The 125,000-nt window shown below is 51.1% G+C and overlaps 2 protein-coding genes across 3 annotated transcripts in view; one reads left to right on the forward strand and one right to left on the reverse strand.

The window, feature by feature from the left end:
* Nucleotides 1-441: 441 nt before the first annotated feature.
* Nucleotides 442-64,052, forward strand: copa (COPI coat complex subunit alpha; the record flags this gene model as incomplete). The annotated part of the gene is made up of 32 exons (XM_078204287.1): nucleotides 442-515; nucleotides 639-719; nucleotides 6,958-7,034; nucleotides 7,440-7,549; nucleotides 11,856-11,965; nucleotides 13,792-13,891; nucleotides 14,683-14,818; nucleotides 16,270-16,352; nucleotides 18,251-18,401; nucleotides 18,516-18,582; nucleotides 27,690-27,765; nucleotides 28,384-28,466; nucleotides 31,397-31,536; nucleotides 31,914-31,999; nucleotides 32,201-32,339; nucleotides 32,492-32,654; nucleotides 33,694-33,840; nucleotides 36,676-36,865; nucleotides 37,144-37,239; nucleotides 37,366-37,454; nucleotides 37,537-37,660; nucleotides 39,349-39,438; nucleotides 49,454-49,563; nucleotides 49,672-49,749; nucleotides 50,289-50,357; nucleotides 50,790-50,926; nucleotides 51,539-51,725; nucleotides 60,011-60,121; nucleotides 60,278-60,439; nucleotides 61,902-62,014; nucleotides 62,976-63,057; nucleotides 63,656-64,052. Coding segments are annotated over 32 exons (3,521 nt in total), but the record flags the coding sequence as incomplete, so codon positions are not given.
* A 35,442-nt stretch (nucleotides 64,053-99,494) lies between these two features.
* pea15 (proliferation and apoptosis adaptor protein 15) overlaps nucleotides 99,495-125,000 on the reverse strand; it is a 34,603-nt gene continuing 9,097 nt past the window's right edge. For both annotated transcript variants that reach the window (XM_078204289.1, XM_078204288.1), the window contains exons 2-4: nucleotides 101,420-101,609; nucleotides 100,862-101,017; nucleotides 99,495-100,312 (exon numbers count right to left, since the gene is read on the reverse strand). In XM_078204289.1, the coding sequence (XP_078060415.1) occupies nucleotides 100,248-100,312; nucleotides 100,862-101,017; nucleotides 101,420-101,606 (408 nt within the window). In that variant the 5' untranslated portion in view covers nucleotides 101,607-101,609 and the 3' untranslated portion in view covers nucleotides 99,495-100,247. The remainder of the gene's footprint in view (nucleotides 100,313-100,861; nucleotides 101,018-101,419; nucleotides 101,610-125,000) is intronic.

The raw sequence follows: 125,000 nt of genomic DNA on the forward strand, positions 1-125,000 counted from the left end.
CCCTCCCTCGGCCCCCCCCCCTCCCTCGGCCCCCCCCCCTCCTCGGCCCCCCCCCCTCCCTCGGCCCCCCCCCTCCCTCGGCCCCCCCTCGGCCCCCCCCCTCCCTCGGCCCTCCCCCTCCCGCGGCACCCCCCCCGTCGCCTCGGGGGCCCCCCGTCCCCCCCTCGCCTCGGGCACGTCCCCCCCTCGCCTCGGGGCCCCCCCCGTCCCCCCTCGCCTCGGCGCTCCCCCCTCCCTCCCTCCCTCCCTCCCTCCCTCGCCCCGGCTCCCCCCCCTCACCCCTCCTCCCCCCTCCCCCCCACCTCCTCCCCCCTCCCCCCCACTGCCGCACCCCTCCCCGGCCCCGCCGCCCCACTTCCCCCCCACCGCCGCCCCCTTCCGGCCCCTGCCCCTCCCTCTCCGGCTCCCCTCTGACGCTCTCTTTTCTTTTTCTCTGTGCAGGGCCTGTCCGAGGTATTGACTTTCACGAGCAGCAACCTCTGTTTGTATCTGGTGGTGATGACTACAAGATTAAGGTGGGTGTTTATTGCAAGAGTTGGTGCACGATCCTTGGTGGAGCAGAACTCTACTCCTCGCTTGCTCTTTGATCTGTTCTTGGTTCAGTATGTTTTTAGAACAGTTCTCTCTGTCCTCTGCAGGTCTGGAATTACAAACTCCGGCGATGCCTCTTCACCTTGCTTGGCCACCTGGATTATATTCGTACCACCTTCTTTCATCATGTGAGTTACTGCAAGTGTGGAGGAGATGGGTTTGAGTGGGAGAGATGCTAGCACAGCAATCAGAGCTTGGGGAGGGTCTAAACTGGTCGTGTGGAGACCAGAACTGTGCACAGTGCTCCAAGTGTGGTCTAACCGAGGGATATGGAGACCAGAACTGTGCACAGTGCTCCAAGTGTGGTCTAACTGAGGGATATGGAGACCAGAACTGTGCACAGTGCTCCAAGTGTGGTCTAACTGAGGGATATGGAGACCAGAACTGTGCACAGTGCTCCAAGTGTGGTCTAACTGAGGGATATGGAGACCAGAACTGTGCACAGTGCTCCAAGTGTGGTCTAACCGAGGGATATGGAGACCAGAACTGTGCACAGTGCTCCAAGTGTGGTCTAACTGAGGGATATGGAGACCAGAACTGTGCACAGTGCCCCAAGTGTGGTCTAACCGAGGGACACGGAGACCAGAACTGTGTACAGTGCTCCAAGTGTGGTCTAACTGAGGGATATGGAGACCAGAACTGTGCACAGTGCTCCAAGTGTGGTCTAACTGAGGGATATGGAGACCAGAACTGTGCACAGTGCTCCAAGTGTGGTCTAACCGAGGGATATGGAGACCAGAACTGTGCACAGTGCTCCAAGTGTGGTCTAACTGAGGGATATGGAGACCAGGCTGTGCACAGTGCTCCAAGTGTGGTCTAACTGAGGGATATGGAGACCAGAACTGTGCACAGTGCTCCAAGTGTGGTCTAACCGAGGGACACGGAGACCAGAAATAAAAATAGAAAATGAGAAAAGTCTGATCAGATCTGGCAGCATCTGTGGAGAGAGAAACAGAGTTACTGTCTCAAGTCCGTATGCCTCCACCTCAGAGCTGAAGAGGGGAGTAAATGTGATGGATTATATACTGTGCCAGAGGGTGGAGCCGAGAAGAAGGCTGGTGATAGGTGGGAGCTATGGGAGATTGTAACAAAGATAAGTCGGTCAGAAGACCGAAGAGGTGTTAATCATCATAGAAACCCTACAGTACAGAAAGAGGCCATTCGGCCCATCGAGTCTGCACCGACCACAATCCCACCCAGGCCCGACCCCCATCTCCCTACACAGTTACCCACTAATTCCTCCAACCTACGCATCCCAGGACACGAAGGGCAATTTTTAGCATGGCCAATTAACCTAACCTGCACATCTTTGGACTGTGGGAGGAAACCGGAGCACCCGGAGGAAACCCACGCAGACACGAGGAGAATGTGCAAACTCCACACAGACAGTGACCCGAGCCGGGAATCGAACCCAGGTCCATGGAGCTGTGAAGCAGCAGTGCTAACCACTGTGCTACCATGCCGCCCCAATGGCAGCGCAAAGGACTGGAAGGTTCTAATAGCGGCATGCTATTTGAATTTAATAATCTGAAATTAAAATGGTGACCATGAAATGATTGTAGATTCCCATCAGATTCGCTAATGTGCTTTAGGGAAGGAAATCTGCTGTCCTCACCCAGTCTGGCCTACTTGCGACTCCAGACCCCCACAGCAATGTGGTTGACTCTCAACTGCCCAAGGGCAATAAATGCTGGCCAGCCAGTGAGGCCCATGTCCCACGAATGAATAAAAAAAAAAGTTAAGATTGCAGAATGTGTTAATACCAGAACAAAGGCCAGTGCTCGGTGAAAGCAAAACTGAAGGACAAGTGACAGCCCTGTGGAGGCGGGAGGTTTGCATTGGGACAATAAACGTTTTTTGGATTAGGCAAAGGAGGGATCAAGATGGAGGCGACTGGTCACAGTCTAAAGTTGTTGAATTCAACATTGAATCCCAAAGATTGCAACACATCCCGTTGGAAAATTAGATGCTGCTCTGCCCAGTTTGCGTTGGGCTTCACTGGAGCATTGTAGCAGGCCAAGGATGGGGATGAGAGCAAGGTGCTGAATTAAAATGGCATGCAATGGGAAGGTTGGGGTCATGCTTGTGGGCTGAGCGAAGGTGTTTGCAAAGTGGTCACCCAGTCTGCATTCGATCTCCCCAGTGGAGGGTCGATCACTTTGGGAGCATCGAAAACAGTGGCCCAAATTGAAAGAAGTGCAAGTGAAAAGCTGCTTAACCTGAAAGTAGTGACTGGGCCCTTGGACGATGAGCAGGAAGGAGGTTGGGAGCAAGTGTGGACAAGGACAACTCTATCATGGTTCTGGAAGGGAGGGCAGAGGTGCGGGGGAGATGGGCAGACTCGCTTAAGTGCCCTGCTAACCACAGTGGGGAGAAGAGGGTTCCTCTGTTCAGGAAGAGGGTAGACATGTCAGAAACTGGAGCACCCGGAGGAAACCCATGCACACACAGGGAGAACGTTTAAACTCCACACACACAGTCACCCAAGGCCAGAATTGAACCCGGTTTTTGGTAGCAGTGCTAACCATTGTGTCACTGTGCTGCCCATAAGGTGGAGTCCTTACAGGGAGAGGGACGTGAGGAACTGTAGTTGAGGTGACTGGGAGTTGGTGAGTTTGTAATGAATATTGGTTGTCAGTCTATCACCAGAAATGTAGATAGAGAGGTGAAGGAAGATTAGTTGTGCAAAAGATTAAATCATCAGGGGTGATCAGCGAGATGGATTCAGAACTGGTTTGACTGTCGAAGACAGGTGGAAGGGTGGTTTTCTAGTTTGTAGACTAGACGGGATTGAGGTTCATAAGGAGGAGGTGTTAGCAATTCTGGAAAGTGTGAAAATAGATAAGTTCCCCTGGGCCAGATGGGATTTATCCTAGGATTCTCTGGGAAGCTAGGGAGGAGATTGCCGAGCCTTTAGCTTTGATCTTTGTCATCATTGTCTACAGGAATAGTGCCAGAAGACTGGAGGATAGCAAATGTTGTCCCCTTGTTCAAGAAGGGGAGTAGGGACAACCCTGGTAATTATAGACCGGTGAGCCTTACTTCTGTTGTGGGCAAAGTTTTGGAAAGGATTATAAGAGATAGGATTTATAATCATCTAGAAAGGAATAATTTGATTAGGGATAGTCAACACGGTTTTGTGAAAGGTAGGTCGTGCCTCACAAACCTTATTGAGTTCTTTGAGAAGGTGACCAAAGAGGTGGATGAGGGTAAAGCAGTTGATGTGGTGTACATGGATTTCAGTAAAGCGTTTGATAAGGTTCCCCATGGTAGGCTATTGCAACAAATATGGAGGCATGGGATTGAGGGTGACTTTGCGGTTTGGATCAGAAATTGGCTAGCTGTAAGAAGACAGAGGGTGGTGGTTGATGGGAAATGTTCATCCTGGAGTTCAGTTACGAGTGGTGTACCGCAAGGATCTGTTTTGTGGCCACTGCTGTTTGTCATTTTTATAAATGACCTGGATGAGGGTGTAGAAGGCTGGGTTAGTAACTTTGCAGATGACACTAAAGTCGGTGGAGTTGTGGACAGTGCGGAAGGATGTTGCAGGTTACAGAGGGACATAGATAAGCTGCAGAGCTGGGCTGAGAGGTGGCAAATGGAGTTTAATGCGGAAAAGTGTGAGGTGATTCACTTTGGAAGGAGTAACAGGAATACAGAGTACTGGGCTAATGGTAAGATACTTGGTAGTGTGTATGAGCAGAGAGATCTCGGTGTCCATGTGCATAGATCCCTGAAAGTTGGCACCCAGGTTGATAGGGTTGTTAAGAAGGCGTACAGTGTGTTAGCTTTTATTGGTAGAGGGATTGAGTTTCGGATCCATGATGTCATGTTGCAGCTGTACAAAGCTCTGGTGCGGCCGCACTTGGAGTATTGCATACAGTTCTGGTCGCCGCATTATAGGAAGGATGTGGAAGCATTGGAAAGGGTGCAGAGGAGATTTACCAGGATGTTGCCTGGTATGGTGAGAAGGTCTTATGAGGAAAGGCTGAGTGACTTGAGGCTGTTTTCGTTAGAGAGAAGAAGGTTAAGAGGTGACTTAATAGAGGCATACAAGATGATCAGAGGATTAGATAGGGTGGATAGTGAGAGCCTTTTTCCTCGGATGGTGATGGCTAGCACGAGGGGACATAGCTTTAAATTGAGAGGTGATAGATATAGGACAGATGTCAGAGGTAGGTACCTCCAAATCTAACACCTGACCTGGTTCATTACCCAGTACCAAATCCAATGTGGCCTCGCCTCTTGTTGGCCTATCTACATACTGCGTCAGGAAACTCTCCTGCACACATTGGACAAAAACTGACCCATCTAAAGTACTCAAACTATAGCGTTTCCAGTCAATATTTGTAAAGTTAAAGTCCCCCATAACAACTACCCTGTTACTTTCGCTCCTATCCAGAATCATCTTTGCAATCCTTTCCTCTACATCTCTGGAACTTTTTGGAGGCCTATAGAAAACTCCCAACAGGGTGACCTCTCCTTTCCTGTTTCTAACCTCAGCCCATACTACCTCAGTAGACGAGTCCTCATCAAACGTCCTTTCTGCCACCGTAATACTGTCCTTGACTAACAATGCCACACCTCCCCCTCTTTTACCACCTTCCCTGATTTTACTGAAACATCTAAACCCCGGAACCTGCAACAACCATTCCTGTCCCTGCTCTATCCATGTCTCCGAGATGGCCACAACATCGAAGTCCCAGGTACCAACCCATGCTGCAAGTTCACCCACCTTATTCCGGATGCTTCTGGTGTTGAAGTAGACACACTCCAAAACACCTTCCAGCCTGCCTGTACACTCCTGCGACCTTGAAACCTTATTCATGACCTCACCACTCTCATCCTCCTGTATACTGGAGCAATAACTCAGGTTCCCATTCCCCTGCCGAATTAGTTTAAACCCTCCCGAAGAGCATTAGCAAATTCCCCCCCCCAGAATATTGGTACCCCTCTGGTCCAGGTGAAGACCACCCCGTTTGTAGAGGTCCCACCTACCCCAGAATGAGCCCCAATTATCCAGGTATCTGAATCCTTCCCTCCTGCACCATTCCTGTAGCCACGTGTTCAACTGTTCTCTCTCCCTATTCCTCTCCTCGCTAGCACGTGGCACGGGTGACAAACCAGAGATAACTCTATTTATTCTAGCTCTAAGCTTCGTGTGGGGTAATAATGTAATCAGTTGGGAGCTTTTTCCCAGGTCAGAAATGACAATTACAAGAGGGCACAAGGTAAGGGGGGAAAGTTTCAGTGGAGATGTGCGGAGGAAGTTTTTTTACACAGAGGGTTGTGGTGGCCTGGAATGCACTGCCAAGTGAGGTGGTTGAGGCAGATATGTTAGCGACATTTAAGACTTATCTGGATAGACAGATGAACAGATGGGGAATGGAGGGTTACAAGTGGTTGGTCTAGATAGGACAACGTGATCAGCGCAGGCTTGGAGGGCCGAAGGGCCTGTTCCTGTGCTGTACTGTTCTTTGCCCTTTGAAGAGAAGGGATGTGTAAGAGATGGACCATGTCAGAGGGGTGGGAATGAGAAACAAAATCAATACATTTTTCTAGCTCCAGATGAGAGTGTGAAGCGGCGCCGATATAGTCATCAACACAATGGAAAAAGAGTTGCAGGAGAGGACCAGAGTAGGACTGGAACAAGAAATGTTCTACATGACCCACAAAAAAACCTGGTTATGGATATCCTGTGTGGATATCCATAACCACACCTTTTATTTGCAGGAAGCGAGACATGTTACAGTGGGAGGTAGTGGCGTTGTCACTGGGCTAATAATCCACGCGTCCAAAAGAAGATCTGTGGATCTGGGTTCGAATCCCACCATGGCAGATGATAACATTTGAATTCAATAAAAATCTGACATTACAAGTCTAATGATGACCAGGAAACCATTGTTGATTGTTGTGAAAACCTATCTGGTTCATTAATGCCCTTTAGGGAAGGGAATCTGCCGTCAGTCCTACCTGTGACTCCAGATCCACAGCAATGTGGTTGACTCTTAAATGCCCTGGGAAATGGACAATACATGAGCAATAAATTAACTTTTGAAAAAAGGAGGAAATTTAAGTGAGGGAACGAGTTCAACAAGAGGAGAGTGCTGGTGGATGGGGATTGTTTGGGCCTCTGTCCTGCTGTGGTTAACAGGGCTCTCAAACGTGTCCGACCCATCTCCTTGCTCACTGTCCAAGGGCTGAAACACTCCTTCCAGGCGAGGCAGCATTTCATTTGCACTCCTTCAGTCTGCTTTACTGTATTTGCTGTTCCCAATGCGGTCTCTTCTACATTGGGGAGACTAAATACCCACATAAGATTAATCCTGAAGCAGGTGCATTAAGTTGGTTTGCTTTTCCCGACAGGAATATCCCTGGATCTTGAGTGCTTCCGATGACCAAACAATCCGAATTTGGAATTGGCAGTCACGGACTTGTGTGTGGTAAGTGCTTGGAGAGGGAGTAGTGAATGGGTGGGCCAAGGGGATGGGTCTGTATCATGGGAAATGGACTGGAAATCTCCAATATCCGGGGGAACGGAGCAGGAATCTCCAATGTCTGGGGAAGCGGGGTAGGAATCTCTGATGTCTCGAGAAAGGGGTGGAAATCATTGATATCTCCCGAATGGGGTCGGAATCTCTGTCTGGGGGAAAGGAGATTTGCTTCAGTGAAGGTGACGGTGGGGGTGGCAGGGGTCATATCTGAGGGGGTTTGGGGCACTGGAGGGGAGAATTCAAAGTTATTCTGTTGAAATGAATTATGATTTGTTTTTCATCTCTTACCTTGTTCCCTCCTCCCCTCTTCCCCCTGCGCCTTCCACCTGCCCTTTTGCTTCCCCACCCCATCAGTGTGCTAACCGGACATAACCATTATGTGATGTGCGCCCAGTTCCACCCATCAGAAGATCTGGTTGTTTCGGCTAGCCTGGACCAGACAGTCCGGGTCTGGGACATTTCCGGTAAGTCATAGCCTCGGGGTGTGCAGCGAGAACAGAAATGATGGGGAGGTGCTGGAGATCCATGGCGTTCACTGAGTCAGGGGGTGTGGAGCAGCATATTCGGAGAGGGCTTGGGAGAATGCCAGTTCACTCTCCCACTCCACCCTGGTAGCTGTGCAATGCTGACCCAGTCTGTTTATAACCATGGTATTGATTTTCTGAGCACTTACCCATCCATAGTTAAGATCACACCTTTCCACCCCAAAATGAAATCCCCTATCGCAAGTCAGCTGGTAACCCTCGACTTTTCTAACACTTACTATCCCTCCCCTCTCACACCATCCACAAGCATAATCTCACCCAAACCTCTGCTGCTTCCCTGCCCTGTGTCCTGAACACACTCGGCCCCACGGAACTCTCGGCCCCACGGAACTCTCGGTCCCATACCCCATCACCCCCGTGCTACTCGTGTGCCATCCAGCAACACCGCATCCTCCTCACTCCCTATCTCTGTGACTTCCTACAGCCCTCACTATCTCTGTAACCTACTCCAGCCTCTCCAATCCTCCCTACTTCTGCAACCTCCCCCAGTGCCCTGCAACCCTCCCTATCTCTGCACCCTTCTCCAGCCCCTACACCTCTCCCTATCTCTGTAATCTACTTAACTCCCTACAATCCTCGCTATCTCTGACCTACTCCAGCTCGGATAACTCTCCGGGATCTCTGCGTTCCCCCAATTCAGGCCTCTTGAACATTGCCCCGATTCCTATGGCTTCACCATTGGTGGCTGTGCCTTCAGCTGCCTGCAGCCTTTAGCTCTGGAAGTCCCTCCCTAAACTTCTCTCTCTCCCTCTCTATCTCTCTCTCTGTCCTCCTTTAAGTCGATACTGAAAACCTTCCCCTTTTCACCAAACTTTTCACCGTCCATGATAGATCCTCACATAGCTCAGAACCAAATGTTATTTTATAACATTCCTATGAAACCCTTGTCAAACATGTAAGCATTGTACTGCATTAACATCTGTCCATCACTCTCTTAAAGAGAAAATGCTGGAAAATCTCAGCAGGTCTGGAAACATCTGTAAGGAGAGAAAGAGCTGATGTTTCGAGCCTATAATGACCCTTTGTAAAAGGTCATCTCCCTGCCTGTCTCTCTCTCTCCCTGCCTGTCTCTCTCTCTCTCTCTCCCTGCCTGTCTCTCTCTCTCTCTCCCTGCCTGTCTCTCTCTCTCTCTCTCTCTCACTCTCTCCCTGCCTGTCTCTCTCTCTCTCTCACTGCCTGTCTCTCCATTGTAAAAAGTCTCACAACACCAGGTTAAAGTCCAATAGGTTTATTTGGTAGCACAAGCCACTAGCTTTCGGAGCGCTGCCCCTTCATCAGGTGAGTGGGAGTTCTGTTCACAAGCAGGGCATATAAAGACACAAACTCAATTTACAAAATAATGGTTGGAATGCGAGTCTTTACAGGTAATCAAGTCTTAAAGGTATAGACAATGTGAGTGGAGAGAGGGTTAAGCACAGGTTAAAGAGATGTGTATTGTCTCCAGCCAGGACAGTTAGTGAGATTTTGCAAGCCCAGGCAAGTCGTGGGGGTTACAGATAGTGTGACATGAACCCAAGATCCTGGTTGAGGCTGTCCTGATGTGTACGGAACTTGGCTATCAGTTTCTGCTCAGCGACTCTGTGTTGTCGTGTGTCGTGAAGGCCGCCTTGGAGAACGCTTACCCGAAGATCAGAGGCTGAATGCCCGTGACCGCTGAAGTGCTCCCCCACAGGAAGAGAACAGTCTTGCCTGGTGATTGTCGAGCGGTGTTCATTCATTCGTTGTCATAGCGTCTGCATGGTTTCCCCAATGTACCATGCCTCGGGACATCCTTTCCTGCAGCGTATCAGGTAGACAACGTTGGCCGAGATCAGGTAGACAACGTTGGCCGAGTTGCAAGAGTAGGTACCGTGTACCTGGTGGATGGTGTTCTCACGTGAGATGATGGCGTCTGTGTCGATGTTCCGGCACGTCTTGCAGAGGTTGCTGTGGCAGGGTTGTGTGGTGTCGTGGTCACTATTCTCCTGAAGGCTGGGTAGTTTGCTGCGGACAATGGTCTGTTTGAGGTTGTGCGGTTGTTTGAAGGCAAGAAGTGGGGGTGTGGGGATGGCCTTGGCGAGATGTTCGTCTCCATCGATGACATGTTGAAGGCTCCGGAGGAGAACATCTCTTACTGTGTTTATCCCAGTCCAACGCTGGCATCTCCACATCATGTCTCTCCATTGACAAAGAGTCATATGGGCTCGAAACGTCAGCTCCTTTCTCTCCTCCCAGATGCTGCCAGACTTGCTGAGATTTTCCAGCATTTTCTCTTGGTTTCAGATTCCAGCATTCGCAGTAATTTGTTTTTATTTTTCCCTGTCTCTCTGCCTGCCCCTTTGTCCCTGGGCCTGCCCCCCCCCGCCGTTCCTGCCCCTCTTCCCCCCCCCCCTCCCCGCCCCTCTCCCCCCCCGTTCCTGCCCCTCTCCCCCCCCTCCCCCGTTCCTGCCCCTCTCCCCCCCTCCCCCGTTCCTGCCCCTCTCCCCCCCCTCCCCCGTTCCTGCCCCTCTCCCCCCCTTCCCCCGTTCCTGCCCCTCTCCCCCCTCCCCCGTTCCTCCCCCCTCCCCCGTTCCTGCCCCTCTCCCCCCCACCCCGTTCCTGCTCCTCTCCCCCCCTCCCCCGTTCCTGCCCCTCTCCCCCCCCTCCCCGTTCCTGCCCCTCTCCCCCCCTCCCCCGTTCCTGCCCCTCTCCCCCCCCCCCCCCCGTTCCTGCCCCTCTCCCCCCCCTCCCCCGTTCCTGCCCCTCTCCCCCCCCTCCCCCGTTCCTGCCCCTCTCCCCCCCCCCTCCCCCGTTCCTGCCCCTCTCCCCCCCTCCCCCGTTCCTGCCCCTCGCCCCCTCCCGTTCCTGCCCCTCTCCCCCCCCCTCCCCGTTCCTGCCCCTCTCCCCCTCCCCCGTTCCTGCCCCTCTCCCCCCCCTCCCCCGTTCCTGCCCCTCTCCCCCCCCTCCCCCGTTCCTGCCCCTCTCCCCCCCCTCCCCCGTTCCTGCCCCTCTCCCCCCTCCCCGTTCCTGCCCCTCTCCCCCCACCCCCGTTCCTGCCCCTCTCTCCCCCCCTCCCCCGTTCCTGCCCCCCTCCCCCTCCCCCGTTTCTGCCCCTCTCCCCCCCCTCCCCCGTTCCTGCCCCCTCTCCCCCCCCCTCCCCCGTTCCTGCCCCTCTCCCCCCCCTCCCCCGTTCCTGCCCCTCTCCTCCCCCCCCCCCCCCCGTTCCTGCCCCTCTCCCCCCTCCCCCGTTCCTGCCCCTCTCCCCCCCTCCCCCGTTCCTGCCCCTCTCCCCCCCCTCCCCCGTTCCTGCCCCTCTCCCCCCCTCCCCCGTTCCTGCCCCTCTCCCCCCCCCTCCCCCGTCCTGCCCCTCTCCCCCCCTCCCCCGTTCCTGCCCCTCTCCCCCCCTCCCCCGTTCCTGCCCCCCTCCCCCCCCTCCCCCGTTCCTGCCCCCCTCCCCCCCTCCCCCGTTCCTGCCCCCCTCCCCCCTCCCCCGTTCCTGCCCCCTCCCCCCCTCCCCCGTTCCTGCCCCTCTCCCCCCCCTCCCCGTTCCTGCCCCTCTCCCCCCCTCCCCGTTCCTGCCCCTCTCCCCCCCTCCCCCGTTCCTGCCCCTCTCCCCCCCTCCCCCGTTCCTGCCCCTCTCCCCCCCTCCCCCGTTCCTGCCCCTCTCCCCCCCTCCCCCGTTCCTGCCCCTCTCCCCCCTCCCCCGTTCCTGCCCCTCTCCCCCCCTCCCCCGTTCCTGCCCCTCTCCCCCCCTCCCCCGTTCCTGCCCCTCCCCCCTCCCCGTTCCTGCCCCTCTCCCCCCTCCCCGTTCCTGCCCCTCTCCCCCCCTCCCCCGTTCCTGCCCCTCTCCCCCCCTCCCCCGTTCCTGCCCCTCTCCCCCCTCCCCCGTTCCTGCCCCTCTCCCCCCTCCCCCGTTCCTGCCCCTCTCCCCCCTCCCCCGTTCCTGCCCCTCTCCCCCCTCCCCCGTTCCTGCCCCTCTCCCCCCCTCCCCCGTTCCTGCCCCTCTCCCCCCCTCCCCGTTCCTGCCCCTCTCCCCCCCTCCCCCGTTCCTGCCCCTCTCCCCCCCTCCCCCGTTCCTGCCCCCTCTCCCGCCCCCCCCCCGTTCCTGCCCCTCTCTCCCCCCCTCCCCCGTTCCTGCCCCTCTCTTCCCCCCCCCCCCCCCCCCCACCCTCTCTCTGCCCCCTTCTCGGCCGGCCTCTGTCTGTCTCTCTGTCTGCCTGCCTCTTTGTCTCTCTCTCTCTGACCCCATGCTGAATTTTCGTGTCAGGTCTCCGAAAGAAGAATCTCTCTCCTGGGGCAGTGGAGAGTGATGTCCGAGGGATTTCTGGCGTTGATCTCTTTGGGACCACGGATGCTGTGGTCAAGCATGTCTTGGAGGTGAGTGTTGGACTGTGAATCCAGAGAGCCTAATTTACTGAAGCACCCTGGGAAGATGAAATTCTCATTAAAATTTCACTTTAGAAACATACAGAGTAGGAGCATGAGTAGGCCATTCGGCCCTTCAAGCCTGTTCCATCGTTCATTATGATCATGGCTGATCATCAAACTGAATAGGCTGCCCTACCGTTCCCCATATCCTTCGATCCCCTTCGCCCAAGAGGTCTATCAAACTGCTTTTTGAAAGCTTGCGATGTTTTGGCCTTAACTGACTTCTGTATTAGTCAATTACACAGGTTGACCATTCTCTGGGTGAAGAACTTTCTCCTCATCTCAGTTAACCCCGTATCCTTAGATCTGTGACCCCTGATTCTGGATATCCTCACCATTGGGAACATCCTTCCTTTATCTTCCCTGTCGAGTCCTGTTTGAATTTTATAGATTTTTGCGATATCCCCCCTCATTCTTCGAAACTCCAGCCAATATAATCCTGACGCAATCTCTCCTCACTTGTCAGTCCTGCCATCCCAGGAATCAAGCTGGCCAACCTTTGCTGCAATCTCCAGAACATCCTTCCTCCGATAAGGAGACCAAAAATGCAACAATACTTCAGATGTGGTCTCACCAAGGCCCTGCATTATTGCAGTAAAACAGCCCTGCTCTTGTAAGAACATAAGAACATAAGAAATAGGAGCAGGAGTAGGCCATCTGGCCCTTCGAGCCTGCCCCGCCATTCAATAAGATCATGGCTGATCTGAAGCGAATCAGTTCCACTTACCCGCCTGCTCCCCATATCCCCTAATTCCCTTATTGATCAGAAAACTATCTACCCGTGATTTAAACTCGAATCTTCTTGCTATGAAAGCCAACATACCATTTGCCGCTTCTATCGCCTTCTACCCCTGCGCGCTTACCTTCAGTGAGTGGTGTACCAGGACACCTCATTGCACATTGCTCTTTCTTAATTTATAGCTATTCAGATACCCTGTCTTCCAGTTTCCGCTACCAAAGCAGTTAATCCATTGTTCTGCACCTTTTCCAACTGCAAATCCAATTCAATTATTCATGTAAAAAGAGGCAAGCAATTCTTCAAATGAAACAGCAGAGCGACACGATGGCACAGTGGTTAGCATTGCTGTCTCACGGTGCCAGGGACCTGGGTTCAATTCCCATCTTGGGTCACTGTCTGTGTGGAGTTTGCACGTTTTCCCCCCCGTGTCTGCATGGGTTTCCTCCGGGTGCTCCGGTTTCCTCCCACAGTCCAAAGATGTGCAGGTTAGGTGGATTGGCCATGCCAAATTCTCCCTCAGTGTACCCGAACAGGCGCCGGAGTGTGGCGACTCGGGGATTTTCACAGTAACTTCATTGCCGTGTGAAAGTAAGCCTACTTGTGACTAATTAATAAACTTAAAGCTTGCTATAAACAATCAGTACAGCAAAGATATGTTTCTTCTCAATCAACCAAGCAGTAAAGCCCTGTTGCGGGCCTGGCCTGCTGCTTCACATACTCCGTTCTTTCACACTACTTTTAGCTTTGGGCCAGGACTATATCAAGTTGCTAGTCAGATGGGCAGGATAGTGGCAAATGGAATTTAACCCTGAAAAGTGATGTGATACATTTTGGGAGGACTAACAAGGCAAGGGACTACACAATGAATGGTAGCACACAGAGGACCAGAGGAACCTTTGAGTGCATGTCCATAGATCTCTGAAGGCAGCAGGACAGGTAAATAAGGTGGTTAAGAAGCCATATGGGATACGATGCTGTTTCGAATCTGACCCTCTTGTGTGTTCTTTCCCCGACTCTACCCCATCCATCTCCACAGGGTCACGATCGAGGCGTCAACTGGGCAGCCTTCCATCCCAGCATGCCGCTGATCGTGTCGGGTGCGGATGACCGGCAGGTAAAGATTTGGCGGATGAACGGTGAGTCCATCTCCTGTGTGCTTCTTTCTGCTCCCTCATTCTCCTCGCTGCTGGGACACAGCGTGTGCTGTCACAACCCAGAGGGGAGGAGTGTAGCGTCTGTTTCTAATTCCAATACTCCCCGGGTCACTACCTATACTTCACTGATTCTCCAGCTGTGCTTCATTTATAAATCTGAGTGAGCGCTCAATAACCAGCTGACTTCAATAAACAACAATTATTAGTTTCTTATAAAACCAGACTGGTCAATTAGAGAGGCAAAGATTATTAACACGCAGCGTTAAATAAGGAAGGGTGATAAATACTTGCTAATTACCCCATCAATTTCACTTAGATTCGCACACTCCCGCTTGCCCCCTCCCGCACCCCCAACGCCGGCACCCTTGGGCCGGCACCCTTGCTCACTTGCCTTCCTGGCCTTTTGCTTGCCCACCCGCGAGGGGTAGATTGGCCAGGTTCAATTGTCCCTTGGTGCCAGGGGTATGAAGAGGGTAAATTAATGTGGTTACGGGGATAGGGCCTGGCTGGGATTGTCATCGGTGCAGGCTTGATGGGCTGAATGGCCTTTCTGCACTGTCGGGATTCTATGATTGTGAGCATTTTGTAACAGGTGCCACCCCCCCCGAAGCAGCAACCCCAGTCCTTGCATTGACCCTTTACGGGGGAGGGGGGGGGAATGTCTTGTAAAACCACAAATGTCTCCAGACCTTGCAGATGAGCCATTTTTTCTTGATGTCTATGAAGGGCTCGGACCAGCGATCAGCCTGACCCCCTCTCTGTCTCTTTCTCAGATTCAAAGGCCTGGGAGGTGGACACTTGTCGCGGCCACTACAACAATGTCTCGTGCGCCGTATTCCACCCCCGTCAAGAACTCATCCTCAGCAACTCGGAGGACAAGAGCATCAGGGTCTGGGACATGTCCAAAAGGTGAGAGTTCACCCGAGGAAAGGCCAGCGGTCAGTGGACAAACGGGGACCGAGCAGTGTGGGGGTCAGAGACAAAACGGGACCAAATGACATGATGTCAGAGGAGGCAAGCACTGGCTGTTGCATGGCCGGGGGGTGCCGGGGCTGGAAGTGGCACGGCCGGGGGGTGCCGAGGCTGGAAGTGGCACGGCCGGGGAGTGCCGAGGCTGGAAGTGGCACGGCCGGGGGGTGCCGAGGCTGGAAGTGGCACGGCTGTGGGGGTGCCGGGGCTGGAAGTGGCACGGCTGTGGGGGTGCCGAGGCTGGAAGTGGCACGGCCGGGAGGGGTGCCGGGGCTGGAAGTGGCACGGGGCTGTGGGGGTGCCGAGGCTGGAAGTGGCACGGCTGTGGGGGTGCCGAGGCTGGAAGTGGCACGGCCGGGAGGGGTGCCGGGGCTGGAAGTGGCACGGGGCTGTGGGGGTGCCGAGGCTGGAAGTGGCACGGCTGTGGGGGTGCCGGGGCTGGAAGTGGCACGGCTGTGGGGGTGCCGGGGCTGGAAGTGGCACGGCCGGGGGGTGCCGGGGCTGGAAGTGGCACGGCTGTGGGAGTGCCGAGGCTGGAAGTGGCGCGGCTGTGGGGGTGCCGAGGCTGGAAGTGGCACGGCCGGGGAGTGCCGAGGCTGGAAGTGGCGCGGCTGTGGGAGTGCCGAGGCTGGAAGTGGCACGGCTGTGGGAGTGCCGAGGCTGGAAGTGGCGCGGCTGTGGGAGTGCCGAGGCTGGAAGTGGCACGGCTGGGAGGGGTGCCGAGGCTGGAAGTGGCACGGCCGGGGAGTGCCGAGGCTGGAAGTGGCACGGCCGGGAGGGGTGCCGGGGCTGGAAGTGGCACGGCTGTGGGAGTGCCGAGGCTGGAAGTGGCACGGCTGGGAGGGGTGCCGAGGCTGGAAGTGGCACGGCCGGGGAGTGCCGAGGCTGGAAGTGGCACGGCCGGGAGGGGTGCCGGGGCTGGAAGTGGCACGGCTGTGGGGGTGCCGGGGCTGGAAGTGGCACGGCTGTGGGGGTGCCGAGGCTGGAAGTGGCACGGTCAGGGGGGTGCCGGGGCCGGAGGTGGTGCGGCCGGGAGGGGTGCCAGGGCCGGAGGGGGCGCGGTCGGCGGGGTGCTGGGGCTGGAGGTGGCGCGGTCAGGGGAGGCCGCGGTGAGAATCTAGTGAGGATGCTCTGTGGTTTAGCAGAGGCAGGAACACGAGACAGATCAGCTTGAATAACCATTTCTCTCTCTCTCTCTCCCCGCCCTGCCCCCTCTCCCCGCCCTGCCCCCTCTCCCCGCCCTGCCCCCTCTCCCCGCCCTGCCCCCTCTCCCCGCCCTGCCCCCTCTCCCCGCCCTGCCCCCTCTCCCCGCCCTGCCCCCTCTCCCCGCCCTGCCCCCTCTCCCCGCCCTGCCCCCTCTCCCCGCCCTGCCCCCTCTCCCCGCCCTGCAGGACTGGCGTGCAGACCTTCCGACGAGACCATGACCGTTTCTGGGTCCTCGGTGCTCACCCGAACCTCAACCTGTTTGCCGCAGGTAAGGAATTGTGGGCGGGTGGGTGGATACCACATTTCACCAGCTCCTCTGCCCCTGTCTCCATGTCCCAAAGTGCTTGCCAGCCAGTGATACAGGTTGAGCAGTGGAGTCACTGGTGGGCTGTGGGGAGCACAATCACCAGTGTGTGCACAGCAAGATCCAAATAAGCAATTATAACCTCGGTCATTTGTTCTTGTGATGTTGATTGAGGGATGTGTTTGGCTCGAAGGACATCAGGGACACCAGGTCCCTGCCCTTGGACAGTGCGGCGCTCCCTCGGCACCGGCCCTCGGGCAGTGCGGCGCTCCCTCGGCACCGGCCCTCGGGCAGTGCGGCGCTCCCTCGGCACCGGCCCTCGGACAGTGCGGCGCTCCCTCGGCCCTGGCCCTCGGGCAGTGCGGCGCTCCCTCGGCCCTGGCCCTCGGGCAGTGCGGCGCTCCCTCGGCCCTGGCCCTCGGGCAGTGCGGCACTCCCTCGGTCCTGGCCCTCGGGCAGTGCGGCGCTCCCTCGGCACCGGCCCTCGGGCAGTGCGGCGCTCCCTCGGCACCGGCCCTCGGGCAGTGCGGCGCTCCCTCGGCACCGGCCCTCGGGCAGTGCGGCGCTCCCTCGGCCCTGGCCCTCGGGCAGTGCGGCGCTCCCTCGGCCCTGGCCCTCGGGCAGTGCGGCGCTCCCTCGGCACCGGCCCTCGGGCAGTGCGGCGCTCCCTCGGCCCTGGCCCTCGGGCAGTGCGGCGCTCCCTCGGCCCTGGCCCTCGGGCAGTGCGGCGCTCCCTTGGCACCGGCCCTCGGACAGTGCGGCGCTCCCTCGGCCCTGGCCCTCGGGCAGTGCGGCGCTCCCTCGGCCCTGGCCCTCGGGCAGTGCGGCGCTCCCTCGGCCCTGGCCCTCGGGCAGTGCGGCGCTCCCTCGGCCCTGGCCCTCGGGCAGTGCGGCGCTCCCTCGGCCCTGGCCCTCGGGCAGTGCGGCGCTCCCTCGGCCCTGGCCCTCGGGCAGTGCGGCGCTCCCTCGGCCCTGGCCCTCGGGCAGTGCGGCGCTCCCTCGGCACCGGCCCTCGGGCAGTGCGGCGCTCCCTCGGCACCGGCCCTCGGGCAGTGCGGCGCTCCCTCGGCACCGGCCCTCGGGCAGTGCGGCGCTCCCTCGGCCCTGGCCCTCGGGCAGTGCGGCGCTCCCTCGGCACCGGCCCTCGGGCAGTGCGGCGCTCCCTCGGCACCGGCCCTCGGGCAGTGCGGCGCTCCCTCGGCACCGGCCCTCGGGCAGTGCGGCGCTCCCTCGGCACCGGCCCTCGGACAGTGCGGCGCTCCCTCGGCTCCGGCCCCGGGCAGTGTGGCGTTCCCTCGGGCAGTGCGGCGCCCCCTCGGCCCTCGGGCAGTGCGGCGCTCCCTCGGGCAGTGCGGCGCTCCCTCGGCCCTCGGGCAGTGCGGCGCCCCCTCGGCCCTCGGGCAGTGCGGCGCCCCCTCGGCCCTCGGGCAGTGCGGCGCCCCCTCGGCCCTCGGGAAGTGCGGCGCTCCCTCGGGCAGTGCGGCGCCCCCTCGGCCCTCGGGCAGTGCGGCGCCCCCTCGGCCCTCGGGCAGTGCGGCGCCCCCTCGGCCCTCGGGCAGTGCGGCGCCCCCTCGGGCAGTGCGGCGCCCCCTCGGGCAGTGCGGCGCCCCCTCGGGCAGTGCGGCGCCCCCTCGGGCAGTGCGGCGCCCCCTCGGGCAGTGCGGCGCCCCCTCGGGCAGCGCGGCGCCCCCTCGGGCAGCGCGGCGCCCCCTCGGGCAGTGCGGCGCCCCCTCGGCGCTGATCCTTTATTCAGTTTGATAGGTATAAGATATTTTTGATAATGAGAGCTTATAAGGTGCCCTGTCTGATCAGCTTGTGTTGACGCCCCTTTCCTGACCCTCGTTCCCTGGATCCTCTCACAGGTCACGATAGTGGGATGATTGTCTTTAAGTTGGAACGGGAAAGGCCTGCCTATGCAGTTCACGGAAATGCCCTGTTTTACGTCAAAGATCGCTTCCTGAGGCAACTAGATTTCCACAGCTCCAAGGATGTGGCCGTGATGCAGCTCAGGAGGTGAGCGGGTCCTTTTTGCTGTTCCATCAAGCACTGCCAGGGTATTAATGTGAACCTGTTCCCTCCATACTCTCTCTACCTATGTTGACATCTCTCCTTTCTCATCCCCTTTAGTGGTTCCAAGTTCCCAGTGTTCAGCATGTCGTACAATCCCGCAGAGAACTCAGTGTTGCTGTGTACGGTAAGATTTCCCACAGGCTGGGATGTTGCCGGGACTGAGGAAAGATTGAGTAGGATGGGGGAGATTTGATTGGGACGTACAATATTGTGAGGGGCCTGGAGAGAGTGGACAGGACGGACATGCTCGCATTAACAGCAAAATCAGGACTTTGGGGGCATTGGCTTTAAATGATGGGTGAAAAGGCTGAAGGGGGAATGAGGAGGATTTTCAGTCAGTGTTGTGGGGGTCTGGAATGCACTGCCCGTTGGGGTAGCAGTGGCTGAAACCCTGTGGGATGAGACAGGGCTGGGAATGCTGGCTCATTGTTCAGCCTGCACAGATACCAGGGGCCAAGTGGCCTCTTTTTGTTTCACACTTTAGAAGATAGAAAAACTACAGCACAAACAGGCCCTTCGGCCCACAAGTTGCGCCGGTCATGTCCCTACCTACCTAGGCTTATATATAGGCTTACCTACAGCCCTCAATCCTATTAAGTCCCATGTACTCATCCAGAAGTCTCTTAAAAGACCCTATCGAGTTGGCCTCCACCACTGACGGCAGCCGATTCCACTCACCCACCACCCTCTGAGTGAAATTTGTTCCATATTTTCCAAATATCTGGAAAGGACTCTTGTGGAGAGGCGAAACTGTATGTGAATGGCTCCTGAAGAGAGCTAGAAGTGACACGATGGGCCAAATAGCTGCCATCTCCGCATCAACATTTCTCTATGCTGCGGGCTCCGTTATGGAGGCAAATGTGAAGGCTTGGGGCCTGACCTCTTGAGCGGGCGGGTTGGTGGTAGGGGTAGGCAGCGGGGGGGGGGGGGGGGGGGTGTAGTTTAAAGAGTAAGTTGAAGAGCTGAGGCCATATGCACCTGAAGGCACATCCAGGGTAGAGAGGAGGAGCGCAGACATCTCGCAAGGGCGCCGATTTGCCTTGTTGCACCATAACCTGACCGCATTTTCGCTTAAACGCTCACTCACCAGAGGCTGAGGAAGCAACTGCAACAAGAAGCCAGCACCCAAACATGAAGCAGGTTTAGGAGGGAAAGAAATAAAGAGACCATTCAGCCCCTGGATCCTGCTCACCCACCTGATCATTTCCCTCCTCTCCACTTTCCTGCCTGTCCTTCCTTAACTCCCGTCCAAAAATCTTTCGATCTCCATCATGAATCTACTCGGAGACTTTGCATCTCTAGGGTAGAGAATTACAAAGATTCACAAACCCTCCGTTTAAAGAAATATCTCCCCATCTCGGTGGAAAATGGCTGCCCCCTTTTCTGGAGACTGTGATCAGCAAGATATCTCTGCTCCTGTACTCATCCTCTCGCTATGAAGGCCATCATACCATGTACCACCTTTATCGTCTGTTACAACTGCATGCTTACCTTCAGCTACGAGGTGTACGAGGACACCCAGTTCACATTACACAGTCCCCCCCCCCTCTCTATTTAGTCATTCAGATTATTTGTTTCCCTGTTTTTGCCCAAGTGGATAACTTCATCTGATTAAAATGAAAAGGGAGGCGTACGTTAAGTCCAGGCAACTGAAAACAGATGGAGCTCTGGAGGAATACAGAGAGAGTAGGAAAGATCTCAAACGGGGAGTTAGAAGGGCAAAAAGAGGGCACGAGATGTTCTTGGCAGGCAGGATTAAGGAGAATCCTAAGGCATTCTATTCATACGTTAGGAACAAAAGAGTTGTCAGGGAGAAAATCGGACCTCTCAGGGACAAAGGAGGGGAATTATGCTTAGAACCCAAGGGAATAGGGGAGATCCTAAATGAATACTTTGCATCGGTATTCACGAAGGAGAGGGGCGTGTTAACCGGGAGTGTCTCGGAGGGAGGTGTTGACCCGTTAGAGAAAATCTCCATTACGAGAGAGGAAGTGTTAAGTTTTTAAGGGAACATTAAAACTGACAAAGCCCCAGGGCCTGATGGCATCTATCCTCGACTGCTCAGGGAGATGAGAGGTGAAATTGCTGGGCCTCTGACGGAAATCTTTGTCGCTTCTTTGGACACGGGTGAGGTCCCTGAGGATTGGAGGATAGCGAATGTGGTCCCGTTGTTTAAGAAGGGTAGCAGGGATAACCCAGGAAATTATAGGCCGGTGAGCTTGACGTCCGTGGTAGGGAAGTTGTTGGAGAGGATTCTTAGAGACAGGATGTATGTGCATTTAGAACGGAACAATCTCATTAGTGACAGACAGCATGGTTTTGTAAGAGGGAGGTCGTGCCTTACAAATTTGGTGGAGTTTTTTGAGGAAGTGACAAAAACGGTTGATGAAGGAAGGGCCGTGGATGTCGTCTATATGGATTTCAGTAAGGCATTTGACAAAGTCCCACATGGCAGGTTGGTTAAGAAGGTTAAGGCTCATGGGATACAAGGAGAAGTGGCTCGATGGGTGGAGAACTGGCTTGGCCATAGGAGACAGAGGGTAGTGGTCGAAGGGTCTTTTTCCGGCTGGAGGTCTGTGACCAGTGGTGTTCCGCAGGGCTCTGTACTGGGACCTCTGCTATTTGTGATATATATAAATGATTTGGAAGAAGGTGTAACTGGTGTAATCAGCAAGTTTGCGGATGACACAAAGATGGCTGGAATTGCGGATAGCGAAGAGCATTGTCAGGCAATACAGCAGGATATAGATAGGCTGGAAAATTGGGCGGAGAGGTGGCAGATGGAATTTAATCCGGATAAATGCGAAGTGATGCATTTTGGAAGAAATAATGTAGGGAGGAGTTATACAATAAATGGCAGAGTCATCAGGAGTATAGAAACACAGAGGGACCTAGGTGTGCAAGTCCACAAATCCTTGAAGGTGGCAACACAGGTGGAGAAGGTGGTGAAGAAGGCATATGGTATGCTTGCCTTTATAGGACGGGGTATAGAGTATAAAAGCTGGAGTCTGATGATGCAGCTGTATAGAACGCTGGTTAGGCCGCATTTGGAGTACTGCGTCCAGTTCTGGTCGCCGCACTACCAGAAGGACGTGGAGGCATTGGAGAGAGTGCAGAGAAGGTTTACCAGGATGTTGCCTGGTATGGAGGGTCTTAGCTATGAGGAGAGATTGGGTAGACTGGGGTTGTTCTCCTTGGAAAGACGGAGAATGAGGGGAGATCTAATAGAGGTATACAAGATTATGAAGGGTATAGATAGGGTGAACAGTGGGAAGCTTTTTCCCAGGTCGGAGGTGACGATCACGAGGGGTCACGGGCTCAAGCTGAGAGGGGCGAAGTATAACTCAGACATCAGAGGGACGTTTTTTACACAGAGGGTGGTGGGGGCCTGGAATGCGCTGCCAAGTAGGGTGGTGGAGGCAGGCACGCTGACATCGTTTAAGACTTACCTGGATAGTCACATGAGCAGCCTGGGAATGGAGGGATACAAACGATTGGTCTAGTTGGACCAAGGAGCGGCACAGGCTTGGAGGGCCGAAGGGCCTGTTTCCTGTGCTGTACTGTTCTTTGTTCTTTGTTCATATTTATCCACATTATACTGCATCTGCCAATCATTTGCCCAATCACCCAACTTGTCCAAATCACACTGGAGCATCTCTGTATCCTCCTCACCCTCTCACCCATCTTTGTGTAATCTGCAAATTTGGAGATATTACATTTATTTCCTTTATCTAAATCATTAATATATAATGTGAACAGCTGGGGCTCCAGCACTGATTCCTGCGGCACCCCACCATTTGGCAAAAGACCCATTTCATAGAATCCCTACAGTGCAGAAGGAGGCCATTCGGCCTATCGAACCTGCACCAACGACAATCCCACCTCGGCCCTATCCTCTTAACCCCACCTTTTTATCCTGCGAATCGCCCTGACACTAAGGGGCAATTTAGCATGGCTAACCCACCTATCCTGCACATCTTTGGATTGTGGGAGGAAACCCATGCAGACATGGGGAGAGCGTGCAAACTCCACACTGTCACCCGAGGCCAGAATTGAACCTGGGTCCCTGGTCCTGTGAGGTAGTCCTTCTCTTTATTTCTCGCCTGTCTGTTTTTTATCCATCTCAATATACTGCCCCCAGATTTAATACCCACATGATTTAATTTTAGAAACATAGAAAACTACAGCACAAAACAGGCCCTTCGGCCCTACACGCTGTGCCGAACATATCCCTACCATTTAGGCCTACCTATAACCCTCCATCCTATTAAGTCCCATGTACTCATCCAGGAGTCTCTTAAAATACCCTATTGAGTTTGCCTCCACCACCACTGACGGCAGCCGATTCCACTCGCCCATCACCCTCTGTGTGAAAAACTTCCCCCGAACATTTCCCCTGTACCTACCCCCCAGCACCTTAAACCTGTGTCCTCTCGTAGCAGCCATTTCCACCCTGGGAAAAAGCCTCCGAGAGTCCACCCGATCTATGCCTCTCAACATCTTATATACCTCTATTAGGTCTCCTCTCATCCTACGTCTCTCCAAGGAGAAAAGACCGAGCTCCCTCAGCCTATCCTCATAAGGCATGCCACTCAATCCAGGCAACATCCTTGTAAATCTCCTCTGCACCCTTTCAATCTTTTCCACATCCTTCCTGTAATGAGGTGACCAGAACTGAGCACAGTACTCCAAGTGGGGTCTGACGAGGGTCTTATATAGCCGCATCATTATCCCTGGACTCCTAAACTCAATCCCTCGATTGATAAAGGCCAGCACACCATACGCCTTCTTAACCACCTCCTCCACCTGCGGGGCCGATTTTAGAGTCCTATGGACCCGGACCCCAAGGTCCTTCTGATCCTCCACAGTACTAAGAGTCTTTCCCTTTATATTGTACTCCTTCATCCCATTCGACCTGCCAAAATGGACCATGACGCATTTATCTGGGTTGAAGTCCATCTGCCACTTCTCCGCCGAGTCTTGCATCCTATCTATTGCCCTCTGTAACTTCTGACATCCCTCCAGACTATCCACAACCCCACCAACCTTTGTGTCGTCAGCAAACTTACCAACCCATCCCTCCACTTCCTCATCCAGGTCATTTATGAAAATGACAAACAGCAAGGGTCCCAAAACAGATCCCTGGGGCACACCACTGGTGACCGACCTCCAATTAGAAAAAGACCCATCTATACACACACTCTGCCTCCTTTGGGCAAGCCAGTTCTGGATCCACCGGGCAGCAGCCCCTTGGATCCCATGCCCTCTCACTTTTTCTAGAAGCCTTGCATGGGGAACCTTATCGAACGACTTGCTAAAATCCATATAAACCACATCTACCGCTTTCCCTTCGTCAATGTGTTTAGTCACATTTTCGAAGAACTCCACCAGGCTCGTAAGGCACGATCTGCCTTTGACAAAGCCATGCTGAGTATTCTTGAGCATACTAAACCTCTCTAAATGCTCATAAATCTTGTCCCTCAAGATCTTCTCCATCAGGTTACCAGCCACTGAGGTTAGACTCACCGGTCGGTAATTTCGTGGGCTATCCCTATTCCCCTTCTTGAAAATAGGAACCACATCCGCAATCCTCCAATCCTCCGGCACCTCTCCCGTCTCCATCGACGACGCCAGAGGCTCTGCAATCTCTTCCCTCGTCTCCCACAGTAACCTGGGGTACATCCCATCCGGACCCGGCGACTTATCTATCTTGATGCCATTCAAAGATTCCAGCACAACCTCTTTGTTAAAGTCCACATACTCAATCTTTTCAGTCCACCGCAAGCCCGCAGTACATCCACCCAGGTCCTTCTCCTCTGTGAAAACCGAGGCAAAATACTCATTAAGCACCTCTGCCATTTCTACTGGTTCCGTACTGATTTTCCCGCCTTCACCTTTTGTAGGCCCTATTCCTTCACGTCCCATCCTTTTACTCTTCACATATTTATAGACCGCCTTAGGGTTTTCCCTAATTCTACTCGCCAAGGCCTTCTCGTGGCCCCTTCTGGCTCTCCTAATTTCCTTCTTTCGTCCCTTCCTACAAGCCGTATACTTATCTAGATCCCTATCTTCGCCAAGCTCTCTGAACCTTTTGTACGCTTTCCTTTTCTTCTCGACTAGGTCCCTCACAGCTTTCCTTTAACCTACCAACTCCTCCCTGTCTGCTCGGAACATTGTCCTGTAGAACCCTAGACAGACATTCCTTGAAAAACTGCCACCTCTCTTCAGTAGATTTCCCCGAGAATACCTCCTTCCAATTTACTCCTCTAATTTGCTGCCTTATGTCTTCATATTTCCCCTTACTCCATATAAACGCTTTCCTAGCTTGCCTGATCCCCTCTTTTTCCAATGCAAGCATAAAGGAGATAGAGTTATGATCGCTATCTCCAAGATGCTCTCCCACTGAGAGATCTGACACCTGTCCAGGCTCATTGGTCAGTATCAGATCAAGTACAGCCTCTCCTCTTGTAGGCTTGTCCATATGCTGTGTCAGGAAACCCTCCTGAACACACCTAACGAACTCCTCCCCATCCAATCCCCTTACCCTAGGGATATTCCAATCTATGTTTGGGAAATTAAAGTCTCCCATCACAACAACTCTGCTATTATTGCAACTCTCCAGGATCTGTTTCCCTATCTGCTCCTCCACCTCCCTGTTACTATTGGGCGGCCTATAGAAAACTCCCAGCAAAGTGATCGACCCCTTCCCACTCCGAACTTCCACCCACAGAGACTCTGTAGACAATCCCTCCACAGCATACACCTTCTCTACAGCTGTGACACTATCCCTGATCAGCAGTGCCACTCCACCCCCTCTCTTGCCTCCCTCCCTGTCCTTCCTGAAACATCAGAATCCCGGCACCTGTAGTATCCAGTCCTGTCCCTGAGACATCCAAGTCTCCGTAATGGCCACCACATCACACTTCCAGGCATCGATCCACGCTCTGAGCTCATCCCCTTTATTCACTATACTCCTGGCATTAAAGTAAACACATCTCAATCCTTTGGTCTGAGCTCTCCCCTTCTCTATCCCCCGTCCATCCTCCCTCTTGCACAGTCTATAACCCTTCTCTGTTTGCGAGCTAACTTCCTCGCTCCCAGTCACCTCGTCTCGATCCCCTCCCCCCAACCTATCTAGTTTAAACTCTCCCAGTAGCCTTAGCCAACCTTCCCGCCAGGATATTGGTCCCCCTGGGATTCAAGTGCCACCCAAGTGGATAACATGCTTCACAGCTCCAGGGTCCCGGGTTCGATTCCCGGCTCGGGTCACTGTCTGTGTGGAGTTTGCACATTCTCCTCGTGTCTGCGTGGGTTTCCTCCGGGTGCTCCGGTTTCCTCCCACAGTCCAAAGATGTGCGGGTTAGGTTGATTGGCCAGGTTAAAAATTGCCCCTTAGAGTCCTGGGATGTGTAGGTTAGAGGGATTAGCGGGTAAAAATATGTGGGGGTAGGGCCTGGGTGGGATTGTGGTCGATGCAGACTCGATGGGCCGAATGGCCTCCTTCTGCACTGTAGGATTTCTATGATTTCTATTCTATGATGCTAATCTCTTACGTGGGATATTGTCAAAAGACTTCTGAAAGTCCAAATAATCCACATCCACTGGCTCCCCCTCATCAACTTTACTGGTTACATCCTCGAAGAATCCCAGTAGATTTGTCAAGCATGATTTCCGTTTTGTAAATCCATGCTGACTCAGTCCAATTCTGCCACTGTGTTCCAAGTGCTCTGCTATAAAATCTTTGATAATGAGCTCTAGAATTTTCCCCACTGCCAATGTCAGGCTGACTGGTCTATAATTCCCTGTTTTCAGTTGGAGCACTGTGCACAGTTCTGGTCTCCATATCACTCAGACCACACGGCCTTCAACACTATTATTCCCACAAAACTCATCTCCAAACTCCGCGGCCTGGGCCTTGGTACCTCCCTCTGCGACTGGATCCTGAACTTCCTAACCCACAGACTACAATCAGTAAGGATAGGCAACAACACCTCCTCCACGATCATCCTTAACACCGGTCGGTGCCTCACAAGGCTGTGTTCTCAGCGCCCTACTATACTCCTTATACACCTATGACTGTGTGGCCAAATTCCCCTCCAATTCGATTTTCAAGTTTGCTGACGACACCACTATAGTGGGTCGCATCTCAAACAATGACGAGACAGAGTACAGGAATGAGATAGAGAATCTGGTGAACTGGTGCGGCAACAATAATCTCTCCCTCAATGTCGACAAAACGAAGGAGATTGTCACTGACTTCAGGAAGCGTAAAGGAGAGCATGCCCCTGTCTACATCAACGGGGATGAAATAGAAAGAGTCGAGAGCTTCAAGTTTTTAGGTGTCCAGGTCACCAACAACCTGTCCTGGTCCCCCCCATGCCGACACTATAGTTAAGGAACACCAACACCTCTACTTTCTCAGAAGACTAAGGAAATTTGGCATGTCAGCTCTGACTCTCACCAACTTTTACAGATGCACCATAGAAAGCATTCTTTCTGGTTGTATCACAGCTTGGTATGGCTCCTGCTCTGCCCAAGACCGCAAGAAACTACAAAAGGTCGTGAATGTAGCCCAATCCATCTCACAAACCAGCCTCCCATCCATTGAATCTGTCTGCACTTCCTGTTGCCTCGGCAAAGCAGCCAGCATAATTAAGGATCCCGCTCCCCGTGGACATTCTCTCTTCCACCTTCTTCTTTCGGGGAAAAGATACCAAAGTCTGAGGTCACGCACCAGCTTCTTCCCTGCTGCTGTCAGACTTTTGAATGGACTTACCTTACAATAAGTTGATCTTTCTCCACACCCTAGCTATGACTGTAACACTACATTCTGCACTCCCTCGTTTCCTTCTCTCTGAACGGTATGTTTTGTCTGTATAGCACACGAGAAACAATACTTTTCATTGCATGTTAATACATGCGACAATAAATCAATTCAAATCAAAATTAAACTTGGGGCGCTGTGCACAGCTCTGATCTCCATATCCCTCCGTTAGACAACACTTGGAGCACTGTGCGTGATATATTTATCGGGGAAGTTGGATAAACCTAAGGCAGGAAGGAATGAAGCAATATGGTGATTGGGTCAGATGAAGCAGTGGGTGCGGGAGGTTGAAAGAGACTAAAATCCGCATTCCAGATTACTGTGTGATATCTTCCAGTATTTCACTGTGGGACTTGGGGCTTTGACTGGGAAGCTCATGTGTTTCTCTCTCTCTCTCCTTCCTGTAGCGAGCCAGCAACCTGGAGAACAGTACCTATGACCTCTACACCATTCCCAAGGACTCGGACTCCCAAAATCCTGATGGTGAGCTGAGGAATGTTGTGAAGGGTTTGGCAGGAGTGTCCCCCTCCTGTGCACCTGCTTGTGCCCCCTCTTTCTTCCCCCCCCCCCCCCCCCCCCCCCCCCCCCCACCCAAACCCCCCTTTGCGTGGGCAGACTGGGGCTAACCCCCCCCCCCCCCTCGCGTGGTCATGCTGGGCCTCTTTTCCGCCCCCCCCCCCCCCCCCCCCCCCCCCCAACTTCGTGTGGGCGAGCTGGAGTTCCCCCACCTCCCCCCAGCCTCGTGTGGGCACACTGGTTCCCCCAACAGCCACGCGTGGGAGCGCTGCCCAAATCCCTCCCCTCCCCTGCCCAGCCTCGCCTGGGCGCGCTGGCCCCCCACTTTTACATGGGCGCGCTGCACCCCACCCCCCCCCCCACCCCAGCCTCGTGGGCGGACTGGGCTGCCCCCCCCCCCCCTCCCCCCCACACACACACACACACACACACACACACAGCCTTGCGTGCGTACCCCCCACCCCTTGCAACCTGGGGCCATCCCCCCCCTGGCCTCCTGTGTGCGCGCAGGTGCCCTCCCTCTTGTGCGGATGCACTTCCCATCTCTGTGCCCTTAGTGTGACTCTGCTGTGTCCTCCTCTACAGCTCCTGAAGGCAAGAGATCCTCTGGCCTGACTGCAGTCTGGGTGGCCCGGAACAGATTTGCCGTGTTGGACAGGATGCACTCGGTAAGCTTTTTGCAGCAGCGGGTGGGGCTGGCATGCTGACAGGCAGCGGTGGAATTGTGAGCATTGGGGGGCTAACACAGTGTAGCCTTTACCGATTGAGATTAATGGGGCTACTGAGGATGGTACCCGACGTCAAAGAAGACTTGCACATGCCCTCCCTCTGGTTGGTCAGCTTTTTCCACAGTTTCTGTGTTTTGAATCTTTGTACCCTCTTGTTACCGGCCCTCGCAATCCATATGCACTTATTTCCTTTGTGTCAAAATGCCTTGAGATTTTGAACACCTCCACACCGCTGTTCTTTCGAACAGTCTGAAAGATGTGCTGGTTTGGTGCATTGGCCGTGCTAAATTCTCCCTCCGTGTATCCAAACAGGCGCCAGAGTGTGGCGACTAGGGAATTTTCTCAGTAACTTCTTTGCAGTGTTGATGCAAGCATACCTGTGACACTAATAAATAAACTTAAAAGCCTCGATTAAACTTCCCACTAAACAATCATTGCTACACAATTCAAATACAATCTTGCTCCCTCAATTTGAATACAATCAGCCAAGTGAACCTCCTCTGAACTGCTTCCCTCAAGTATGGTGACCAAACCTGCGCACTGTATTCTAGGTTCAGTCTCACCAATGTCCTTTACAGGGGAGGCAGTAGCATCGTGGTATCGTCACTGCACTGGTAATCCTGAAGCTCAGGGTAAGTTCTGGGGACCCAGGTTCGAATCCCACCATGGCAGATGGTGACATTTGAATTCAGTAAAAAATCTGGAATTAAAAGTCTAATGATGACGGCGAAACCATTATTGATTGTAAAAACGCATTCACTAATGTCCTTTAGGGAAGGAAATCTGTCATCCTTACTGGGTTTACATATGATTCCAGACCCACAGTAATGTGGTTGGCTGTTAATTGTTCTCAACGATGGATAATGTAATGCTAGCCCAGCCAGTGACACCCACATCCCATGAATGAATAAAGCAAGACTTTTATGCTCCATTTGCTTCCTAACCATTTACTGCATTTGAAGTTTTTCTGACGTACCAGGATGTCCAGATTCCTCCATACCTAAGCATCCTGCAGTTCCCATTTCGAGTCTTCCTGCCAAAGTGGACAACCTCACATCTAGCTACTCCAGGCTTTAAAAACAATGGCTTGTGTGAGTGCAGACTGTCCAAAAACCTCCCCACACTTGCTGAGAGTTGAATGATTCAGGGGGTGGGGGGGGATGTTGAGCAGGGTCATAAGAACATGATAAATGGGAGCAGGTGCCATTCAAGCAGATCACACCTGATCTTCCACTTCCATGCCACTTTCCCCCAAACTTTCTCTTGATGTGTTTAACGACCAGAATTGAACACTATATTCCAAGTGCGGCCTAACTAAGGTTCTATAAAGCTGCAACATGACTTGCCAATTTTTAAACTCAATACCCTGGCTGATGAAGGCAAGCATGTCGTATGCCTTCTTGACTACCTTCTCCACCTGCATTGCCACTTTCAGTGACCTGTGTACCTGTACACTCAGATCCCTCTGCCTATGAATACTCTTAAGGGTTCTGCCATTTACTGTATGTTTCCTATCTGTATTAGACCTTCCAAAATGCATTACCTCACATTTGTCCAGATTAAACTCCATCTGCCATCTCTCCGCACAAGTCTCCAACTGATCTATATCCTGCTGTATCCTCTGATGGTCCTCATCGCTATCCGCAAGTCCACCAACCTTTGTGTCGTCCGCAAACTTACTAATCAATCCAGTTACATTTTCCTCCAAATCATTTATATATATATTACAAACAGCAAAGGTCCCAGCACTGATCATTCGACACTAAGAAGCCAAAGCTTGTATGAAAACCTTGCAGACACAAACACTTCTCTCTGAGGCTGGCAACAGCTCCTTATCCAGAAATCTGTATCTAGCATGCACTGCTTTCGGATCTCCTAACCCCAGCTACCGATACAGTCTCCCATGTCACTTTACATGTGTTTTCGTCTTAATTCTTCAACTCTATTGTTCTATGTTCCTTTTGAAGTTCCCTTTCTCAGAATGTACAGGTCTTTCATGTTAAGTTATGGCCACCACTTTCTTAGGTAAAGTAAACTTATCACTCCGCTCAATTGTGCACGCTCCTTTTGAAGTACAATTGTTAACTTCCTCATGTACATTTCCATTTGCGCTGCCCATTGGTACTTCACTTCTCAGCTCTGGCCATATTAACTTCAGACTACTTGCCTTCATACCTAATGTGTGTCTCCCCCCCCAATTGATATTCTGAACCTTGGAGTCTGTTGTCTTTAGTTTGTTATTTGCACTCATGCTTTCACACATGAGCATGTTTCACAGTATACCACAGTGATTTTCGGAAAGTATTGAAGCTAATGCTTCGGTTGTTAGCCCTATTATTGGGGATTAAGAGCTGTGAAGTCTGCCTTTGTTCGAAATTAGCTAGAATACACTCTGTGTCCCTATGGCCACTTGACACTGCTGCAAGGCATCAGGTGACCGGCCAGAGACATTTTATTTGGTCAGCCATTTCCCATTTTGAAAAGTAACAAAAAAATGAATTAGTCTAGCTGATAAATATAATATATGTTATATGTTTTATTTTTCACGTCTTGGCCATGACCTCTGTCTTGAAGCGACTGGGTCTCCGCAGCCCTCTGGGGAGACACTTCCAACGATTCACTTCTGAGTGAAGAAATTCCTCCTCATCTCAGTCTAAAATCACCGACCCCTCATCCCATGACTCTTGTCAGATCGGGAAGATTTCACTTGCGTCAGCAAATGGCCCTGTTTCTGGCACCAGCTGTCACAGGATGGCAGTCGTGATTTTTCCATCTCTGGGTTTTTCTATGATCTTTGACCTTGCTCTGTTAGGTGTCTGATCTCTAACCCCAGTCTGTGGTGTCTCCATCCCACCCTCAACCCCCTGCAGATCCTGATCAAGAATCTGAAGAATGAGATCACAAAGAAGGTCCAGGTGCCAAATTGCGATGAGATTTTCTACGCAGGCACTGGCAATCTCCTCCTGAGGGACCCCGACGCTATCACTCTCTTTGATGTGCAGCAGAAGAGGTGAGGAGAGGGATGGGTGGGGGGAAGAGACAAGATGACGCAAAGGTAGAGAGGAGGGGAGGGAGGAAGGGGACTGAGAGATGAAAGGTGCAGGAAGGGCAGGTGGAGGATTGGAACAGGAGGGTGGGGGATTGAGGGTCAGATGGGGAGGGAGGGTTCGAAGGTCAGAGGGGAGGAGTGTAGGGAAAGCTGCAAGGGTTGTAGCGAAGGGTGCTGAGGGTTGTAGGGGAGGGTGGAGGATCGTAGGGGAAGCGGGTGCAAGGGTTGGGGGAGGGTTTTTGAGTGTCGGGAAGGTTGGAAGGGGGTGGGGAAGGGAATGGATTGAAAAGGAAAATGATTCTTGCCTCTGACCTCCATCTGACCTCTTCCCCCTCCAGATCGCTCAGCTCTGTCAAGATCTCCAAGGTCAAATACGTGGTTTGGTCAAGTGACATGGCTCACGTGGCCCTGCTCTCCAAGCATGGTGAGGAAGACGGGCGGGTGTTTACCAATCCTTTGGTGGGAATTTGCTCCTCCCTCGGTATGGGGTCAAGGGGTGTGTGTTTTCCAATCGCTCAGTGAGGGGGAGGTGGTGTCTATTGATCTTTTGGCAGTTGACTGAGTGGTTATTCTGTCTCTGGATGGTTCAGTCTCTAACTGTTCTCCCTCTCACCGCTCTCCTCAGCCATCCTGATTTGCAATCGGAAGCTGGAGTCCCTGTGCAGCATCCATGAGAATATCAGAGTGAAGAGTGGTGCCTGGGAGGAGAGTGGCGTCTTCATCTACACCACCAGCAACCACATCAAATACGCCCTAGTCTCTGGGTGAGTTCCCCTCCCTTATACTGGCTCTCTGTATGATGCAGAAATTAGGGTGGGGGGGTTGAAGGAACAGGCCCCTCGAGCCTGATCCACTGGTGCTTTGCCCAACCTGCACCCGGCCTGTAGTTGATGGCACTCTCCTCTCATCCTCACAGGGACCATGGGATCATTCGGACCCTGGATCTGCCAATTTACGTCACCCGGGTGAAGGGGAACAGCGTGTACTGCCTGGACAGGGAGTGTCGGCCCAGGGTGCTGACCATCGACCCCACTGAGTTCCGCTTCAAGTTGGCACTGGTCAATCGCAAGTATGATGAGGTAAGGTGTGTGGGTGTGGGAGCCTGCTGTGCATGGAGTGGTGGGGGGTGGGAGGCCTCGCAGACTGGGTCTAATGTGATGAATCTGGGGAGGGTATTGCCTCTGAGGTTGGAAACCCAGGCATGCGGGATTCACTCTCAATGAAATGCCTATTACCCTGGAAGTCCTTCAATCCTGAGGCCAGCGTTAGTTCCAGATGAAGGACAGAAGGATAAGGAGTGAGCCGCTCGGCAGCCCCCCCACCCCAACAGTTTTCCCCCTGGTTGTTCAAAATCCAGCTCCCAGATTTGGATTTATTTAGTCACCCATCCTGTGCTGTGTGTTGGGGAAGGGAATTTGACAGTCTAACGACGCTCCGAGGCGAGAAACTTCTCAGCTCTGTCAATGGGATTGCCCTTTTTTTGAACTGTCCCCTCCCCACCCTGAATTCTAGATTCCCACACAAAGGGAGATATCCTCTCAATTTTCATCCTGTCGAGCTTCTCCTCAGAATCTACAAAATTCATCCCAACTCCATGTAGATAGGCTGTACCTTTCTCTCAAGTCAAACACCACACCCTTGTGCTAGGAAGCGGCTTAGTGAATCTCCTCTGAACTGTCTCCAATGCAAGTTTTCTTAAAGAGACAGTAATGCATTTTATTCTGGATGTGGCCTTGCTAATGCCCCGTACAGTTGTAGCGACACACCCTGACTTCCATATACCTTTCAACTTGCGATGAAGGCCAACACTGCACTTTCCCAATCACTTGGTGTACCTGCATATTAATCTTTTGTGATACATGTCCCAGGACGCCTGGGTCCCTCTGTACCCCAGCATTCTGCAGCCTCCCTCCATTTCAGTAACATTCTACTCTTCGACTATTCCTGCCGAATGGTCAGCCTCACATTGGGATTAATTTATCTGTCTCCCTCTCCCTCCTCTATTCCTGGTCTCCCCCTCCCTGAATTCCACCTGTACTCTATTCCGACCCTCACTCTTGTCCCACTCCCCCCCCCCCCCCCCCCCCCCCCGGTCCCCAATCCCCTCCACTCCGACAGGTCCTGCACATGGTGCGAAATGCGAAGCTGGTGGGTCAGTCGATCATCGCCTACCTTCAGAAGAAAGGCTACCCGGAGGTGGCCCTGCACTTCGTCAAAGACGAGAAGACTCGATTCAGCCTGGCCCTGGAATGTGGCAACACTGAGGTGAGAATCCCACTCCCGCTCTCATGTCCCTGGGTCCGGCAGCCCATCTCTCCCACGCCACTTCGAAATCTGCCACTGGTCCCAGCCTTGGAGAGCGTGGTGCCAGCTGACTGCAGCGGGGCATGGGTTATCTGGCAGATTGGGCAGACAAATGGGCAACAAGCCTTAGTGCAGAGGAAATGTGAAGTGAAGCATTTTGACAGAAGGGATGGGGGGAGGGGGGGCAATCAATACTTAATTGTGCAGTTAGAGTGTGGGCGGGAAGAGAGAGAGAGTGGGGGGTGGATGTGCGAATGTTTCTGAAGGTGGTGGGACAGATTGAGCGATTAGCAGAGCAGATGGGATTGTTGTCTTTGTAAAGAGCGGGATTGTACGTGAAAGCAGGGAAGCGGCACAGTGGTTAGCACTGCTACCTCATAGCGCCAAGGACCTGGGTTCAGTTCCCGGCTCGGGTCACTGTCCGTGTGGAATTTGCACATTCTCCCCGTGTCTGTGTGGGTTTCCTCCGGGTGCTCCGGTTTCCTCCCACAGTCTGAAAGACGTGCTGGTTAGGTGCATTGACCCGAACAGGTGCCGGAGTGTGGCGACAATGGGAATTTCACAGTAACTTCATTGAAGTGTTAACGTAAGCCTTACTTGTGACTAATAAACTTTAACTTTAAGCTCTACCGAGCCTCGAGAAAGCATCCGGTCCTGGTCACCTTGCTTTTGGGAGGCTGATGATGGTCTTCAAGATGGTCTTCGGAGAGAGATTTACCGGAACAGTTCAGCGGCAATGATAGAGGGGTTGGAGTGAGGGGCTTTTAACTACAAGGTTTAGGGTTCGAGAAGCTGGGTTTGTTTTCCTTGGGGTGAAGGGGAGAATTGCTCGAGACGTACCGGGTAATGTCACTGGACATTAAATCCAGGGGCCCGGGCTAATCCTCTGGGAGGCACAGATTCGAATCCCACTGACAAAATTTAAAATACAATTCATAAAACGCAGAATATGAAATCAGTCTCAGCCATGGTGACCATGAAACTATCATTTATTGTCGTTAAAAACCCATCTGGTTCACTGATATGGAAGGCAATCTACCCTCTTGACCCAGTCTGGCCCACACGTGACTCCAGGCCCACACCGCGATGTGGTTGACTCTTGGCCACTGTAGCCTGCGGGCTCTGGGCCAACTGCTGGAAAATGGGATTAAAATGAACAGCTAGTTTCTTTTTCCTTTCTGTTTTTGGCTGGCGCCGACACCTTGGGCTGAGTGGCCTCTTCCTGCACCATCAAGTTCTCTGGGTCTAAGCCCTCTAAAATGAGTAAGGGTGAGCACCAAATGCTGACCCCAGCAGCGATGCTCGCAATTTAAAATACATTCACTTACAGGATGGGGCGTCACTGGCTAGGCAAATATTTATTACCCATTCCTAGTTCTCCCATGACAAGGTGCTGGGAGCTGCCACCTTGAACCGTTGCAATCCCTGAGGTGTAGGTACACCCGCAGTGCTGTTAGGGAGGGAGTTCCAGGATTTTGACCCAGCGACAGTGAAGGAACGTCGATATATTTCCAAGTCAGGATTGTGAGTGGCTTGGAAGGGAACCTCCAGGTGGTGGTGTTCCCAGGTGTCTCATAGAAACCCTACAGTGTAGAAAGAGACCATTCGGCCCATCGAGTCTACACCGACCACAATCCCACCCAGGCCCTACCCCTACATATTTACCCGCTAATCCCTCTAACCTACACATCTCAAGACACTAAGGGGCAATTTTAGCACGGCCAATCAATCTAACCCGCACATCTTTGGACTGTGGGAGGAAACCGGAGCACCCGGAGGAAACCCACACAGACACGAGGAGAATGTGCAAACTCCACACAGTGACCCAAGCCGGGAATCGAACCCAGGTCCCTGGAGCTGTGAAGCAGCAGTGCTAACCACTGTGCTACCGTGCCGCCCCTTTGTGTCTGCTGCCTTTGTCCATATAGATGATAGTGGGTTTGGAAAGTGCTGCCTAAGGAACCTTGGTGAGCTCCTGCAGTGCAACTTGTAGATGGTACACAGCTGCCACTGTGTGTTGGTGGTGGAGGGAGTGAATGTTTGTAGAAGAGGTGCCAATCAAGCTGGGCTGCTTTGTCCTGGATGGTGAGTTTCTTGAGTGTTCTCGGAGCTGCACTCATCCAGGTAAGTGGAGAGAATTCCATCACACTCCTGACCTTGTAGATGGTGAATGCGCTTTGTGGAGCCAGGAGGTGAGTTACTCGCCACAGGATTCACAGCTTTTGACCTGCTCTAGTAGCCACAGTATTTATGTGGTTGGTTCGTTTGCTGGTCGATGGTAATCTCCAGGTTATTGATATTGGGGAATTCGGCAATGGTAATACCATTGGATGTCAAGGGGCGATGGTTAGATCCTCTCTTGTTGGAGATGGTCATTGCTTGGCACTTGTGTGGCGTGAATGTGACTTGCCATTTGTCTGTCCAGGTCTTGCTGCATTTGCACACGGGCTGTTTCAGTATCTGAGGAATCGTGTCTGGTGGAAGGAAGGTCATCCTATGCAAGAAGGAAGAAATAAAATAAGAATATGACAAGTTTGGATGGGGGGGGGTGGGGGGGGACACGAGTGCCAGGATGAGGGGGACATGGATTGAAAGTTTTGTGCACACGCGGGTGGTGAAAGTGAGGACAACGAGCGATATAAAGAGACCATTGGGCGAGGAATGGAAGAACATAACCTTGTAGGGATACAGGGGTGAGGGTGACTGATTGGATTGCTCTGCAGCAAGCCAGCATGGGTCTGAGAGACCGAGTGCGCAGTGACAAATTATCTTAATGCCTCCCTCTCTCCTCCCCAGATCGCTTTGGAGGCAGCCAAGGCTCTGGACAATAAGAGCTGCTGGGAGAAGCTCGGGGAGCTGGCTCTCCTTCAGGGCAACCACCAGATCGTGGAGATGTGTTACCAACGCACCAAGAACTTTGATAAGCTCTCTTTCCTCTACCTCATCACCGGAAATCTGGAGAAACTCCGCAAGATGATGAAGATAGGTGAGGGAGAGGCACGGAGTAGGGGGTGGAGGATGAGGATGAGTTGAGAGACAGCACGAGGGAGGTAGTGGCAGAGGAGAGGGAGGGAGCGGTAGAGGATGTAAGAGAGCGGACAAGGGGAGGGGAGTGCAGGTGAGGGGGAGCGGGCAAGAGGGAGAGGGAAAGCAAGGGTGATGGGTTGGAACAGAGGTTGGGTGTAAGGGTTGGAAATTGTTGCACAACAAGTTGATCAGCCTCTGTGACTCTCTCTTTCTCTCGGGCACTTGCTCACTCTCTAGCCGAGATTCGGAAGGATATGAGTGGACACTATCAAAATGCTCTCTATCTCGGTGATGTGCTGGAGAGGGTCCGAATACTGAAAAACTGCGGACAGAGTAAGTAATAAAATCGACGACCGTGTGTTCACAAATAACTGCTCCGTGTGCGACTGTCCGCGAGCGCCACAGTCCGCGCGCCTCTGTTGTGCCCTTAACTGGTTCCTCTCACCATGTTGTCCTCAGAATCCTTGGCCTATCTCACAGCAGCCACCCACGGCCTGGATGAGGAAGCAGAGGCTCTGAAGGCGACCTTCGACCCTGAAAAAGAGACAGTGAGTGAAAATCTCTCTTGCCTTGTTTCCTTGCTCACCCACTTCTGAATTTGACCATTGATCTTGTGCTCTTGCCTGCTAGGTACCAGATATTGACCCTGATGCCAAGCTCCTACAGCCACCACCTCCCATCATGCCTCTGGATACAAATTGGCCTCTGCTGACCGTCACCAAGGGCTACTTTGAAGGGAGTATTGCGCCGAAGGGTAAGTGTGGAGCGTGAGCGGGGAACCGAGGGTTAGTAGTGAGGATGTGCTGCACTGTCAAAGAGTCGGCGCCGAGGGAGTGCTGCGCAGCGGCGGGAGTCGGCGCCGAGGAAGCGCTGCACAGTCGCGGGGATTGGCACTGAGGGAGTGCTGCGCAGCGGCGGGAGTCGGCGCCGAGGGAGTGCTGCGCAGCAGCGGGGGTCGGTGTCGAGGGAGTGCTGCGCAGCGGCGGGAGTCGGCGCCGAGGGAGCGCTGCACAGCAGCGGGGATCGGTGCCGAGGGAGCGCTGCGCAGTGGCGGGGGTCGGTGCCGAGGGAGCGCTGCACAGCAGCGGGGGTCGGCGCCGAGGGAGCGCTGCGCAGCGGCGGGGGTCAGCGCCGAGGGAGCGCTGCACAGCAGCGGGGGTCGGTGCCGAGGGAGTGCTGCGCAGTGGCGGGAGTCGGCGCCGAGGGAGCGCTGCACAGCAGCGGGGGTCGGCGCCGAGGGAGCGCTGCGCAGTGGCGGGGGTCGGTGCCGAGGGAGTGCTGCACAGCGGCAGGGGTCAGCGCCGAGGGAGCGCTGCGCAGTGGCGGGGGTCGGTGCCGAGGGAGTGCTGCACAGCGGCAGGGGTCAGCGCCGAGGGAGCGCTGCGCAGTGGCGGGGTTCGGTGCCGAGGGAGCGCTGCACAGCAGCGGGGATCGGTGCCGAGGGAGCGCTGCGCAGCAGCGGGGGTCGGCGCCGAGGGAGCGCTGCGCAGTGGCGGGGGTCGGTGCCGAGGGAGTGCTGCACAGCGGCAGGGGTCAGCGCCGAGGGAGCGCTGCGCAGTGGCGGGGGTCGGTGCCGAGGGAGTGCTGCACAGCGGCAGGGGTCAGCGCCGAGGGAGCGCTGCGCAGTGGCGGGGTTCGGTGCCGAGGGAGTGCTGCACAGCGGCAGGGGTCAGCGCCGAGGGAGCGCTGTGCAGTGGCGGGGGTCGGCGCCGAGGGAGCGCTGCGCAGTGGCGGGGGTCGGCGCCGAGGGAGCGCTGCACAGTGGCGGGGGTCAGCGCCGAGGGAGCGCTGTGCAGTGGCGGGGGTCGGCGCCGAGGGAGCGCTGCGCAGTGGTGGACGTCGGCGCTGAGGGAGCGCTGCGCAGTGGTGGACGTCGGCGCTGAGGGAGCGCAGCGCAGCGGCGGGGGTCGGCACCGAGGGAGCGCTGCGCAGCGGCGGGGGTCGGCGCCGAGGGAGCGCTGCGCAGCGGCGGGGGTCGGCGCCGAGGGAGCGCTGCACAGTGGCGGGGGTCGGCGCTGAGGGAGCGCTGCACAGTGGCGGGGTTCGGCGCTGAGGGAGCGCTGCGCAGCGGCGGGGGTCGGCGCTGAGGGAGCGCTGCACAGTGGCGGGGGTCGGCGCTGAGGGAGCGCTGCGCCGTGGTAGACTGAGTCTCAGATAAGGAGGTGGCCATTTTGAACTGAGGAGGGGAGAAATTTCCTCACTCAGAGTTGAGTGTCTTTGGAATCCTCTCCTTCCCTCATGGGCACTTAGTCACTGGTCAGATTCAGGATGGGGTTCAAAGGATATTTGGGCACGGTGGGGATTTGAGGGATAGGAGTAGGGGGCGGGGAAGTGGTGCGGAGGATAGAGATCAGCCACAGGCTGGTCAAGTGCTCGAGGGGCTGGCTGGACATCTCTAACCTAGCGATTGACCCATGTTTCTTCTGGTCTTGTGCCATCTAGGTAAGGGCGGGCAGTTAGCCGTTGATCCAGCCATGGAGAATGCTGGAGCGGATGGTTGGGGTGAGGATGCCGAGCTACTTTTGGATGAAGGTGAGAGAGCAACTGGGAATATCAGTTTCTCGTGACCTGACGTTGTCAGAAATCCATTCCCTCTTCTCTTTCCCCCATCTCCCCGGCCACCTCTCCGTTTCATGTATTTCTCCATTTCCCCCTTTTTGAAAGTTGCTATTGAATCTGCTTCCACCGCTCTTTCAGGCAGCACCTTCCAGATCACAACAACTTGTGTAAAAACATTTCTCCTTAGGGAGGGGACACAGTATATTGGTGAAATAGAGACACGTCACGCTGCAATGAAGGAAGCGAGTCAGAGTGAGTTCAGTTATGCTGAGTGTCCAGAGAGTAAGCAAGGCTGGATGGTCTTGACTTTAATGCTAGGAGTGCAATAGGTCAGACTGATGAGTTAAAGATGTGGATTGACATGTGAAAGTGTGATATTGTAACCATCACAGAAACATGGTTGAGGGAGGGGCAGGACTGGCAATTCAACAGTCCGGGGTATGGGATCTTTAGGCGAAACAGAGGAGGGTGCAGAAAGGGAGGTGAAGTCGCACTAATCATTAAGGAGTCAATTACTGCAATAAGGTGATGATGTCTTGGAAGAATCTTCAAACGAGGCTTGGTGAGTTAGGAATGTAAAAGGGGCAGCCACATTACTGGGAGTGTGTTATAGGGCCCCCAAAGAGTCAGTGGGAAATCATAGAATCCCTATAGTGCAGAAGGAGGCCATTCAGCCCATCGAGTCTGTGCTGACCACAATCCCACCTGGGCTCTACTGCCACAGCCCCACATAATTACCCTGCTAATCCCCTGCCACTAGGGCACAGGCTTGGAGGGCCGAAGGGCCTGTTTCCTGTGCTGTACTGTTCTTTGTTCTAATGTGGCTCCACTTTTCAAGAAGGGTGATAGAGATGAACCAGGAAATTATAGACCAGCGTGTGTCTCATGTCAGTGGTGGGGAAACTATTGGAGAAAATTCTGAAAGAGGGAATATCCACTTGGAAAGGCATGGGTTAATTAAGGATAGTCATGATGTGGAGATGCCGGCGTTGGACTGGGATAAACACAGTAAGAAGTCTCACAACAGGTTAAAGTCCGACAGGTTTATTTGTAGCAAACGCTACGTTAGCTCTGGAAGAATACAGAGAGAGTAGGAAAGAACTCAAACGGGGAGTTAGAAGGACAAAAAGAGGTCATGAAATGTTCTTGGCAGGCAGGATTAAGGACAATCCTAAGGCATTTTATTCATATGTTAGGAACAAAAGAGTTGTCAGGGAAAAAGTCGGACCTCTCGGGGACAAAGGAGGGGAATTATGCTTAGAACCCAAGGGAATAGGGGAGATCCTAAATGAATACTTTGCATCGGTATTCACAAAGGAGAGGGACTTGTTGACTGGGAGTGTCTCAGAGGGAGGTGTTGACCCGTTAGAGAGAATCTCCATTACAAGGGAGGAAGTGTTAGGTTTTTTAGGTAACATTAAAACTGACAAATCCCCAGGGCCTGATGGCATCTATCCTAGACTGCTCAGGGAGACAAGAGATGTAATTGCTGGGCCTCTGATGGAAATCTTTGTCTCTTCATTTGACACAGGTGAGGCCCCTGAGGATTGGAGGATAGCGAATGTGGTACCGTTATTTAAGAAGGGTAGCAGGGATAGGCCAGATAATTATAGGCCAGTGAGCTTGATGTCCGTGGTAAGGAAGTTGTTAGAGAGGATTCTTAGAGACATGATGTATGTGCATTTAGAACGGAACAATCTCATTAGTGACAGACAGCATGGTTTTGTAAGAGGGAGGTCGTGCCTTACAAATTTGATGGAGTTTTTTGAGGAAGTGACAAAAACGGTTGACGAAGGAAGGGCCGTGGATGTCGTCTATATGGATTTCAGTAAGGCATTTGACAAAGTCCCTCATGGCAGGTTGGTTAAGAAGGTTAAGGCTCATGGGATACAAGGAGAAGTGGCTAGATGGGTAGAAAACTGGCTTGGCCACAGGAGATAGAGGGTAGCAGTCGAAGGGTCTTTTTCCGGCTGGAGGTCTGTGACCAGTGGTGTTCCGCAGGGACCTTTGCTATTTGTGATATATATAAATGATTTAGAAGAAGGTGTAACTGGTGTTATCAGCAAGTTTGCGGATGACACGAAGATGGCTGGACTTGCAGATAGTGATGAACATTGTCGGGCAATACAGCAGGATGTAGATAGGCTGGAAAATTGGGCGGAGAAATGGCAGATGGAATTTAATCCGGATAAATGCGAAGTGAGGCGGCACGGTAGCACAGTGGTTAGCACTGCTGCTTCACAGCTCCAGGGACCTGGGTTCGATTCCCGACTTGGGTCACTGTCTGTGTTTAGTTTGCACATTCTCATCGTGTCTGCATGGGTTTCCTCCGGGTGCTCTGGTTTCCTCCCACAGTCCAAAGATGTGCGGGTTAGGTTGATTGGCCATGCTAAAATTGCCCCTTAGTGTCCTGGGATGCGGGGATTAGCGGATAAAAATATGTAAGGATATGGGGATAGGGCCTGGGTGGGATTGTGGTTGGTGCAGACTCGATGGGCCGAATGGCCTCTTTCTGTACTGTAGGGTTTCTATGATTTCTATGATGCATTTTGGAAGAACTAATGTAGGGGGGAGTTATACAATAAATGACAGAGCCATCACGAGTATAGAAACACAGAGGGACCTAGGTGTGCAAGTCCACAAATTCTTGAAGGTGGCAGCACAGGTGGAGAAGGTGGTGAAGAAGGCATATGGTATGCTTGCCTTTATAGGATGGGGTATAGAGTATAAAAGCTGGAGTCTGAAGTTGCAGCTGCACAGAACGCTGGTTAGGCCACATTTGGAGTACTGCGTCCAGTTCTGGTCGCCGCACTACCAGAAGGACGTGGAGGCGTTAGAGAGAGTGCAGAGAAGGTTTACCAGGGTGTTGCCTGGTATGGAGGGTCTTAGCTATGAGGAGAGATTGGGTAGACTGGGCTCGTTCTCCCTGGAAAGATGGAGAATGAAGGGAGACCTAATAGAGGTGTACAAAATTCTGAAGGGTATAGATAGGGTGAACAGTGGGAAGCTTTTTCCCAGGTCGGAGGTGACGATCACGAGGGGTCACGGGCTCAAGGTGAGAGGGGCGAGGTATAACTCAGATATCAGAGGGACGTTTTTTACACAGAGTGGTGGGGGCCTGGAATGCGCTGCCAAGTAGGGTGGTGGAGGCAGACACGCTGGCATCGTTTAAGACTTACCTGGATAGTCACATGAGCAGCCTGGGAATGGAGGGATACAAACGAATGGTCTAGTTGGACCAATGAGTGGCACAGGCTTGGAGGGCCGAAGGGCCTATTTCCTGTGCTGTACTTTGTACTTTAACCTGGTGTTGTGAGACTTCTTACTTAAGGATAGTCAGCGTGGGTTCGTCAGAGGGAGGTCATACCTAACAAATTTGTTAGAGTTTTTCAAAAATGTGATCAAGCGTGTGCATGAGGGAAGTGCAGTTAATGTAGTTTATATGGATTTTTGCAAAGCCTTTGACAAGGTCCCACATGGGAGACTGAGAAGGTTAAAGCACATGGAATTCAGGGAAACTTGGCGAGATGGATCATAAACTGGCTTAGTAATAGGACACAAAGGATAGTGGTAGCAGACTGTTTGTGACTGCAGGCTGGTATGCAGCAGTGTACCACAAGGGTCAGTACTGGGACCCTTAATGTTATATACATAAATTATATAGATGACAATGTGGGGGGAATGATAAGTAATTTTGCAGACAACAAGATTGGTCGGGTGGTTAACAGTGAAGAAGATGGTTGTAGGTTGCAGGAAGATATAGATGGGTTGGTCAGATGGGCAGAGCAGTGGCAGATGGTCTTTAACCCTAATGAGTGTGAGATGATGCACTTTGGAAGAAGAAACATGATGCGCTAGCATTTAATGAATTTCAGGACACCAGGGAGCTCAGAGGAACAGGGGGATCTTGGGGTAATTATTCACAGATCCCTGAATTTGGCAGAGCAGGTGAATAGAATCGTTAAGAACGCATGTGGGACACTTACTTTCATCGGAGTATAAGCAAGGAGATAATGTTGGAGTTGTACAGTGTGTTGGTCAGTACTGTGTGCAGTTCTGGTCACCTCCCTATAGGAAAGATGTGAAAGCACGAGAGGGGGAACAGAGGAGGCTCACCAGGATGTTGCTGGAGCATTTGAGCTATAAGGAGAGACTGGATTGGCTTGGATTATTTTCTTTGTCTGTTTTCTCTATGTCTGTGTTTATGTTTAGAGCAGAGAAAGCCGAGGGGTGACATGATTGAGGTGTTCAAGGTTATGAGGGTTATGGACAGGGTGAGTAGGGAGCAGCTTGTTCCCCTTGTTTGAGGGGTCAGTCACGAGGGGGATAGTTTGTGAGAGGTAGGAGATTGAAGGGATTTGAGAAAAAACTTGTGAACTCGGTGGTGGGAATCTGTAATGTGCTGCCTGGGAAGGTAGTGGAGGTTGGAAACATTACAACCATTAAAAAAAATATTTGGATGAGCACTTGAAATATCATAACGTGCAAGGATATGGGACAAGTGCAGGAAGGTGGGATCAGTGTGGAGTTATTGTCTTTCTAACTTGATGGGCTGAAGGGCCTTTTCTGCGCTGTATGACTATTATCCTCATCCCCGCCTCTCTGGTTCTTTTACCGATTTTCTTCAATCTGTGTCCCTCTGATACCCAGCCGTCCTGTCACTGGAAACACTAATTCACTCCATCCAGTTCCTGATTTTGGATGCCTCGATTAAATCTCTCTCCCTTAACTGCTCCCCCTCCCTGCCTGGGTGCCCCTCCTCCCCTCCCCCAAGACTGCCTCGACGACCCCCCTTCCTGCCTTGACCCTCCATGTCTCGGTGCCCACCCCCCCCCTCCTTCCCTGTCTCGGCCCCCCCACCACCGGACTTGGCACTCATCTCTCTCTCTCTCCTGTGCCCTGTCCTCTCCTCTCCCTCCCTCTCTCTGTCTCTCTCTCCCATGTCCTGCCCCCTCCGCGCCCCCTCTCTCTGTCCCTCGCACTCTGTCCCTCTCTCTCGCTCTCTCTCCCCTCTCTGCCCTCCTTTAAGAATTCCCTTAAAACCTCCCTCTTTGACTGGACTCTTGGACACCTGTCCCTCAGCTCCTCCTGTGTCATTAGTTCAATAATGATTCTGTGCAACATGGGACATTGCACTTCTTAATTTTTAAACATAGAACATAGAACATTACAGCGCAGAACAGGCCCTTCGGCCCACGATGTTGCACCGACCAGTTAAAAAAAAAAACTGTGACCCTCCAACCTAAACCAATTTCTTTTCGTCCATGAACCTATCTACGGATCTCTTAAACGCCCCCAAACTAGGCGCATTTACTACTGCTGCTGGCAGGGCATTCCAATCCCTCACCACCCTCTGGGTAAAGAACCTACCCCTGACATCGGTTCTATAACTACCCCCCCTCAATTTAAAGCCATGCCCCCTCGTGCTGGATTTCTCCATCAGAGGAAAAAGGCTATCACTATCCACCCTATCTAAACCTCTAATCATCTTATATGTTTCAATAAGATCCCCTCTTAGCCGCCGCCTTTCCAGCGAAAACAATCCCAAATCCCTCAGCCTCTCCTCATAGGATCTCCCCTCCATACCAGGCAACATCCTGGTAAACCTCCTCTGCACCCTCTCCAAAGCCTCCACATCCTTCCTGTAATGTGGGGACCAGAACTGCACACAGTACTCCAAGTGCGGCCGCACCAGAGTTGTGTACAGTTGCAACATAACGCTACGACTCCTAAATTCAATCCCCCTACCAATAAACGCCAAGACACCATATGCCTTCTTAACAACCTTATCTACTTGATTCCCAACTTTCAGGGATCTATGCACACATACACCTAGATCCCTCTGCTCCTCCACACTATTCAAAGTCCTCCCGTTAGCCCTATACTCAACACATCTGTTATTCCTACCAAAGTGAATTACCTCACACTTCTCCGCATTAAACTCCATCCGCCACCTCTCGGCCCAACTTTGCAACCTGTCTAAGTCTTCCTGCAAACTACGACACCCTTCCTCACTGTCTACCACACCACCGACTTTGGTGTCATCAGCAAATTTGCTAATCCACCCAACTATACCCTCATCCAGATCATTAATAAATATTACAAACAGCAGTGGCCCCAAAACAGATCCCTGAGGTACACCACTTGTAACCGCACTCCATGATGAATATTTACTATCAACCACCACCCTCTGTTTCCTATCCGCTAGCCAATTCCTGATCCAATTTCCTAGATCACCCCCAATCCCATACATCTGCATTTTCTGCAGAAGCCTACCATGGTGAACCTTATCAAACGCCTTACTAAAATCCATATATACCACGTCCACTGCCTTGCCCCCATCCACCTCCTTGGTCACTTTCTCAAAAAACTCAATAAGGTTAGTAAGGCACGACCTACCTGCCACAAAACCATGCTGACTATCACCTATCAATTCATTACTCTCCAAATAACTATAAATCCTATCCCTTATAATTTTTTCCAACATCTTGCCGACAACAGAAGTGAGACTCACCGGTCTATAATTCCCGGGGAAGTCTCTGTTCCCCTTCTTAAACAATGGGACAACATTCGCTAACCTCCAATCTTCTGGTACTATACCAGAGGCCAACGACGACCTGAAGATCAGAGCCAGAGGCTCTGCAATCACTTCTCTTGCCTCCCAGAGAATCCTTGGATAAATCCCATCCGGACCAGGGGATTTATCTATTTTCAGACCCTCCAGAATATCCTGCACATCCTCCTTATCAACTGTAATACTGTCTATTCTACTCCCTTGCAACCCAGTGTCCTCCTCAGCTATATTCATGTCCCCTTGCGTGAACACCGAAGAGAAATATTGGTTCAATGCTTCACCAATCTCCTCCGGTTCCACACATAACTTCCCTCTGCCATCTATAACTGGCCCTAAACTTGCCCTAACCAACCTTCTGTTCTTGACATACCTATAGAACGCCTTAGGATTCTCTTTAACCCTATCCGCCAAAGTCTTCTCATGTCCCCTTTTAGCCCTTCTAAGCTCGCTCTTCAACTCCCTCTTAGCCAATCTAAAGCTTTCTAGTGCACTACCCGAGTGCTCACGTCTCATCCGAACATAAGCCTCCTTTTTCTTTTTAACCAACAAAGAAACTTTTTTGGTGCACCACGGTTCCCTAGCCCTACCAATTCCTCCTTGCCTGACAGGGACATACCTATCACAGACTCGCAGTAGCTGCTCCTTGAAAAAACTCCACATGTCGGACGTTCCCAGTCCCTGTAATCTCCTAGTCCAACCTATGTTTCCTAATTCTCTCCTAATAGCCTCATAATTACCCTTCCCCCAGCTAAAACCATTGGCCCGAGGTTCATGCCTATCCCTTTCCATCACTAAGGTGAACGTAACCGAATTGTGGTCACTATCACCAAAATGCACACCAACTTCCAAGTCTAGCACCTGGTCTGGCTCATTTCCCAGCACCAGATCCAATATAGCCTCACCTCTAGTTGGCCTGTCTACATACTGAGTCAAAAAACCTTCCTGCACGCTTTGAACAAAAACTGACCCCTCTAACGAGCTAGAGCTATAACAATTCCAGTCAATATTAGTCAAGTTAAAATCCCCCATAACAATTGCCCTATTACTTTCACTCCTAAGCAGGATTGACTCCGCAATCCTTTCCTCAACCTCTCTAGAACTTTTAGGAGGTCTATAAAAGACTCCCAACAGGGTGACCTCTCCTCTCCTATTTCTAATCTCCGCCCATACTACCTCAACAGATAAGTCCTCATGAAACCTCCTCTCTGACACTGTGATACAATCTCTGACCAATAATGCTACCCCTCCCCCTCTTCTACCTCCTTCCCTACTTCGACTAAAACATTTGAACCCCGGGACCTGCAGCATCCATTCCTGCCCCTGCTCTATCCATGTCTCTGAAATAGCCACAACATCGAAGTCCCAGGTACTGATCCACGCTGCAAGTTCACCCACTTTATTGCGAATACTCCTGGCATTGAAGTATACACATTTCAAACCCTGCTCCACCCCACCTCTGCAATGCCGTGCATTGCAGTCCCCATCCATGCATCCCTCACTTTCAGCCCCACTACTCAGGATCCCTCCCCCCCCCCGAATCAGTTTAAACCTCCCTGCATGGCCTTAGCAAATTTACCCCCCAGGATATTGGTCCCCTTCTGATTAAGGTGTAGACCATCCTTCTCATAGAGGTCACACCTTCCCCAGTACGAGCCCCAATTGCTTAAGTACCTGAACCCCTCCCTCCTGCACCATCCCCTCAGCCATGAATTCAAACCTTCCCTCTCCCTATTCCTCTCTAAACTATCCCGTGGTACAGGCAAGAGTCCAGAGATAACCACTCTGTCAGTCTTGGCCTTTAGTTTCCACCCCAACTCCATAAATCCCTGCCTAATATCCCCTTCCCCTATCCTCCCTATGTCGTGTGTCCCCACATGTACAATAACTTGTGGTTTATCTCCCTCCCCCCTAAGAGTCCTGAATACCCTGTCAGACACATCCCGGACCCCAGCCCCTGGTAGGCAACACACCAACCCTGAGTCCCTACCTTTAGTTCCGACCCTCCTATCTGTCTCCTTAATTGTGGAGTCCCCAATCACAAGGCCCAGTCTTTTACAGCCCCTAACCACCTGAGCTTTCTCACTCGGCTCACCCCCAGAGATCTGCTCTCTATGCTCAGTTGATTCCTCCTCAACTGTAGCCTCCAGCACCGAAAACCTATTATGGAGGGGAACCGCCCCAGGGGATTGTCTTCCCGATTGCTTCTTACCCCTCCTCCTGGCATTGACCCAAGCCTCATTTCTAGGAGTTACTATTTCTCTATAACTCCTATCAACTTCCACCTCCGCCTCCCGAATTATGCGGAGTTCCTCTACCTCCCCCTCCAGCTCCTTTACACGCTCCTCCAGAAGCTGCAATCTAATGCACTTCTTACAACTAAAATCTCCTGAAACACTACTGGATTTCCTAAACAGGTATATAAATGATTTTAATTTTCACAGAATGTGGGCATTGCTGGTTAGGTCAGCATTTATTACCTGTCCCTAATTGCCATCCCTAATAAAAGGAGGAATAGGTACACCCACAGTGCTGTTGGGGAGGGAGTTCCAGGATTTTGACCCAGCGACAGTGAAGGAGCGACGATACATTTCCAAGTCAGGATGGTGAGTGACAAAGAGGGGAATCTCCAGGTGGTGGTGTTCCCAGGTATCTGCTGCTCTTGTTCTTCTAGGTGGTAGTGGTTGTGGGTTTGGAAGGTGCTGCCGAAGGAACCTTGGTGGGTTCCTGCAGTGCATCTTGTAGATGATACACACGGCTACTACTGTGATGGCGGGTGTGAATATTTGTGGACGGGGTGTCAATCAAGTGGGGCTGCTTTGTCCGAGATGGTGTCAACCTTCTTGAGTATTGTTGGAGCTGCATTCATCCAGGCAAGTAGGGAATCATAGAATCCTACAGTGCAGAAGGAGGCCATTCGGCCCATCGAGTTTGCACTGCCCACAATCCCACCTAGACCCTATCCCCATAACTCCACATATTTACCCCGCTAATCCCTCTAACCTATGCACCTGGGACACTAAGGGGCAATTTAGCATGACCAAATCTACCTAACCCGCACATCTTTGGACTGTGGGAGGAAACCGGAGCACCCGGAGGAAACCCACGCAGACAAGGGGAGAACGTGCAAACTCAACACAGACAGTGACCCAAGCTGGGAATTGAACCCGGGTCCCTGGCACTGAGAGGCAGCAGTGCTAACCACTGTGCCACCATGCTGGGGAGTATTCCATCAATTCCTGACTTGTGCCTTGTAAATGGTGGACAGGCTTTGGGGAGTAATGAAGTGAGTTATTCTCCGCAGGGTTCCAGTCTCTGACCTGCTCTGCTAGCCGCAGTATTTAAGAGGCTGGTGGTGTGGGTGATGCTGCGTGGCAATGCCCAGTTTGTTGACGTATGCTCTGTCCTCATCTCCAGATGGATTCACCGACGCAGCAGAAGGGTTTGGCGAGGATGGGACAGGGCGTGGAAGTGAGGAAGGAGGTGGCTGGGATGTGGAAGAGGAACTTGAACTGCCTCCTGAGCTGGTATGGGTTTTGGCGTTAGATTTAATGGGCCCATTCTCTCAACACATTCCTCGCTGTCATTGCTGAACCTTTTGTTTTTAACTGCCCTTTGACTTGTATCATCAACAGGAGATTGGCGGCGGGATCCCAGGGGGAGCCGAGGAAGGGTTCTTTGTTTCTCCATCCAAAGGGAACAGCCCTGCTCAGGTAGGCCCAGGGGATACGGGGGTCAGTGATCAAGGAGTAGTGTCTGGTCAAAGCTCAGAAATCGGGGAAGGTGGGGCACTGAGTTGTCCACTGTGGGGTTTGGAGGACGAGTGGATGTATGTGTGTGTTGGGGCGGCGGGGGGGACGTTGGGGGTTGTGAGGGTCGCGCTCCAGTGGTCAAGTTTGTCAAGCCATCCCCATGGGCTGGGAGCATGCACAATATGGCCACTGGCCCCACAACCACAACTTGATCCAGCAGGCATGTTTCTGGCACAGTGGCGCCCTTTGTCTGATCTCTGGCTCCCGTACCTCATGGTCTGGGAACGGGATACCCATCTCTGGCCGTGACCCATGATGAAACTGTCTGAGCTCTCTAACTCAAGGTGACCAAGCTAGTGGTTTTCAGCATTTCTTAAGATCAGTGTTTTTCCCCAAATGCTGAGCTGTGCAGTGATTGGAGTCAGGGACTGATCTAATAAAATAACATGAATAAAAATTTGACTTTTCTCTCCTTCCCCCCCTCTCTATCTCTATCTCAGGTATGGTGCAATAATTCTCAACTGCCCGTTGATCACCTTGTGGCTGGATCCTTCGAGACTGCTGCCCGAGTGAGTACCTGTGTGGGGACAGGGACAATATCATAGATTAATCACACAATCCCTACAGTGCAGGAGGAAGCTGTTCAGCCCATCGAGCCTGTTCTGACAACAACCCAACCCAGAACCTAACCCTGTATCTCTGCATATTTACCCTGCTAATCCCCTTGACACGAAGGGGCACCTTAGCATGGCCAATCCACCTAACCCGCACCTCTTTGGAGTGAGCGGGGAAACCGGAGCACCCGGAGGAAATCCACGCAGACACGGGGAGAACATGCAAACTCCACACAGTTAGCCGAGGCCGGAATTGAATCTGGGTCCCTGGCGCTGAGAGGCAACAGTGCTAACCACTGCCACATGCTGGCCCATTATCTGAACAATATCTGTTGTGACTAATCAAGACATTTTCCTTAACACGCTTTCTTGCGCTGTTCTCTCCAGCTTCTTCATGACCAGGTCGGAGTGGTGAACTTTGCGCCCTACAAGAGCCTCTTCCTTCAGGCCTTTGCCCGTGGCCGCTCAGTGTACCAAGCCCTGCCCTGTCTCCCTGCCATGTATGGTTACCCCCAACGCAACTGGTGAGTACAGGCGCAGACAGGCCGAGCGTTATGGGAAAGGGAAGGAGTTGCGAAAACAAGGCCTTAGCTGCCAGCCTCGCTTTTGTGCCATTTGCCGGAGTCAAAGGTGGTGAAAATGGCTACACAAACTGTGTCTACCCTCGTTATGCCAACAATGCATTACCGACACACATCAGTCTGGGCTGACAAAATGGTGCTAATCACTGTGTACCAAACGACTGCTGTGCCTATTGACGTTGCCATTTGGGATGTGCAAAATGGCCACTGCTCCGCAACCATCAGAGATTTGAGACTAGGCCAGCTGACGTCCAGTGAAGGTAAACAGAACAGCACCCCCACCACCCAGGCCAGTTGACCTTGGTCACACACCAGATAACTGCCAAACAGGCATCACCAGTCAGTGTGCCCAAAGTGGTCACCTTGCCCTGCCGCCATCGCTCAGCTGACCAAGTTAGAGCCTAGGCCTGCTTGCTTTGCCCATCACTGTGGTCAAAATGACTGCTGGGTCTCCTATCGTGGCCAATCCAGGAATACAAAATGGCCACTGCTCTTGTCAAAATGGGGATCCTTATTGGCTGTGTAGTTCCTCATGGCGTTTCTCCTTTTTTTCAGGAAGGAGGCTGGTTTAAAGAGCGGCGTTCCTGCTGTGGGCCTCAAGCTCAGTGATCTGATCCAGCGCCTGCAACACTGCTACCAACTTACCACGGCTGGCAAGTTCGAGGAGGCAGTCGAACGTTTCCGCCTCATCCTCCTCAGCCTTCCCCTCCTGGCGGTGGACAACAAGCAGGAAATCGCCGAGGTGAGGGATCAGCGGCAGAGCGAGGGATCAGGTGTCGAATGAGAGAACGAGTGAGGCCTCGCCCTCCAACTCCCCTCTTTCTGCCTCTAAGCTCCCCCGTCTGCTCGCCGCCCCCTCGGCCCCTCCGCTCGCCGCCCCCTCGGCCCCTCCGCTCGCCGCCCCCTCGGCCCCTCCGCTCGCCGCCCCCTCGGCCCCTCCGCTCGCCGCCCCCTCGGCCCCTCCGCTCGCCGCCCCCTCGGCCCCTCCGCTCGCCGCCCCCTCGGCCCCTCCGCTCGCCGCCCCCTCGGCCCCTCCGCTCGCCGCCCCCTCGGCCCCTCCGCTCGCCGCCCCCTCGGCCCCTCCGCTCGCCGCCCCCTCGGCCCCTCCGCTCGCCGCCCCCTCGGCCCCTCCGCTCGCCGCCCCCTCGGCCCCTCCGCTCGCCGCCCCCTCGGCCCCTCCGCTCGCCGCCCCCTCGGCCCCTCCGCTCGCCGCCCCCTCGGCCCCTCCGCTCGCCGCCCCCTCGGCCCCTCCGCTCGCCGCCCCCTCGGCCCCTCCGCTCGCCGCCCCCTCGGCCCCTCCGCTCGCCGCCCCCTCGGCCCCTCCGCTCGCCGCCCCCTCGGCCCCTCCGCTCGCCGCCCCCTCGGCCCCTCCGCTCGCCGCCCCCTCGGCCCCTCCGCTCGCCGCCCCCTCGGCCCCTCCGCTCGCCGCCCCCTCGGCCCCTCCGCTCGCCGCCCCCTCGGCCCCTCCGCTCGCCGCCCCCTCGGCCCCTCCGCTCGCCGCCCCCTCGGCCCCTCCGCTCGCCGGCCCCTCGGCCCCTCCGCTCGCCGGCCCCTCCGCTCGCCGCCCCCTCGGCCCCTCCGCTCGCCGCCCCCTCGGCCCCTCCGCTCGCCGCCCCCTCGGCCCCTCCGCTCGCCGCCCCCTCGGCCCCTCCGCTCGCCGCCCCCTCGGCCCCTCCGCTCGCCGCCCCCTCGGCCCCTCCGCTCGCCGCCCCCTCGGCCCCTCCGCTCGCCGCCCCCTCGGCCCCTCCGCTCGCCGCCCCCTCGGCCCCTCCGCTCGCCGCCCCCTCGGCCCCTCCGCTCGCCGCCCCCTCGGCCCCTCCGCTCGCCGCCCCCTCGGCCCCTCCGCTCGCCGCCCCCTCGGCCCCTCCGCTCGCCGCCCCCTCGGCCCCTCCGCTCGCCGCCCCCTCGGCCCCTCCGCTCGCCGCCCCCTCGGCCCCTCCGCTCGCCGCCCCCTCGGCCCCTCCGCTCGCCGCCCCCTCGGCCCCTCCGCTCGCCGCCCCCTCGGCCCCTCCGCTCGCCGCCCCCTCGGCCCCTCCGCTCGCCGCCCCCTCGGCCCCTCCGCTCGCCGCCCCCTCGGCCCCTCCGCTCGCCGCCCCCTCGGCCCCTCCGCTCGCCGCCCCCTCGGCCCCTCCGCTCGCCGCCCCCTCGGCCCCTCCGCTCGCCGCCCCCTCGGCCCCTCCGCTCGCCGCCCCCTCGGCCCCTCCGCTCGCCGCCCCCTCGGCCCCTCCGCTCGCCGCCCCCTCGGCCCCTCCGCTCGCCGCCCCCTCGGCCCCTCCGCTCGCCGCCCCCTCGGCCCCTCCGCTCGCCGCCCCCTCGGCCCCTCCGCTCGCCGCCCCCTCGGCCCCTCCGCTCGCCGCCCCCTCGGCCCCTCCGCTCGCCGCCCCCTCGGCCCCTCCGCTCGCCGCCCCCTCGGCCCCTCCGCTCGCCGCCCCCTCAGCCCCTCCGCTCGCCGCCCCCTCGGCCCCTCCGCTCGCCGCCCCCTCGGCCCCTCCGCTCGCCGCCCCCTCGGCCCCTCCGCTCGCCGCCCCCTCGGCCCCTCCGCTCGCCGCCCCCTCGGCCCCTCCGCTCGCCGCCCCCTCGGCCCCTCCGCTCGCCGCCCCCTCGGCCCCTCCGCTCGCCGCCCCCTCGGCCCCTCCGCTCGCCGCCCCCTCGGCCCCTCCGCTCGCCGCCCCCTCGGCCCCTCCGCTCGCCGCCCCCTCGGCCCCTCCGCTCGCCGCCCCCTCGGCCCCTCCGCTCGCCGCCCCCTCGGCCCCTCCGCTCGCCGCCCCCTCGGCCCCTCCGCTCGCCGCCCCCTCGGCCCCTCCGCTCGCCGCCCCCTCGGCCCCTCCGCTCGCCGCCCCCTCGGCCCCTCCGCTCGCCGCCCCCTCGGCCCCTCTGCTCGCCGCCCCCTCGGCCCCTCCGCTCGCCGCCCCCTCGGCCCCTCCGCTCGCCGCCCCCTCGGCCCCTCCTTACCCTGCACATAATTTCACTAACAGATTAGAAATTGAGTTCCCAAGCCCCGGAGTTAGAACATAGAAACATAGAACAGTACAGCACAGAACAGGCCCTTCGGCCCTCGATGTTGTACCGAGCTTTGTTCGAAACCAAGATCAAGCTATCCCACTCCCTATCATCCTGGTGTGCTCCATGTGCCTATCCAATAACCGCTTGAAATTTCCTGAAGTATCCGACTCCACTATCACAGCAGGCAGTCCATTCCACACCCCAACCACTCTCCGAGTAAAGAACCTACCTCAGACATCCCTCCTATAACTCCCACCACGAACCTTATAGTTATGCCCCCTTGTAACAGCTACATTCACCCGAGGAAATAGTCTCTGAACGTCCACTCTATCTATCCCCCTTATCATCTTATAAACCTCTATTAAGTCGCCTCTCATCCTCCTCCGCTCTAAAGAGAAAAGCCCTAGCTCCCTCAGCCTTTCCTCATAAGACCTACCCTCCAAACCAGGCAGCATCCTGGTAAATCTCCTCTGCACTCTCTCCAATGCTTCCACATCCTTCTTATAGTGAGGTGACCAGAACTGCACACAATATTCCAAATGTGGTCTCACCAAGGTCCTGTACAGTTGCAGCATAACCCCACGGCTCTTAAACTCAAACCCCCAGTTAATGAACGCTAACACACTATAGGCCTTCTTCACGGCTCTATCCACTTGAGTGGCAACCTTCAGAGATCTGTGGATATGAACCCCAAGATCTCTGTTCCTCCACATTCCTCAGAACCCTGCCGTTGACCCTGTAATCCACATTCAAATTTGTCCGACCAAAATGAATCACCTCGCACTTATCAGTGTTAAACTTCATCTGCCATTTTTTGGCCCATCTCTGCATCCTATCAATGTCTCTTTGCAGCCTACAACAGCCCTCCACCTCATCCACTACTCCACCAATCTTGGTGTCATCAGCAAATTTACTGACCCACCCTTCCGCCCCCTCCTCCAAGTCATTGATAAAAATCACAAATAGCAGAGGACCAAGCACTGATCCCTGTGGTACACCGCTGGGAACTGGTCTCCAGTCTGAAAATTTTCCATCCACCACCACCCTCTGTCTTCTATGAGATACTGTAAGAGTTTTAACAACAGGTTAAAGTCCAACAGGTTTATTTGGGAACAAATACCATTAGCTTCCCACTCCATCTGACGAAGGAGCAGCGCTCCGAAAGCTAATGGTATTTGCTACCAAATCAACCTGTTGGACTTTAACCTGGTGTTGTTAAAACTCTTACTGTGTTCACCCCAGTCCAACGCCAGCACCTCCACTTCTATGAGACAGCCAGTTACTTAACCAATCGGCCAAATTTCCCTCTATCCCACACCTCCTTACTTGCTTCATGAGCCTACCATGGGGAACTTTATCAAACGCCTTACTAAAATCCATGTATATGACATCAACTGCTCTACCTTCATCTACACACTTAATTACCTCCTCAAAGAATTCAATCAAATTTGTGAGGCAAGACTTCACAAATCCGTGCTGACTATCACAGATTAAGCTGCATCTTTCCAAATGGTCATAAATCCTATCCCTCAGGACCTTTTCCATTAACTTACCGACCACCGAAGTAAGACTAACCGGCCTATAATTACCAGGATCATTCCTATTTCCTTTCTTGAACAGAGGAACAACATTTGCCACTCTCCAGTCCTCTGGCACCATCCCCGTGGACAGTGAGGACCCAAAGATCAAAGCCAAAGGCTCTGCAATCTCATCCCTTGCCTCCCAAAGAATCCTAGGATATATCTCGTCTGGCCCAGGGGACTTATCGACCCTCAGGTGTTTCAAAATTGCTAATACACCTTCCCTCAGAACATCTACTTCCTCCAGCCTATCAGCCTGTATCCCATTCTCATCCTTAAAAACATGGTCCCTCTCCTTGGTGAACACAAGAAAAGTATTTATTCATCGCCTCTCCTATTTCTTCTGACTCCATGCACAAGTTCCCACTACTGTCCTTGACCGGCCCTAACCTCACCCTGGTCATTCTTTTATTTCTCACACAAGAGTAAAAAGCCTTGGGCTTGATCCGACCCGCCAAGGACTTCTCATGCCCCCTCCTAGCTCTCCTAAGCCCCTTTTTCAGCTCATTCCTTGCTACCTTGTAACCCTCAAGCGACCCAACTGAACCTTGTTTCCTCATCCTTGCATACGCTTCCTTTTTCCTCTTGACAAGACATTCCACCTCTTTTGTGACCCATGGTTCCCTCACTCGGCCATTTCCTCCCTGCCTGACAGGGACATACCTATCAAGGACACTCAGTATTTGTTCCTTGAACAAGCTCCACTTTTCATTTGTGCCTTTTTCTGACAGTTTCTGTTCCCATCCTATGCTCCCTAATTCTTGCCTCATCGCATCATAATTACCCCTTCCCCAATTATAAACCTTGCCCTGCCGTACGGCCCTATCCCTCTCCATTGCAATAATGAAAGACACCGAATTGTGGTCACTATCTCCAAAGTGCTCTCCCACAAAGAAATCTAACACTTGGCCTGGTTCATTACCCAGTACCAAGTCCAATGTGGCCCCACCTCTTGTTGGCCTATCCACATAGTGTGTCAGGAAACCCTCCTGCACACACTGTACAAAAACTGCCCCATCCGAACTATTCGACCTATAAAGGTTCCAATCAATGTTTGGAAAGTTAAAGTCACCCATGACCCTGTGACCTCCACACCTATCCATCATCTGCTTTGCAATTTCTTCCTCCACATCTCTGTTACTATTTGGGGGCCTATAGAAAACTAACAACGTGACCGCTCCTTTCCTATTTCTAACTTTAGCCTATATTACCTCTGTAGGCAGATCCCCCTCGCACTGCCTTTCAGCAGCCGTTAAACTATCCTTGATTAACAATGCTACTCCTCCACCTCTTTTACCACCTTCCCTACTCTTACTGAAACATCTACACCCCGGGACGTCCAACAACCATTCCTGTCCCTGTTCGAACCATGTCTCCGTAATGGCCACAACATCATAGTCCCAAGAACCAATCCACGCTCCAAGTTCACCTATCTTATTCCGGATGCTCCTTGCATTGAAGTAGACACACTTCAACCCACCTTCCTGTCTGCTGGTACACTCCTGTGACCTTGATACCCTCCTCAGTACCTCACTACACTCAACACTGGCTTCTGGACTACAGCTCCTTTTCCCATCCCCCTGACAAATTAGTTTGAACCCCCCCCCCCCCTGAAGAGCCGTAGCAAATTTCCCTCCCAGGATATTGGTGCCCCTCTGGTTCAGGTGCAACCCGTCCTGTTTGTACAGGTCCCACCTTCCCCAGAATGTGCTCCAATTATCCATGTAACTGAAACCCTCCCTCCTACACCATCCCTGCAGCCACGTGTTTATCTGCACTCTCTCCCCGTTCCTCAACTCGCTATCACGTGGCACCGGCAACAAACCAGAGATGACAACATGGTTTGTCCTGGCTCTCAGCTTCCACCCTAGCTCCCTAAATTCCTGTTTTAAATCCCCGTCCCTTCTCTTACCTATGTCATTGGTACCGATGTGTACCACGACTTGTGACTGTTCCCCTTCCCCCTTAAGGATCCTGAAAACACGGTCCGAGACGTCACAGACCCTGGTACCCAGGAGGCAACATACCATCTGTGAATCTCTTTCACTGCCACAGAACCTCCTATCTGTCCCTCCAACTGTCGAGTCCCCAATGACTATTGCTCTCCTGTTCTTCCCCCCCCCCTCTTCCCTTCTGAGCCACAGGGATGGACTCCGTGCTGGAGATCCGGTCACCGTGGCTTACCACTGGTAGGTCGTCCCCCTCAGCAGTATCCAAAGCGGTATACTTGTTGCCGAGGGGAACGACCACAGGGGATCCCTGAACTGACTGCTTCCTCCCAGCCCCTCTCACCGTCACCCATCTATCTTCATTCCTCGGGGTAACTCCATCCTGAAGCTTCTGTCTATGACCACCTCTGCCTCCCGAATGATCCGAAGTTCACCCAGCTCCAGATCCCTAACACGGTCTTCAAGGAGCTGGAATTGGATGCACTTCCTGCAGGTGTACTCAGCTGGGACACTACTGGTGTCCCTCACCTCAACCATCCCACAGGAGGAACATTGCACTGCCTGCACTGACATCCCTGCTAACTTCCCTGAATAAGAAACGAAAGAGAGAAAAAAAAAGCTTACCTGTTCTCACTCCGAGTCCTCTTTTTTTAGGTTAGAGGAGGGGGGAGGGTGGGAGACTCCAAACTGAGATTAAACCCAGACAAACTGAGATTAAACCCAGACAAACTGAGATTAAACCCAGACAAACTGAGATTAAACCCAGACAAACTGAGATTAAACCCAGACAAACTGAGATTAAACCCAGACAAACTGAGATTAAACCCAGACAAACTGAGGTTAAACCCAGACAAACTGAGATTAAACCCAAACAAACTGAGATTGAACCCAAAGGACTGAGATTGAACCCAAAGGACTGAGATTGAACCCAAAGGACTGAGATTGAACCCAAAGGACTGAGATTGAACCCAAAGGACTGAGATTGAACCCAAAGGACTGAGATTGAACCCAAAGGACTGAGATTGAACCCAAAGGACTGAGATTGAACCCAAAGGACTGAGATTGAACCCAAAGGACTGAGATTGAACCCAAAGGACTGAGATTGAACCCAAAGGACTGAGATTGAACCCAAAGGACTGAGATTGAACCCAAAGGACTGAGATTGAACCCAAAGGACTGAGATTGAACCCAAAGGACTGAGATTGAACCCAAAGGACTGAGATTGAACCCAAAGGACTGAGATTGAACCCAAAGGACTGAGATTGAACCCAAAGGACTGAGATTGAACCCAAAGGACTGAGATTGAACCCAAAGGACTGAGATTGAACCCAAAGGACTGAGATTGAACCCAAAGGACTGAGATTGAACCCAAAGGACTGAGATTGAACCCAAAGGACTGAGATTGAACCCAAAGGACTGAGATTGAACCCAAAGGACTGAGATTGAACCCAAAGGACTGAGATTGAACCCAAAGGACTGAGATTGAACCCAAAGGACTGAGATTGAACCCAAAGGACTGAGATTGAACCCAAAGGACTGAGATTGAACCCAAAGGACTGAGATTGAACCCAAAGGACTGAGATTGAACCCAAAGGACTGAGATTGAACCCAAAGGACTGAGATTGAACCCAAAGGACTGAGATTGAACCCAAAGGACTGAGATTGAACCCAAAGGACTGAGATTGAACCCAAAGGACTGAGATTGAACCCAAAGGACTGAGATTGAACCCAAAGGACTGAGATTGAACCCAAAGGACTGAGATTGAACCCAAAGGACTGAGATTGAACCCAAAGGACTGAGATTGAACCCAAAGGACTGTTTAATAAACTGAGTTTATGCCAATTTTTACAGAACTCTAATTGGACATCAGCTGGAATCCAGGCCCAGCACCTTAGGAGGGAAGGAGCGGTGGTAGATTTACCATCGAGGTTCTGGGAAGACGGACTTCAATGGGATTTTTCTCCTTGGAGCAGAGAAGGATAAGAGGTGGGGGGAGGGGCGATTGAATCGAGCCGTTCAAAATCTGGGAGTGTTTGGATGGGATAAATGAGGACAAAGTGTTTCCCGTGACAGGAGGGTGGATAACCAGAGAAACAAAGATTGAAGAGAATCAATAAAAGAACCAGAGAGGAGTGATGAGGAAAAACAGCAAGTTGGTGCTGGCTGAAAGGGCGGAAAAGCAGATGCATTTGGGAAATTAGAGAGTGATGGACAGCGGGGGATATGTTTATGGGACTTGCAGCAAAGAGCAGCAGAAAAAATGGATTGCTCAGGAGTGGTGGAGGTGGGGGGAGAGGGTTGGGGGCAGGGGTGTGCAGCTCAGTCATCTCCTATGCTACACCGTTCTCACTGCTTTGCTTCTCTATCTGCTCTCTCCCTTGCCTCCCCCCATCTCTCCCCTGCCCCCCCACCCCCCTCTCTCACCTGCCCCCCTGCCCCCCCTCTCTCACCTGCCCTCACCCCACCCCCTGTCATCTTTTCTCTCTCTGGACAGGCTCAGCAGCTCATCACTATCTGCCGTGAGTATATCCTGGGCCTCAGCATGGAGATTGAGAGGAAGAAACTCCCCAAAGACACCCTGGAGCAACAGAAACGCATCTGTGAGGTATGTCTTGCCTGTGGGGAGGGGGGGGGTGGTGATGTCCGTGATCAGCCGCATGAGTGCGAGTGAGACGGTGAGGGAGGAGTGGGGGAATTAGTGACCTCTGCCTTTTCTCATGGTCTGATTTTTCGCTCCCTGCCTGCCCTTCTACTTCTCCAGATGGCGGCCTACTTCACCCACTGCAGCCTGCAGCCAGTCCACATGATCCTGGTCCTCAGGACTGCCGTTAACCTCTTCTTCAAGCTCAAGAACTTTAAGACGGCGGCTGCCTTCGCTGGGAGATTGCTGGAGCTGGGGCCCAAGCCCGACGTGGGGCAACAGGTAATGGCACGGCTGGGGAGGGGGTTGGGATGGCGTTTCAGACAACAATAGCTCCTCGTTGCATCTGCTGGGTGTTGCAGAACACCTAACAACACTTTGTACACCACAGAGTCATCCCGGTGCTCATCATCAAGCCCACACCTTTTATTTAAGGGTACAGAGGATTCAAGTACAGGAGCAGGGATGTCTTGCTGTGATTATACCAGACCTTTGTGAGGCTACACCTGGAATATTTGTGTGGAACTTTGGTCTCCAAATCTGAAGAAGGACGTTCTTGCTATAGAGGGACGACAGAGAAGGTTTACCAGACTGATTCCTGGGATGGCGGGACTGATGTGTGAGGAGAGATTGCGCCGGTTAAGATTGTATTCGCTGGAGGTCAGAAGAATAAAGGGGGATCTCAGAAACCTATAAAATTCTAACAGGACTAGGCAGTGTAGAGGATCTAACAGGACTAGGCAAGAAGGATGTTCCCGAGAGTGGGGCTGTCCAGAACCAGGAGCCACAGTCTGAGGAAGTGGGGTAATCCATTTAGGACTGAGATGAGGTGAAATTTCTTCATCCAGAGAGAGGTGAGTGGGTGGAATCACTACCACAGAAAATAGTTGAACCAAAACATTGTATACTTTCAAGAAGTTGGATGTAGCTCTTGGGGCGAAGGGGATTGATGGATATTGCGGGGGGGAAAGGCGGGATCAGGCGATTGAGTTGGATGATCAGCCATGATAATGAATGGCAGAGTTGGCATGAAGGGCTGAATGGCCTCCTCCTGCTCCTATTTTCTATGTTTCTGTGACTAACTTTATATTCCAGATTTTATGAATTGAATTTCAATTCCAGCTGCCGTTGTGGGATTGGAACCTGCGTCTCCCTGCAGCCTTAATCTGGATTACTGGTCCAGTGACGTCACCTGTCACGGCACCAGCATCTCCCCCAATCTGGACATGATTCTCCGTTGAGAAATGAAAGGGGATCTCATTGAAATAAAGTTTGATGGGCCGACTGGCCTCATCCTGCACTGTGATTCTGACATTGAGGAGATTGGGCCTACTTTTTCTGGAGTTTAAAAGAGTGAGAGTCGATCACACTGAGGGTTACACAGGGTGGATGTTGAGAGGCTGTTTCCCCTCCCCTGAACCTGGCTGGGAAATCTAGAAATGGGGAGGGGGGGGTCACGGCCTCCGGATAAAGGGGGGTGGCCATTTTGCACTGAAATGATGAGATATTTCTTTCCTCGGAGGGTTTGTGAATCTTTGGGATCCTCTACCTCAAGATAGGTGGGATGTTTGGGAGTTGTGTGCGCTCAGGGCAACAGAATGACATATTGATCTGTGCACACTGGGGGGCATGTGTGTGCACTGGTATCCCAGCCCCGCCCCCTTAATTACTCCCATTTGTGCGCAGGAGCAATTGTGTACGTCCATGCACACCGTGTTGACAGCAGTCACTGTTCTTCCCTCAGACTCGCAAAATCCTGGCGGCCTGTGAGAAGACTCCAAGCGACGCTCACCATCTGAACTATGACATGCATAATCCGTTCGACATCTGTGCAGCTTCATATAAACCTATTTACAGGTAGGGAACAGCATTTGCCATGTCAAACAAGGGATTGGGTGATGAATTAGTACCCCCACCTCACCTCTTCAATTACCATAACACAAGGATCTGTCCTGAGGGAGTGCTGCGCTGTCAGAGCGTCAGTACTGAGGGAGTGCTGCACTGTCAGAGGGTCAGTACTGAGGGAGTGCTACACTGTCAGAGGATCAGTACTGAGGGAGTGCTGCACTGTCAGAGGATCAGTACTGAGGGAGTGCCGCACTGTCGGGGTCAGTACTGAGGGAGCGCTGCACTGTCAGAGGGTCAGTACTGAGGGAATGCTGCACTGTCAGAGGGTCAGTACTGAGGGAGCGCTGCACTGTCAGAAGGTCAGTACTGAGGGAGTGCTGCACTGTCAGAGGGTCAGTACTGAGGGAGTGCTGCACTGTCAGAGGATCAGTACTGAGGGAGTGCTGCACTGTCAGACGGTCAGTACTGAGGGAGTGCTGCACTGTCAGAGGATCAGTACTGAGGGAGTGCTGCACTGTCAGAGGGTCAGTACTGAGGGAGTGCTGCACTGTCGGAGGGACAGTACTGAGGGAGTGCTACACTGTCAGAGGGTCAGTACTGAGGGAGCGCTGCACTGTCAGAGGGTCAGTACTGAGGGAGCGCTGCACTGTCAGAGGGTCAGTACTGAGGGAGTGCTGCACTGTCAGAGGGTCAGTACTGAGGGAGCTCTGCACTGTCACAGGGTCAGTACTGAAGGAGCGCTGCACTGTCAGAGGGTCAGTACTGAGGGAGTGCTGCACTGTCAGAGGGTCAGTACTGAGGGAGCGCTGCACTGTCAGAGGGTCAGTACTGAGGGAGTGCTGCGCTGTCAGAGGGTCAGTACTGAGGGCACACTGGCATAGCGTCAAATGTTGATCGGCTATGAAAATATGTTTGTTTTTAATTGGACTAATTCTCAATTTCATTACTTTTCAATTGACTTCATCTATAGAGGGAAACCTGTTGAAAAATGTCCATTAAGTGGAACCTGCTACTGTCCAGAGTTCAAGGGTCAAATCTGCCATGTAACAACAGTAAGTAACGTTCTCACTTCATCCATAGTAGGACTGAGAGATAACAGTTAGTGTGCAAATATCTCCGAGAGAGGAACTGAGATGCAAGATATGTACAGATATCACCAGGAAAGAAGGACTGAGAGACTCCAGTCAGTGTACAGATATCTCCCTGAGAGGGACTGAGAGACACCAGTCAGTGTACAGATATCTCCGAGAGGGACTGAGAGACACCAGTCAGTGTACAGATATCTCCCTGAGAGAGAGAGGGACTGAGAGACACCAGTCAGTATACAGATATCTCCCTGAGAGGGATGGAGAGACAGCAGTCAGTGTGCAGATATCTCCCTGAGAGAGGGGGATTGAGAGACACCAGTCAGTGTACAGATATCTCCCTGAGAGAGGGGGATTGAGAGACACCAGTCAGTGTACAGATATCTCCCTGAGAGAGAGGGATGGAGAGACACCAGTCAGTGTACAGATATCTCCCTGAGAGAGGGGGACTGAGAGACACCAGTCAGTGTACAGATATCTCCCTGAGAGAGAGGGACTGAGAGAGAGTCTTATAGCTGCTCCTTGCTTCTGTTTTGATTGAATGTTTATCTTTCTCTGTTTCCAGGTGACTGAGATTGGGAAGGACGCCATTGGCCTCCGCATCAGCGCCTTGCAGTTCCGCTGAAGCTCCTTCGGGCACTTTTGTCTTTGTCCTGTGCCTCTGACTGTAGCAGGCTCAAAGATTGTGTTGTGTTAGAAGCTCATTGTTTCTCCCTCCTGCTATGAACAAATTACAAGTTAATATCCGAGACTCCCAATTCTGCTTCTTCGCATTCTGACTCTGATATTTTGCTCCTTCCTTCTGTTTCCCCTTGTCCTTGGTTCCCTGCCCTCATTTGGTAACACTTGAAATGTTTTATCTATTGTAATGGTGGCTTGTACTCATTCCACACTCATCTTTTCCCATTCCTGCTTGTCACTTCAAATGCAGGTCTCAATAAAGTTAATCTGTTGTGCTCCTTGTTTGACTCCTGCTATTAGTTTATTTACAAGAATTGAGGGGAGAGGGCTGGAGTTGCTGTACGTCACAACACAGCAGAATCAAGGCTGACATTCCTCCCACTGCACAGTACTTGGAACTCTGCACTGGGCCAGTACTGAGGGAGCGCTGCACTGTCAGAGGGTCAGTACTGAGGGAGTGCTGCACTGTCAGAGGGTCAGTACTGAGGGAGTGCTGCACTGTCAGAGGGTCAGTACTGAGGGAGTGCTGCACTGTCAGAGGGTCAGTACTGAGGGAGTGCTGCACTGTCAGAGGGTCAGTACTGAGGGAGTGCTGCACTGTCAGAGGGTCAGTACTGAGAGAGTGCTGCACTGTCAGAGGGTCAGTACTGAGGGAGTGCTGCACTGTCAGAGGGACAGTGCTGAGGGAGTGCTGCACTGTCGGAGGGTCAGTACTGAGGGAGCGCTGTACTGTCAGAGGGTCAGTACTGAGGGAGCGCTACACTGTCAAGAGAGTAATTACTGAGGGAGCGCTGCACTACTTGAGGATCAGTACTGAGGGAGCGCTGCACTGTCAGAGGGTCAGTACTGAGGGAGTGCTGCACTGTCAGAGGCGCAGTACTGAGGGAGTTTTGATCTTACAGGATCACTATTGTAAGATTGAGTTTGGGAACCACAGACCCTCAGATCGGCAGTCATGTATTGATCGTAATTTTAAGGTTTTTTATTAAGCTATAGTGTGATGATGAACAGCTGACTAGATAGGTAAATACTGACAATAGAGAACAGTTTACCAATCCTTATGACTGCAGAACTGAACGTGGCTGATCTCCTCAGTTAGAATTGTTGGTGTCTGTCTCTCCTGTTTGTCAATGGCAATTTTCTCCTCCTTGGTGTCTGTCTCATTGGGCAATGGGAATCCTCTCCTCTCCTTGGTGTCTCCTGTTGGTCAATGGGAATCATCTCTCCTTGGTGTCTCCTGTTGGTCAATAGGAATCATCTCTCCTTGGTGTCTCTCTCCTGTTGGTCAGTAGGAATCCTCTCCTTGGTGTCTCTCCTGTTGGTCAATGGCTATCCTCCCCTCGTTGGTGTCTCCTGTTGGTCATGGGAATCCTCTCCTCTCCTTGGTATCTCCTGTTGGTCAATGGGAATCCTCTCCTTGGTGTCTCCTGTTGCTCAATGGAAATCCTCCCCGCTGCTTGCTCCTGTTCTCCCCGGGCTGACACGTCACTGGGTAGTTTGAATCATGTGACTGCCCAGGCGCGATCGCTGGCCGGTTTGTCGCTATGGTTGCCAAGGGCTAGCGGTGGCGGGGCGGGCCGAGCGGCCATGTGCCTGCCAACCCGAAGCAACAACAATTGGTCCAGTGAAGTGCCTGCTGCTCTGAACGGCTCCCCCGCCGCCTCGCACCGAGGGAGAGACAGGACTGTGGCGCCGGTCCCTAAAGCCTGATGTGTTTGCCGCCGGGCCTGAGCTTCCCTGGTGCGACCTCACTCGCAGCATTGGACCGGAGGGGCCTAGCAGGGGCTGTGCTCCACTCCCTTCGAGGATCGTGAGTGAGCTGAGAGGTGAGGCAGTACAGATAGTGGCCAGGACGTGCCCCATAAGGGTCGGCTGGAGAATTCATTGCAAAGGCTGGAAGCTGACACACAAAATGCCGGAAAATGTCAACAGGCCTGACAGCTTCTGTGGTAAAGATGGTGTCGGTAGACAATAGCTCTATTCTCTCTCCATAGATGCTGCCAGACCTGCTGAGATTTTCCAGCATTTTCTATTTTTGAGTCATTGAATGATTTGATTTATTAGATTTGAGTTATTGTCACATTTGATTTATTATTGTCGCATGTATTAGTATGCAGTGAAAAGTATTTTTTTCTTGCACGCTATACAGACAAAGCATACTGTTCATAGAGAAGAAAAGGAGTGCAGAATGTAGTGTTACAGTCATAGCTAGGGTGTAGAGAAAGATCAATTTAATGCGAGGTAGGCCCATTCACCTCGGCATGGTACGGTACTGGCGGCACAGTAGCACAGTGGTTAGCACTGCTGCTTCACAGTTCCAGGGACCTGGGTTCGATTCCCGGCTTGGGTCACTGTCTGTGTGGAGTTTGCACATTCTCCTCGTGTCTGCGTGGGTTTCCTCCGGGTGCTCCGGTTTCCTCCCACAGTCCAAAGATGTGCGGGTTAGGTTGATTGGCCAGGTTAAAAATTGCCCCTTAGAGTCCTGAGGTGTGTAGGTTAGAGGGATTAGCGGGTAAAGTATGTGGGGGTAGGGCCTGGGTGGGATTGTGGTCAGTGCAGGCTCGATGGGCCGAATGGCCTCTTCTGCACTGTAGGGTTTCTATGATTCTTCTATGAAAAGTCTGACAGCAGCAGGGAAGAAGCTGTTCTTGAGTCGGTTGGTATGTGACCTTAGACTTTTGTATCTCTTCCCTGATGGAAGAACGTGGAAGAGAGAATGTCCGGGGTGCGTGGGGCCCTTGGTTATGCCGGCTGCTTTGCCGAGGCAGAGGGAAGTGTAGACAATGTCACTGGGTGGGAGGCTGGTTTGAGTGAAGGACTGGACTTCGTTCACAACCCTTTGTAACTTCTTGCGGTCTTGAACAGGAGCCATACCAAGCTGTGATACAACCAGAAAGAATGCTTTTTATGGTGATTTTCCAGAATTTTCTGTTTTTGTGATTTGATTTGATTTATTGTCACATGAATTAGTAAACAGTGAAAAGTATTGTTTCTTGCGTGCTATGCAGACAAAGCATACTGTTTATTGAGTACGTAAGGGGGAAGGAAAGGAGAGGGTGCAGAATATAGTGTTACAGTCATAGCTAGGGTGTAGAGAAAGAGAATGTTTCATGGAGCATAAGGCATAGGTTACACTGCTGCCTCACAGCGCAAGGGACCCAGGTTTGATTCTCGGCTTGGGTGACTTTCTGTGCAATGTCTGCATGTTCTCCCCGTGTCTGCGTGGGTTTCCACAGGGTGCTCCGGTTTCCCCCCTCAGTCCAAAAGACATGCTGGGTTGGTGCATCGGCCACGTTAAATTCCCTCCGTGTACCCGAACAAGTGCCGGAGTCTGGCGACTAAGGGATTTTCATAATATGTTGTGGAACCAACCAGGGAGCAGGCTGTTCTGGATTTGATATCGTGTAATGAGCAGGGATTAATTAGTGACCTCGTAGTTAAGAATCATTTGGGAAGAGTGATCGTAGTTTGCTAGAATTTCAAATTCAGTTTAAGCACCAGCATTCTGGAGTTAAATGAAGGAAATCACATGGCTAGGAGGGCAGATTTGGCCCTTGTTGACTGGGCAGAAGACTAAAAGGTAGTTGATGATCTGTGGCAGATGTTTAAGGAGATATACAATTTCTCCTAACTAAAAATGGGCGGCACGGTAGCACAGTGATGCGCATCAATTTGACACGAGGCACAAAGCTTCGGTAAAAGAAGGCTTTTATTAACTAACAATGGAACTATCAGAACTTTAACACACTATCCCAGACTGAAGAGGTCCCGCCCGAGCAGGGGGTCTTCTACCTCTCCCAGGAGGCGGAGCCCGACTGGGATGTGCCACAACAGTTACAACCACAGGTGTATCAATCCCACCCTAGCCCAACAACAACATTAGAACAATCCCACAGTGGGAACCAACGATGGTTCACCACACACAGTGATTAGCACTGCTGCTTCACAGCTCCAGGGACCTGGGTTCGATTCCCGGCTCGGGTCACTGTCTGTGTGGAGTTTGCACATTCTCCCTGTGTCTGCGTGTGTTTCCTCCGGGTGCTCCGGTTTCCTCCCACAGTCCAAAGATGTGCGGGTTAGGTCGATTGGCCAGGTTAAAAATTGCCCCTTAGAGTCCTGGGATGCGTAGGTTAGAGGGATTAGTGGGTAAATATGTGGGGGTAGGGCCTGGGTGGGGTTGTGGTCGGTGCAGACTCGATGGGCCGAATGGCCGCTTTCTGCACTGTAGGGTTTCTATGATTTCTATGATAAAATATATCCCAGAGATGAAGGAGAAAACATCCGTGGCTAAGCAAGGAAGTTAAAGACAACATAAAGACAAAAACGAAGGCATACCACATTGCAAAGGCAAGTGGCAGACTGGAAGATTGGCAAACTTTTATAGATCAACAAAAGGTTACTAAAAAAGTATTAAAAAAGAGCAAAGGTAAGTTATGAAAGAAGTCTAGCACAAAATATAAAAGAAGGATGGCAAAAGCTTCTACATAAGTATATAAAAGGGATGAGTGTAGCTAAGATGAATGTTGAACCCTTGGAGGTTGAGACTGGGGAATTAATAGTGGGGAACACAGAAATGGCAGAAACTCTGAATCAATATTTTGCCTCAGTTTTCAAGCTGGAGGACACTAGTACCACCCCAATAGTAACAGGTAATGCAGAGGTAATGTAAAAGCAGGAACTTAGAACAATCATCATTAATAGGGAAAAAGTGCTGAGCAAACTACTGGGATTGAAGGCAGACAGGCCCCCAGGGCGTCTAATACCCTAGGGTATTAAAGGAAGTGGCAGCAGGGATCATGGATCCATTGGTTATAATTTTCTAAAATTTCCTGCATACGGGAAAGGTTGCAGTGGATTGGAATGATGCTAATGTAAATGCCCTTATTCAAACAGGGAGGAAGACAGAAAGTAGGAAACTATAGACTAGTTAGTTTAACATCTGTTATTGGGAAATTGTTAGAATCCATCATTAGGGAGGTAATAACAGGACATTTGGAAAGTCAAAAGTGTAATCCATCAGAGTCAGCATGGTTTTATGAAGGATGAATCATGTTTGACTAACTTGCTGGAGTTCTTCCAAGATGTAACAAGCCAAGTGGATAATGGGGATCCTGTAACTGTAGTATAAGTGGACTTCCAGAAGGTGTTTGATAAGGTGTTGCACACAGGGTAAGATTACATGGGGTTAGCGGTAATTTATTAGCTTGGATCGAAGACTGGCTAAGTGACATAGGGCAGAGTTTTCTGGAGAAGTGGTTCTTTTTCTGGTTGGCAAGTTGTAAGTAGTGAGGTGCAACAGGGTTTTGTCCACTGGCCTCAATTATTTACAATCTATATTCATGACTTGGACACAGGCATAGAAAGTACCATAGCCAAATTTGCAGATGATCATAGAATCCCTACAGTGTACAAGGAGACCATTCAGCCCATCGAGTCTGCACTGATTCTTTCCACTTGGACAGAGTATCTTACCCTAGGTGCTCTCCTCCGCCCTATCTCCGTTCCCCCACACATTTAGCATAGCCAATCCACCTAACCAGCACACCCTTGGACTGTGGGAGGAAACCGGAATACCCGGAGGAAACCCACGCAGACACGGGGAGAACTCCACACAAGTCACCCAAGGCTGGAATTAAACCAGGTCCCCGGTGTTGTGAGGCAGCAGTGCTAACCATGCAGCATGATACTAAAATAGGTGGGATACTAAATTGTGATAAATAAATAAGCAATTTACAAATGGATATGGATGGTTAGATGAGTGGGCCAAAATTTGGCAGATGGAGTTTTAAGTGGATAAATATGAGGTAATCCATTTTGGTCGGAAAAATCAAAAGGTAACTTATTACCTGCCGCAGCTGCATACTAGTTTTCGTGATTCATGTATAAGGACACCGAGATCCCTCTGCACCAAAGCACTCTGAGGTTTCTCTCCATTTAGATAATGAGGAAAGCAAATGGAATGTTGGTATTTATTGCTGAAGGAATAGAATGTAAGGAAGTGTTGCTGCAACTGCACAAAACATTAGTAAGACTGCAGCTGGAGTATGTTATACACTTCTGGTCCCCTTACTTGAAGGATGTAGTTGCATTGGAGGCAGTTCATAGGTTCGCTAGATTGGTTCCAGAGATGCGTTTTCCTTATGAAGAGGTATTGAGCAGTTTAGGCCCATACTCTAGATTTGAGAAGAATGAGAGGAGATCTAATTGATTTATTTAAAGTGTATTGTGGTGATATAAACAGGGCCTAGTTTGAAGGCTGATAAAATTGGATATCCTAAATTAAATTATCCTAAATTAAAGAATTGGGCATTTAAAATCAAACACAGTCAAACCTCAGGCAGGCCAATTGTACAAATACACAAACGTGTCTGCACCTGAGACTCAGCAGGAGATCATTGCACCTCATTGAAACGCACCGGCCTATTGTTAGAAGCCCAGATCGGGCCAGACTTTCTGTCACTGAAAGTTCCTGGGAGTTGGACACCTGGGGGCGGACCCTGGTGTCCTGTCAGGCAGACATCAAGAAACCCACTGGGTATTGGAACCCCCTCCTGGGACCTCATTGGCCGGAAGCCAGAGAAGTTTCTGGAAAGGCAAGCAGGCTGGGGGGTAAAGGGACATACTTTGAGAGACCAGCAGCGAAGACTCGACGAAGGAGGCGGCCGTGCCCATTCGGAAGACTGGCCGAAGAAGGAAGGAAGGAAGAAGCTGCCATCGAGACTCACCTTCGATGGACCAGAGGGACTCAGAGAATCGGGCCTGCAGTTCAACCAAACCATCTTTGCGGGTAGTATACTTGAATCTGCTGGGGTATCCTCTTGTTTTATGTGGGTAATTTAAGGGTTAATAGTGTTATTATTAATAAACTTGTTGAACCTTTACTTGTGTTTGTCCTTTGTCCATCTTGCAAATAAGGACACTGGGGTAAAACCTTGGAGTAAGTAAACTGGTTGAAAGTGTCTGAGAATTAACAGGTACAACAGTGGCACCCCAGATGGGACTTCGATAAGAAGTAATATGTTGCTCCGAAGTCGAACCTTTAACCCGGTATTCTCCGACACTCCATCTGAGCTTTAATTAAGAGGGCAGATGCCCCACGTGACGGCCAGTCTTAAGTGAGTGAAGGACTAATACAGATTCAACCAGTAAATTGGGCCATAAACCTGGTGTCTGTAACACAAGGTGGACAAACTGTGTAGTCAGAACTAGAACAGTCTAGGGAATTTGGGTAAAATCTACGGGAGGGAATTTAGTGAAAACTGGACCCCTACCCCGCTCCCTTACCTATACTCAAGTGACGAATCCTAAAAGGAAATAATCATGGCCAGTCATGCTGCATGGGAGGACCTCTGGGATTGGGGTTCAAATGTCCAAATCTACCCATGGGTCTGCATTCTGTCACAACTGGCCGTAATAGGAATCCTACTTATGGCAGTGTACCTAACCATCCTCACATTTAAGTGCGCCCGATGGAAGACCGCGCGCATACAACAATTGGAAGCGGAGGTAAGCACAGGAGAAGAAAGGAACCAAATCAATATGATACACATGAGCCAATTCCAGGCTCAATGTGATAAAGCCTGCCAAAAGGCACAGCGTGCTGTCTGTGAGAGAGAGGCTGCGCTGCAACAGGTAGAGGAAGTTAAACGTAAATGCAGCGACCTACAGGCTGCAGTAAATGTTTTGCACCAAGCAGGAAAAGTAAATACAGCCCGCGCAACAGACCACTCCAAATGCCTGCGCAAGATTGAAGATTTAAAAGCACAACTAGCCATAAAAGGGGGGTAATGTGTGCATACACGACTGAAACAGGGGATAGTGACCCAGGGGTAGAGTGGGGGGATTTAGAAGAGGATGCCTGCCATTATGCAACAGCTAGCGTCACTGCCGACTGGGGACCCCCACCTCCCTTCCCGGTAGTGGAAACAACGGCACCACCTAATCCGGCCCCCATCTGGGGAAACTCAGTCTCAGCTCCTAGTCCTTGTACCATTCCAAAAAGCCCAGTCACAAATCCGGTTCCTGTACCGATGAATCCGGTCACCACCCAACGACAGGACGGACAGAACTACAATGGGACTTATGTAACTCCATACACCATGACACAACTCACTGACATCGCTAAAGTGATTGGAGTATTTGAACCCTCCGGGGATCCACATGCTCTCTTTGACCAGGTTACCCAATATCGTGTTTTAAACAGTCTAGACGAGGCAGAAGAGGTTAAACTTATTCTGTTATGTTTAAGTCCTGCCATCCGTTCCGCCCTACCCGAACCCCAGAACGTGGCCGGGGGAACCCTACCAGAAAAGAAGGCGGCCGTTCTGGCCGCCATAGGCTACAATAGGGATGACCCAGTACAAGGCTTAAACAACTGCCAACAAAAGAGAGGGGAGCACCCGACAGCCTATGCTGGCCGACTATGGAACCAATTTGTTGCGGTTTTTGGCCAATTAAATCGAGCCCAATTAAATGCACACCACCGGTCCACATGGATCCGGACCCTGATAGCACACGCCACCGAGGGGAGTCGGAAAGCCTGTGAGAATTTTGATCCCGATGATAATACACACACAGAAGCCTGGGCCATCCGCAAAATGACTCGTGTGGGGGAACAGGAAGTCAGACAAACAGACACCCCCAAGCCCACAAAACACGGAAAGATGAACCTGATCCACACAGACCTGGCCCCGGTTTGGCGTAATGAAGGGGGAGGTGGAAACAGGGGACTGGGAAACTCACCCCCATATACCCCTGCCAATCATCGATACAGAAAACCGCAGCCCCCCCCAGAACCCCGATATATTCCCAACCCCAGGTACAGGGAACAAGATAAAACCAACCCCAGACATACACCCCCACAAGCACAGTGTTATAACTGTGGGCAACCCAACCATTTTGCCCGGGACTGTAGGGCACCACCAAATTTCAGGGGACCAGCAAACCCCGCACACCCATACACTATTGCTGATCGCCGACACAGGGAACCACAAGGCCGCACAGGACATAGGCCCAACCCCCGACACCGAGAACGATATAGAGCTGAGGCCAGAGGCCCACGCCCACAAGCACAATGTTATACCTGCGGGCAACCCAACGATTTCACCCGGAACTGTAGGGCACCACCCAACTACCCCACACGACCATCTCAGCGGTTCCCCGACGATGGACCCCGACCCATGCCCCTTGAAGGACCGGCCCGACAAGCAGCTATAACCCCCACATTCCTGGCAGACAACCTAACCTACAGCAGGGAGCCCCTGCAGGGAACCTACAGCCAGTTTCCGGCAATAAAAGACCCCAAGGGGCCATTTTTGCCAAAACAAAAGGGGGGAGGAGCCAGGGGAATCAGCCAAACCCAGGCTCAGGACAGTTTAAAACATTTTGTAGATGGGTCATCCATGGTGGAAGAGCGAAACAGGAGGACAGGATGCGGGATACACGTGGAAGACCAAGAAGACCAGCCCCTCGGTATACAAGGTCATGGTAGACCACAAGAAAGCCGGGTGGTATCATGTGAACCAAATGAAGGCATTCGGCTCCCAGCAAAATTTTCACCAATACCATGTCACCCTGGAAGGAGTCTTTGAGTCACAAGGAAACCCCAACCCTCACCCCACAGCACCGGACCTAAACCACGGTCCACAACCTGTACCCCAGGTTATCAACCCCCACCCAGTATCCCCAGGAACAGCACACGCAACCTCGGACCCCGCCCCAATTTACAGGGCTTCAGGAATAAAACCCCGGCCCAGGGGACCCCGACGGAAAGGATGGGGAACCCGCAAACCTTACCCCCTGTGGCGCCCCTGGTACCGGGACTCCCAGAACCGTTTGACCCGGCGCTCACTACCAGAGGTGCTAATGCAGTGGGTACCTGGCAGCCCAAGCCTGCCCACATAGGTTCTCTCCACTAAGAAAGAATCAGGACATCACAGTCCAGATTGTAAATAGCTTTATCCATCCAATCCATGCATCACCCAATTGAAAACGGTTTCTTATCTGCCCACTGCGTCATAATTTTCCGACACACCACAGCTTGGTTGTGGGATGAAGAATCTATTGTTATAGAACATAGAACAGTACAGCACAGAACAGGCCCTTCGGCCCACGATGTTGTGCCGAGCTTTATCTGAAACCAAGATCAAGCTATCCCACTCCCTATCATCCTGGTGTGCTCCATGTGCCTATCCAATAACCGCTTAAATGTTCCTAAAGTGTCTGACTCCACTATCACTGCAGGCAGTCCATTCCACACCCCAACCACTCTCTGCATAAAGAACCTAGCTCTGATATCCTTCCTATATCTCCCACCACGAACCCTATAGTTATGCCCCCTTGTAATAGCTCCATCCACCCGAGGAAGTAGTCTTTGAACGTTCACTCTATATATCCCCTTCATCATTTTATAAACCTCTATTAAGTCTCCCCTCAGCCTCCTCCGCTCCAGAGAGAACAGCCCTAGCTCCCTCAACCTTTCCTCATAAGACCTACCCTCCAAACCGGGCAGCATCCTGGTAAATCTCCTCTGCACTCTTTCCAGTGCTTCCACATCCTTCTTATAGTGAGGTGACCAGAACTGCACACAATATTCCAAATGTGGTCTCACCAAGGTCCTGTACAGTTGCAGCATAACCCCACGGCTCTTAAACTCCAACCCCCTGTTAATAAAAGCTAACACACTATAGACCTTCTTCACAGCTCTATCCACTTGAGTGGCAACCTTTAGAGATCTGTGGATATGGACCCCAAGATCTCTCTGTTCCTCCACAGTCTTCAGAACCCTACCTTTGACCCTGTAATCCACATTTAAATTTGTCCTACCAAAATGAATCACCTCACATTTATCAGGGTTAAACTCCATTTGCCATTTTTCAGCCCAGCTTTGCATCCTATCTATGTCTCTTTGCAGCCTACAACAGCCCTCCACCTCATCCACTACTCCAGCAATCTTGGTGTCATCAGCAAATTTACTGATCCACCCTTCAGCCCCCTCCTCTAAGTCATTAATAAAAATCACAAAGAGCAGAGGACCAAGCACTGATCCCTGTGGCACTCTGCTAGCAACCTGCCTCCAGTCCGAAAATTTTCCATCCACCACCACCCTCTGTCTTCGATCAGATAGCCAGTTACCTATCCAATCGGCCAACTTTCCCTCTATCCCACACCTCCTTACTTTCAGCATAAGCCAACCATGGGGGACCTTATCAAACGCCTTACTAAAATCCATGTATATGACATCAACTGCCCTACCCTCATCAACACACTTAGTTACCTCCTCAAAAAAGTCAATCAAATTTGTGAGGCACGACTTGCCCTTCACGAATCCGTGCTGACTATCCTGGATTAATCCGCATCTTTCTAAATGGTCGTAAATCCCATCCCTAAGGACCTTTTCCATCAATTTACCAACCACCGAAGTAAGACTAACCGGTCTATAATTACCAGGGTCATTTCTATTCCCTTAAACAAAGGAACAACATTCGCCACTCTCCAGTCCTCTGGTACCATCCCCGTGGACAGTGAGGACCCAAAGATCAAAGCCAAAGGCTCTGCAATCTCATCCCTTGCCTCCCAAAGAATCCTAGGATATATTTCATCAGGCCCAGGGGACTTATCGACCTTCAGTTTATTCAAAACTGCCAGGACATCCTCCCTCCGAACATCTATTTCCTCCAGCCTATTAGCCTGTAACACCTTCTCTTCCTCAAAAACATGGCCCCTCTCCTTGGTGAACACTGAAGAAAAGTATTCATTCATCACCTCGCCTATCTCTACTGACTCCATACACAAGTTCCCACTACTGTCCTTGACCGGCCCTAACCTCACCCTGGTCATTCTTTTATTCCTCACATAAGAGTAAAAAGCCTTGGGGTTTTCCTTGATCCGACCCGCCAAGGACTTCTCATGTCCCCTCCTAGCTCTCCTAAGCCCCTTTTACAGCTCATTCCTTGCTAACTTGTAACCCTCAATGGAGCCATCTGAACCTTGTTTCCTCATCCCTACATAAGCTTCCCTCTTTCTTTTCACAAGACATTCCACCTCTTTCGTGAACCATGGTTCCCTCACTCGGCCATTTCCTCCCTGCCTGACAGGGACATACCTGTCATAGTCTGTCATAGGGACATACCTGTCATATACTGTGCCATAGTCCTCCAACAACAAGGACACATGCCACATACCCAACATTTTATTTTCACGCTCTGCAAACTCCGTACCCCACTCAACCCCATCAACACTGATTGCCAACCAACCCTTCGTATGACACGATTGGGCCTTTATTATTCATTTACTTATTTCTTTGTTTTTTTAAAAAAAAGAGAAGTCATACGACATTCTAGTAAAGAAAAGGAAAAGAGAATCAGGTATTAATAAGAATTAACAGGTGCTACCTTGATCTTGCCCAGAATGAACTACATACTTCCCTGTTATCTGGGACTCCTCATCTCAGACCGAACCACAGACACCACATCAACCAAAGACCAGAAGATCAGCCTACGATACCCCGGATACATGTGGTTCACCCCACGCCCGATGGAAGTACACTCGTCAGAGGTCAACCTTTTGGCACCCCTTAGAAACTTTCTGGAAGGGGGCTACAGAACAATATCTAAAGAACATAATCTCTTGCAGAATAAAAGACTTGGTTTAGATGCAGCAAAAGCAAGACTGAAGAAGGCAAAGGTCTCAGAGGCCCGTTCAGGAGCAGAACAGGAAATGCGAATTACACAAAGTGAATTTGATCGCCAGGCAGAGATCACAAGACTTTTGCTTGAAGGAATTAGCAGTACACATGCTCATCACCTTTGTTGCCTGCATGACTATGTTGATGCCCAGTTGACCTACTACGCTCAGTGTTACCAGTATATGGTTGATTTACAGAAGCAACCTGACCCATCAACCATCCATCAAAGGTCATTACAATCTATCGAGACTCAGCAGGAGACCATTGCACCTCATTGAAACGCACCGGCCTATTGTTAGAAGCCCAGATCGGGCCAGACTTCCCGTCACTGAAAGTTCCTGGGAGATGGGACACCTGGGGGCGGACCCTGGTGTCCTGTCAGGCAGACATCAAGAAACCCACTGGGTATTGGAACCCCCTCCTGGGACCTCAATGGCCGGAAGCCAGAGAAGTTTCTGGAAAGGCAAGCAGGCTGGGGGATAAAGGGACACACTTTGAGAGACCAGCAGCGAAGACTCGACGAAGGAGGCGGCTGTGACCATTCGGAAGACTGACTGAAGAAGGAAGGAAGGAAGAAGCTGCCATCGAGACTCACCTTCGTGACGACGGACCAGAGGGACTCAGAGAATCGGGCCTGCAGTTCAACCAAACTATCTTTACGGGTAGTATACTTGAATCTGCTGGGGTATCCTCTTGTTTTATGTGGGTAATTTAAGGGTTAATAATGTTATTATTAATAAACTTGTTGAACCTTTACTTGTGTTTGTCCTTTGTCCATCTTGCAAATAAGGACACTGGGGTAAAACCTTGGAGTAAGTAAACTGGTTGAAAGTATCTGAGAATTAACAGGTACAACAGTATTTATTAGTGTCATAGGTAGGCTTACATTAACACTGCAACGATGTTACTGTGAAAATCCCCGAGTCGCCACACTCTGGCACCTGTTCGGGTACACTGAAGGAGAATTTAGCATAGCCAATGCACCTAACCAGCGTGTCTTTCAGACTGTGGGAGGAAACTGGAGCACCTGGAAGAAACCCACGCAGACATGAGGAGAACGCGCAGACTCTGCACTGACAGTGACTCAAGCCGAGAATCGAACCCGGGTTCTGGCACTGCGAGGTAGTAGTGCTAACCACTGTGCCGCCATGTTGTCCATAATAAGATACTAAAGGAGATTGACAGGGTATACATAGTGAGGATGTTTCCTCTTGTGGGGCAATCTAGAACAAGAAGTCACAGTTTTAGGATAAGAGGTAATGGATTTAAAGCAGAGATGAGGAGAAACTACTTCTCTCGAAGGAATTCACTACCCCAGAGTGTGGGGGATGCTGGGACATTGAATAAATTTAAGGAAGAGGTGGACAGATGGACTTGCCTGGGAGCTGGAACCAGAGGTGACCAACCCTGACCAAATAAGGACAGTATTTGTATACTCCCCAGTTTTGGCGGAGACTCTATGGCACTGCAAGTTCCCTTATATGGAAAAGGTCTACGTGCACCCTGTGCACCTGAGGATGGACACCGAGAGGCCTGGCATCTTCTACATATTGGATCAGCAATCTCATTGCGTTCTGCGACCCTGTCCTGTAACCTCATTGGCTGGAAGCCAGGAAGCCTTCTAGAAGGGTGCGGAGAGACACCTGGAGGCCACCCCCAGTAAAGAATGTTGGCAGCAGACATGCAGCGAGTCTCCCGCGAGGAAATAGCAAAGACACGAGACCAAACTTTGCCACATAGAAGATCCTGAGTTCATAACTCAGTGAAGAGCGAAGACCAGGATTTGGATCTGGTGGAATGAGCCTGGCCAGTTCAATCTCACAGGTAGTATCTAGGTCTTGGATAAATTAAGATAGAGTTGTTTATTTGAATTAAAAAAGGTGTTGTAAGAAGTTTGCTACCAAAATTATTGTAATAACGATGAAGTTTGTTAAGTGTAATCACGAATCGACTCTTGTTCTTTGTTTGTCTTATGCCTAAGGGCACCTGGGTAAATGAGTTTCAGTGCAGATTGGACAAGGTGTCTAATTTCCAGACAACGTTTGGTGCCCCTGGCTGATTTTCAATAAGAAGTGACCAAAAGTTGCTCTGAAATCGAACTCTACCGGCCTCGTATCCTCCAACGTCTAGCCTGAGCCTCAATTAAGAGGGCTGTTGCCCCACGTTACGGCCAGGGTTCAAGTGGATGAACGAGAGTACAGGCATTGGACCAATAATTGAGGCATAAACCAGGTGTCTGTAAAGTGAGGCAAACAAACAACACGATTTGAAGTTAGGATAGTCAAGGAGTTGGGTAAACTCTGCAAGTCAGCCCTGAGGCATGCTAGGCATACCTCGTGCATACCCCGGAGGGACTGGGTGGTAATTTAGGGAAAGCCAGACCCTTGCCCTGGTTGACTTCCATACCCCTGTGATGCTCCCTAGAGAGAGCAAGAGTAGAAAATGACAGAGCGCCCAGAGTTAGGAGACACTGAGAAAATATATGAATAAGAAATAGTCCAAGTGGGTTGAGTACTGCAGTAAACCAGTATTGGGTCTGGGGCCCACAGGACAAAGATGTTGGGAGGAGTCGCGCAGAGACCTAGGGAAGCGCGCTTCCAAACTTAGCAAGGCTACCGCAATAGCAATTTGTATGGAGCAGTTCGTGGAAAGGAAAGGCGGCTGGATATAGCACTCGGGGCGAATGAGATCAAAGGTTATGGGGAGAAAGCAGGATTGAGTTGGACGATCAGCCATGATCATGATGAATGGCGGAGCAGGCTCAAAGGGCCAAATGGCCTCCTGCTGCTTCTATCTTCTATGTTTCGATGAAGCAGAGAGTTTAAAAGTCAAGGAAGAGAATGCGAAGTTGAGGGAAGAGTTAGAAAACATGAAGCAGGAAATGGAAACAATGAGAACAAAAGCAATAGAGCAGGAGCAGAGAAGTCAGGTGACTCTGTTGCACATGGGCCAGTTCCAGACCCAGTGTGAGAATGTGTATCAGGAAGCCCAGCAGTGTGCGACCCACAATTGGGACACAGCACAAAAACCTGTGGCCGAGTTAATGGAAAAATGTACAAATTTGCAGGCTGCGGTCAAAGTGCTGAACCATGCAGACAAAGAAACAAAGGCCGTGCTGTGGACCATTCAAAGTGCCAGCGCTAGTTCGATAAATTAAAATCCCAGCTTTCAATACAGGAAGGGTTGATATGTGTGTTTGGAACAGCCGAGTCAGAAGGAGACAGTGATTATGGCATAGACTGGGGAGATATGGAGGGGGAAGCCCGTAGGTATGTCGAGCGTGACGAAAACCGGGGACCTCCACCACCCTTCCCAGAGGAATCAGAACCCTCGGCACCCTCAATCTTCCCCCGCCCCAATGAATGATCTGACCACGAGCCATCAGGACAGTCAGAGTAGTGCCTATACAACCCCATTCACAGTAGCGCAATTGGCTGAGATAGCAAAAAAGATTCCCGTGTTTACGCCCACTGCTCACCCCCCCCCCTATGTTCTTTGAGAATACCCGTCAACAAAGAGTTTTACACTGGCTCGATGATACGAAGGAATGTTAATGTGCCTGAGCCCTGTGGTCCATTCTGCCTTCCCCGATCCCCAGATTGTACGGGAAGTGCAGCTGCAGGACGTGAAAGCCGCGATCCCAGCAGCAGTTGGTTACAATGGAGGAAATCGGGTGGAGGGGGTAAACAGACGCATGCAGAAAAAAGGAGAATGTTTGCTCGCCACCTGTGAACTTACTTCACTGGAGTCTTTGGGGACATGAACAGAGCGAGGTGGGAGCGACAAAACCTCTCAAACTGGACCAGGATTCTGGTATTCCACCAAAGGGGGCTGGAATGTGAGAATTTTAACCCCATAGATAATGCACATGTGGCGAATGGGTATTGAAGAGAATAGCCTGAGCCTGGGAACATGAGGTCCAGGAAATGGATAAGACAAATCTGACTAAAACCGGGAAAATGAATCCATTAACAACAGGCCCAAACCCTAGCTCAGTATGGTGTAACGAGGGGGGGGGGAGACAGAGGCATAGGCGGTAATCCGAGAGGTCCCCCCCCCCCACCCCCCCATATGCTCCTCCCGTAGGAAGAGGCAAGGCGGACCCTTGACAACAGGATGTGTGGTGCTACAATTGCAGTCGAACAGGCCACTATGCCCAAGAATGCAGAGCACCCCGTCAGCATCTGCAGGGACAGGAGCACAGATATCAGGCCCTGCCACCAGAGGGATCAGCACCGCTAGCCCCAGTAGCCCCAGTGGGAGAGACCGGGAATCCCTTCTCCCTGTACACTCAGTTCGATGTGGAGATGCCGGCGTTGGACTGGGGTAAACACAGTAAGAGTTTTAACAACACCAGGTTAAAGTCCAACAGGTTTATTTGGTTGCAAATGCCTTCGTCAGATGGAGTGGATACCTGAGAGCAGATATCCACTCCATCTGACGAAGGAGCAGTGCTCAGAAAGCTAATGGCATTTGCTACCAAATAAACCTGTTGGACTTTAACCTGGTGTTGTTAAAACTCTCACTCAGTTCGACACAGGTCTGAGGACGTGACAGTATCAGGCCTCACGGATTTGGATGTGTAGTGCCAGATAGGATAGTGTAGGATGACCCCTAGTGGACGGCAAGGTAGGCAGCCGCTCCATAAAATTCCTATGGGACACAGGGGACTCCCGCATGATCCCGAACACGTCCAGAGAAATTGGTACATCACGGTGAACAAGGAAAATGATAATTTTAAGTGACCTCACAGGGCACTTGCAGGTGAGGTCTGAGACAGACCCATTAAAGTTAATTTATTACTAACAATTAAGGCTTACATTAACATTGCAATGAAGTTACTGTGAAATTCCCCTAGTTGCCACACTCCGGCGCCTGTTTGGGTCAATGCACCAAACCAGCACATCTTTCAGACTGTGGAAGGAAACCGGAGCACCTGGAGGAAACCTGTGGAGAGACGGGGAGAATGTGCAAACTCCACACAGACAGTCACCCAAACTGGGAATCGAATCCGGGCCCCTGGCACTGTGAGGCAGCAGTGTTAACCATTGTGCCACCGACTGACATGGTGTGCTATTACCCATTTTAGTGGACTTCCGCCTAGATACAGAGCATATCCTGGTCTCCGATTTCATTTGTAAATGTAACCTACCTTTTGACCTGGCAAACTGCTTTGTCTGGCTGATGGCCCAACAAAGGTAGTAAGAGTTTTAACAACACCAGGTTAAAGTCCAACAGGTTTATTTGGTAGCAAATGCCTTTAGCTTTCAGAGCGCTGCTCCTTCGTCAGATGGAGTGGATATCTGCTCTCAAACAGGGCACAGACACAGAAATCAAGTTACAGAATACTGATTAGAATGCGAATCCCTAAAGCCAGCCAGGTCTTAAAGGTACAGACAGTGTGGGTGGAGGGAGCATTAAGCACAGGTTAAAGAGATGTGTATTGTCTCCAGACAGGACAGCCAGTGAGATTCTGCAAGTCCAGGAGGCAAGCTGTGGGGGTTACTGATAATGTGACATAAACCCAAGATCCCGGTTTAGGCTGTCCTCATGTGTGCGGAACTTGGCTATCAGTTTCTGCTCAGCGACTCTGCGCTGTCGTGTGTCGTGAAGGCCGCCTTGGAGAACGCTTACCCGAAGATCAGAGGCTGAATGCCCGTGACCGCTGAAGTGCTCCCCCACAGGAAGAGAACAGTCTTGCCTGGTGATTGTCGAGCGGTGTTCATTCATCCGTTGTCGTAGCGTCTGCATGGTTTCCCCAATGTACCATGCCTCGGGACATCCTTTCCTGCAGCGTATCAGGTAGACAACGTTGGCCGAGTTGCAAGAGTCCAACGAAGGTAGCCATAGGGAACTACACAGACAGGATTTGTACAGTTGGGGAGTTATGGATAAAACCCACAGAAATGACTGGGGTAATAGGGAATCCTTGTGAAGCACACGCAAGCGTTTGCAAGCCATAAACATGACTGTGGCCGGATTACAGGGGAAGTAGCTTTAGAAAACCTCAAACCAAAACCCCGAAAGCAGTACAGTTTCTACGAGCAAGCTGCAAGGGGGGGGCCTGGGGCTTGTGAAAGTAATCAGTGACTAGTGGTGTGTAGAATCATAAAAACCCTACAGTACAGAAAGAGGCCATTCGGCCCATCGAGTCTGCACCGACCACAATCCCACCCAGGCCCTACCCCCATATCCCTACATATTTACCCGCTAATCCCTCTAACCTACGCATCTCAGGACTCTAAGGGGCAATTTTTAACCTGGCCAATCAACCTAACCCGCACATCTTTGGACTGTGGGAGGAAACCGGAGCACCCGGAGGAAACCCACGCAGACACGAGGAGAATGTGCAAACTCCACACAGACAGTGATCCAAGCCGGGAATCGAACCCAGGTCCCTGGAGCTGTGAAGCAGCAGTGCTAACCACTGTGCTACCGTGCCGCCCTGTGTGTGATTGGTGTGACTAGTAATCAGTGACTGGCGATCAGTGACTAGTGGTGTGCCTCAGGGATCAGTGTTGGGACCGCAATTGTTTACGATTTACATAGATGATTTGGAGTTGGGGACCAAGTGTAGTGTGTCAAAATTCACAGATGACACGAAGATGAGTGGCAGAGTAAAGTGTGCAGAGGATGCTGAAAGTCTGCAAAGGGATATCGATAGTCTAAGTGAGTGGACGAGGGTCTGGCAGATGGAGTACAATGTTGGTAAATGTGAGGTCATCCATTCTGGTAGGAATAACAGCAAAATGGACTATTATTCAAATGGTAAAAAATTGCAGCATGCTGCTGTGCAGAGACCTGGGTGTCCATGTGCAGGAATCTCAAGGAGTTGGTTTGCAGGTGCAGCAGGTAATTTGTCCTTCATTGCTAGAGGAATGGAGTTTAAAAACAGGGAGGTTATGTTGCAGCTGTATAAGATACTGGTGAGGCCACACCTGGAGTACTGTGTACAGTTTTGGTCGCCTTACTTGAGAAAGGATATACTGGCACTGGAGGGAGTGCAGAGGAGATTCGCCAGGTTAATTCCGGAGTTGAGAGGGTTGGCTTATGAGGAGAGACTGAGTAGACTGGGGCTAAACTCAGTGGAATTCAGAATAATGAGGGGAGATCTTATGGAAACATATAAGATTATGAAGGGAATAAATAAGAAAGAAGCACGGAAGTTGTTTCCACTGGCAGGTGAAACTAGGACTAGGGGGCATAGCCTCAAAATAAGGGGGAGCAGATTTAGGTCTGAGTTAGGGAGGAACTTCTTCACACAAAGGATTGTGAATCTGTGGAATTCCCTGCCCAGTGAAGCAGTTGAGGCTACTCATTGAATGTTTTTAAGGCAATAATAGATAAATCTTCGAACAATAAAGGAATTAAGGGTTATGGTGAGCAGGCAGGTAAGTGGAGCTGAGTCCATGAAAAGATCAGCCATGATCTTATTGAATGGCGGAGCAGGCTCAAGGGGACGGATGGCCTACTCCTGCTCCTAGTTCTTATGTTCTGATAATTATAAGTACACTGCAATAGGGAGTCTTACGCCCTGTGGCTTCAACTCACAGGAATTAAATAAAACAACCCCACTAACAGCACCAACACTAGCAACCAGTCCTGAGACAATGATGAGGCGAGCCCCACAGGCAAAATATTTTACCGTGCTCGATATCAGCAATGGGTTTTGGTCCATTCCCTTAAACGGCAGTGCCAGTACAAATTCACCTTTATCTTCCAAGCTCAGCAGTATACGTAGACTTGCTTACCTCAAGAGTTTCACAAATCCCTGTCCATCTTTCATCAGAGATTGGCTAAAGGGCTAGAAGGATTTTCATGACCTGAATTATGAAAGGCGTAGATAGGGTTGACGGTCAATCTTTTTCCCAGAGTTGAAAGGTCTAGTACTAGGGGGCATGCACTTAAGGTGAGGGGGGAAGTTCAAAGGAGATGTGAGGGGCAAGTTTTTTAAACAGAGAATGGTATGTGTCTGGAACATGCTGCCAGGGATGGTGGTGGAGGCACCAAGGAGGTTTTAGATACGCACATGAATATGCAAGGAATAGAGGGAAGTGGACCAAGGGCAGTCGGAAAGACTTAGTTTAATTTGGCGTCATGTTCGGCATAACATCGTGGGCCAAAGGGCCTGTTTCTGTGCTGGACTGTTCTATGTTCTATGAACGCCTGATCCAATATGTAGATCATCTCCTGCTTCAAACAGACACCAGAGGGGAACATCTAAAATTATTGAACAAATTGCTGACCCTCCTTACATCATTAGGATTAAAAGTCAGTTCCAAAAAGGCCCACAGTAGGGCGGCACGGTAGCACAGTGGTTAGCACTGCTGCTTCACAGCTCCAGGGTCCCGGGTTCGATTCCCGGCTCGGGTCACTGTCTGTGTGGAGTTTGCACATTCTTCTCGTGTCTGCGTGGGTTTCCTCCGGGTGCTCCGGTTTCCTCCCACAGTCCAAAGATGTGCGGGTTAGGTTAATTGGCCATGCTAAATTGCCCCTTAGTGTCCCGGGATGTGTAGGTTAGAGGGATTAGCGGGTAAATATGTAGGGATGTGGGGATCGGGCCTGGGTGGGATCTTGGTCGGTGCAGACTCGATGGGCCGAATGGCCTCTTTCTGCACTGCAGGGTTTCTATGACATCATGAAGCCCCAAAGTCACTTACTTGGGACACGTGGTGACACATAGCAAACACGAAATTGAAAGGAAGAGCATCCAATCTATAGCACAATTGCCCCTGCCCAAAGATGTGAGCTTGCTGTGATCTTTTCTGGGATTAGTGGGATATTGTAGGAACCACATCGATGGTTTCATCACCAAATCCTTCCTGTTATCAGAACTTCTAAAAAGAATCCCCTTTGGGATTGGACTGAGTAGCACACACAAGCTGTCTCAGCGTTAAAATACGCCCTAGCAAAGTGTCCCGCACTACAGGTGCCCGACTCAGAACTCCCTTTTGCACTAGAGGTCGCTGCAATGGACTCAACTCAATTGTGGTGGTACTTCTGCAAGAACGCCATGGGAGACTTGGGGCAGAGGCCTCGGCCTCCAGGCTCCTAATACCAGTGGAACAGAGATTAAGACAGCTTGCAGTTTTCTGGACAGTACAGCACTTTGCTTATATTATTGGACTCAATCCCTTAACTACACTAATAGAGCACATCCCCATCCAACTGCGACTGGACAGACAAATCAAAGAGTTAGCCCAGTGGACCCTGAGGCTCCAGGGCTGTGAGATTGCGGTGGAGTGTACCAGACTATCACCTTCCTAGCCAATAACTTGAGCTCATAGAGTCATAGAGGTTTACAGCATGACTTTCTTTAAACCCCTAAGCTAATCCCAATTGCCCGCATTTGGCCCATATCCCTCTATACCCATCTTACCCATGTAACTGTCTAAATGCTTTTTAAAAGACAAAATTGTACCCGCCTCTACTGCTACCTCTGGCAGCTTGTTCCAGACACTCACCACACTCTGTGTGCCAAAACAAAAGCTGTGAGGACCCAAGCAAATCGAGGAAGCCGATAAACAGCCTTTCAAACTTTTGTCGGTGGATCCTCCATGGTGGAAGATGGGAACAGGAAAACAGGGTGTGGTATATAGGTGGACGGCCACTGAGGCGAACCCCTGGTGGAATTAGCATTAAATCTCCCCACCAAGATGAGCATCCAGGCTGCGGAGCTAGCAACCTTACATGGATAAGTTCCCCCCACCGGCAGACATACACTCGGACAGCATGTATGTCTGTCGTAGTTTAACTGACTTCCTGTGGGAGGCCAGAGGATTCTTATCGGCAGATGGGAAACTGCTTTCATCCGTGCCCCTGTTGAAGTACGTTTTTCAAATTGCCCGAGGACAGGAGTATGGAATCATAAAAGTGAGGGCACACCATAGAACTTCCCAAACTGGGAATATAAGGGCAGACGAATTGGCCAAGCAGGGCACCCGAGAGGGGAGCCATTGGCAACTCCCGATTACCGAGCAGATAGACGCCGTTGCTGTGAGCCAAACTAAGGCCGAAGATCTTAAACAGGCTCAGTGCAACGACGACAAATTAAAACAAATTTGGGAAGGAGCACTCCCTGCCTCCTATGACAAATGAAAGGACAAATTGACAGTAAAGGACAGACTAGTGCTTAAAGACGGACAGTACACGGTGCCAACATGGGATCGTATATGCTGTTAAAATAGGCAAAAGGAAAAACCAAAGTGTGGTGAACCATCGTTGGTTACCACTGTGGGGTTATTCCAATGTTACTGTTGGGTTAGTGTGTTGCCACTGTGGGGTTGTTATAATGTTGTTGTTGGGTTAGGGTGTTTACACTGTGGGATTAATATACCTGTGGTGGATGCTGTTATGGCACATCCCGGTCGGGCCCCGCCTCCTGGGAGAGGTATAAGACCCTCTGCTCAGGCGGGACCCCTCCAGTCTGGATTGGTGTACTCGTGTTTAGATAGTTCCATTGTTTGTCAATAAAAGCCTTCAATCGCTGAAGCCTTGTACCTCGTGCTTGATTGTCGCGCATCAATTTTATTGACAAACACGAAACTCTCGACAGTAAAGAGAGTATGGAGCAAATGCTGAAACCAGAGCGTCTGACGCTGGACCCACGTGCGGTCGGTGCCTCTAACACCTTCGACCACTGGCTGAAGTGTTTCGAGGACTACCTGGCGGCCTCTGCAGCAGTTACTATGGACGACGACAGACTCCAGGTCCTCCACGCGAGGGTAAGCGACACGGTCTATCTTGCGATTCGTGCGGCCACCACTTACCCGAGGGCCATCGAGCTCTTGAAAAAATGATACACGAGACCACCCAATGAGATTCACGCTCGTTACCTCCTCGCTACACGACGTCGGCAGTCGGGCGAAACCATGGAGGACTACGCCAATGAGCTCTTGCAGCTTGCCAGGGGCTGCGACTGCAAAGCTGTGTCGGCTGAGCAGTACATGTACGATCTCGCCCGAGATGCGTTTGTAGCAGGGGTAGGGTCCTCGTACATCCGGCTTAAGCTATTGGAGAAAGGGAACCTCAACCTGACCCAAGCGATGGAGATGGCTGAGATGCTGGAGGCAGCGTCGAAAAGCTTGGCTCTGTACCCCGAAGACCACGTGGAGACAACGTGGCAGGAGCAAGCACAAATCCCTCCTCGCCCCACGGGCTCGCGCTCCCATATCGACCCGACGACGGCGGCAGCTCCAGGCGGCCAGCGGTGCTATTTTTGCGGAGGAGCCAAGCATCCACGGCAACAGTGTCCAGCTAAAACGGTGATCTGCAGTCAGTGCGGTAAAAAGGGGCACTACGCGAAAGTCTGTAGATCGAAGCCCAAGAACGGCAGTGCAGCCTGTGACCCTCCAGAGCGGAGACAATCTCCTTCGGCGTCGCAGTATCCACGAGGTCCGACCACGTGCGAATCCAGGACGACGCCATCGTGGCTGGCGGAGGAAAAGATGACCACCAGGAGTCGCTACGCTTGGCGCCCTCACCCACGTGCGATTCATGGGGGCGGCCATCGTGGTCGACGACGACCAGGAGCGACCAGCAGGGGTCCTCAGTATCAACCTCGGCTGCCTGCAGTGACGTCCAAGGGCCAACGGTGGCGTCGATCACCCTGGACCAGACAAAGCATCACAGGCTTGACTGTTCGATGATGAACATCAAGGTAAATGGTCGTACTGTGTATTGTCTGTTTGACAGTGGGAGCACCGAGAGTTTTATTCACCCTGACACTGCAAAGAGGTGTGGACTCCGGGTTCTACCTGCCAAACAGACAATTTCTATGGCATCACGGTCCCGGTCTGTACCGATCCAAGGACGTTGTATGGTAACCCTGGAGGTGCAGGGCACAATTTACGAGCGATACAGGCTCCTTGTGTTGCCGCACCTTTGCGCGCCAATTCTCCTCGGACTAAACTTTATGGTCCACATGAAGAGTGTGATCCTACAGTACGGTGGGCCACTCCCTTCGCTGGCAGTAGGGAATCAGCCGCAGCCTCCAAATTGTCCAAAGCGCCCCGCATGCAACCTTTCCACACTAAAGATCACCACACCCTCTTTATTTAAGAATCTGGTACCAGGCTGCAAGCCCATCGCTACTAAAAGTAGGCGTTACAGCGCTGAAGACCGGATCTTCATTAGATCTGAGGTTCAGCGGCTCCTCAAAGAAGGGATCATACAGCCCAGTGCTAGTCCGTGGAGAGCGCAGGTCGTGGTGGTTAAAAGCGGGAACAAACCCCGGATGGTCATCGACTACAGTCAGACCATTAACCGTTATACGCAGCTGGATGCGTATCCTCTCCCGCGCATATCTGATATGGTCAATCAGATTGCGCAGTACCGGGTGTTCTCCACCATAGACCTTAAGTCCGCCTACCACCAACTCCCCATCCGCCCAGAGGACCGACAATATACGGCTTTTGAGGCGGATGGTCGTCTGTATCAGTTTCTTAGGGTTCCATTTGGTGTCACCAATGGGGTCTCGGTCTTCCAGCGTGCTATGGACCGAATGGTGGACCAGAACGGGTTGCGGGCTACCTTCCCGTACCTGGATAACGTCACCATCTGCGGCCATGACCAGCAGGACCATGACACAAACCTCCAGAACTTTCTGCGCACTGCGTCTCGCCTGAATCTGACCTATAACAGGGAGAAGTGTGTATTCCGTACGCGCAGGTTAGCTATCCTGGGATACGTGGTGGAAAACGGGGTCATCGGCCCTGATCCAGACCGTATGCGCCCCCTTACTGAACTTCCCTTGCCCGCTAGCGCAAAAGCGCTGAGGAGATGCCTCGGCTTTTTTTCTTATTATGCGCAGTGGGTCCCTAACTACGCGGACAAAGCCCGTCCACTCATCAAGTCCACGACTTTCCCACTCACGCCGGAGGCCCAATTGGCCTTCAAGGCTTTGAAAAGCGACATTGCGAAAGCCACGATGCACGCGGTGGATGAATCCATCCCTTTTCAGGTGGAAAGTGATGCATCGGATTTCGCCCTGGCCGCCACACTGAACCAGGCAGGCAGGCCCGTCGCGTTTTTTTCCCGCACCCTTCAAGGTCCCGAAATTCGGCATTCAGCGGTGGAGAAGGAGGCTCAGGCTATTGTGGAGGCCATCAGACACTGGCGCCATTACCTGGCGGGGAAGCGGTTCACCCTGATCACGGATCAACGATCCGTGGCGTTTATGTTCAGTAATACGCAGAGGGGCAAGATCAAGAATGATAAGATCTTGCGGTGGAGAATTGAGCTCTCCACCTATAATTACGATATTATGTATCGTCCGGGGAAACTCAATGAGCCCTCGGATGCCCTCTCGCGCGGAACATGCGCTATCATGCAGGAGGACCGCTTGAACGCCCTCCATAATGACCTGTGCCATACTGGGGTCACTCGGCTCTACCACTTCATAAAAGCCCGCAACCTGCCCTACTCGGTGGAGGATGTCAGGTCTGTAACGAGAAGCTGTCGGATTTGCGCGGAATGCAAACCGCACTTTTATCGACCTGACCGGGCACAATTGGTCAAGGCCACTCGCCCCTTCGAGAGGCTGAGTGTGGATTTTAAGGGCCCCCTTCCCTCAACGGACTGGAATGTGTATTTTCTCAATATCATAGATGAATACTCCCGGTTCCCGTTTGTTGTCCCCTGTGCGGACACGTCGACTACCACAGTGATTAAGGCATTCAGTGATCTTTTTACCCTGTTCGGGTACCCCTGCTACATACATAGCGACAGGGGCTCGTCGTTCATGAGTAACGACTTGAGGCAATTCCTGCTCTCATACGGGATTGCCTCTAGTAGAACCACGAGCTACAACCCTAGGGGTAACGGACAGGTGGAGAGAGAGAATGCTACAGTCTGGAAGGCTGTCCTATTGGCGCTGAAGTCCAGGGGCCTTCCAGTCTCCCGTTGGCAGGAGGTCCTTCCAAATGCGCTTCATTCCACTCGCTCCCTCCTGTGTACGGCAACCAATGCTACTCCCCACGAGAGGATGTTCTCATTCCCTCGGAAGTCGTCCTCGGGGATCTCCTTACCAGCCTGGTTGACGGACCCAGGACCCGTCCTTCTGCGGCGACATGTGAGGGCCCGCAAGTCCGACCCCTTGGTCGAACCGGTCCAACTCCTCCACGCCAACCCTCAGTATGCCTATGTGGCATATCCTGACGGGCGAGAGGACACAGTCTCGATTCGAGACCTGGCGCCCGCAGGGGACGTAGCAACTCCTGTCGCTCCAATACCCCTTGTCACGAACCCCCTTTCACTTCTTTCTTCCCCAGACGTGGCGCGGTCAGCACCGGGACCAGTGCATAACAGTTATACTCCCATGTACAGCTTGCCTGAGACTCGGAGATCGGCGCCACCACAGAAGGTACCAGGATCCCCTGCACCACCGCTTCACCAGGGTCAACCGGCCCGTGAGTCCTCGAGGGGACAGCCGGACGCTGTTTTGGAGAGAACGCCACCGCAAGCACCTGCTCCGGTGTCGCAACCGGTGTTGAGGAGATCACAGCGACGGTGCGGTCCTCCAGACCGTCTGGACTTGTAGATTTTGTATATATGTAATCTGTTTTCGCACCCCGCCGGCCTTTGTTTTCAAAGGAGGGGTGAATGTGGTGAACCATCGTTGGTTACCACTGTGGGGTTATTCCAATGTTACTGTTGGGTTAGGGTGTTGCCACTGTGGGGTTGTTATAATGTTGTTGTTGGGTTAGGGTGTTTACACGGTGGGATTAATATACCTGTGGTGGATGCTGTTATGGCACATCCCGGTCGGGCCCCGCCTCCTGGGGAGAGGTATAAGACCCTCTGCTCAGGCGGGACCCCTCCAGTCTGGAATGGTGTACTCGTGTTAGATAGTTCCATTGTTTGTCAATAAAAGCCTTCAATCGCTGAAGCCTTGTACCTCGTGCTTGATTGTCGTGCATCACAAAGTAAAGCTCATTTTGATGGCTGGGTAAACCTCATTGAATTTGAGGTAGGATAGCAGGTCATGCTTCAGGTTTTCCAGCCAGGAATTTCCTGTTCCCCAGATATTCGGGACCTCGCTCTGTGGTAGATACGGCTAGCCCATCGGTCTACAAAGTGCAAATGGATGCCGGAAACACTGAATGGAACCAGTAAACCAGGGCCATCACAGAGCAGAAGCCACTGAGCTATGTTGATGGCCAAATATAGATAAAGATGTAAAGCACTACATCGATAACTGCATAGTCAAATTAACCTCGACAGATATGCATATAAGGGAGAACTGAAGCATGCTTGACCAGCGGAGGGCCCCTGGACAAATTTCTAAATTGATTATATCAGCCCCCTACCACTCTGGAAGAAAGGATATAAATACATTTTGGTAATAATTGATACATTCAGTAAAAGGGCAAAAGCCTTCCCTACCCAAAATAATACCGCCAAAGTCACAGTGTGGCTAAAGTCACAGTGAACATCCTAGTGCAGCAAGTCTTCACTAGGCGGGGCTCCGCTCGCAGTATAGATTCAGACCAAGTACTGCAAGATGTGATAAACCTGTTAGGAATCGACCAAAGTTTGCACAGCACGTATCATCCTCAGACCAGTGGAAAGTGGAGAGAATGAATTACACCCTAAAGGGAATGCTCAGAAAGACTGTCCAGCAGAACAACACCACCTGGAATATAGTCCTGCCCTCTGTATTATGTTGGTGTTGAACACAGTTTTGAGTTCCACAGGATTCCCCCCCCCCACCCCCCCCCCCCCCCAACACACACACACACACACACCCCCCCCCCACACACACACACACACACCCCCCCCAACACACACACACACACCCCCCCCCCCCCACACACACACACACACCCCCCCCCACACACACACACACACACACCCCCCCCCCACACACACACACACACACACCCCCCCCAACACACACACACCCCCCCCCCCCCCACACACCCCCCCCACACACACACACACACACCCCCCCACACACACACACACACACACACACACACCCCCCCACACACACACACACACACACACACCCCCCCCCACACACACACACACACACCCCCCCCCCCCCCACACACACACACACACCCCCCCCCCCCACACACACACACACACCCCCCCCCCCCCCACACACACACACACACCCCCCCCCCCACACACACACACACACACCCCCCCGCAACACACACACACCCCCCCCCCGGGCACTGAAGACCGGGAATACCATGAAGGGAATTGAACCCATGCCAGGGTTAGATTTATCGGAGCTTGAAAACCCTTTGTGTGAAGAAGTTCCTCCTCAACTCAGTCCTAAATCTGTTAAATCTGTCCCCCTTATTTTGAGGTGGTAGGACGTTGGTTAAACTACTACAGACATACATACTGTATAGAGTATTGCAGCGGTCTTCATCACAAGCTGGATAATTGGGATACAGCCTTCAAAGGAGTCCACTGGACAGGGACTTGTCTACCCTGAATATGAAATTGATGCGAAGAATGAACATGGAGACAGTGCTACACTGTGGGAGGGTCAGTACTGAGGGAGCGCTACACTGGAGGGTCAGTACTGAGGGAGTGCTGCACTGCCAGAGGGCCAGCATTGGGGAAGTGCTGCACTGTCAGAGGGTCAGTACCGAGGGAGTTCTGCACTGTCAGAGGGTCAGTACTGAGGGAGTGCTGCATTGTCAGAGGGTCAGTACTGAGGGAGGAAGGTGTCATTGTCTACTTTGCAAATCGAGCATCAATGCTTTGCGATGTGAGTGTGATGTATTAATGTCAGTGCTTCTTCCTCTCTGTGGTACAGTCTGTGTCACTTGCTCGCTCATCCAGGCCAGAGGCTCTTGCTGCTCCCTCTTCATTATAAATATTAATTCCAATCACTGACATGGTTTCTGCTCAATATCCCGAACTGTCTCAGCTCACTGGGCTGTCTCTGAATGTGGGGAGAGGGGAACATTGATGGAGGGAGAGGTGGAGATGGAGGGAGATGAAGATAAGAATGGGGAAAAGTGGGAGAGGAGATGAGGAAGGTAGGGGAAAGTGGAGATGGAGGAAGGAAAAGAGAGATGGAGGATGCAGAGAGGGGGAGAAGAGATGGAGGAAAGGGAGAGGGGAGGAGAGATGGAGGAGACAGGGCAGGCAATGCAATGAGAGGAGATGGAGGGGGAGAAGAGGTTGCAGGGAAGGATGGAGGACGTGAGGGGGAAGAGTAGGCACTCTGGGGTCAAGTCCACTAGCTGTAAGGTGGAGGTCATGGACAGAGGGACATTGTCTGAGGGCCATGGGAGAGAGAGAGAGATAGTGAGGGAGCTTCCTGCACAACCCCACCTGTACCTCACTCTGAGGGAGGGGTTGGATGAGATATAGCACTCTTTAAATCAACACGAATGAAACCTTACAACATTTAAAAACTATTTGGATAAGCTTCTGGAATATCATCATATTCAAGGATATGGGACAAGTGAGGAAAATGGGATTAGTGCAACTTTAGTGGTAGTTACTGTTGGTGCGGACTTGGGCCTTTTCTGCACTATCTGACACTATGACTCTATGACTACATTCAGACGGAGGCTGGAATATCTTTGCTCGGGTGAGGCATTTTTACTTCATCCTGCCCTCTCACACACTTGGACAAGGGCTAAGAGAGAGTTTAATAACAGTGAAATGTGTTGTGGTCTTGGTTCGGGACTCCCCCTGTCACTCAGTCTCCTTCCTGTGCTCACTCATTCGCTGCTCAACACATCAAGTTCAGTCTCACAAGCCTCTGAACATATTTCATTTCTTTCCCAAATCCAGTCTCCCCTTGGTGAGAGACGGGACCGAGAGACTCCTGTCTCCAGACTCTCCCTTCATTGAGAGATGGGACCGAGAGACCTCTGTCTCCAGACTCTCCCTTGAGTGAGGGTCAGACTGAATGTGGGTTTGGAGATAAACCACAGTGTCTGTTTTTTAAAGGGCGAAATTAATTTATTTTGGAATCTGTCTTGTCAAACATGGAGAATGGATCCGAGCATTAGAAGGACAGTGCCAATCCTTCGGCAAGACCGTCTGACCAGAGCGGTACTGGGAACCACACCCACTGCGCCCCACTGTGATCAACCTCCTATCCATTGAGCCCATCTGTGTGTCACAGAATGTGTAAAGAGGGGAGGAGAATTGGAGGGGAGGGGACTTGAAGGGGAGAGGGATTGAAGGGAAGGGGATCAGAAGGGAGAGGGATTGGAGAGGAGGAGGCTTTGAGGGGAGGGGGATTGGAGGGCAGGGGGATTTGAGGGAAAGGGATCAGAGGAGAGGGGGATTTGAGGGGAGGGGTATTGGAGAGGAGGAGCATTAGAGAGAAAGGGATCCGAGGGGAGGTGTTTGGAAGGATCTGAGGCTCACTGATACACACACACACACACGCTCACTCACACACACATGCTAACACACTAACACACACATGCTAACACACACGCTAACATACACACACACTAACACACACACACTAACACACACACGCTAACACACACACTAACACACACACACACTAACACACTCTAAGTCACACACACACATGCTAACTCACACACACTAACACACACACACGCTAACACACACACGCTAATTCACACACACACACTAATTCACACACACACGCTAATTCACACACACACGCTAATTCACACACACACACGCTAATTCACACACACACACTAATTCACACACACACACACATGCACACAGACACACACACACATTCTCAAACTCACGCACACATGCAATCACCTACACTTACACTTGCATACATGGTTGGATTGTTGTCGGTGCAGTCTCGATGGGCCGAATGGCCTCCTTCTGCATTGTAGGGATTCTATGAACCTCACAACCTATTATAAATGCAAGCTCACACACAAACACTCACAGACACACACACTTACACAAACACACACTCAGGGACACACACTCAGGGACACACACTCAGCCACACTCATGCACTCTCACACACATAGGCTGGAGTTTTACCGCCCTGTTCTGGGGCGGGCAAGGCTTGCAGAACGGCATTCTCTGTTGGCCTCAGGCGGGATCTTATGAGCCTTGGGCAGGCGAGGTGGTAAAATTCCGGCCATAATCTCTCACACACACTGTCTCACACACACTCTCACTCACACACAGTCTTACACAATCATGCACTCTCTCACACACTCTCATACACACACTCTCACTCACATAGTATTACACGAACAGACACAAACACACACACACACAGACTCATTCACAAATGCTCAAACACACACACACACTTAGACTCACTCCCACACACTCACTCTCTCCCTCAAATACACTCTCTGACACACACACTGTCTCCCACAATCAGTCACTCTCTCTCTCACACACAGTTTAAAGTTTATTTATTATTATCACAAGTAGGCATACATCAACACTGAAATGAAGTTACTGTGAAAATCCCCTAGTCACCACACTTTAATGCCTGCTCGGGTACACTGGGGGAGAATTTAGCATGGCCAATGCACCTAACCAGTACGCCTTTCAGACTGTGGGAGGAAACCAGAGCACCTGGAGGAAACCCACGCAGACACGAGGAGAACGTGCAAACTCTGCACAGACAGTGACCCAAGCCAGGATTCAAACCCAGGTCTCTGGCGTTGTGAGGTAGCAGTGCTAACTACTGTACCACCATGCCGCCCCCAGGGGCAATCTTCCTCAAAGAACAAACAGGAATTGCACCCCGTTTTTGGGTGAGCTCTCAGATGCTATTTCATGCCACTTAGAGAAAGAAACGGGGCAAAGTATGATTCTTGCCAGTGGGAGAGTGGACGGAATCTATTCACGCCGGGAAATCTGTTGATGACTGCTAGAGGGTGCCATTGCGCATGCGCCTGATCTCCCAATGTATTACAGGCAGTCCCCGGGTTACAAACGAGTTCCGTTTTAAAATCTGCCTGTAAGTCAAATTTGTATGTAAGTCGGAACAGTTACGTATGGTTCACATCTAGCGTCAATTAGTCAAATGTTTGTCTTAGTATATAGTATATATTTTACCTAAAACATCTTAAATATAATAATACAGTAATAATAATAAATGGAAATGACACAAAACTTGGATTATTTTTATATATGTGTGTGTTGGTAGGTGCAGCATAAAAAACATTAAAGTAATGTCTTAAAGTAAACATCAAGGGAGGCTTGAACAGAGCTTTTCCTTTTCTCATTATAAATGGCCTTGTAGCAGCTGAGGCTGTTGGTAACTATCTGGCAAACTTTGGTGAACATCTCTGCATTAGGATCTTGCTCCTCTAACTTTGCCATCCCTGCTTCAATGAGACGAAAGGCTTCAGCTAACTCCTTCATCAGAAACTTCTTGGGGTTTCTAGGTTCCGGCCTTCTTCCTCAAATGCTATTATCTGCTGCTCCAGCTCCATAAGGTCCTCATTGGTCAGTTCTTCGGCATGGGATTCAAGCAAGTCTCAGACATTGTCTTCATTGATGTCTAACTGCAGTTGATTATTACCAATATCAACCACAGCTTGCCTGGCTTCGGCAATGTCCTCAGATGTAAACCCCTTAAAACCATGTGCGAATTGGGGGCACAGTTTGTTCCACATTCCTTTCATGTTGGTTGTCTTCACTTCCTCCCAAGAATCTGCAATGTTTTTGATGCCATCGTAGATGTTGTAATTCCTCCAGAACTCCTTTAAGGTCATTGCATCATCTTGGGTAGCCCTGACTGCTTGTGAGAAAGTCCGGCGTAAATAGTAAGCCTTAAAGGAGGCTATGACCCCCTGGTCTATTGGCTGAAGTAGTGATGTGGTGTTGGGTGGTAAAAAGATGACCTTTACATTGAGGTGAAGGTCATCTAAAGTGCTTGGATGTCTGGGGGCGTTGTCAAGCACAAGGAGAATTTTGAAAGGAATCTTCTTGGCCAAGCAATAGCATTCAGCAGCAGGAACAAAATAGTTCAGGAACCAATCTCCGAAGAGAGCTTTTGTTACCCAAGCCTTTGTGTTTGACTTCCAAATAACGGGACGAGATGCCTTGATGATTCGGCTGAGTGCCCTCGGATTTAGGGAGCGATACACAAGCATTGGCTTAATCTTGCAATCCCCGGATGCATTACCACCAAGCAATAACGTTAGCCTATCCTTGGATGCCTTATGCCCTGGAGCAGTTTTTTCCTCTTTTGAAATGTATGTCCTTTCAGGCATTTTTTTCCAAAATAAGCCAGTCTCGTCTACATTAAATATTTGCTCAACCACATAACCTCCCTCCTCAATAATTTTTTCCAATATTTCAGGAAACTCTCTCGCAGCACTTACATCGGCACTCGCTGCTTCACCTTGCGCTTTAACATTGTGTAAATTTACCCTCCCTCTGAAACGCTTGAACCAACCCCTACTCGCAACAAATTCTTCATCACAAGCATCTTCACTTGCTGTACGTGCAGCTTTTAAATCACTGAAAAGGCTTTGAGCCTTTTCTTGCACTAAGCCAAGGCTAATAGGAATATTACGCTGATTTTGATCCTCGAACCAAATTGTCGCTTTCATCGGGACAGAGCCTTTTACATGCTCCATTACCCTCCCCTTGTCCTTTATAATTGTCCCGATCATTGACCGACTGTAGCCTAACGCTTTTCCAATGTTTGTTGGCGTTTCACCTCTCTCCGATCACTTTATTATTTCCACTTTCGTTTCAATCGTGATCGTTTTCCTTTTCTTCGATGCATCACCATCACTTGCATCAGATTTACGCTTTGGAGCCATGATTACCAGGGTAAATACACGAAAAATTTAAGTCAAAACACAACGCACACAACAGCGTTTACGTGATCCGACTTAAAATGGCGACGACGGCGTGGCGCTGTTCTCCCTCGGGCCGACGAACCGCTGAAAACGCGCAGTGTTTTGAGCACCGCGCAATGTAGTCCGCCCGTTCGTTAGTACGAATCATTGTATGTAACTCGATTTTAAAAAATAATAGGCTTTACGGAGGTTGGTACGTAAGTATGGGCGTTCGTAAGTCGGGTGTTCATAACGCGTGGACTGCCCGTATATACAACAGTGCATAGTGATTTGGGAGATTGTTACTCTCCCAGACATAGCCTCTTGCACCCCACCGATTGTGGCCCCCCCTGATCACATCCCCTCCTCAATTCCCCCACTGGCCAATTGCCGGCCCCGTTCACCCCACCCCATCCCTGGCTGATCGCTCCCCATGCACCGCCTCACCTTCAGGCTGTGCCCCCTCCCCTTCAAGCCCTGTCCCTTGACACTGCCCGGTGGCCAGGCTGGCAGTGCCAAGCTAGTACTGCCTAAGGGGCACTGCCCACCTCTGCCCCTGACCACGCGGGGAGCTTCAATGGCTTCCCAAACCAACGGCGAGGCCATCATGTCTGGCTCTCATTGCTGGGGACCATACGAATCCACACCGGTTGACAACGTCCATCCCGGGCTCACAAGTAATGGTTATATTAAGATTTAAGGGAAAAAGTTGAAGGGAGATGTGGAGGGGAAGTCTTTCACGCAGAGAGTGGTGGGTGCCTGGAACGCGCTGCCAGAGGAGGTGGTGGAAGCAGGCACATTAGCAACTTTTAAGAGGCATCTGGATGGGTACATGAATAGGGAGGGAATAGAGGGATATGGACTGAGGAAGGGCAGAAGGTTTTTTTAAGTTTCGTTAAGGGCATCATGATCAGCATGGGCTTGGAGGGCCGAAGGGCCTGTTTCTGTGCTGTACTTTTCTTTGCTCTTTGTTCTTTAAATATTAAAATCTGCCTCGTGCCTTTACCGAGTGCGAAGCAGATTTCTCCAGCAATTCAGTGCCAGTATCAGCGTGAGAGGTGGGAAACTGGGCGCGAACCTGGTTTTTCACCTCTCTCGCAATCTTACCAGATCATATGCCCAACGAGCCGGTAAGATCGTCCCCACACTGTCTCACACTATCACTCACTCTCTCACACACCCACAATCACACACACACCCATACACGTACACACACAGTCTCACACACAAACACACACACTCACAGATAAATACAGAAAGAAAACACAGAACCGGATCCTTTTCGAAATGCACAACGCGGTTTTAATGCCACACCTCAGTTAATAAAACAGCGACAGGGACCACGAGCAGCCTGGCTCTGCACCGTGCGCGGGGACAGAAAGAATACGACAAGGGTTAGCGGGTGAGTCGAGAGGCGAGTGCCTTGCGTCACTCCTTCCCCAGAGCGCGAGGGAGCTCGCCGGGGAGCCCGAGGAGAGATCTCCGTCTGCTCCGACATCCACGCTCTCCTTCTACCCCCTCTCCCTCCCTCCCCCCACCTGCCCAACGAGCACTCTCCCCTCACTAACAGGCAGCGGGGCAGAGACAATGAGATTCTTGGCTTTTCAGACAGAGTGAACCTGTCTGCGTTGCATAGAGTTGCTGCCCCGGGAGGGGGAGGTTTGGGAGAGGCTCTCTCAGGATCAGAGAATGCAGCAGTTGCAGGGGTGAGTGGGAGGGGCACAGGAGATAAAGAAGCTGAGGGAGGGAATGGAGAGCTCGGCCGGGATATGGGGACCTGGCGTGAGAGACGCAGGAATCTGGAGACAACACAAAGTAATACAGTCGGGAAATATATCACATTTCATCCTCACACACACGGAGATCTGTTTCTGCGGCTTTGCCAAGAGCTACGGAGCATGAATGTAGGTTAATTTTTTTTAAAGGGTTATTTTTAAACAGCTATCTCCTTCGCTCTTGGTCTCTCTCTCTATCTCTCTCTGTCTATCTCTCCTTCTCTCTCTCTCTTTCTTCGAGGACAGTCTCGCCGGCAAAGCTCAGACCTTCTTCGGAGGCAGTTGAAGTTTGATGATCTCATCTTCCGAGGGCTGTCGAATCACATCTTGGGAAAGGGAGAGAAAGAAATGATCACATTTTACTCCCCAAACTGTGCAATTCCTCCCTCGCTCCCTCCCTCTGTATCTCCATCCCTATCTCCCTCCCTCTGTATCTCCATCCCTATCTCCCTCGCTCCCTATCTCCCTCCCTCTGTATCTCCATCCCTATCTCCCTCGCTCCCTATCTCCCTCCCTCTGTATCTCCATCCCTATCTCCCTCGCCCCTATCTCCCTCCCTCTGTATCTCCATCCCTATCTCCCTCGCTCCCTATCTCCATCCCTATCTCCCTCTGTGCCTCTCTCCCTCCCTCCCTCTCTATCTCCACGCCTCTCTCCCTTGCTCCGTCCCTCTCTCCCTCTCCTCCCCCCTTTCCCTCCCTCCCTCTTTTTCCACCCTCCCTCCCTCTCACGCCCTCCCTCTTCTGCTCTCTCTGCCGCCCTCTCTATCTCCATCCCTTCCTCCCTCCCGCTCTCACTCCCTCCTTCCCTCCCTCTCCCCTGCCCTCTTTCCCTCCCTCCCTCACTTCCTCCCTCTATTCTAGGTGACTCCTTACCTTTGTACTTCACGGCGCTTGGGATCCGTGTGAACTTTGACTCAATCTCTTGGTCCTCGGAGATTTTCAGGACTTTGGTTCTGTAGTCAACCACCATAGTCAGGAGATCCGGGCGCCTCGACATCTCGAAGATGTGCTCGATATACGAGAGATTATCTACAGGGCACATAGAATGGAGTTATACTGTGCCCGCCTCCCTCCCAAGTCAGCAACCCAGCTGGTCCAATCTCAGAAAGATCTATTTAACTAAACTCCCCTCCAACCCCCCTCACCTCCAATCTCCCTCCCTTTCAATCCCCCCCAACTCCAATCTCCCTCCTTTCCAATTGCATGTTATCTTCGACCCTCTGACCTTGGCATGCAGAGAGTGCGAGTGGCACGGGGAGGGAGGAGTTGACATACTGATCCCAGGCCAAGCCTAGTTGGCTGCTCAAAGCCTGCCTGGGAGTTGGCCATCAAGGCTGCAGCCATTGACATCAAATATCAGGCTGGCAATGGCAGGAGGGTGGTGTTGAAACCTGGTGGGGAGAAGCCTGTGGCCAACATTCAGGCTCCTACCTTTGGAGAGTTTGTCATGCTTTTCCAGGAAGTTAAACCACTCCTTGCATCCAGTTAGCTCCTGACTCCTCTCACTGGGAATATCCTCCTTACAGGCCAACTTGAGCTGGTTCAGGTCCTCTGGCGTGATGTTAGAGGAGAGATCATCAAGCAAGGCAGCAAATTGCACTAGTTCTGTGTCTGCCATGATCTGAGGGAGAGAAAAGACCAGATTGTTAGGAAGAGAGAGGGTTTGACGAAGAGGAATAGAGAGAGCGACGGAAGGAGAGAGAGAGGGAGATACAGAAAGAGAGAGACTGAGAGTGAGTGAGTGGGGCGGGGGGGGGGGGGGGTGGTGGAGACAGAGAGAGACACAGAAAATCTTAGCGAGACAGACAGACAGGAAGAGAGCTTGACTGAACGAGACAGAGAGACCGAGAGAGAGACAGAGACACGGAGAGACAGAGACACGGAGAGACAGAGACACGGAGAGACAGAGAGTGATACAGAGAGACTGAGATGCAGAAAGAGAAAGACAGAGATGGAGAGAGAGGCAGGGATAGACAGAGAGAAAGACAGAGTGAGATGCAGATAGAGACTGACATGGAGAGACAAAGTGAGAGACAGTGTGATATAGAGAGAGAGACGGAGATGGAGAGAGAGACAGAGAGACAGCTACAGAGAGAGAGAGAGACTCAGCGATACAGAGAGACTGAGATGTAGAGAGAAAGACTGGGAGAGAGAGACAGACACAGAGAGACAGACACAGAGAGAGACAGACAGACAGAGAGAGGGATAGAGACAGACAGAGAGAGACACACAGAGAGAGACAGACAGACAGACAGAGAGAGAGATAGAGAGATAGAGACGGAGCGACAGACAGAGACATGGAGAGAGACAGAGAGATGGAGACGGAGGGAAGATGTAAAGGAGAGATGTGAGCACTCCTCTTCCTCCTGCACCTTCTCGCTCTCTCTCTCTCTCTGTTCTCCGGAGCCCAGCCTAGTCAACAAGTCTGTGTCGACGGAGCCCGTGCTGTTTCTAATCCCCCCCCAGCCCAGAGTCAGCGCTTAGCGGGGATGATCTCTGAGACTCACACCCCCCCCCCCCCCCCCAAACCCCCTCCCTCAACAGCACCCCCGCTGCTCCAATCAGCCTCATACAGGCAGTCTCCCTGGCAACCAAGCATTCCAGGGCCGCCGGGGAACAGTTGCCGGGGTAACAGCTCGGAGACAATGTCTTCCCTGGATTTCAGAAGGATAGGGATGAATGGTCAGGAATATCAGGAGCGGGAGGGAAAATGACTGTCTGGGGATGGAAAATCAGACTTCCCTCCATGGGGTCCTCGGCCCCCTCCGTCACTCCTGTCAACTCCCACTTCTTCACACTTCCCAACTCTGCCCCTGAAATAAGCCATCATCCCCGACACATCACACCGAAGTTGAAGACCACAAGGTTACTAAGTTCTGGAATTCGCTCCATAAAACACACCTTTCTGACAATCCATTAAGCACATCAACAGGACCATGTAAAGGAAGCTTTGCTCTGTATTTTTGCCCATGTGGTACCTGTCCTGGGAGTGTTTGATGGGCACAGCAATTAGTCTCACAACACCGGGTTAAAGTCCAACAGGTTTATTTGGTAGCACAGATCCTGGTTAAGGCCGTCCTCATGTGCGCAGAACTTGGCTATCAGTTTCTGCTCAGCGATTCTGCGTTGTGTGTCATGAAGGCCGCCTTGGGAAATGCTTACCCGAAGATCCCCGTGAGGGGCGTTCAGCCTCTGATCTTCAGGTAAGCGTTCTCCAAGGCTGCCTTCACGACACATGACAACGCAAAATCGCCGAGCAGAAACTGATAGCCAAGTTCCGCATACGAGGACGGCCTCAACCGGGATCTGTGCTACCAAATAAACCTGTTGGACTTTAACCTGGTATTGTGAGACTACTTACTGTGTTTACCCCAGTCCAACACCGGCATCTCCACATCAGTGTTTGAAGGGGACAGTGTAGAGGGAGCTTTACTCTGTATCTAACCCCGTGCTGTACCTGTCCTGGGAGTGTTTGATGGGGACAGTGTAGAGGGAGATTTACTCTGTATCTAACCCCGTGCTGTACCTGTCCTGGGAGTGTTTGATGGGGACAGTGTAGAGGGAGCTTTACTCTGTATCTAACCCCGTGCTGTACCTGTCCTGGGAGTGTTTGGTGGGGACAGTGTAGAGGGAGCTTTACTCTGTATCTAACCCCGTGCTGTACCTGTCCTGGGAGTGTTTGATGGGGACAGTGTAGAGGGAGCTTTACTCTGTATCTAACCCCGTGCTGTACCTGTCCTGGGAGTGTTTGATGGGAACAGTGTGGAGGGAGCTTTACTCTGTATCTAACCCCGTGCTGTACCTGTCCTGGGAGTGTTTGATGGGAACAGTGTGGAGGGAGCTTTACTCTGTATCTAACCCCGTGCTGTACCTGTCCTGGGAGTGTTTGGTGGGGACAGTGTAGAGGGAGCTTTACTCTGTATCTAATACCTGTCCTGGGAGTGTTTGGTGGGGACAGTGTAGAGGGAGATTTACTCTGTATCTAACCCCGTGCTGTACCTGTCCTGGGAGTGTTTGATGGGGACAGTGTAGAGGGAGCTTTACTCTGTATCTAACCCCGTGCTGTACCTGTCCTGGGAGTGTTTGATGTGGACAGTGTAGAGGGAGCTTTACTCTGTATCTAACCCCGTGCTGTACCTGTCCTGGGAGTGTTTGATGGGGACAGTGTAGAAGGAGTTTTACGCTTTATTTGGCTGGCACAGTGATGCTCCAGACATGAACGCCAGTGAAGCTGGTGAAAAATCATTTTAATCCCGTCCCTCAATCATTGCGCTGAGATACTAATTTCATATGACAATCCGAGAGCCAGGGGAGACAGTCTCAGGTTTCATGGCAAGACTTGGGGAACTGGCAGAACACTGTGTTTTCGGCACAGCATTAGGAGAAATGTTAAGGGGCAGAATGGTCTGTGGTGTAAACAGCTTAATAATACAAGGAAACGTTACTGGTGGAGACCGAAGTTAAACATGTGGAGCTGGCCCAGGTGACTGATTGTGTGGAGCAGGGCGTGACAGAGTTGCAAGCTTTGCATGGCATGCCGAAATAGGTAAATCATTTATGGCGGGAAATGGCTGTAGTGCAAAACATCCCAAATGCAGGCGCAACGGTGCCTGACAGAAAAATTGCAACAGTGAGGGTTAAAGGATGTTTTCAATGTGGCGGAGAACACTCCCAGTATGTTGCTGCAAGAATTATGCACGCTTCACGTGTAATACAAATGTCACTTAAAAGTATGGTGCAGACCAAAGCAATGAATACAGTCAGTACAAAAAAAAGACAATGACTATTAGTTTAACTCCCTTAAACAATTTGAATTACTCTGTATCTAACCCCATGCTGTACCTGTCCTGGGAGTGTTTGATGGGGACAGTGTAGAGGGAGCTTTACTCTGTATCTAACCCCGTGCTGTACCTGTCCTGGGAGTGTTTGATGGGGACAGTGTAGAGGGAGCTTTACTCTGTATCTAACCCCGCGCTGTACCTGTCCTGGGAGTGTTTGATGGGGACAGTGTAGAGGGAGCTTTACTCTGTATCTAACCCCATGCTGTACCTGTCCTGGGAGTGTTTGATGGGGACAGTGTAGAGGGAGCTTTACTCTGTATCTAACCCCGTGCTGTACCTGTCCTGGGAGTGTTTGATGGGAACAGTGTGGAGGGAGCTTTACTCTGTATCTAACCCCGTGCTGTACCTGTCCTGGGAGTGTTTGGTGGGGACAGTGTAGAGGGAGCTTTACTCTGTATCTAATACCTGTCCTGGGAGTGTTTGGTGGGGACAGTGTAGAGGGAGATTTACTCTGTATCTAACCCCGTGCTGTACCTGTCCTGGGAGTGTTTGATGGGGACAGTGTAGAGGGAGCTTTACTCTGTATCTAACCCCGTGCTGTACCTGTCCTGGGAGTGTTTGATGTGGACAGTGTAGAGGGAGCTTTACTCTGTATCTAACCCCGTGCTGTACCTGTCCTGGGAGTGTTTGATGGGGACAGTGTAGAAGGAGTTTTACGCTTTATTTGGCTGGCACCGTGATGCTCCAGACATGAACGCCAGTGAAGCTGGTGAAAAATCATTTTAATCCCGTCCCTCAATCATTGCGCTGAGATACTAATTTCATATGACAATCCGAGAGCCAGGGGAGACAGTCTCAGGTTTCATGGCAAGACTTGGGGAACTGGCAGAACACTGTGTTTTCGGCACAGCATTAGGAGAAATGTTAAGGGGCAGAATGGTCTGTGGTGTAAACAGCTTAATAATACAAGGAAACGTTACTGGTGGAGACCGAAGTTAAACATGTGGAGCTGGCCCAGGTGACTGATTGTGTGGAGCAGGGCGTGACAGAGTTGCAAGCTTTGCATGGCATGCCGAAATAGGTAAATCATTTATGGCGGGAAATGGCTGTAGTGCAAAACATCCCAAATGCAGGCGCAACGGTGCCTGACAGAAAAATTGCAACAGTGAGGGTTAAAGGATGTTTTCAATGTGGCGGAGAACACTCCCAGTATGTTGCTGCAAGAATTATGCACGCTTCACGTGTAATACAAATGTCACTTAAAAGTATGGTGCAGACCAAAGCAATGAATACAGTCAGTACAAAAAAAAGACAATGACTATTAGTTTAACTCCCTTAAACAATTTGAATTACTCTGTATCTAACCCCATGCTGTACCTGTCCTGGGAGTGTTTGATGGGGACAGTGTAGAGGGAGCTTTACTCTGTATCTAACCCCGTGCTGTACCTGTCCTGGGAGTGTTTGATGGGGACAGTGTAGAGGGAGCTTTACTCTGTATCTAACCCCGCGCTGTACCTGTCCTGGGAGTGTTTGATGGGGACAGTGTAGAGGGAGCTTTACTCTGTATCTAACCCCATGCTGTACCTGTCCTGGGAGTGTTTGATGGGGACAGTGTAGAGGGAGCTTTACTCTGTATCTAACCCCGTGCTGTACCTGTCCTGGGAGTGTTTGATGGGAACAGTGTGGAGGGAGCTTTACTCTGTATCTAACCCCGTGCTGTACCTGTCCTGGGAGTGTTTGGTGGGGACAGTGTAGAGGGAGCTTTACTCTGTATCTAATACCTGTCCTGGGAGTGTTTGGTGGGGACAGTGTAGAGGGAGATTTACTCTGTATCTAACCCCGTGCTGTACCTGTCCTGGGAGTGTTTGATGGGGACAGTGTAGAGGGAGCTTTACTCTGTATCTAACCCCGTGCTGTACCTGTCCTGGGAGTGTTTGATGTGGACAGTGTAGAGGGAGCTTTACTCTGTATCTAACCCCGTGCTGTACCTGTCCTGGGAGTGTTTGATGGGGACAGTGTAGAAGGAGTTTTACGCTTTATTTGGCTGGCACCGTGATGCTCCAGACATGAACGCCAGTGAAGCTGGTGAAAAATCATTTTAATCCCGTCCCTCAATCATTGCGCTGAGATACTAATTTCATATGACAATCCGAGAGCCAGGGGAGACAGTCTCAGGTTTCATGGCAAGACTTGGGGAACTGGCAGAACACTGTGTTTTCGGCACAGCATTAGGAGAAATGTTAAGGGGCAGAATGGTCTGTGGTGTAAACAGCTTAATAATACAAGGAAACGTTACTGGTGGAGACCGAAGTTAAACATGTGGAGCTGGCCCAGGTGACTGATTGTGTGGAGCAGGGCGTGACAGAGTTGCAAGCTTTGCATGGCATGCCGAAATAGGTAAATCATTTATGGCGGGAAATGGCTGTAGTGCAAAACATCCCAAATGCAGGCGCAACGGTGCCTGACAGAAAAATTGCAACAGTGAGGGTTAAAGGATGTTTTCAATGTGGCGGAGAACACTCCCAGTATGTTGCTGCAAGAATTATGCACGCTTCACGTGTAATACAAATGTCACTTAAAAGTATGGTGCAGACCAAAGCAATGAATACAGTCAGTACAAAAAAAAGACAATGACTATTAGTTTAACTCCCTTAAACAATTTGAATTACTCTGTATCTAACCCCATGCTGTACCTGTCCTGGGAGTGTTTGATGGGGACAGTGTAGAGGGAGCTTTACTCTGTATCTAACCCCGTGCTGTACCTGTCCTGGGAGTGTTTGATGGGGACAGTGTAGAGGGAGCTTTACTCTGTATCTAACCCCGCGCTGTACCTGTCCTGGGAGTGTTTGATGGGGACAGTGTAGAGGGAGCTTTACTCTGTATCTAACCCCATGCTGTACCTGTCCTGGGAGTGTTTGATGGGGACAGTGTAGAGGGAGCTTTACTCTGTATCTAACCCCGTGCTGTACCTGTCCTGGGAATCTTTGATGGGCACAGCGTAGAGGGAGCTTCACTCTATATCTTAACCCATGCTGCACCTGTCCTGGGAATGTTCGATGGGAACAATGTACAGGGACATTTACTCTGCATCTAACACCGTGCTGTACCTGTCCTGTGAGTGTTTGATGGGCACAGTGTATATAGAACATAGAACAATACAGCACAGGAACAGGCCTTTCGGCCCATGATGTTGGCCTAACACAATCTCTTCTGCCTGCCCTTGGTCCATATCCCTCTTCCTTCCATATTCATGTGTTTACCTAAAAGCCCCTCAAATGGCCCTATCGTATCTGTCTCCACCACCACCCCTGGCAGCGCGTTCCAGACACCTACCTACCACTCTGTGTAAAAAAAACCTGCCCCTCACATCTCCTTTGAACTCTCACCTTAAATGTATGCCCCCTAGTATTAGACATTTCAATTCTGGGAAAATGATTCTGACTGTCAACTCTGTCGATATGTCTCATAATTTTATAAACTTCTATCAAGTCTCTCCTCAACCTCCATCTCTCCAGAGAAAACAACCCTAGTTTGTCCGGCCTCACCTTATCACTCATATCCGCTAATCCAGCATCCTGGTAAACTTCTTCTGCACCCTCTCCAAAGCTTCCACATCCTTCATGTAATGTGACGACCAGAATTGAATGCAATAAGTGCGGCCTAACCAAAGTTTTATAAAGCTGCAACATGACATCCTGACTCTTGTACTCAATGCCCCGACCAATAAAAGCAAGCATGCCATGCGCCTTCTTTACCGTCCTATCGACTTGTGTGGCACTTTCAAGGAGCAATGGACTTGAACCCCAAGCTATCTCTGTACATCAATGCTGTTCAGGCTCCTGCCATTAACTGTACACCTACCCTTAACATTTGATCTCCCCAGGTGCAGCACCTCACACTTGCCTGGATTGAACTCCATTTGCCCCTGCTTCCAAGCACAAGTTGCCTCCTTTATCCTTAAGTGGTCCTACCCTCTCCCTAGTTATAAAACATAGAACATAGAAGAGTACAGCACAGTACAGGCTCTTCAGCCCTCGATGTTGTGCCGAGCTTTGTCCGAAACCAAGATTAAGTTATCCCACTCCCTATCATTCTGGTGTGCTCCATGTGCCTATCCAATAACCGCTTGAAAGTTCCTAAAGTGTGCGACTCCACTATCACAACAGTCAGTCCATTCCATACCCCAACCACTCTCTGAATAAAGAACCTACCTCGGACATCCCTCCTATAACTCCCACCATGAACCTTATAGTTATGCGCCCTAGTAACAGCTACATTCACCCGAGGAAATAGTCTCTGAACGTCCACTCTATCTATCCCCCTCATCATCTTATAAACCTCTATTAAGTCGCCTCTCATCCTCCTCCGCTCTAAAGAGAAAAGCCCTAGCTCCCTCAACCTTTCCTCATAAGACCTACCCTCCAAACCAGGCAGCATCCTGGTAAATCTCCTCTGCACTCTCTCCAATGCTTCCACATCCTTCTTATAGTGAGGTGACCAGAACTGCACACAGTATTCCAAATGTGGTCTCACCAAGGTCCTGTACAGTTGCAGCATAACCCCACGGCTCTTAAACTCAAACCCCCCGTTAATAAACGCTAACACACCATAGGCCTTCTGCACGGCTCAATCCACTTGAGTGGCAACCTTCAGAGATCTGTTCCTCCACATTCATCAGAAACCTGCCGTTGACCGTGTAATCCGCATTCAAATTTGTCCTACCAAAATGAATCACCTCGCACTTATCAGTGTTCAACTCCATCTGCCATTTTTCGGCCCAGCTCTGCATCCTATCAATGTCTCCTGGCAGCCTACAACAGCCCTCCACCTCATCCACTATCCACCAATCTTGGTGTCATCAGCAAATTTACTGACCCACCCTTCAGCCCCCTCCTCCAAGTCATTGATAAAAATCACAAATAGCAGACCCAGCACTGATTCCTGTGGTACACCGCTGGTAACTGGTCTCCAGTCTGAAAATTTTCCATCCACCACCACCCTCTGTCTTCTATGAGATAGCCAGTTACTTATCCAATCGGCCAAATTTCCCTCTATCCCACACCTCCTTACTTGCTTCATGAGCCGACCATGGGGAACCTTATCAAACGCCTTACTAAAATCCATGTATACAACATCAACTGCTCTACCTTCATCTACATACTTATTACCTCCTCAAAGAATTCAATCAAATTTATGAGGCAAGACTTACCCTTCACGAATCCGTGCTGACTATCACAGATTAAGCTGCATCTTTCCAAATGGTCATAAATCCTATCCCTCAGGATCTTTTCCATTAACTTACTGACCACCGAAGTAAGACTAACTGGCCTATAATTACCAGGGTCATTCCTATTTCCTTTCTTGAACAGAGGAACAACATTCGCCACTCTCCAGTCCTCTGGCACAATCCCCGTGGAAAGTGAGGACCCAAAGATCAAAGCCAAAGGCTCTGCAATCTCATCCCTTGCCTCCCAAAGAATCCTAGGATATATCCCATCTGGCCCATGGGGACTTATCGACCCTCAGGTTTTTCAAAATTGCTAATACACCTTCCCTCAGAACATCTACCTCCTCCAGCCTATCAGCCTGTATCCCACTCTCATCCTCAAAAACATGGTCCCTCTCCTTGGTGAACACTGAAGAAAAGGATTCATTCATCGCGTCTCCTATCTCTTCTGACTGCATGCACAAGTTCCCACTACTACCCTTGACCGGCCCTAACCTCATCCTGGTCATTCTTTTATTTCTCACATAAGAGTAAAAAGCCTTGGGGTTTTCCTTGATCCGACCCGCCAAGGACTTCTGATGTCCCCTCCTAGCTCTCCTAAGCCCTTTTTTTTAAGCTCATTCCTTGCTACCTTGTAACCCTCAAGCGACCCAACTGAACCTTGTTTCCTTAGATACGCTTCCTTTTTCCTCTTGACAAGACATTCAACCTCTTTTGTGAACCATGGTTCCCTCACTCGGCCATTTCCTCCCTGCCTGACAGGGACATGCCTATCAAGGACACTCAGTATTTGTTCCTTGACCAAGCTCCACTTTCCGTTTGTGCCTTTCCCTGACAGTTTCTGTTCCCATCTTATGCTCCCTAATTCTTGCCTAATCGCATCATAATTACCCCTCCCCCAATTATAAACCTTGCCCTGCCGTACGGCCCTATCCCTCTCCATTGCAATAATGAAAGACACCGAATTGTGGTCACTATCTCCAAAGTGCTCTCCTACAACCAAATCTAACACTTGGCCTGGTTCATTACCCAGTACCAAGTCCAATGTGGCCTCACCTCTTGTCGGCCTATCCACATATTGTGTCAGGAAACCCTCCTGCACACACTGTACAAAAACTGCCCCATCCTAACTATTCGGCCTATAAAGGTTCCAATCAACATTTGGAAAGTTGAAGTCACCCATGACAACTACCTCCACACCTATCCATAATCTGCTTTGCAATTTCCTCCTCCACATCTCTATTACTATCTGGGGGCCTATAGAAAACTCCTAACAATGTGACCGCTGCTGTCCTATTTCTAACTTCAGCCCATATTACCTCAGTAGGCAGATCCCCCTCGAACTGCCTTTCAGCAGCCGTTAAACTATCCTTGATTAACAATGCTACTCCTCCACCTCTTTTACCACCTTCCCTACTCTTACTGAAACATCTACACCCCGGGACGTCCAACAACCATTCCTGTCCCTGTTCTAACCATGTCTCTGTAATGGCCACAACATCGTAGTCCCAAGTACCAATCCACGCTCCAAGTTCACCTACCTTATTCCGGATGCTCCTTGCATTGAAGTAGACACACTTCAATCCACCTTCCTGTCTGCCGGTACACTCCTGCGACCTTGATACCCTCCTCAGTACCTCACTACACTCAACACTGGCTTCTGGACTACAGCTCGTTTTCCCATTCCCCCTGTCAAATTAGTTTAAAACCCCCCGAAGAGCCGTAGCAAATTTCCCTCCCAGAATATTGGTGCCCCTCTGGTTCAGGTGCAACCCGTCCTGTTTGTACAGGTCCCACCTTCCCCAGAATGTGCTCCAATTATCCATGTAACTGAAACCCTCCCTCCTACACCATCCCTGCAACCACATGTTTAACTGCACTCTCTCCCTGTTCCTCAACTCGCTATCACGTGGCACCGGCAACAAACCAGAGATGACAACATGGTTTGTCCTGGCTCTCAGCTTCCACCCTAGCTCCCTAAATTCCTGTTTTAAATCCCCGTCCCTTCTCTTAACTATGTCGTTGGTACCAATGTGTACCACGACTTGTGACTGTTCCCCCTCCCCCTTAAGGATCCTGAAAACACGGTCCGAGACGTCACAGACCCTGGTACCCAGGAGGCAACATACCATCTGTGAATCTCTTTCACTGCCACAGAACCTCCTATCTGTCCCTCTAACTGTCGAGTCCCCAATGACTATTGCTCTCCTGCTCTCCCCTCTTCCCTTCTGAGCCACAGGGACGGACCCAGCACTGGAGATCCGGTCACCGTGGCTTACCACTGGTAGGTCGTCCCCCTCAGCAGTATCCAGAGCGGTATACTTGTTGCCGAGGGGAACGACCACAGGGGATCCCTGAACTGACTGCTTCCTCCCAGCCCCTCTCACCGTCACCCATATATCTTCATTCTTCGGAGTAACTACATCCCTGAAGCTTCTATCTATGACCACCTCTGCCTCCCGAATGATCCGAAGTTCATCCAGCTCCAGATCCCTAACACGGTCTTCAAGGAGCTGGAATTGGATGCACTTCCTGCAGGTGTACTCAGCCGGGATACTGGTGTCCCTCACCTCAAACATCCCACAGGAGGAACATTGCACTGCCTGCACTGACATCCCTGCTAACTTCCCTGAATAAGAAACGGAAGAGAGAAAAAAAAAGCTTACCTGTTCTCACTCCGAGTCCTTTTTTTTTAGGTTAGAGGAGGGGGGAGGGTGGGAGACTCTAAACTGAGATTAAACCCAAACAACTGAGATTAAACCCAAACAACTGAAATTAAATCCAAACAACTGAGATTAAACCCAAACAATTGAGATTAAACCCAAACAACTGAAATTAAACCCAAACAAATGAGATTAAACCCAAACAACTGAAATTAAACCCAAACAACTGAGATTAAACCCAAACAATTTATCCTCGTGTTTTTAATGTTTGTGTAAAATGCCTTGGGATTCTCTTTAACCCTACCTGCCAAAGTTATTTCATGGCCCCTCTTTGCTCTCTTAATTCCTGCATGAGTTCCTTTCTGCTTTATATTCCTCACAGGCCCTGTCCGATTTTAGCTTCCTACACCTTACAAATGCTTTTTTTCCCTTTAAACGAAATTCACAATCTCTCTCATCATCCAAGGGTCCCTTACTTTACCATCTTTATCCTTCTTCCTTAATGGAACATTCAGGTCCTGAACTCTGATTGGTAGCTCTTTAAACAACTCCCACATGTCAGATGTGGACTTGCCCGATATCAGCTGCTCCCAATCAACTTTCCCTCGCTCCTGCCTAATTCTGTCGTAATTTGCCCTCCCCTAACTTAGTACCTTCCCACAGGGTCCTGACTTACCCTTATTCCGAGCTATCTTAAAAAACTTAAGGAGTGGTGATCACTGTTTCCAAAATGCTCTCCTACTGAAAGGTCAGTCACCTGACCAGGCTCATTTGCCAATACAAGGTCCAGTATGGCCCCTGCTCCAGTTGGACTATTCACAGACTGTTTCAAGAAACCCTCTTGTTGCACCTGTCAAATTCTGTCCCGTCTAAGCCTTTTGCCCTAAGGAAGTCCCAGTCAATATTGGGGAAGTTAAAGTCACCCACTATGACAACCGTGTTGTTATTGCATCTTTCCATAAGCTGCCTGCATATTTGTTCCTCAATGTCCCGGGGCTGTTGGGGGGCCTATAGTATAATCCCATCAGAGTGATTGCACCCTTCCTATTTTTGAGCTCTACCCATATTGCCTCAGTAGGTGAGCTCTCCAGGATTTCCTCTCTGAGTGCAGGTATGACATTCTCCCTGACTAGTAATGCAACTCTTGCACCTCTTTTCCCCCCTGTCTATCTAGTCCAAAACATCGAAACCCTGGAACATTGAGTAGCCAGTCCTGTCCCTCTCTCAACCAAGTCTGTGTAATGGCCACAACATCATAGTCCCATGTACTGATCCAGGCTCTAAGCTCATCTGCCCTATCCATAACACTCCTTGTATTGAAATAAACACACTTCAGCCCCATCGTGTTTATTATCCTGTCCCTCTGCCTGTCCTTCCTTTCAGACTTACTGATCCTAATATCTAGCTTCCCCTCAATCCCTCCACGTGGTGCTCTGGTTCCCAGCCCCCTGCCACTCTAGTTCAAACCCTCTGGACTAGCACTAGTGAACCTCCCTGCAAGAATATTGGTTCCTTTCCAGTTTAGGTGCAACATGTCCTTCTTGTACAGGTCACCCCTGCCCCAAAAGAGGTCCCAATGGTCCAACAACCTGAAACCCTGCGCTCTGCACCAGCTACTTAGCAACACATTCATCTGTCCTGTCTTACTGTTCCTTGCCTCACTAGCACATGGCACTCACTAGTAATGGGACTATGATGTTGTGGCCATTACAGAGACTTAGTTGAGAGAGGGACAGGACTGGCTACTCAATGTTCCAGGGTTTCGATGTTTTGGACTAGATAGACTGGGAGGTAAAAGAGGTGCAGGATTTGTATTACTCGTCAGGGAGAATGTCATACCTGCACTAGTAATCTCGGGATTACTACCCTCGAGGTTCTGCTTTTCAGCCTCTTCCCTAACTCCTTAGACTCACTTTGTAGGATCACATCCCTCTTTTTACTTATGTCATTGGTTCCAATGTACACAATGATCTCTGGCTCCTCCCCATCCCCCTTAAGAATTTCATGCAACAGCTCAGAGACGTCCTTGACCCTGGCACCAGGGAGGCAACACGCCATCCTGGAGTCTTGAACATGGCCAATGAAATACCTGTCCAGGCCCCTAACTAGCGAACCTCCTATTTTTATCGCTCACTTGGACTTTGCTCGATAATGTAGAGGGAGAGTTGCTCTGTATCTAACTTCGTAACCTAACCCTAACCTGTCCTGGGAATATTTGATGGGGACAGTGTGGAGGGAGTTTTACTCTGTCTAATCACATGCTGCATTTGTTGTGGGAGTGTTTGATGGGGACAGTGTAGAGGGAGCTTTACTCTGTATCTAACCCCGTGCTGTACCTGTCCTGGGAGTGTTTGATGGGGACAGTGTAGAGGGAGCTTTACTCTGTACCTAACGCCATTCTGTAACTATCTGGGGAGTGTTTGATAGGGACAATGTAGAGGGAGCTTTACTCTGTATCTAACCCCGTGCTGTACCTGTCCTGGGAGTGTTTGATGGGGACAGTGTAGCGGGAGCTTCATGCTGTGTCTAACCTCGTGCTGTACCTGTCCTGGGAGTGTTTGATGGGGATAATGTGGAGGGAGATTTACTCTGTATCTAACCCCGTGCTGTACCTGTCCTGGGAGTGTTTGATGGGGACAGTGTAGAGGGAGTTTTACTCTGAATCTAACCTTGTGCTGTACCTGTCCTGGGAGTGTTTGATGGGGACAGTTTAGAAGGGCTTTATTCTGTATCTACCCATATGAACATAGGAACATAGGAATTAGGAGCAGATGCAGGCAAATTCAGCCCCTTGAGCCAGCTCTGCCATTCAATCAGATCATGGCTGATCTCTCCCTGGTCACAAATCCATCTCCCCACTGTTCTCCATATCTCTTTTTTTTAAATTAGAAATGTATTTATCTCCTTAAAACCATTCAATGATTCATACTCCACCGTGCTATGGCGCAGCGAGTTCCACAAATTCACCACCTTCTGCGAGTAGTTCCTCTTCATCTGTTTTAAATCTACCACCTCGTAACTTATACCTGTGACCTATTGCCCCATAAGAAGAAACATTTACTTTCTTAATCCCATTAAAAATTTTATATACCTCGATCAGATTCCCTCTCATCCTTCTAAACTCCAGCGAGTACAAGCCCAAACTGTTTAATCTCTCCTCGTACGTCAACCCTTTCATCCCTGGAACCAATCTGGTGAACCTCCTCTGAACTGCCTCCAATGCCACTATGTCCTTCCTCAAATAAGGAGACCAAAACTGGGCACAATACTCCAGATGTGGTCTCACCAACACCCTATACAATTGCAACAACACTTCTCTACTTTTATATTCCAATCCTTTCACAATAAATGCCAACATCCCATTTGCCTTTTTTATTACATGCTGAACCTACATACTGACTTTCTACAATCCATGAACAAAGACACCCAGATCCCTCTGATCAGACCCATTTCGAATCTGCTTTCCATGTAATAATTTGCCCTTCTATTTTTTCTGCCAAAATAGATAACCTCACATTTATCCACATTAAACTCCATCTGCCAAATTTTGGCCCATTCTCCTAGCCTATCTATGTCCATCTGCAAAATCTTTATGTCCTCTTCACTACCTGTTTTCCCACCTATTTTAGTATCATCTGCAAAATTTGCTATGTTACACTCTGTCCCTGCTCGCAGATCATTTATATAGATTGTAAACATTTGAGGTCCGAGGACTGATCCCTGCGGCACCCCGCTAGTTACGTTTCGCCAGCCAGAGAAGGAGACATTTATCTCGACCCTCTGCTTTCTGTCAGTCAGCCAATCCTCAATCCAATCGAGTACTCTACCCCCAAACCTCTGCGATCTCATCTTCTGACTCAGTCTTCTATGTGCCACCTTGTCACATGCCTTCTGGAAGTCCAGATATACCACAGCCGTAGGTTCCCCACTGTCCACCGTGCTGGTTATGTCCTCAAGGAACTCAAACAAGCATGACTTACCCTTCATCAAACCATGCTGACAATAGTGGATTGAGCTTTATCTTTCCAAATGTTCTGTTACCTCCTCCTTAAGGATTGATTCCAGCAACTCCCCCACCACAAAGGCAAAGCTAACCGGCCTATAGTTTCCTACTTTTTGCCTCTCTCCCTTTTTGAATATGGGTGTCACATTAGCGTGTTTCCAATCCACCGGGACCTTCCCAGGGAGCAAGGAATTTTGAAATATGAAAACCCATCCATCCAGTATCTCTGCTGCTACCTCCTTTAAAAACCTAGGGTGCAGGCCATTAAGTCCCGGAGACTATCTGCCTTTAATCTCATTAGTTTACTCAATACCTTCTCCCTAGTGATGGTTATTACACCAAGTTCCTTTACATTAACTACAGCTTTTGGCCCTAGGAATAGGAGATCCATTGGTGGTCATTTTCCAAAATTCTTCAGACACTGGACTGGTTCCTACAGATTGGAGGGTAGATAATGTAAGTCTGCTATTCAAAAAGGGAGGTAGAGAGAAAACAGGGAACTATAGACCAGTGAGCCAAACATCAGTACTGAGGAAGTCGCTAGAGTCCATTATCAAGGATTTCAGAGCTCAACATTTCGAAAGTGGTAGTATAATCAGACAAAGTCACATGGATTTACAAAGGGAAAATCATGCTTGACGAATCTACTGGAACCGGTGCACGTGGGTTATTTTAGAAGGCTTTTGACAAGGTCTCACATAGCAGACTACTATGTCAAGTTAAAGCATATGAGATTGCAGGTAATGTCTTGAGATGGATAGTTGGCAGACAGGAAGCAAAGAATTGGCACAAATGAGTCTTTTTCCAATTGGCAGGCAGTGACTCGTGGGACCGCAGGGATCTGTGTTAGGATTCCAACTGTTCACATTATATATTAATGATTTGGAAGAGGGAACTAAATGTATTATCCCCAAATTTGCAGAAGATGCAAAGTTGGGTGGGAGGGTGAGCTGTGAGGAGAATGCAGAGATGCTTCAGCATGATTTGGACAGGCTGAGTGGGCCTATGCATGGAAGATGCAGTATAATGTGGATAGCATTCAGTAGGAATCATAGGAAGGCAGATTATTATTTGAATGGGTATAAATTGAGAGAGGTGGATACTCAGCGAGACCTTTGTGTCCTCGTGCATCAGTCGCTGAAGGTAAGTACAGCAGACAGTAAAGAAGGCAAATGGTAGGTAGGCCTTCTTAGCAAGAGGATTTGAGTACAGAAATAGTGATGCCTTACTGCAATTGTGCAGGGAATTGGTGAGGCCACACCTGGACTGTTGTGCACAGCTTTGGTGTCCTTATCTGAGGAATGATGTCCTTGCTATAGAGGGAGTGCAGCGAAGGTTTCCCAGGCTGATTCCTGGGATGGCAGGTCTGCCATATGAAGAGAGAGTCAGTTAGGATTATATTTATTGGAGTTTAGAAGGGTGAGAGGGGATCTCATTGAAATATATTAAATCCTAACAGGATTAGACAGAGTAGATTCAGAAAGAATGTTTCGATGGTGGTGGAGTCCAGAACTAGGGTTCATAATTTGAGGATAAGGGGTAAACCTTTTGGAACTGAGGTGAGAAGAAATTTCTTCACTCAGAGAGTGGTGAATGTGTGGAATTCACAACCACAGGAAGTCGTTGAGGCCAAAGCATTGTGAGATTTCAAAAATAAATTAAATATAGCTCTTGGGGCTAATGGGATCAAGAAATATAGGGAGATGGTGGGATCAGGATATCAAAACAGAAAATGCTGGAAAATCTCAGCAGGTCTGACATTATCAGTAGAGAGAGAATAGAGCCAATGTTTCGAGTCAGGCTTACCCTTCATCAGAGCTAGTAAATTTGAAGATTAGCCATGATCAAAATGAATGGCGGAGCAGGCTCAAAGGATTGAATGGCCGATTCCTGCTTCTCTTTTCTATGTTTCTATCTTTCTGTCCTGGGAGTGTTTGATGGGGTCAGTGTAGAGGGAGCTTTACTCTGTATCTAACCCCGTGCTGTACCTGTCCTGGGAGTGTTTGATGGGGACAGTGTAGAGGGAGCTCTACTCTGTATCTAACCCCGTGCTGTACCTGTCCTGGGAGTGTTTGATGGGGACAGTGTGGAGGGAGATTTACTCTGTATCTAACCCCGTGCTGTACCTGTCCTGGGAGTGTTTGATGGGGACAGTGTAGAGGGAGCTTTATTCTGTATCTAACCCCGTGCTGTACCTGTCCTGGGAGTGTTTGATGGGGACAGTGTAGAGGGAGCTTTACTCTGTATCTAACCCCGTGCTGTACCTGTCCTGGGAGTGTTTGATGTGGACAGTGTAGAGGGAGCTTTACTCTGTATCTAACCCCGTGCTGTACCTGTCCTGGGAGTGTTTGATGGCCTCAGTGCGGAGGGAACTTTAATTGGTATCTAACCCCGTGCTGTACCTGTCCTGCGACAGTTTGATGGGATCAGTGTTGTGGGAAGTTTACTCTGCATCCAACCCCGTGCTACACCTGCCCTGAGATTGTGTACATCGATGACATTTTCTTCCTTTGGAGTCATGGTGAACAATCACTGAAACAACTATATGATGACATCAACAAGTTCCATCCCACCATCAGACTCACCATGGACTACTCTCCGGAATCGGTTGCATTCTTGGACACACGCATCTCCATTAAGGACGGTCACCTCAGCACCTCACTGTACCGCAAGCCCACGGATAACCTCATGATGCTCCACTTCTCCAGCTTCCACCCTAAACACGTTAAAGAAGCCATCCCATACGGACAAGCCCTCCAAATACACAGGATCTGCTCGGATGAGGAGGATCGCAACAGACACCTCCAGATGCTGAACGATGCCCTCATAAGAACAGGATATGGCGCTCGACTCATCGATCAACAGTTCCGACGCGCCACAGCGAAAAACCGCACCGACCTCCTCAGAAGACAAACACGGGACACGGTGGACAGAGTACCCTTCGTCGTCCAGTACTTCCCCAGAGCGGAGAAGCTACGGCATCTCCTCCGGAGCCTTCAACATGTCATTGATGAAGACGAACATCTCGCCAAGGCCATCCCCACACCCCCACTTCTTGCCTTCAAACAACCACGCAACCTCAAACAGACCATTGTCCGCAGCAAACTACCCAGCCTTCAGGAGAACAGTGACCACGACACCACACAACCCTGCCACAGCAACCTCTGCAAGACGTGCCGGATCATCGACACGGATGCCATCATCTCACGTGAGAACACCATCTACCAGGTACACGGTACCTACTCTTGCAACTCGGCCAACGTTGTCTACCTGATATGCTGCAAGAAAGGATGTCCCGGGGCATGGTACATAGAACATAGAACATAGAACATAGAAAGCCACAGCACAAACAGGCCCTTCGGCCCACAAGTTGCGCCGATCACATCCCCACCTCTAGGCCTATCTATAGCCCTCAATCCCATTAAATCCCATGTACTCATCCAGAAGTCTCTTAAAAGACCCCAACGAGTTTGCCTCCACCACCACCGACGTCAGCCGATTCCACTCACCCACCACCCTCTGAGTGAAAAACTTACCCCTGACATCCCCCCTGTACCTACCCCCCAGCACCTTAAACCTGTGTCCTCTCGTAGCAACCATTTCAGCCCTTGGAAATAGCCTCTGAGAGTCCACCCTATCCAGACCCCTCAACATCTTGTAAACCTCTATCAGGTCACCTCTCATCCTTCGTCTCTCCAGGGAGAAGAGACCAAGCTCCCTCAACCTATCCTCATAAGGCATGCCCCCCAATCCAGGCAACATCCTTGTAAATCTCCTCTGCACCCTTTCAATGGCTTCAACATCTTTCCTGTAATGAGGTGACCAGAACTGCGCGCAGTACTCCAAGTGGGGTCTAACCAGGGTCCTATAAAGCTGCAGCATTATCTCCCGACTCCTAAACTCAATCCCTCGATTAATGAAGGCTAGTACGCCATACGCCTTCTTGACCGCATCCTCCACCTGCGAGGCCGATTTAAGAGTCCTATGGACCCGGACCCCAAGGTCCTTCTGATCCTCTACACTGCTAAGAATGGTACCCTTCATTTTATACTGCTGCTCCATCCCATTGGATCTGCCAAAATGGATCACTACACACTTATCCGGGTTGAAGTCCATCTGCCACTTCTCCGCCCAGTCTTGCATTCTATCTATGTCTCGCTGCAACTTCTGACATCCCTCCAAACTATCCACAACACCACCTACCTTGGTGTCGTCAGCAAACTTACCAACCCATCCCTCCACTTCCTCATCCAGGTCATTTATGAAAATGACAAACAGCAAGGGTCCCAGAACAGATCCCTGGGGCACTCCACTGGTCACTGACCTCCATGCAGAGAAAGACCCCTCCACAGCCACTCTCTGCCTTCTGCAGGCAAGCCAGTTCTGGATCCACAAGGCAACAGCCCCTTGGATCCCATGCCCTCTCACTTTCTCAAGAAGTCTTGCATGGGGGACCTTATCGAACGCTTTGCTGAAGTCCATATAGACCACATCCACCGCTCTTCCTTCGTCAATGTGCTTGGTCACATTTTCAAAGAACTCAACCAGGCTCGTAAGGCACGACCTGCCCCTGACAAAGCCGTGCTGACTACTTTTGATCATACTAAACTTCTCTAGATGATCATAAATCCTGTCTCTCAGGATCCTCTCCATCAACTTACCAACCACTGAGGTTAGACTCACCGGTCGGTAATTTCCCGGGCTGTCCCTGTTCCCTTTCTTGAATATAGGGACCACATCCGCAATCCTCCAATCCTCCGGAACCTCTCCCGTCTCCATCGACGATGCAAAGATCATCGCCAAAGGCTCCGCAATCTCCTCCCTTGCCTCCCACAGTAACCTGGGGTACATTGGGGAAACCATGCAGACGCTACGACAACGGATGAATGAACACCGCTCGACAATCACCAGGCAAGACTGTTCTCTTCCTGTTGGGGAGCACTTCAGCAGTCACGGGCATTCACACTTGGATCTTCAGGTAAGCGTTCTCCAAGGCGGCCTTCACGACACACGACAGCGCAGAGTTGCTGAGCAGAAACTGATAGCCAAGTTCCGCACACATGAGGACGGCCTAAACCGGGATGTTGGATTTATGTCACATTATCAGTAACCCCCACAGCTTTCCCCCTGATCTTGCAGAATCTCACTAGCTGTTCTGTCTGGAGACAATACACATCTCTTTAACCTGTGTTGAATGCTCCCTCCACCCACATTGTCTGTACCTTTAAGACCTGGCTGGCTGGAGAGTTTCGCATTCTAATCAGTATTCTGCAACTTGATTTCTGTGTCTGTGCACTGTTTGAGAGCAGATATCCACTCCATCTGACGAAGGAGCAGTGCTCCGAAAGCTTATGGTATTTGCTACCAAATAAACCTGTTGGACTTTAACCTGGTGTTGTGAGACTTCTTACTGTGTTTACCCCAGTCCAACGCCGGCATCTCCACATCCTGAGATTGTGTGACAGGGACATTGTAGTTACAGATTTACTCTGTATCTAACCCCATGTTGTACCTGTCCTGGGAGTGTTTCATGGGCACAGTGTTGGGGGTGATTTACTCTGTATCTAACCCTGTGCAGTACCTGTCCTGGGAGTGTTTGATGGGGACAGTGTAGAGGGAGCTTTACTCTGTATCTAACCCCGTGCTGTACCTGTCCTGGGAGTGTTTGATGGGGACAGTGTAGAGGGAGATTTACTCTGTATCTAACCCCGTGCTGTACCTGTCCTGGGAGTGTTTGCTGGGACAGTGTAGAGGGAGCTTTACTCTGTATCTAACTCTGTACTGTAGCTGCCCTGGGAGTGTTTGCTGGGACAGTGTAGAGGGAGATTTTCTCTGTATTGAACCTCCTGCTGTAGCCGTGGGGCACCAGACAGTATTTGTCATTTTCAGCACAAATAGGGACTGTCCTTGAAAGCCACAGCAGGCACGTGATCTCTGCTCTTTTGTCCCACAAAATGAATCGCTTGTTGTAATGTGATTTTGTTCAGCAAGTTCCAAAAGGACACTCACTCACTCCCAGGTATTTGTTATTCTATATATAAACCACCCTGAACCCCTCGATTAGATTCCAGTCTGTAACTCACTCCCGGGTATCTGTTATTCTATATATAAACCACCCCGAACCCCTCAATTAGATTCCAGTCTGTAACTCACTCCCAGGTATCTGTTATTCTATATATAAACCACCCCGAACCCCTCGATTAGATTCCAGTCTGTAACTCACTCCCGGGTATCTGTTATTCTATATATAAACCACCCAGAACCCCTCGATTAGATTCCAGTCTGTAACTCACTCCCGGGTATCTGTTATTCTATATATAAACCACCCGGAACCCCCCGATTAGATTCCAGTTTTTAACTGACTCCCGGTATCTGTTATTCTATATATAAACCACCCTGAACCCCTCGATTAGATTCCAATCTGTAACTCACTCCCGGGTATCTGTTATTCAATATATAAACAACCCCGAACCCCTCGATTAGACTCCAATCTGTAACTCACTCCCAGGTATCTGTTATTCTATATATAAACCATCCCATATGCCTTGATTAGATTCCAGTCTGTAACTCACTCCCAGGTATCTTATTCTATATTCAAACCACCCTGAACCCCTCGATTAGATTCCAGTCTGTAACTCACTCCCGGGTATCTGTTATTCTATATATAAACCACCCCGAACCAATTGATTAGATTCGAGACTGTAACTCACTTCTGGGTATCAGTTATTCTGTATATAAAGCACCCTGATCCCCTCGATTAAACTCCAGTCTGTAACTCACTCCCGGGTATCTGTTATTCTATATATAAACCACCCTGAACCGCTCGATTAGATTCCAGTCTGTAACTCACTCCCGGGTATTTGTTATTCTATATATAAACCACCCTGAACCCCTCGATTAGATTCCAGTCTGTAACTCACTCCCGGGTATCTGTTATTCTATATATAAACCAGCCTGAACCCCTCGATTAGATTCCAGTCTGTAACTCACTCCCGGGTATCTGTTATTCTATATATAAACCACCCAGAACCCCTCGATTAGATTCCAGTCTGTAACTCACTCCCGGGTATTTGTTATTCTATATATAAACCACCCGGAACCCCCCGATTAGATTCCAGTTTTTAACTGACTCCCGGTATCTGTTATTCTATATATAAACCACCCCGAACCCCTCAATTAGATTCCAGTCTGTAACTCACTCCCAGGTATCTGTTATTCTATATATAAACCACCCCGAACCCCTCGATTAGATTCCAGTCTGTAACTCACTCCCGGGTATCTGTTATTCTATATATAAACCACCCCGAACCCCTCGATTAGATTCCAGTCTGTAACTCACTCCCAGGTATCTGTTATTCTATATATAAACCACCCTAAACCCCCTGATTAGATTCCAGTCTTTAACTGACTCCCGGTATCTGTTATTCTATATATAAACCACCCTGAACCCCTCGATTAGATTCCAATCTGTAACTCACTCCCGGGTATCTGTTATTCAATATATAAACAACCCCGAACCCCTCGATTAGACTCCAATCTGTAACTCACTCCCAGGTATCTGTTATTCTATATATAAACCATCCCATATGCCTTGATTAGATTCCAGTCTGTAACTCACTCCCAGGTATCTTATTCTATATTCAAACCACCCTGAACCCCTCGATTAGATTCCAGTCTGTAACTCACTCCCGGGTATCTGTTATTCTATATATAAACCACCCCGAACCAATTGATTAGATTCGAGACTGTAACTCACTTCTGGGTATCAGTTATTCTGTATATAAAGCACCCTGATCCCCTCGATTAAACTCCAGTCTGTAACTCACTCCCGGGTATCTGTTATTCTATATATAAACCACCCTGAACCGCTCGATTAGATTCCAGTCTGTAACTCACTCCCGGGTATCTGTTATTCTATATATAAACCACCCCGAACCCCTCGATTAGATTCCAGTCTGTAACTCACTCCCGGGTATCTGTTATTCTATATAGAAACCATCCCAAACTCCTCAATTAGATTCCAGCCTGTAACTCACTCCCAGATATCTGTTATTCTATATATAAACCACCCCGAACCCCTTGATTAGATTCCAATCTGTAACTCACTCCCGGATATCTGTTATTCTATATATAAATCACCCCGAACCCCTAGATTAGATTCCAGCCTGTAACTCACTCCTGGGTATCTGTTATTCTATATATAAACCATCCCGAACCCCTCGATTATATTCCAGTCTGAAACTCACTCCTGGGTATCTGTTATTCTATATATAAACCACCCCAAACCCCTCGATTATATTCCAGTCTGAAACTCACTCCCGGGTATCTGTTAATCTAC

Source organism: Mustelus asterias, unplaced genomic scaffold (assembly GCF_964213995.1).
Source record: "Mustelus asterias unplaced genomic scaffold, sMusAst1.hap1.1 HAP1_SCAFFOLD_298, whole genome shotgun sequence".
Lineage (NCBI taxonomy): Eukaryota > Metazoa > Chordata > Chondrichthyes > Carcharhiniformes > Triakidae > Mustelus > Mustelus asterias.